The sequence below is a fragment of the Nuphar pumila genome, chromosome 3 (genome assembly GCF_984573655.1).
Source record: "Nuphar pumila chromosome 3, dmNupPumi1.hap1.1, whole genome shotgun sequence".
Classification (NCBI taxonomy): Eukaryota; Viridiplantae; Streptophyta; class Magnoliopsida; order Nymphaeales; family Nymphaeaceae; genus Nuphar; species Nuphar pumila.
In genome coordinates, this window is record NC_143251.1 from 46634669 (window position 1) to 46755420 (window position 120752).

Sequence of the window (120752 nt, forward strand, 5' to 3'; positions counted from 1 at the left end):
TATTGTTCATTTTCAAATCCTGGAGGTTGTTTTACATAAACTTCTTCATTTATAAAACCATTTAAAAAGGCACTTTTAACATCCATTTGATATAATTTGAAATCCATATAGCTTGCATATGCTAAAAACATTCTAATAGATTCAAGTCTAGCAACAGGAGCAAATGTTTCATCAAAATCAATACCTTTCTCCTGGTTGTATCCTTGAGCTACTAGTCTTGCTTTGTTTCTTATAACATTACCTGTTTCATCTAGCTTGTTTCTGAAGATCCATCTTGTCCCAATGATCGGATGATCCTTTGGTCTTGGTACAAGATCCCAAACTTCATTCCTTTGGAATTAATTCAGTTCTTCAGTCATGGCTAGCATCCAGAACTCATCGATGATGGCTTCATCAATCTTCTTTGGTTCAAGTTGAGAAATGAATGCCATATTTGCAATCCGTTCTAGCTGAGCTCTAGTCTGAACCCCCTTTGTCAGTTCTCCCAAAATCTGCTTTTGAGGATGATCTTTGATATCGACAAATGTTCTTTGATGATCATCTTCATTAGACTTAGTTGTGTTATCTAAAAATAAATCTGTACTTTCAACATCATCATCGTTAGTTTGCTTATGAACAAATTGATCAATAGATTCACAGAAACTAACATGCATAGATTCTTCAATAGACTTAGAACTCTTATTGAAAACCCTGTATGCTTTACTATGACTTGAATATCCTAAAAATATGTCTTCAATAGATTTAGCATCAAATTTATCTAGGCTATCTTTTGTGTTTAGGATAAAGCATTTACAACCAAAGACTTTGAAATAGTCTATTCTTGGAGTTCTGTCATAGAATAGTTCATAGGGAGTTTTATTTAATAAGGGTCTAATGAGAACTCTATTTGTTATGTAGCATGCAGTATTAACAGCTTCTGCCCAAAAAGATTTAGCAAGATTATTATGTTGGAGCATAGTTCTAGCAGATTCCTGAAGGGTTCTATTCTTTCTTTCTACTACACCATTTTGAGGTGCAGCTCTAGGAAAGGCAAAGTTATGAGAAATGCCATGAAAGTTACAAAAATTTTCAAAAAGTTCATTTTCAAATTCTCCTCCATGGTCACTACGGATTTTAACAATAGAACAAGATTTTTCATTTTGTAATTTTTTACATAAAATTTTAAATTGACAAAACGTATCACTTTTGTTTTTCAAAAATATTACCCAAGTAAATCTTGAGTAGTCATCTACAATGACAAAAACGTATTTATTGTGATTATGACTAGCTACTCTAGAAGGACCAAAGAGATCCAGGTGGAGAAGCTCTAGAGGTCTTTTGCTTGAAATGATATTTTTTTATTTAAAAGATGATTTGGACAGTTTTCCTAATTGACATGCATCACAAAAATAATCCTTTTTAAAAGATATTTTGGGTAACCCACGTACTAACTTATCTTTAGCTAATTTAGACATGTACTTAGAATTGACATGACCCATTCTCATGTGCCATAGATGTTGAGAGTCATTATTAGCTATTAGGCAATGTTTTGTGATGTTTTCTAGGTATAGTTCATATATATTATTTTTTCTTATACCTTTTAAGATAATATTTTCGTTGGTGTCTGCTATAAGACAAGCATTATGATTAAAGCTAACATTATAACCTGTATCACACATTTGACTAATACTTAGAAGGTTATGTTTTAAGCCTTTAACCAGGAGAACGTCTTTGATAAGAGGTTTATCTATATTTTCAATATTACCAATACCTATTATCAAACCTTTGTTGTTATCTCCAAAGGTGACGGTTCCTCCTTCTTTTTTATGAAGAACAGCAAAGAGATCTGAATGTCCAGTCATGTGTTTTGAACATCCACTGTCTAGAATCCATCTGTTCTTCTTGTTTGGAGCCTGCAAATCATTAAGTAAAATTTCTTTTTGGTACCCAATCGGGTCCCTTTTTGTTAGACTTTGGAACCCATATCCATTTGGATTTGGGTTTGTCTACAGCCTTAGAGGAGTTCAAAAAATTAAAATTGTAATACTCCTTATTTGGTTCAGAAGAACTTTTCACAAAAGTGGTCTTTTGATTTATACAAGAAGGCTTGTTGAAATGAGAGTAGCTAATACCATTCTTGTAGAAAGAGACTTTGAGAGGATAGGAGTTTATCCAAGTTCTTTTTTCCTTTAGTAAACTTGAAAACCGTTTTCATAAGGTTCTGAGTTTTACTTTTTAATTCTGAAATTTCTACTTGCAGATTTTTAGTCTTGAAGCTAGTAGACGAGATTTCAGAAGTAATAAGAAGATTTTTCTTTTGTAACTCAGAATTTTCAATACTGAGTTTTTCATTTTTCAAAAGGAGCTCTAGATTCTCAGATTTTAACTGTTTATTTTTTAGAATCGTTTTCCTTGATTCTTCAAAAAGTTCCTGAAAAGCATTTTGAAGATCTTCAAAGGAGAAATCAAGAGATTCACTTACAGAGCTTTCTGCCATGAAGCACATGTTGGCGGTTTCAGCTTCATCATCATTTGACTCTTCACTGGTGGATGGTTCTGAATCATCCCATTGAGCATGCAGAGCCTTTTTCTTGAAGAACCTTTTCTTTGGTTCCTCAGTCTTGGATTTTCTTTTGAGAAGAGGACAGTCACGTCTCAGGTGACCTAGCTTATTACACTGGTAGCACATAGAATCTTCTTTTGGGTCTTTTCTTTCTTTGTGCTTATTTGGAAGCCGGTTTCTTCTCATAAAGCGCTGAAATTTTCTGGTGAGTAGCGCAATCTCGGTTTCTTTTTCTGAGTCTTCATCCTCAGAAAGGGCTGGGAAGGCTAGAGTTTTCTTCAAAGGTTGTTCTTCTTCTCTTCTTTTCTACATGTGGACTTCATATGCCATAAGATTTCCTATTAGATCGTCCAGGGAAAGTTTGGATAAATCTTGAGCTTCTTCAATAGCAGTAGTCTTTTTCTCCCAACCAGTTGTGAGAGATCTCAAGATTTTCTTCACCTTTTCTGTCTGAGAGTGGGTTACACCCAGAGATTTCAGATCGTTGGTGATGTTGGTGAATCTGGTGAACATCTCTGTGATGGGTTCATCTTTGTTCATTTTGAACAACTCATATTTTCTGACAAGAGATGAGATTTTGACTTCTTTCACTTTGTTGGTTCCTTCATGAATAACCTCCAAAGAATGCCAAATATCATATGCAGATTCACATATAGATATTCTATTGAATTTATTCTGATCGATGGCACAATATAAGGCATTCATAGCCTTTGCATTTAGGTTTGCCATTTTCTTTTCTTCATCAGAACATAAGTTATAGTCTGCAGAAGGAGATGTGTATGGATGCTCAACAATTTTCCATACAGCAAAATCTATGGATTTGAGAAATATAGCAATTCTGCACTTCCAGTATCCATAGTTGGAGCCGTTGAAGAAAAGAGGATGAGATGCGTGTTGACCTTCAATATCACGAGCATAAGAGGTAGATGCCATATGTACTGGAAGACTTGTTATGTCGAAACCAGCAAACCTGCTTTGATACCAAATGAAATTCCACTAGAGGGGGGTGAATAGTGAAATACGATGCAAGTTGATATAATAAAAAATAAAGCAATAAGGCACAACACAATAAACACAGGATTTATACTGGTCCGGTCAAAACCTTGACCTACATCCAGTCCCCAAGCAAACCACTTGAGCTTTCCACTATAACATCCGAGTCACCGGATAAATAGTACAACACCATCTTCCTCAGAGGTCTTCTTCTCTCAACAGAGAAGGGGCACACCCTCTTTCACAGAGGTCTTCTTCTCTCAACAGAGAAGGGCAACACCCTCTTACACAGAGGTCTTCTTCTCTCAACAGAGAAGGGCAACACCCTCTTTCTTAGAGGTCTACTTCTTTCAACAAAGAAGGATTACAGTGAATAACAGAAAGTTACAATACTTCATATAGAACCTTCAGGATGATATGAATGCACGAATGAAGGATTCTCAGAATGTTCTGTTTTTCACTCAGAAGATACTCTTTGTCAAAGAGTTATTTTTGACTTTTTCTCTTTCTTTTTCTAGGCTCTCTTTCAAATATCGAATAGGTATTTTTCTCGTTGTAAGCTCACTTGTCTATTCCATTCCCTTCTAGCTTGAATAGTTCATTTGAGTGTGTTTTTATAGCTTAAAAAATAGTCGTTGAATTTTTTGAAATCGTAGCCTTTTTGAGATGTGAAATGTCATGTCATTTCAAAAAACATCTTTAGAGAAATTCGAGAAAGTCTTCTTTCCATAAAAGTAAAATATAGGGTACACTAGTCGTTGTAATATTTTAGGTAATACATATTTTGTGTAAAAAGTCTATTTCTTACAATAGTACATTGAACGTTGGATTGTAGGTTGTCATGTGGTTTTGTCTTTATCCTAATTAATGATTTGTGGTACATAGGTACTTCTTTACTTTAAATGAGTGTAAGTACAATAAATGCTTTGAGATATTTATTTGTACATAGTCATGTCAAGAGTTTTCTTTATGTTGTGTTTTTCAAAGTCTACAGAGAGAATGAAGACTATAAGTAAGTCGACATTCTTGAGAATGATATTTAACAAGGATTCTTTACAGAAGGTATTTAATGCTATACAAAGAGAATGATGACTTCAAGTAAGTCGACATTCTATGAGTTTGTAAAAAGGTAACTAGAGTCTTTTCAAAACCAATATTATATTTGTTTTCTTTGTGTAGCCGATTTCATGTTTTGTCTTTTTCCTATTTTTGAAATCATTTCTTTAAAGAAGGTAACTATAGTCTTTTCAAAACCAATATTATATTTGTTTTCTTTGTGTAGCCGATTTCATGTTTTGTCTTTTTCCTATTTTTGAAATTATTTCTTTAAAGAAGGTAACTAGAGTCTTTTCAAAACCAATATTATATTTGTTTTCTTTGTGTAGCCGATTTCATGTTTTATCTTTTTCCTATATTTGAAATCATTTCTTTAAAGAGGGTAACTAGAGTCTTTTCAAAGCCAATATTATATTTATTTTCTTTGTGTAGCCGATTTCATGTTTTGTCTTTTTCCTATTTTTAAAATCATTACTTTTCAAGTTGTCTTGTATATGATATAAGGTACAATTATTACATTTTGAAATCATGTCAAAATACCTTTTTCATAAAGGGTTGTAAGAAGGTACAATTATTTGTTTTCAAAAAGGAGCTTTTTGAAACTATCGTATACTTTTATGAAATAGCTATTATGAGTGAGTATGCAATATGCAATATGCATCCTTCTAAAGGTTCTGTTACAAATGACTCTAAAGAAAAAAATCTTCAACTTGTGGAAGTCGATCTCTTTAGATGGTCTTTAAGAGTGCATGGCTCAACAAGCTTTTTCTTCAAGGAGTATGATTGCATCATAGTTGTACTTGAAAAAGATGTCTCCATCCTTTTTGAGTGAGATATCCTTGCATCAAATACTCGTTAGATATATGGCAAAACATATCCAGTCATTATATAACATTTTTCAAAAAGACATATTATCATATCATATGAAATCAAATAAGACAGTGTATCATATTATGTAACATCAAAACACAGTTTCTCAACAATCTGTAACAACTATACTAAAGGCTAACATCTCGTTGTGCCCCTTGTGTCTAATATTTTCTTACGTTGTGTGCAAACAACATGAACACACACAGATAATGAGTCAAATAACTTCGTTTTGGATCGTACCACCCAACCATATGTTGTCCACTAATTTAAGAAATTTGATTCAAATTTCTAATGAATGAATGAAAAAAACTTAATCTATGAAAATCAAAGAAAACCTCCAAATATATAAAAATCAAAGAAAAACTCTAATCAATGAAAATCAAAGAACAAAAAAACTAATTAATAAAAAAATACTTAAAATTGCTTTAAAAAGAAGAAAAAGAAAAACGAAGAACAAACAAAAAAAGAAAAAGAACAAAGAAGACAAAGAAAAATAACAAATGACAAAGAAGGGGGGAGAGAGAGGAATGAAAAAGAAGGGAGAGAGAGAGAAGAACAAAGAACAAAGAAGAGAGAGAGAGAGAGAGAGAGAGAGAGAGAGCAAAGAACAAAGATCAGTGACCCCAGTGCTGCCTCACCCCCGCTAGCTTCACTCCATCGACTGCAAGAGAGAGAGAGAGAGTCGGGGACCCCTCCCTGACCTTTAAAAGAAATGCTCCCCCAGTCCCGGACAGATGTGTTCCTCGCATCCACCACGTCTTTGTTCGGCGTGGCATTCTAAGCAGCCTCGGCATCTCATGCAACACGCGAAACACCGCATCAAACAAGCCCAAAGAGACCACAATACTCAGGTGCATAGACACACACACACAAGGAAAATAATGGATGGATTTAACATGGTTCGGTCTGTAAGGAGACCTACGTCCATGGCAGGGAAGGATCCTCACACTCTCTCACCTCATCACGAGTGGATGATATTTATTATTTATAAAACTGTTACAGCTTTGTTTACATTTTTGATAAGATACAATCTTTCCTTCCCTTAATCAAGTCCTTAATTGTAGGACTATATATTCTCAGCAATCTTATCACAAGAGACTTCATTAGAATATGATCCCTTCTCATTAGGATCTTTCTAAACGGTTAGACTTATCAACTTGGCACTACTTCTAGAGTCTTCAACTTGGCACTACTTCTAGAGTCTTTTTGAGACAATGGATTTAGATCATGCTGAGGTGGATCTGGATTAGTGTGTCTGTCCTTAACAAGTCCTCGAACTATTTTTTGCCAATAACTCAAAGAAACTTGTATAATGTATATCTGTTTTCATTTAAGAAGCTACCAGTACTAGGTACTAGAGCATAATAAACATTTTAAATGAGCTAAAGTATTTAAGAAACGCTAATCTAGGAAATTTGCCAAGTAATAATAATGTAATGTTGGTCACCTTTCAAATAGAAACTTCCTGTCCCAACTTAATATGGGCAAACCCATTTAAAGTCAATCACACAACCCTTTGCTGAAGCAAAGAAAAACCCGGAGTAGGGCCCCACGACCACCCTGCCTTACGTGACCCAGATTTTTATTTATTGCCACTTGAAATCATTTGGGCGTTCTTTTATGGCTAGATTTACTTGTTTAATATGGTTTTTTTTTGTTTTTTTTTTTGAAAGGCAAGCTAAGGTTAAGCAAACCCCTGCAAGTTATACAACTATACTATTGGGTTTTGAACCTGCAACGTCCCAACATAAGGTGACGTCCACTAGCTTCTACCAGAGAAGGGGACACCCCCCCCCCCCCCCCCCTCCCCTGTTGGTTGTTTAATATGAGGTTGGTGCCAGGAAAATGATTTCAGTTCCCACACCCAACGTTTCCAAATAGTTCAAGTGAATTATAACTATCCAATGGCCCCTCTTAATGGAGAGGTAGGAAAAATGAAACAAGGGAGAGTGCAATGTTAAAGAACAAACCAAATATGTTCTGATTCATTGTCTTGGGAATTGAAAAGAAAAAATATATTTAGGCCGACACATGGCACACTTTGAAGTGTGCCGCTTCACCTGATGCCCTCCATCTTTGGCTGACAGTCTGTCAGTTGTGAGGCCCAGAAGTAGATGGAGGGCAGCAGGTGCAGAGGCACACTTAAAGTGTGTCTTGTGATGGCACCTGATCCTGGCTCCGACACCTTGAGTCCTCTCTCTCTCTCTCCAATTATTCTTTGTTTTATTTAATTTAACATCTTTCACTCATTTGTTTTATATTTTCCTTTGTTTTTTTCTGGATTAAACCTCATGTTTGATTTTGAAATGCAACTCAAGCGCTAAATTATATGAACGATGCGAATGGGAAGTAGATCCAGTGTTCTGAGCAAAACACTTAGGGTGTGTTTGAATCACGTGACGGGGAGTGACCGGTTCCTGCCCGGGTGCCATCCCGTGTTTGATCCTGCCCCTTTGTATTCAACATGGGCGGGAGGGAACATGTGAGTCCTGGACAAACACCACCTGGTGTGTCCAGGAGGCATTTGTCCAGAGAGACAAACACCCTCTTATAGAAGTGTTCTGCCCAACTAGGGTGAGCCACATAGTGGCTGCCCCCTATAAAAAAGGGAAGCCCCCGTATTAAGTACTGTGTCCCTCCTCTTAAAAGTGTGGAACACTTTATAGGTGTTCGGCCAGAGCACAGGACCACGCCTCATGCCAATGTAGCTAGTCATAATCCACTGCTTACCCTCATGTCGAAGCAAAAAAATGAACGGTTATGCAGGCAGTTTGGATGTGCTGATGTACATGGTTCTCCACTTGCACTAGCAAATGTAAAAGCAAGCTTTATACAGCTAGGATTTGGATGTTATATGTGTAAAGCCAAAATTTTAGCGCTTGACTTGCATTGCAAAATCAAACATATGAGGTTTAATCCAGATAATAACAAAGGAAAATATAAAAACAGTTTAGTGAAAGATGTTATATTAAATACAACAGAATAATAGGCGAATGTGTGAAAGTGGAGAGAGAGAGAGAGAGAGAGTAGCATGCATCAATTCCTTAAAAGCAGGATATAGTTACAAACTTACAACTGTAAAATCATATTTTTATGGGTGCAAATATCCATAAGTGCCTTAAATAAAAAGACAATTTATATATAGGCACCTAACATGTGGAAATTTTATGTCTAACCACCTCAGTTTTCAAATATTTAAGATAAACACCCACTACCATATATTAGAAGCCTACGTGCAAATTACCCTAAAAAACTTCATGGTATTTCTTTATCTTATTAAAAAGCAAGCTTTTTACGTTAAACTACCATTACATCAACTTTAAGAAGGACTAAATAGTTTCTTTCGATAAAGCAAGATTATTTAGGAAAATTTCCATTTTGGGGCCACCATTTTGCACCTATCCCAAATATGAGCCTCATATTATTGAAATTTCAAATATGAGCTCTGTTTTCCTGGAAACTGCCAACCATGGGCCTGCATTTATTATTCTTTTAATGCAGGTTAAATTACAGGTCAAATACAACAGTGACATTCAGAATTAAGAGTTCTAACTGTTTACTTTTTCCTTTTTATGAGGATAAGTGAGTACTTTGTAATTTTCAAAAGACAATATAAGAAACCAAAAGGAATCTCGTTTTCTAATATGATAGATGTTCACCTGAGGTGTCCCTATTTTGACTGTTTTCATAAAAAGTTTAGGCCATATCTACAATTTCAGAAAAGTGCAGCTCAGTTTTGAAATTATAGGCAAAAGGTTGGCCCCACAAAAAGCGTTTGTTTCAGGACTTTCCTTTGAAAGAGGCTCTCTGTCATAGGAAATAAGACCTTTTCCCTAGAAGTAGTGAAACAAACACGTCTATGTGGGAAATATATGGTGACACCCACATAATAAATTAAAAAAAACAGCTTTCCTGTAAAAATAGGTTCATACCTCCCGCCATGAAAAGGCACCTTCCCTCCAAAGTGGCCGTTTATGCACATGGCTTTCCTTGTGTAATTTTTCCATCAAGTGTAGCACACCTATCAGAGTATACCACTTTCCCTTTTTCCACAAAAGCAAGCTGGGTTGGGCAGACCCCGAGTGACCTGGTGCACGATAGTAAAATGCCAAGAAAGCTCTTAGGCATGCAAATGGGCTGGATCTAGGATTGAGGTTTTACAAGTTTTGGCTGTTCTGAATTCGATCTGTATCTGTCTCTTCATGTATTCAGTGGTTCTGGATCCAACCAGACATGTATTTCAGATTTTGCATGAGCCACATGGGACAAATTAGGATGGCTGAGTGAGGGAGAAAAGGTGAGGAATATTTGTCCTGTGGGATTCATGCAAAACCTGAAATGTTTTATCCTTGTAACTTTTTTATGTGAAACCTAAGCGCACATTTGAATGTGTTGGATCACATTTCAGATCACACAGTTTCACAATCAACATCATGACATAAATCAGGATATACAGCAACATGAAAATCATGATTAACAGCTGATCGAAACAGGAACAGGGAGCAAGCATACCGATTTCCGCATAATACCAAAATCCAGACAACATCACATGAACAAACAGATGCAGAGAACACAATAAAAACAACAAAAATATGTTAATATTGTATAACAGGCTAAGGCATACGAAAGTACTCCCCTTAGAGAAGATTCACCCCCACATACAATGCAAACAGGTTTCGTCGTCCTTCCCCCAGGATACAATAGTCTCGACGATCAGGATCAGTGCTCTCCGACGGATCCTCGTTCGAAGACAACCTCACTGAACTGCTGTTGCAGAAAGCTCCTTCAGAGAAAACGCAGAGAGAGAGAGAGCAGAGCAGCAAGGAGAGAGAAAATGTAGAGCCTTTCTTCCTCAAAATTCTGTGTGTCTAGCATATGTATAACCCCAGCCCTAACCACGTTTTTATAACCCACGAACGGTTACAAAAATATGAAAGAGATCTGTTACAAAATTCAAGGAGTCGAGACCCATTAACGGACATGGACTACGAGGAGTCGTGACTCGTTATCATTTCTCGTAACCCATTAATGAATCTAAATAATCACAGAAACTTTGGGCAAAAAGATACTTTGGTCTTGATTGGATATGGCCCTAAAGGGCCAATTACGCAAACCTGAACCCGAACTCGAGCCCGGCCCGGCACGGCGGGTGCGCGCGCGCACGTGTGTGGTAGTCATCCCATCCTCTTGTTCTTAGGAACAAGTGTAAGAGTTTACATGTAGGTTATAAAGCCCACAACAAACTCAAACCTCTTCAATATGGGACTATTCCACATCATCAAGTCCAAACCTTTTTTTTCCAAAAAGGAAAGCAACTCATGTTTTCTTCATTTGAATTCACTTACATTTTCTTCCTACATCCAACATTCCCCCACAAATTCAAAGAATGAAAATGGGAGGAAACCAAGATGCAAGATGGGATAATCTACAGCAGGACATATCATGCTTTCAATAATAGTACATTCTGGTTTGAACCACTACCTTAGTTGACTAACTTTACCCTCCACAAGAACGAAGTGAACTGAAGTCTTGAACTTGAACATTTGGTGTAAGAGTGTCCATTAGCAACAACATGATAAAGGTTCTTGTTGTACTCTTTAGAGGCAGCGCGTTAAAGGCCATGCACTCGAATCCTGTTTCATGAGTGACTTCAAGAATAACCCAATTTTTTAAACTGCGGTCACACAATCACACTCAAATAGGAGGGCTTCTCCAGTGATGCACTGCTAACATCTCGCTTATAAGGCTTTGAACCCATTTAGAGTTTTAACTCTTCCTTAACTAGCAGCTACAACACCTTTCCAGAGTAAACATAGGAACAAACACAGATACATAGTATCCCATAAATAAGGTGCTATCCAGTTCACCCTACAGCTTGTTATTACCACATTGAACCTACTTTGTGGGATTTCCACTCAAATAGGTTGGGTTGCTACTGTAGATGAACTACTGATGGGTTTCAGTCTCATCCCCTCTTTGGATTTTAGGACTAATGACTTATCTAGTCCTTTCGTTAATAGATCAGTTATGTTCTTTTTGGATCCAACATAGTCCACAACAACCACTAACTGAGACACAAGTTTTCTTACAGATTTTATTCTGACTTGAATGTGTCTTCTCTGCTTTTGATTATATTTTGTGCTTTTGATTTTTGCAATTGTAGCCATATTGTCACAATGCACATATATAGCAGGAATTGGTTTGCTCATTAAAGAAAGTTCCTCAAGAAGTTCCTTTAACCATTCAGCTTCTAAACCTGTGATATCTAAAGCACAGAGCTTAGCCTCAAAAGTAAACTGTGATAAGATGGTATGCTTTACTGATCTCCAAGCAACTGCGCCGCTACCCAAGGTAAAAACATACCCTGTCACGCCATAACTCTGAGAGTTCATGGCTATCCAGCTTGCATCATTATATCCCTCAAGAACAACAATAAATCTCTTGTAATGCAAACTCAAGGAAATAGTTTCTTTTAGGTACCTAAGTACCATGTCCAATGCCTTCCAATGAGTGCGATTTGGAAAACTTGTATATCTACTTAATTTTGTCATGCAGAACGAAATATATGATCTCGTGCAATTTGCAAGATACATCAAACTTCCAATAATTTGGGAATACCTTAATTGAGACATTGATACACCAGTCGTATTCTTATGAAGAGGAGTAGAAGGGTCATATGGAGTTGTTACAGATCTTCCTTAGTTATAACCAAAATTCTCAACAAATTGAGATTGAGAAATGGCTATCTCCTCAGTTGAACGAGTCAGCTTTAAGCCTAAGATCACATTTGCAACACTCATATTCTTCATATCAAATTTACTACTAAGAAACGACTTTGTCTCATTCACAATTCCCATATTGAAACCAAACAATAGAATATCATCTAAATACAAGCATAAAATAATACAACCATCACTTTTAACTTTGCAATAAACACATTTATTAGATTCATTGACAACAAAGTCAAATGATAAAATAACATTATCAAACTTCTCATGTCATTGTTTAGGGGCTTGCTTTAGTCCATATAATGACTTAACAAGTCTACAAAATTTATTTTCATTACGAGGAGCCACATAACCCTCAGGTTGATCCATATACATTTTTTCTTCAAGATTGTCATGTAAAAAGGCAGTCTTCATAGTCATTGGATGGACCGAGAGATCATAAATGGAAGCGAGTGCAATAAGCACCCTAATTGTGGTCATTCGAGTAACCAGAGAATAGGTGTCAAAATAATCTATTCCCTCCTTTTGTTTGAACCCCTTGGCAACCAGTCTCGCCTTGTATTTATCAATGAATCCATCTGGTTTTAACTTCTTCTTAAAGATCCATTTGCACCCAATAGTGAAACTACCACGAGGAAGGTCAACCAGTTCCCAAGTGCCATTAGAGACAATGGAGTGCATTTCACTCTTTATGACATCTTTCCAATGCCTTGCTTCAGGTGAAGCCGTTGCATCTCAGAAAGTGGGAGGATCATCCTCGATAAGGTAAGTGATAAAATCACTTCCCAAATTCTTGGTAATATGTGGTCTCTTGCACCTTCTTGGTTCAGCCACTTCCTCAGACTCAATGGGTCTAGGATGGAAACAAAATGGTTCTACCCCCACATCTGTCATCCTTTTCACATGTTCGAGAATGGAACCAGAAGTTGAAGGTATATCTAAAGAAGAAAGATTCTGAGGTACACCAACTTTCATGAGAAATACATCCTCAAAGAATGTAGCTTCTTGAAGCTCAACAATAGAGTTTACATCTATGCCAAATATCTCAGACATAATTACTAAGAACTTGTAGGCATAGTTGTTCTCTACATAACCCAAAAAAGACAACATCTATGGTTTTAGGACCCAACTTCTTCCTGTTGTGCTCTAGGACAAGTACCTTTGCAAGGCACCCCCACACTTTAAGGTATTTCAAGCTCGATTTCCTATTTCTCTAGAGTTCAAAAGGGATATTATCCTTATGCTTCTGAGGAACTCTATTCAGAATGTGGCAAGCCGTATTCAGAGCATCCCCCCACATATAGATAGGTAATCTAGAACTCCCAAGTAGAGCATTTATCATGTCATTCATTTTTGCAATCCCATTAAATTAAAAAGAATATGGAGCAGTAAACTCATGAACTATTCCAATATATTTGCAATATTCATTAAGTTTATTAGAGGTATATTCTCCTCCTCTATCAGACCTCAATCTTTTAAGTTTTCTACCAGTTTGTGTTTTTGCTTCATTCTAAAAAATAAGGAACTTATCAAAAGTTTCATCTTTTAATTTTAGCAGATACACATAACAGTATTTAGTGAAATCATCTATAAAAGTAATAAAATACTTTTTATGATTTCTGGTTAACACTCCATTAAACTCACAGATATCTGTGTGCACCAGATCTAATATTTTAGAATCTCTAACAATCGCATGGAATGGTTACCTACATTATTTTATTTGCACATAAATTTCACATTTTTTAGTTTTATCTATGGAATGCTCAAGAATCATCTTCAAGTTCATCATGCATTTCACAGAATTGAAATTCACATGACCTAATCTATTATGCCACAAGTCAGATGATTCTATGTTATATGCAACATTAGACAATGAATCAAAAGAAACATCATTCTCTAATTTATCTTTGCAAACATGTTCAACACGAAGTTTAAACAAACCATCATCTAAATACTCGTTGCCAATAAAGGTTCTAAAATGTAAAATAACAATTTTATTATATTTAAAGTTAAATTCATAACCCTCTCTAACAAGACATGAACCACTTAAAATGTTCCTTCTAACTACAGGCACATGGTGCATTCTGTGTAAAGATAGAACTCGTCCTGAAGGAAACTTCAGATCCATGCTTTCAATCCCTAACACATTTGCAGTCGTTGAATTGTCCATAGTCATGGATCTGCCTGCAACAGCCTGGTATAAGACAAAGACAGACTTATCAGCACAAATGTGCATATTAGCCCCAGTGTCAACCAACCACTAAGTTGACTCATAAACGTGATAGATTTGCAGGTTAGCCGAAATGTACCCAGTACTGACCCCAATGACCTTAGTCACCATATTGACTTGAGGTGTTCCATCTGTGGTCCCATCAGCCTTGGTCTTCTTGGAAGGGCATTCCTTAGCCCAGAGACCAACTTGTCCACAGTTCCAACAAGGTTTGTTCTTTGCCTTTTTCTGGATTTTGGCCTTAGGTTTAAATTGGTTTTTCATTGTAGATTTTGGTTTTTGTCTTTTGGCCTTAAAAGATCTTGTCATTATGTTCACTTTAGGCTTTTCAGTTAACATCATAATCTGTTTCTGACTTTTGTGCTCTTCTTCAATGGCTACCATAAGATCATCCAGAGAGATCTTCCCTCTACGGTGCTTGAGAGACATACCAGACATGTATTTCAGATTTTGCATGAGCCACATGGGACAAATTAGGATGACTGAGTGAGGGATAAAAAGTGAGGAATATTTGTCTTGTGGGATTCATGCAAAACCTGGAATGTTTTATCCTTGTAACCTTTTTTATGTGAAACCTAAGCGCGCATTTGAATGTGTTGGATCATATTTCATATCACACAGTTTCACAATCAACATCATGACATAAATTGGGATATATAGCAACATGAAAATCATGATTAATAGCCGATCGAAACAGGAACAGGGAGCAAGCATATCGATTTCGTATAATACCAAAATCCAAACAACAACACATGAACAAACAGATGCAGAGAACACAATAAAAACAATGAAAACATGTTAATATTGTATAACAAACTAAGGTGTATGAAAGTACTCCCCTTAGAGAAGATTCACCCCTACATACATTGCAAACAAGGTCCAGTGTCCTTCTCCCAGGATACAATTGCCTCGACGATCTGGATCGATGCACTCCAACGGATCATCCTTCAAAGACAACCTCTCTGAACCGCTGTTGCAGAAAGCCCCTTCAGGGAAAACACATAGAGAGAGAGAGAAAGAGAGAGAGCAGTAGGGAGAGAGAAAACGCAAAGCCTTTCCTCCTCAGAATTCGGTGCGTCTAGCATATGCATAACCCCAACCCTAACCACATTTTTATAACCCACTAATGGTTTCAAAAATGTGGAAGGGATCCGTTACGGAATACGAAGAGTCGAGACTCATTAACAGACACAGACTACGAGGAGTCATGACCTGTTATCATTTTTCGTAACCCATTAATGAATCCAAATAATCACAGAAACTTTGGGCAAAAAGGTACTTTAGTCTTCATTGGATGTGGCCTTAAAGGGACAATTACACGAACCCGAGCCCCAGCCCGACTCGGCCCGGCCTGACCCGGCTCGGCTCGGCACAGCACGACACTGCGGGTGGGCACGCGTGTGTGTGTGGTAGTCATCCCATCCTCTTGTTCTTAGGAACAAGTGTAAGAGTTTACATGTCGGTTATAAAGCCGACAACAAACTCAAACCTCTTCAATATGGGACTAATCCACATCATCAAGTTCAAACCTTTTTTTTCCAAAAAGTAAAACAGCCCACGTTTTCTTCATTTGAATTCTCTCACCTTTCCTTCCTACATCCAATATTCCCCCACAAATTCAAAGAATGAAAACGAGAGGAAACCAAGATGCAAGATGGGATAATCTACAGCAGGACATATCATGCTTTCAGTAATGGTACCTTTCGGTTTGAATCACTACCTTAGTTGACTAACTTTACCCCCACAGAAACGAAGTGAACTGAAGTCTTGAACTTGAACCTTTGGTGTAGGAGTGTCCATTAGCAACAACATGATAAAGGTTCTGGTTGTAATCTTTAGGGACGACGCGTTTTAGGCCACGTGCCTGAATCTGGTTTCATGAGTGACTTTAGGAATAACCCAATTCCTTAAACTGCAGTTACACAGTCACACTCACATAGGTGGGCTTCTCTAGAGATGCACAACTAACATCTCACCTATAAGGCTTTGAACCCATTTAGAGTTTTAACTCTTCCTTAACTAGCAGCTACAACACATTTTCAGAGTAAACAGGTGAACAAACACAAATACATAGTATCCCATAAATAATGTAATATTTAGTTCACTCTACAGCTTATTATTACCACATTGAACCTACTTTGTGGGATCTCCACTCAGATAGGTTGGGTTGCTACTGTAGATGAACTACTGATAGGTTTCAGTCTCATTCTCTCTCTTGATTTTAGGACTAATGACTTATCTAGTCCTTTCGTTAATGGATCAGTTGTGTTCTCTTTGGATTCAACATAGTCCACAACAACCACTACCTGAGACATCAGTTCTCTTACATATTTTATTCTGACTTGGATGTGTCTTCTCTACTTTTAATTATATTTTGTGCTTTTGATTTTTGCAATTGTAGCCATATTGTCACAAAGCAAGAATATAACAGGAATTGGTTTGCTCATTAAAGGAAGTTCCTCAAGAAGTCCTTTTAACCATTCAGCTTCCAATCCTGTGATATCTAAAGCATAGACCCCAGCCTCAAAAGTAAATTGTGACAAGATGGTCTACTTTACTGATCTTCAAGCAATTGTGTCACCACTCAAGGTAAAAACATACCCTGTTATGCCATAACTCTCAGAGTTTATGGTTATCCAGCTCGCATTAGTATATCTCTCAAGAACGACAGTGAATCTCTTGTAATGCAAACTCAAGAAAATAGTTCCTTTCAGGTACCTAAGTACCCTGTCTAATGCCTTCCAATGAGTGTGATTTGGACAACTTGTGTATCTACTTAATTTTGTCACAGAGAATGAAATATCTGATCTCGTGCAATTTGCAAGATACATCAAACTTCTAATAATCTGAGAATACCTTAATTGAGACATGGGTACACCAGTCATATTCTTATGAAGAGGAGTAGAAGGGTCATTTGGAGTTGCTACAAATCTTTCTTGGTTATAGCCAAATTTCTCAAGTACTTTCTCAACAAAGTGAGATTGAGAAATGACTATCCCCTCAGCTGAATGAGTCAACTTTAAGCCTAAGATCACATTTGCAACACTCATATCCTTAATATCAAATTTACTACTAAGAAACGACTTTGTCTCATTCATAATTCTCATATAGGAACCAAATAATAGAATATCATCTACATACAGGTATAAAATAATACAACCATCACTTTTAATATTGCAATAAACACATTTATTAGATTCATTGACAACAAAGTCAAATGATAAAATAACATTATCAAACTTCTCATGTCATTTTTTAGGGGCTTGTTTTAGTCTATATAATGACTTAATAAGTCTACAAATTTTATTTTCATTACCAGAAGCCACATAAGCCTTAGGTTGATCCATATAGATCTCTTCTTTAAGATCACCATGCAAAAAGTCAGTCTTCACATTCATTTGATGGACCAAGAGATCATAAATGGAAGCGAGTGTAATAAGCACCCTAATTGTGGTCATCCGAGTAATCGGAGAATAGGTGTCAAAATAATCTATTCCCTCCTTTTGTTTGAACCCCTTGGCAACTAGTCTCGCCTTGTATTTATCAATGGATCCATCTGGTTTTAACTTCTTCTTAAAGATCCATTTGCACCCAATAGTGGAACTACCACGAGGAAGGTCAACCAGTTCCCAAGTGCCATTAAAGACAATGGAGTCCATTTCACTCTTTATGGCATTTTTCCAATGCCTTGCTTCAGGTGAAGCCATTGCGTCTCAGAAAGTGGGAGAATCATCCTCGATAAGGTAAGTGATAAAATCACTTCCCAAATTCTTGGAAATTCATGGTCTCTTGCTCCTTCTTGATTCAACCACTTCCTCAGACTCACTGGGTCTAGTTTGGGAACAAGATGGTTCTACCTCCACATCTGTCATCCTTTCCACATGTTTGGGAATGGAACCAGAAGTTAAAGGTATATCTAAAGAAGAAAGATTCTGAGGTACACCAACTCTCATGAGAAATACATCCTCAAAGAATGTAGCTTCTCGAAGCTCAATAATAGAGTTTACATATATGACAGATATCTCAGACTTAATTACTAAGAACTTGTCGGCATAGCTATTCTCTACATAACCCAAAAGGACAACATCTACAGTTTTAGGACCCAGCTTCTTCCTGTTGTACTCTGAAACAAGTACCTTTGCAAGGTACCCCCACACTTTAAGGCATTTCAAGCTCGATTTCCTATTTCTCCATATTTCAAAAGGGCTATTATCCTTATGCTTCTTAGGAACTCTATTCAGAATATGACAAGTCGTATTCAGAGCATCCCCCCACATATAGGTAAGTAATCCAGAACTCTCAAGTAGAGCATTTATCATGTTAGTTATGGTTCTATTCTTTTTTTTTGCAATCTCATTAGATTGAGGAGAATATAGAGCAAAAAACTCATGAACTATGCCAAAAGGTTCTGGTTGTAATCTTTAGGGGCGGCGCCTTAAAGGCCATGTGCCTGAATCTTGTTTCATGAGTGACTTCAGGAATAACCCAATTCCTTAAACTGTGGCTACACAGTCACACTCGCATAGGTGGGCTTCTCTAGAGATGCACTGCTAACATCTCACCTATAAGGCTTTGAACCCATTTAGAGTTTTAACTCTTCCTTAACTAGCAGCTACAACACATTTCCAAAGTAAACAGGGGAACAGACACAGATACATAGTATCCCATAAATAATGTGATATACAGTTCACCCTACAACTTATTATTACCACATTGAACCTACTTTGTGGGATCTCCACTCAGATAGGTTGGGTTACTACTGTACATGAACTACTGATGTGTTTCAGCCCCATCATCTCTCTTGATTTTAGGACTAATGACTTATCTAGTCCTTTCGTTAATGGATCAGTTGTGTTCTCTTTGGATCCAACATAGTCCACAACAACCACTAACTGAGACATCAGTTCCCTTACAAATTTTATTCTGACTTGGATGTGTCTTCTCTACTTTTGATTATATTTTGTGCTTTTGATTTTTACAATTATAGCCATATTGTCACAATGCAAGAATATAGCAGGAATTGGTTTGCTCATTAAAGGAAGTTTCTCAAGAAGTCCCTTTAACCATTCAGCTTTCAATCTTGTGATATCTAAAGTACAGAGCTCAACCTCAAAAGTAAATCGTAACAAGATGATCTGCTTTACTGATCTCCAAGCGACTGTGCCACCACTCAAGGTAAAAACATACTCTGTTATGCCATAACTCCCAGAGTTCATGGCTATCCAGCTCGCATCACTATATCCCTCAAGAACGGTAGAGAATCTCTTGTAATGCAAACTCAAGGAAATAGTTCCTTTTAGGTACCTAAGTACCCTGTCTAATGCCTTCCAATGAGTGTTATTTGAATAACTTGTGTATCTACTTAATTTTGTCACGAAGAACGAAATATCCGGTCTCGTGCAATTTGCAAGATACATCAAACTTCTAATAATCTGAGAATACCTTAATTGAGACACGGGTACACCAGTCATATTCTTATGAAGAGAAGTAGAAGGGTCATATGGAGTTGCTACAAATATTTCTTGGTTATAGCCAAATTTCTCAAGTACTTTCTCAACAAAGTTAGATTGAGAAATGACTATCCCCTCAGCTGAATGAGTCAGCTTTAAGCCTAAGATCACATTTGCAACACTCATATCCTTAATATCAAATTTACTACTAAGAAACGACTTTGTCTCATTCACAATTCTCATATTAGAACCAAATAATAGAAAATCATCTACATATAGGTATAAAATAATACAACCATCACTTTTAACTTTGCAATAAACACATTTATCATATTCATTGACAACAAAGCCAAATGATAAAATAACATTATCAAACTTCTTATGCCATTGTTTAGGGGCTTGTTTTAGTCCATACAATGACTTAACAAGTCTACAAACTTTATTTTCATTACTTGGAGCAACATAACCCTCAGGTTGATCCATATACATTTTTTCTTCAAGATCGTCATGCAAAAAGGCAGTCTTCACATCCATTTGATGGACCGAGAGATCATAAATAGAAGCAAGTGCAATAAGCACCCTAATTGTGGTCATTCGAGTAACTGAAGAATAGGTGTCAAAATAATATATTCCCTCCTTTTGTTTGAACCCCTTGGCAACAAGTCTCACCTTGTATTTATCAATGAATCCATCTGGTTTTAACTTCTTCTTAAAGATCCATTTGCACCCAATAGTGGAACTACCACGAGGAAGGTCAACCAGTTTTTAAGTGCCATTAGAGACAATGGAGTTCATTTCACTCTTTATGACATCTTTTCAATGCCTTGCTTCAGGTGAAGCCATTGCATCTCAGAAAGTGGGAGGATCATCCTCGATAAGGTAAGTGATAAAATCACTTCCTAAATTCTTAGAAATCCATGGTCTCTTGCTCCTTCTTGGTTCAGCCACTTCCTCAGTATATCTGAATAAGAAAGATTCTGAGGTACACCAACTTTTATGAGAAATACATCCTCAAAGAATGTAGCTTCCTGAAGCTCAACAATAGAGTTTACATTTATGCCAGATATCTCAGACATAGTTACTAAGAACTTGTAGGCATAGTTGTTCTCTACATAACCCAAAAAAGATAACATCTACGGTTTTAGGACTCAGCTTCTTCCTATTGTGCTCTGGGACAAGTACCTTTGCCTGGCACCCCCACACTTTAAGGTATTTCAAGCTTGATTTCCTATTTCTCCAAAGTTTAAAAGGGCTACTTTCCTTATGCTTCTGAGGAACTCTATTCAGAATATGCAAGCCGTATTCAGAGCATCCCCCTACATATAGGTAGGTAATCCAGAAGACTCAAGTAAAGCATTTATCATGTCAGTTAGGGTTCTATTCTTTCTTTCTGCAATCTTATTAGATTGAGGAAAATATGGAGCAGTAAACTCATAAACTATGCCAACAGATTTGCAATATCCATCTAGTTTATTAGAGGTATATTCTCCCCCTCTATCAGACCTCAATCTTTTAAGTTTTCTACCAGTTTGTGTTTCTGCTTCATTCTTAAAAATAAGAAACTTATCAAAAGCTTCATCTTTTGATTTTAGCAGATACACATAACAATATTTAGTGTCATTATCTATAAAAGTGATAAAATACTTTTTATGATTTCTAGTTAACACTCCATTAAACTCACATATATTTGTGTGTACCAGATCCAATATTTCAGAATCTCTAACAATTGTATCGAATGGTTTCCTACATTTTTTTTTTTTGCACACAAAATTCACATTTTTTAGTTTTATCTATGGAATGCTCAGAAATCATCTTCAAGTTCATCATGCATTTCACAGAATTGAAATTCACATGACCTAATCTATTATGCCACAAGTCAGATGATTCTATGTTATATGCAACATTAGACAATGAATCAAAAGAAACATCATTCTCTAATTTATCTTTGCAAACATGTTCAACACGAAGTTTAAACAAACCATCATCTAAATACTCGTTGCCAATAAAGGTTCCAAAATGTAAAATAACAATTTTATTACATTTAAAGTTAAATTCATAACCCTCTCTAACAAGACATGAACCACTTAAAATCTTCCTTCTAACTACAGGCACATGGTGCATTATGTGTAAAGATAGAACTCGTCCTGAAGAAAACTTCAGATCCACGCTTCCAATTCCTAACACCTTTGCAGCCGCTGAATTGCACATAGTCACGGATCTGCCTGCAACCGCCTGGTATGAGACAAAGACAGACTTAGCAGCACAAACGTGCACATTAGCCCCAATGTCAACCAACCACTCAGTTGGCTCATAAATGTGATAGATTTCTGGGTTAATCGAAATGTACCCAGTACTGACCCCAATGACCCCAGTCACCATATTGACTTGAGGTGTTCCATCTGTGGTGTCATGAGCCTTGGCCTTCTTGGAAGGACATTCCTTAGCCTAATGCCCAACCTGTCCACAGTTCCAGCAAGGTTTGCTCTTTCCCTTTTTCTGGATTTTGGCCTTAGGTTTAAATTAGTTTTTCATTACAGATTTCGGTTTTTGTCCATTGCCCTTAAAAGATCCGGTCATCATATTCACTTTAGGATGTTCAGTTGGCATCACAACCTGTTTCTGACTTTTGTGCTCTTCTTCAATGGCAATGGCTACTATAAGATCATCTAGGGAGATCTTCCATCTACGGTGCTTGAGAGACATACCAGACATGTATTTCAGATTTTGCATGAGCCCCATGGGACAAATTAGGATGGCTGAGTGAGGGAGAAAAAGTGAGGAATATTTGTTTCATGGGATTCATGCAAAACCTGGAATGTTTTATCCTTGTAACTTTTTTATGTGAAACCTAAGCGCACATTTGAATATGTTGGATCATATTTCAGATCACACAGTTTCACAATCAACATCATGACATAAATCAGGATATACAGCAACATGAAAATCATGATTAACAGCTGATCGAAACAGGAACAGGGAGCAAGCATATCGATTTCCGCATAATACCAAAATCCAGACAACATCACATGAACAAACAGATGCAGAGAACACAATAAAAACAATGAAAATATGTTAATATTGTATAACAGGCTAAGGCATACGAAAGTACTCCCCTTAGAGAAGATTCACCCCCACATATAGTGCAAACAGGTTTCGTCGTCCTTCCCCCAGGATACAATAGTCTCGACGATCAGGATCAGTGCTCTCCGACGGATCCTCGTTCAAAGACAACCTCACTAAACTGTTGTTGCAGAAAGCCCCTTCAGAGAAAACGCAGAGAGAGAGAGCAGAGCAGCAAGGAGAGAGAAAATGTCACAAAACACTGAATTTCGCCTGTTTTTCGTCTGAGTTTCGCCTTTGATTTTAAAAATGAACTAACACAAAAGGCAAATGAGCTTGGAATTAGCTCAAATTTGGTATGAACATCTAAATTAACCCTAAAAATAGAATGAAACTCGAAAATTTATATTTTTGATATTTTTTTAATATAGAAATTAACTAAAAATCCTGAAAAATCAAGATTTTGCCTAAAACTCTAAATCTAAACTGAATTTTGGGTATCAAACTACCATAGAACTCCCCCAAATTTTATGGGGTGACAGAGGACAGTCAGGTAAAGATTTTTGCATTTTGCTGATTCTGGTTTTGGCCTATGATCGGAGCTTGAAGGCTCTGGCAAGTCGGATTGAAATCCGGCGACTCTAGAACTTAGGGCAGACTAACAAATTTTGGGAAAAATTATAGGAAAAATAGCAAACAGTGAAGAAAATGACTGAAATTTTGAGAGAATGTCCCTGACAAATAGAGAAACAATTATTCTTTTTACTGTGTTGGGATTAGACCTACAGATTGGATGAACACAGAGGTTTATCAGACCTCTAATTCTGATAAATTTTATCTGACATGGATTTGGCTAAGAAATTTATAAAATCTCGAAAACTAGAAATCCGAACCTTAAAAATCTTAATATTCTGAAAAATGACAGAGGAGTTCATTAGGAACAACTTCATTGTTGAAGGTTTTGACATTCGACCTACAGATTGAAGCGTCACAACGGATTAGGGTTAGTCTAGACCCTAACAAGCAGAAATCGAGATTTTCACAGGGGCGTGAAAAATCCTATTTTTAGAAGAAACCAAATCTCCTTATAAAAATCTCGAAAAAAACTGAAAAACAATAGGTTTTAACAAGAATCCACTATATTTTTTTGGGAATGAATCGGATCTCCCATGGGGGAGATCTCGGACTGACAACTCTGCTAAAGAGAGGTTTGAAAATTTCAGAGGGTTTAAAACCTGGTTTGAAATCTGATTTATTAGAGAGAGTTTCAAAACTTAAATGGATCTAGGTTTTTGACAGGACATCACAGACAAGCAGAGGGATTCACAAATGAATTTTATGAGATTTTTAAACAAGAATACATGCATGAAATAACGACTAGATTCTGCATAAAAAAATGGAAATCTATAGAATATTGGTAAAGCTACGTAAAATTAATGAAATGCATAATGAAACTAATCTAAATGCATATTTTTAATCATGAAACACAAAATTGAAATAAAAATCAATGAGAGTATGATTCATTTTTATTTTAGCTCTCGAAATAAAAGACCCAATCCATCGAATGGATGGATCTTTCACTTCATAGGCCCACACATGTGATATGTGTATTTTCCTTTCATGTATATATATATATATATTATAGAATGAAGAATGTTTAAAATGAAACTAAAAAAAGTCATATAGCAAGCCTAAAGCATTAAAGCTAAACTCCACCCTCTCACGAAAAGATATAAAATAAATTTAATTCATATATGATAATCTATTCGAACTCCTAATAAAACAAAAAATAAAATAAAAAATAAAGAAGCCTTGCCTTGGATTAGTTGGATCGGTTGGAGAGAAGGCATCAGCTACAAGGGGGTGCAGTTGGGAACCGTGGTTGGAACCGTTTGGTTGATGATGGGTTGTTGCTTGAGTTGGAAGAAGTGGCGCCGACTGGAGCTACCTTGGAGGTGATGATGTCAAGGGGTGGAAGTCGATTGGAGATGGATGCTGCTGGAGGTAGGGTAAGTGCTGGCTGCTAGACCGCAAAGTGACTCCTTGGTGTCACGACCTTGGCTGGAGATACGCTGTAGGCTGGAGCAAAGGGTGGTGATGAACCGGCTGCTATGAAGATGACCAAAAAAATGGCTAAAGGAAAAAGGAGGGGGCCTCCTTGCACCGGTTGGAGTTGTTTTCTCTTTGATGGAAGGGCTGAAGCAAGGCTTAAGGAAAGGCTGGAGCTGCTGGTAAGGAGGAGTGGTTGGGCGTGAGATCCCTTGCTACCTTGGTGAAAACAGGAGACCAAGGAAGGGCCTTGGTGGCTGGAAGAGAGAGAGAGAGAGAGAGAGAGAGAGAGAGAGAGAGAGAGAGAGAGAGTTATCAAAGGAAGAGAGGGAGTCTAACGTGAGATTTTTTTTTGAGTATGAACTTAGAGGAAAATAATGAGAAGAACTTAGGGTTGTGAAGAGATTATGAAAAGGGGGAATGAGAGAGGCAGCATCCGTATGATGCCTAGTGAATTGGAAAGAGGAAAAGGGGATTTAAGGTGGGCTGAAGAGAGAAGGAAAAGGAAGGAAAGAGGGAAAGAAAGAAGGAAAGAAAATGAAGAAAGAAAAAGGAAAGAAAAGGAAGAAAGAAAAAGGAAAGGAGGAGGAAAGAAGGAAGGAGAGAAAGAATAAAGAAAAGAAAAGAAGAAGGAGAAGAGAAAGAAGAAAGAACGGAGGAAGAAGGGGTTGTACGTGAATGAGAAGGAGGGAAAGAAAGGGAAGGAAGGGAAGAGAAGAAAGAAAGAAAAAGAAAAAGAAGGAAAGAAAAGAGAAAAACAAGAGAAAAGAAAAAAGGAAAGAAGGAAAGGAAAAGGATAGGGGAGTCGACCCCCTTGTCGGTCCTACAAAAAAAATAAATGAAATAAAAAATAAAAATAATAAAGAAAATAATAAAAATGAAGGAAAACATAATAAAAGAAAATATATTTTTTTTTTATTAAAAGGAAATGCAAATGGATAAGCCATCTCAGAGTGGGCCCATTTTTCAATTTTAAAATCCATTTTGAAGATCATAGGGGTAGAATGGTCTTTTTAGAAAATTTCTGAACAAAATGAGCTATTTTTTGTCGCTTTTGAAATGAGCTTCGAATTTGAAATTTCATACCCCGTTGCGAAGCAAATCCAGTTTAGAATTTGAAAAACCAAGTTTGAAAAGAATCCAGATTATTTTCTTGGAAAAATATTTCCAAATTTAGAATCTTGGGGGTAAAAATGTCAATTTTGGAAACCCATGGTTTGAAATTAATTTTTAAAAGCTTTAAAACTCGAATCTGGATTGAAAATTTCAAAACTGAAATTCTGGATCTCGAAAATGAAATGAAATGTCATGAAATGTTATGAAATAATGAAAAATGACGAGAAATGATATGAAATGTCATGCGAAATGCTAACCCTAAATGAATAAATTTGGATATTAAACCCCGATTAACAGTTGTACTAGTTCAGAAAATGATAATTTTGACAGAAATCGCAAAATGGTTCAAGAAATGATTTTTGTCTCTATTAGGCCAGAGTGACACTGAAAATTGGGGTGTGAGTTGGATTGAACTGAAATGAACTGGATTGAGCTGGGTTTTTAGGGTTTCAGAACTCAAGTGGACTAACAAGACACTGACTCGACTGAACTCCCAGACTGAATTGTCAAGAAAAGTTGTCATTTTTAAAAAAATGATCACTGAAGTGAAGTGAGTTGTGGACTAGAGTTGGGTTTGAGCTAGAATAGAGATCAGTAATACTGAGATGAACTAAAATTAAAGCTTGAACAGTAGCTCAACCGGCTGGACTTAGCTCAATTTTAGCTGACAGAGCTAAAATGGGCTCCTGAATACTTGAAAGTAGTTTTGAACTGAAACTGGAGTACTTAAACTCTCGGTGAGCTCAAACTAGACTCAGGGAAATATGACTGCCTGGGAATGACTGACTCGAAGACAATTGGCTTGGATTTGGGTGAGAAATGAGCTCATTTCTGAAGAAATGATCCCATTTTGGCAGGAATGGTCAGAAATGGAAATGGTTTGTTCATTGTGAGCTCAGATGAGCTTGAAATGACTGATATTCTAATTGTTCTGAACTGACCAATGAACTTGGTTGACTCTGACTGACTAGGAGTCTGGGATGACCTAGGGGTAAAATGATAATTTTCCTAATGAAAGTGGATAAAATAGTAGTTTTATGATACAAACTTAGGGTTGGACTCCTACACTGACCTACCAGGGTTGGCACTGCACGAGAGGGGGTTGTCTGTGAATGGATGAGGAAAAATTGAGGTGTTTACAGTAACCCATTAATGAATCTAAATAATCACAGAAATTTTGGGCAAAAAGGTACTTTGGTCTTGATTGGATATGGCCCTAAAGGGTCAATTACCCAAACCCGAACCCGAACCCGAACCCGGCTCGGCACGGTGGACGAGCACGCGTGCACATGTGTTGTGGTAGTCATCCCATCCTCTTGTTCTTAGAAACAAGTGTAAGAGTTTATATGTAGGTTGTAAAGCCCACAACAAACTCAAACTTCTTCAATATGGGACTATTTCACATCATCAAGTTCAAACTTTTTTTTTTCTAAAAAGGAAAACAGCCCAAGTTTTCTTCATTTGAATTCTCTCACATTTTTTTCTTACATCCAATTGAATGTGCCAATAAATAGTTGCTGACTATTTGTCTCGGTGAAAAAGTCGGGAAAAATCATCTCTTGCCCTTAAAAAAAACACTGCAAGGCTTCGTTTGTTTCATTTCCTTCAATAAGAAAAGACCCATGGGAAAGACATCTCATGATGGGAAATCCATTTATAAGGGGTGGTGAGAATGGACTTAGGTATTAAATGCATGGTCAGAAAAGAAATAAAGAAATCCTTGTTGACTGTGTGCCCTACAGAAAAATGAAGTTGGCATGTTTGTTTTACCTGCATACAACTTTTAACCAAAAAAAACTTTGCCCTTTTTTCTCTTCTGGAAGGCCAAGCTTCAAGTCTCAACCCCAAATCTCAAAACAAAAGTTTTAGTGCACGAGATTCTCGTGAAAGTGTACAATTCTTCATGAAATGACCAACTATGGTGTGTGGTGAGTCCATCTTTTGATTCTTTTCCAAGTACGAGATGGCCCAGCTCGGTCCATGTAGTTCAATCGGTCTTTGTTAAATGAATAATAATTCCAAAAGATAAAAAGTATTCCTTTAACGAAAAAGATTTTTTTTAGAAAAGGCAGTTATCTTGAGGAATTAAAACCTTGGCCAACTAAACATAAATCCTCTGGGCACTTGTACATAAATTACCCGAAAGAAAAAAAACAAAGGTTGTTGACATGGGATCTTTGTTTTTTTATTCGCCACAGGATAGAAAGATAGTGCATTGCAAACCAATGGTGATATGCCGCTGATATCATACATTACAAAGTCGTTGGCGAATCTTGAAAACGATGCGGTTTCTCATATATTTTTTCTGAACAAGCGTAAAGTGTTCCTGACTTCCTACTATGTTGGGGAAATTGAGGAGGGCCTTTTAGGTATTTTGATTTCTTACGACTCCACAGGCGCAGCAGTAACAAGAATCCTATTTCCAGTTCTAGGTGCATCACCGGTTGTTCATCCGTGGAAAATGGGAGCAAATTAGCATTTGAGAGGATTCCTAACCCGTCTCTGCTTATCTGATTCTCCCCTTAATAAGAGATCCACCTCATTTTCTTTCCATTTTCTAGAGAGAGAGAGAGAGAGAAAGAGAGAGAGAGGCAGAGAAGCAGAAGAATATCAAGAGGAAGGGTAGGAAGGAGACTGAAGGGCAACTATGGGGGTTGTGAAATTGGCCATTGGGGATGCAGTGATCACCTTCTTGTGGGTGTTCGCCGTGTCTACTTTGGGCGCGCTCACTTCCATCATCACCTCCTACCTACAAGTCCAGCCCCCCCTTACGCTCCTTGTGACGACCACCCTCGTCTTCATCCTCGTCTACACCTTCACCGTCATCGGAGATATCTTGGGTGGTGCCAGTTTCAATGCGACGGGCACGGCTTCCTTCTACGCGGCCGGCGTAGGAAACGATAGCCTCTTTTCCATGGCCATCCGTTTCCCCGCTCAGGTAGAAGCAGGACCCCCCTCCAAAACACCCCAAGTTCATCAGATTCTTCGATCCCTTGTTTCCATACTAAAGATTTCCTATTGCGTTTCCGTCTTTTCTTTGTGTTGTTGCTGCCAATGTTTTGGTATTTAGGCAATTGGGGCAGTGGGTGGTGCATTGGCCATCAACGAATTCATGCCTGTGGAGTACAAACACATGCTTGAAGGGCCGTCGGTGAAGGTCGATTTGCACACCGCAGCCATCGCTGAAGGAGTCCTGACCTTCATTATCAGCCTCGCCGTCTTCTTCATCGTCATCAAGGGCCCGAATAGCTCGATTCTGAAGACGTGGTTGCTCTCCATGACAACTGTGCCGCTGGTCATTGCCGGATCCAGCTATACTGGGCCGTCGATGAACCCTGCCAATGTAAGCTCGAATCCCTCCGTGCTCCGTTTCATGCTATCTCTGTTTTTTTCCCTATTGTTTTTCAACCCTCGTGACTCATGAGCGTTTTGGTTTTAGTCCTTTTGACAATGGTGATTGCCTGAAAATTCTGATATTGCTTAGTGTTTTTCATGCCAAGGATTCTTTGTTATAATATGAGTTCCTGTCATTCATTGTTGACACTATAGCATGCTATTTGTTTTCTCATGTATAGATTGGATCTGCGATGATTCGCAGTTTTAAGAACACGCATCATGTATATAGGTGCTCTTTTTTCTATACATAGGCTGAGTTAAATTTGACTCGTATCTTTTTTGTAGCGCATTTTGCCACATTGTACAATCTCATTCTGTAGACACTTATTTTACAGAGAATTGTTCACGCTTTGAAATGGTTCTGTCGTACAGGTTTCCTTTACGGCATATTTTAAGCCGTTCCTCTTTTTCAGAAAGACTATTAGGTTGCTTGTGCCTGACAATCTCTCTCTCTCTCTCTCTCTCTCTCTTGTCTGGCCCATAATTCTTTGATCTGTTTGCTATGTTAACAATGCGTTTTCATGAGCAGTTTCCAAAGTCTACTGGGGATCATAAATTTATCATGATTGTGAGGGGGATATGGCTGCTGATCATTCGAGGAACAGACACAACTTGCAGCTCAATAATGATTAATTTTATTAGTATTTATTGGATTGGTCAGTTTGGATTTACCCAAAGCAACTTAAATTACTGTAACATGGTGAAGACCTCAACTGCACGGAGACTGTCTCCAAGGAAAAACTTTTATAAGTCAAACGCTAGGTGGGGAACATCAAAGGAAAAAAAAACTAGGTGGAGAATGCAAAGTTTCATTCATTATGAGAGGACAAATTGCATCTTTTAACTCAAAGCTATTTCTGTTCACTAAATATGTACAGCAACTAGAATCCAGATAAAAGTTAAGAACTAATGGAAAAAGGAGCATGATTTGGAAGATAGGGAGGTTTCTAAGGAGATGAAGAGGTAAAGAGAGCCATACTACATGACGTACCTGATGTTTCTTCATGTCATACATGTTAGGCAAGAAAGTGGAAAAGAAAAAGAAACTGACAAGATGGATAACATGTTAATTTTATGTTCAAGCATTTTCTGTTCTCCATTCCCATCATTTTCTGATTAGCCTATTCAACCCAATATCATGGATTCATTCCTCTTTGCTCAGTATCTGTTAATCACTCTTTTAGCTCTTGTTGCTATATATACTGACTATTTGATGTAACTCTCAAGACTCAAATTACTGATGAAAGGTCAGGAAGAAGGCTATCTATGATATTTCTGCTTGCATTGGTGTCAGCTATGTGATTAGTGTAATGAATGGTGGTCTTCCACAAAAGCACACGAATCTCTCAAAAGAGTGTCTATTAGAGACAACAAAACCCATAAAAGGGTATAAATGGAAGAACACAATAAAATAATAAATCTTTATTTATCACAAAAAATACTTAAGAAGCATTGATAACAATGTTGAAGGGGATCACCCCTATTTATACAAAATGGGAGAGAAAGAGAAGAGCTCACTTTGAGCTCTCTCTTGAGAGTCGTTGGACCCTAGTCCAATGGCTCTAATTATAGATGTTGGACTAGAGTCCAACGTCTATAATCTAGTCAAGTTCCTAGTTGAAACTTGACTATTTTATAACTTAAGTTCAATCCGAACTAGATATTGAAATCGAAAAATAAAGAAAAGAAAAATAATAAAAATAAAAATATATATAATAATAATATAATATAATAATATGAATATATATGTATATGTTACATTTTACATTTTAACACTCCCTCTCAAACTTATGGTACAATGAGCGAAAGATTGTCTAAGAGGAAGTGAAATTTGGGAGCGGCGAGAGGCTTGGTGAAGAAGTAATTGATACTCTGATGTAACATATGGCAGATCAATCGTTCCATGTAAATATTTTTCTCTGACATAGTGACAGTACATGTCAATATGTTTGGTGCGCTCATGAAATGTCTGGTTGCTTGCAACATAGATCGCACTTTTGTTGTTACAGCACATTCTTGAAGCTTGTGTCGTTTAAGCTCCCATATCAGCTAGCAGTTGTATGAACCAAACAACTTTCGTAGTGGTGGTTGTCATGGCTCTATATTCAGCTTCGGTGGAGGAAAGAGAGACCTTCTGCTGCTTTTTGCACCTCCACAAAATTAAAGATTCACCTAAGAAAACACAAAAACCAGTGGTTGAGTACTTATTATTAGGATCACCTCTCCGGTCAGCGTAAGTATAAGTAATTAAATCTAGTGATGATGAAGCAGACAAGAAGAGTTCTCGTGAAAGAGAGGACTTTAAGTATCTAATAATACGCAAAACCGCTCCCATATGCAATCATGAGGTTCTTGTCACAAACATGGTGGCAGGTCGAGGACGTGGAGGTTTTTGATGTGAATGTGGACAGGGAAGATGTAATCAAGGAGGTCGTGGATTACTTCCCACGCCCAATGTGTCACCCAATTCATTCCCAAGGAATCAATCTTCTAGACATATACCAACATGTTTTCAGTGTAATAAAAAGGGGTACATTAAGGCGAATTGCTGGCATAACCCACAAAACAGAGGCAAATTTAGTGGTGTTGGGCCTTCTATTAGAGGACAAGCAGGGGATGAAAAGGAGAATATAAAGAATCTCTTAATTTCTACTCTTTTCGAGTTGAGCTTCAAGCAGTCTGAGCAGGGGACTTGGTACATCGACTCTGGAGCTGCTGCACATGTGACAAGTGATGTTGGTAAGATCTCACAACCTATCCCTTATCTTATAAATTTAGTATCAAAACTGGAGATGGTGTTCTCCACCCTATATCTCATGTTGGAAACATTTCCCTTCCACTCCCCAATTCTTCACTTCGTTTATCTGATGTTTATCACTCACTTAGCATTGTTAAAAATATTGTTTCTGTTTCTAAACTTGTCGATGATACTAATTCTTATGTCGAATTTACTCCCTCTTCTGTATGTGTCAAGGATCTTCTCACGAAGAAGTCGCTCGTTGAAAGAGAATGACAGAGAAATATGTATATCCTTAAGGAGTCTCCTTTTGTTCGTGCTGCTCAAATAAATTCACAACCAGTTTAACCAGTGTCATTCAAAGATTGTTTTAGTCTGTCTCAGTGTAATAAGCCAGAAATCTGGCATCGTCGTTTGGGTCATTGTAATCGTTCATTCATTGAAAGACTTGTGTCTAGTGGACTTGTTCCACAGTCTAGTTTGAGTATTGAGTCTTATATTTCTCTTTGTTCTAGTTGCCATTTATGTGAGAGTCATATTCTTCCATTTCAATCAATAAATAAAAAAACTTCTATGCCTTTTGAAATTGTTTGTTCTGATGTTTGGGGACCTGCCCCGCAATCCTCTTTATCGGGCAGCTGCTATTATGTCACTTTTATCGATAGTTATTCTATTTACACTTGGATCTACTGTATGAAACACAAATCTAAAGTGTTCAAACCTTTTCGCTCATTTTGTACCCTAGTTTGTAATCAATTCTCATCTCGAATTCAACATTTTCAATGTGACTGTAGGGGAGAATATCTATCAAAGGAATTTACTGAATTTCTCCAGGATAATGGAATAAGTTGTCGAATATCTTGTCCTCACACACCGCAACAAAATGGTGTGGAGGAAAGAAAACACCGACACATTGTAGAAAGTGCATTGAGCATGATACATGACACTCATGTTCCTTTAAGCTTGTGGACGAAAGCTTTTCATTCTGCCGTGTATGTTATAAATCGATTGCCAATGAAATTACTTGCAAATCAATCTCCTTATTTTACACTCTTTAGGATTCATCCTGATTATAATGAACTGCAAGTGTTTGGATGCATATGTTATGTTCATATTGACAGTTCCCAACGTGACAAGTTCCAAAACAAGGCATGCAAGTGTAAGTTCGTTGGATATGTTGATCAGTACAGAGGTTATCGTTGCTATGATCCCACTACTAATCACATTAAAGTTTCACGGAATGTTGTGTTTGATGAAAATCATATTGAGAGCTCAAAAAAGGTAGAACACAACGTGAATGATGAAGGTTATCAGTCGTGGCTCGCTGCTGAGATGTTCGATCAAATGGCTACTCACGATGTTTCTTTATGTCATACACTATCGACTGAACAGAATAAACCCGATGTGCAATTACAAAGGGAAGAATCGCCAAATATGCAGGACACTATGCCTAGCATTTTAGATATTGCAAAGTTCCAAGGTGCTGTATATGTTCGACAAAATAAAGACAATGCTCAACGAACTGATGTGCAGACTGGAAGGCCTGAGAGAATTCGTCATCCTATTGAAAGATGGGTTAGTTATAACAACTTCTCTACAGACTTACAACTGTTCATCTCCCAGATTGAAAAGCCGGATGAACCTATTAGTTTTTCACAAGCATCTATGTCACTCAAATGGGTTGAAGCCATGAACAAGGAAATGAAAGCCTTACATGAGTGTGGGACGTAGGAGATTGTTTCCAGACCATCAGACAAAAATGTTGTAGGGTCTAAATGGGTCTATAAAATAAAGTATAAACCTGATGGATCTAGGCGAAGTTGATGGCAAAAGGTTTTACTCAAGAATATGAGCAAGATTACGATGAGACCTTTAGTCCTCTGGTCAAGATGAGAACTATTCAATTAATTTTGTCTTTGTCGGTTCAGTACTATGGATGGACTCTCAGTCAGCTTGATGTCAAAAATGCATTTTTGCATGGTAGTATGAAAGAAGAGGTGTATATGGAGCAACCCTCTGGTTATGCAGAATACAACCCCAACACACATGTTTGCAAACTACGAAGAGCCATCTACGGGTTAAAGTAGGCTTCTCGTTCATGGTTTGACAGTTTTTCCCTTGAAGTTCAACGATATGGTTTCATTCGTTCTCATCTCGATCATTCTTTGTTTATTTTCTGCGATCGTCAGGTACGTACCTTGATTCTTATATACGTAGATGATATTATTATTACTGGGAATTCAGATGAATACATAGAAGCTATCAAGGTCTTACTGAGTTGACAGTTCAAGATGAAAGATTTGAGAGTCTTGCGTTATTTCTTAGGAGTTGAAGTGGATAGACATAATGAATCTCTTTCATTAACCGAACACAAACATTCCTTGGATTTGTTGGAAAAGGCAGGCATGACAGATTGTAAACCACTATCCACTCCTAGTGTATTAAATCACAAGCTCAGCTCTCAAGATGGGGAATCATATAAAGACTCCAGGCAATATCGTAGTCTCGTGGGTATGCTTCAATACCTCACCTTCACCAGACCATACATCATGTATGCAGTGAATCAAGTATCACAATTCATGCATGACACACGAACAGAGCACATGAATACTGTTAAAAGAATCCTTCGATATTTAAAAGAGACTCTTGGAGATGGTCTAGTTTACCATCAGTCAAAGTCCAAGGGGGAGCGACATCAATTAGATGTGTACACAAATACAGATGACAGTCGATCGGTTTCTGGATATTGCATTTTTCTTGACGGGAACTTGATAGCATGGAGTAGCAGAAAACAACGTGCAGTTGTACGATCCAATACAGAAGCTGAGTATCTATGGCGGTTGCCACAGCAGAGGCTACATGGTTGAGATATCTTTTGACCGAGATCGGAGAATCTATTATGCTCACCAATCTCTTTTGTGATAATCAAAGTGCCATACAAATTGCCTTCAACCCCATTCATCACAGTCGTACCAAGCATATAGAGATTGATCAACACTTCATTCGGCAAAAGATCGAAGATAGAGAAGTTGAACCAACCTACGTTCCCACGGTTGATTAAGTGGCAGATTTGTTTACTAAGGGGCTTACCAGAATTCACTTTTGGTTTTTGAAGAACAAGTTGTCCATGGTACAAAACCATGCACAACTTGAGGGAGACTATTAAGATATGGGTCCAGATCTGGACCCATATCTCTGTATATCCATCTCGGGTCTAGACTGAAGGATCACAGACCCGATCTAATATGTACTTAATATATATGAAAAAATGTAGGGCGCGATCATTATTCAAGAATCGTGATACCCTATTGCTGCCACTCTCTCCTCTCGTCTTCTACAGTACAAACGACTGAAGAACAACAAAGATTCACGCCTGGGCAATACAGTTGTAGCCTTTGTGCTTAGAGTCACTCAGCGTGTTCTCCATCATCGCTGCCACTTTCACAGATCCAGACCGGCCTCGTACCAGGTACGCCAACGATCTTGCTGCTCTTACAGCAACAACCGTTCCAGTTGAGGCTTCAGTTGAAGAGGATGCCTGAAGGATCTCCATCAATTGAGCCATAGATATAGGTGCATCTTGTTATTTTGATTCTGATTCAACAAATGCAACTCTCTTTTCTTTTTTTCTCTTCTCTTTAACTTTGGACATTAAGGCCTATAGTGCCCTCTGGCTCATGACAATGGTAGCAAATGACTTTTCTTTTGTCAAAGTCACCATGCTATTTACTAAAATGAGGCGGCTTGGAAGTGCACACATAATTCTCCGGTCTAGATACAGTTAGAACGGAGTCATCATCAGTTTTTGGAGTATTTTTTCTAAGTCTTTTTTTCTTCATAGTCAGTTCTTCTATAGTATCAATAATAAAAGAAACATTTCCACGATGTAAAAGAGCCGATTTGGTGGACTCAAATTCCGGCCTTAAACCATTTACGAATTGATAGAAATGTTTCGTATCGAGTTGCTTTTGGCGAATCTCGATATCTTCGGCACAATGCCATTTGGGCTCAAGAAGAGTCAATTCTTCCTAAAGTTTGAATAACTCATTGTAATACTCTCTAATAAACTTGTCTTTTTGAGTCATTGTCCGAACTTTATCTTGCGAATTGCGTACATGTGTAATACCTTTAAGGGAATACATATTTTTAAGGTATTCCCAAGCCTTAGCGGCATGATCAAACTTAGCAAGACTAGAGCATTTTTTATTGTCTACGATATAAATTAGCCACAATATAATTTTTGCATGTCGTATCCTCTATTCTTTTCATTTTTTCTCATAAGTGTTCAAAGCCTTACTCTTCTCTCATTCCGTTAGAGGAACTTCTTTATCACCCTCAATTTTTGTGAGAACTAGTTTATGTTCCAAATCAGAACCATCCACTATACCCCACAACCCTTTTCCCCAAATGTGGTGCTTCATAATCGAAGCCCACATTACATAATTAGTATTATTTAATTTCATGGGCATGATGGTGATCTTATCATTGTCATCCATCTTTTACAAGGGTGAGAAAAGAAAAAAATAGATGAGAGATGAGAAAAGAGAAAGAGAAGGATAAGAGAGGGAATGAGTGAGAAACAACACGAAATTTCGTAGCCAAAATTTCTCCAATTCCCTTTTTTCTTCAAAAAAATCTTCTTGAATCATGAACAAGATGATAAAACACCCTTTGTAAATGAGGCACAGAAAACAAGGCAAAAGTTCTTCAAAATCTAGGATCTCCACTGCTCTGATACCATGTAATGAAATGGTGATCTTCTACAAAAGCACATGAATCTCTCAAAAGAGTGTCTATTAGAGACACTTCAAACAAAACCTATGTCACATGGGTGCGGGTGCAGGTGCAGGTGCAAGGATGCGGCACTTCCAAAAAACCCAAGTGTGGGGGTGCGGCAAAACAAAAACAAAAAATATATATATAGGACTTATAACCAGTTTTTTTTTTTTGCTGGTGTGTTTGTTTGAAGACTTGTTACCCACATTCTGCTTGTTGTGTACTTTGGCGCAACGGGACAAAATTGATGAACCGAAAGGATTGGCGATCTGATCGACCCAGCTGCTGCGTTCTGCTGACTGTCATGATTCAATCATGTCTGAAACTCCCTGGTCTTCACGAAAAAAAATATAAGCGAAAGGTTTGATGTGGTTTGTTGGAGAGAGAGTCTTCACGAGGCCTACGACTCCACCGCCACTGCCACGCCACTGCCTAGGGTTCTTCAAATTTCATTTTATATACAGTTGCACACAGATCTCCGGTCTGGACTCTGGATGACAGCTAAAAGAAATTTATTGGATTTGACATGTGGAAAAGAGAGGTCTACACCAGGCTACGACTAGAGCACCCATCTCGTCAGGAGAAAAGTGAATACTAATAGCCACCAAGGCTACCACCACCATTATCATTTATTATGGAGAGAGAAAATCCTTGACGAAGAAAGATCGGGATGCCAACAAAGCTCGTCAGATGTTGTGGACACAAGTGCCCCTTTATAAAACAAGAGCAGCAGCAGCAAGCAGGCATCCACGCTTCGGCTGCTCCGTCCTTTCATTCTCTCATCACTACCTGCAGGGATCCAGCAAGGGGTGGGGAGAGGTGAAGAATCTGGAAGTCCTCATCAGGGAATAGGCAAACTCTAAAGAGACCGAAGCTATCAAGGCTAAAATCAAAATCCAGCAAGGGGCGGGTCCCGCTGCGTGGTCAGCTGTCAACAGATTTTTTTTTTAAATTCCGCAACACATTTCACAGGGCAAAAAAAAAAATTTTAAAAAATCAAAAAATTGGACCAAAATGACCCTGGGTGCGGTCAACGCACCCAGGGTCGGGTTAACCGCACCCGGTGCCGCACCCGCATGCGCACGCGCACCCGCATCGCGTCGCGTCGACGCGGGTGCGGCACCTGTCTAGCCGAATTCCTGTGACATAGAACAAAACCCATAAAAGGGTATAAATGGAAGAACACAATAAAATAATAAATCTTTATTTACCACAAAAAATGCTTAAGAAGCATTGATAACAATGTTGAAGGGGATTACTACGTCTATAATCTAGTCAAGTTCCTAGTTGGAACTTGACTATTTTATAACTCTAGTTCAATCCGAACTAGATATCGAAACCAAAAAATAAAGAAAAGAAAAATAATAAAAATAAAATATATATAATAATAATATAATATATTATATTATTATTATATATTTATATGTTACATTTTACATTTTAACAATTAGATGGTATTGCCTTTTACATTTCTGCTTGAGATATGAAATTTTTTATTGTAATTGTTGTTCTCAGTGTTGAGGTATTAGAGAAATTCTTTCCATCTAATGTATGTGTGAGTTCTCTCCATTTAAAGAGATATTTTTCTAGTTGTTATGGTGTTTTCTCTTTTGAGTTGATCGATCTTAGTCTTTTCTCATAAACAAGACATGATTTTCTTCAAACCCATCACTTAAGGACAGCAGTTGGCCAGCTGATTGAATAAATTTATAAAGCAACTTTTATTTGAGATGTATGCTCTGTATACACGAATTGCAAATGGTCATAGAACTGATCAGTACTCAAGCTTCTTGTGGTATGAACGGTGTTTATTTCTAAATTAACAAAAGATCTAGGCCTTTTGGAATGTGTGCTTGCTGCTGCTGGCAGATGTCTTGGTCATGGCTGCAGTTTTGGCATAGAAGTGCAAATGACTTTCTTCCATGAGTGATATTCTTTTCATAGCATCCAAAGTGCATCTTTTTGCGGATTGCTGAATACGAATGTTGTATGGCCAGCAGCTTACTGGAAATGTAGAGGGAAGATGTCCTTGTTGTGTTATGCTTATGAATGGTTTTATTTCAAGATTAGGAGATGCAAACACCTTGATGAACCAACTAGCATCTGGACATATTGTGTTAGGTTCCTGTTCAATTTTAAAAAATTTCTTTCCATCTTTATAGAATAAAGAGGAAACTGGAAAAAGACTGGCTTCCACACAGCCAGTTGATTCTGGTGATTGGTGTAGACAGGCTTCTTGCAGATTCCAACTGGTAACAGCTGATGTGACTGCTTCATTCTATTGTGCTGCATGGATAACATATTGATCTTGGCATGTTTAGAAACTGATCAATGACATCACCAACAAATGATTGAACCTCATAGCTAAGCAGTTGTGCCTTTCTCTGTTGAATGCTCTTTTCTATATTGCAATGATTTGGACTTTTAGCGTGTTTTGGTGCTTGTGATTGAAAGCCTGTTCCATGAAGCAAGATTTGTTTTTTGATCTTACCCGACAAAACATGTAAGCTGTATTCCAGGAAAAAATAATAATTTGAGGAAAATGTATCCATGGATATTAGTTGAGAGGTGTATGCTGCAGGCAAGAATCAAAGTAGAGTTGAACATCTAAAAATGGAAAAGGTACTAGTATAAAGTACCTGAAGAGTATCATTGGAGAAGCTTTTCTGTGTTAGAAACGAGAAATGATCATCCTCTATCTGCTATGGTGAGAGTGAAGCAAGATATACTAATGACCTCTGAAACTGTTAAATGAAGTGAATCCATAAAGAAATGAAATTTTTTTGCTGGTGACGCTTGTATCTGTAGGTGGAATAAACTGCAAAGGAACAGGGTATGTCGTCTAAATGTAACATACTTTGGCTTGATTCCTCTTTCTCCTGACAATGCCTACATATTCAATCTGTCTGAGTGGTTAGTGTCTACATTTTTCAGTCAAACAGCCTGTCATCAAGATCACTGGAGATCAGGTGGAATCACATTGCACAAAACAAAAAACAGTGATGCCCCATCTCACTGCATGATGTGTGTTGCTGGGCTGCATAAGACTTGCCAAGAGCCATTTGATGTTGTGGGCCCACAGTCTGGATCAGACAGGTGTTTTGTTGTCTTGGCAGAGTCACATTTTTTGTGCAATGTGATTACACCTGATCCGCCGATGCCTGTAACAATCCTTAATTAAAGATGCATAATGTTTTAATGAGGTTTTACCTCAATGCTTGATACCTTGTAGTAGGTATTCTTGATTCAATGCTTTAAATCATTTAAGGATTCTCGCTGTGCTAATTTACTTTTCAAAAGAAATTTGCTTTTTGTGTGTTCTTTTATTTTGTTCTGAATGTTGTGCATATGGTGCCATCGGCTCTTATGGGGTTTTCTAATTCTCTTTCATTCAAGAGAACGTATTTCATCTTGCTAAAGATCTTAAACAATACATTAGAACGATTATGGAAAATGCATTTCAAGGTAGGACTAGTTGTGTCCGGAGACTGGACTTTGTTTCATGTGAACATGCATTTTTAGCATTTGCATTGCATTCATATTTTTTCGTTGAAGAGTTGATGAAGTCTGAATATGGGTTTCCTATAATGCAGGCATATGGTTGGGCATACATCAGCAACCGCCACAACACATGGGAGCAGTTCTACGTCTACTGGATCACTCCTTTGATCGGATCAATTGTGGCTGCTTGGGTTTTCAGACTCTTCTCTCCTCCAAAGCCAAAAGTCAAGAAAGCCTGAGTACAGAAACCAAAGTAATTGGTTTTACGATTCAAAATGATGAATAATGTTTTTAGCATCATAGAATTGTCACACACTGGTTAATTATGTTCCCATGGTAAACTGATGTCACTTTTAGTTCGGTTAAGAATGGAAAGGCTAGGATATATCATCGTCATTATGTTGTCATATTGCCATCATATTTCTTAAAAATTTGGACTAGCTGCTCTCTCTCTCTCTCTCTCTCTCTCTCTCTCTCTCTCTCTCTCTCTCTGTGTATATATATATATATATATATATATATGGTGTGATTGGTTAGTGGTGCTGCTACAATGGAGGCAAGACTCCTGGCATTTTATTATATTCTAAGATTGCTCCTCATAAGCTTTGCATTGCATTAAATCCTGCCTTCTTCGTAGTGGAGCACTCACAAGTAGGCATTTTTTGTGATTGGATCTCTCTCTCTCTCTCTCTCTCTCTCTCTCTCTCTCTCTCTCTCTCTCTCTCTCTCTCTGGCTGGGTTGGTTATCAAATTGAACTTGAGTGTAGACAGCAAGGGCTGTAAACGGTTTGGATTTGGATTGGATATGACCAATAACATATTTGACTAATCGGATATTGGTTGAAAGGATTCGGATGGTGAAAAGCTCATGTAAACAAATTCGGATATGCATAAAATTTGGATGTTTGTCGGATTTGGTAGCAAAAAATCAGAACCATATCCACATCTAATTATATTTGGACATGATTTTGGCTTACCAAATGCAACTAAATGGAACCAACCGGGCTCCGCTTGTCTGGTAGGTGCAGCTAGTGCACGTCACCTTGTGTTGGGATGTTGCAAGTTCAAATCCCAATGGTATTGTTGTATGACTGGTAGGGCTCTGCCTAACCCCAAAAAGAATGCAACTAAATGGAATAGAATTTGGTCAGATATTAGATAAAATCCGATTCATTGACATCCCTGAGACAACCGTAGTCTGAACTAAGGTGTCAAAGTGGCATGTAAATGGTCGTTTTTTTACCATAAATCTAGTTTATGGACTGTACAAGTTAAACCGGACCTTCATCACACCTGGATTTGACTCTGAGGTGCTCGTACAGGGTCTGGGTTTGGCTGCTACAAAACCATACCTGGGTCCTATAAGGGTAACCACAAAACCAACCCAAGTCAGACCCAGTAAATAAATTTATATATTTTTACATTAAGCAAAATTTTAGATCTTGGTCGTAACTCGGGTCCGAACGGCTCTGATATGAAATGTTTATCAAGGTTGTTAAATGCGATGAGGCGAAGCGAGGCGTTGAAGCGTAAGCTTCATGATCAGAATAATAAAATATATAATATTAATAAAATAATGAAAATTTTAAATAAGCACTTTGCTTTTAGTTATTTTAGTACAAAATCATAAGAAAATAAAATAAAGATTCATCACCGATCTCTGCGTCTGCCATTAACTGATCGGGGCCGGACAGGGAGGCGACGTCAGAATCGACCTTGAATGAGACAATGCTTGCAGAGTTTTCCAAGAACTGCTCGCCGATGAGAAACCGCGCACCACGATACTCAAAGAGGAAGAGGAGGAGAGTGTACCAAATTATGCATTGGAGGACGACGATACCATGAGGCTGCCGAGACAGACCCTCACGGGCTACATTTGATCTTGAGAGCAGTTTTTCATTACGTTTAGCCCTTCCTTAGGACCAGTCACCATACTGTTTTGGCTTATGTGATAGGCTTCCAATGCAACAATTTGCTTCTTATTTTTGCAAGTGGCAAATTTTTCTCTAATGGATCTACATGATCCTATATTTGTAACGAAACAAGTGGAAAGCAAAAATACAATGTGCACAAGCACATACACTAGTCCTCTAAGGGACAATACAAAGGTATTAAGGCACTACACAAGCACAAAGTGCATACAAGAGCTTCAAAGAGCTTAACAATAATACAAAAAAATAAAAAATAATATTATATTGACCACAAATATGCTTAGCAAAAGCATAGTTTTCAAGGTGGGGCAAACAACCCCCTTATATACAAGTAATGTTCTCTCAAAAAAATATATAAAAGTAATGGGCCTGAGCAAGTTGAGAGGAGGCCCCATGCCTGACGATGTCCGAAGAGGGAAAGAGGGGGTGCTCGGCACCCACCTGCCTGGCAGAACCAGAGCCACCCACCATGGTGGCTCCGATCTGCCGACCGAGAAAGGAAGAGTAGAGAGGGAGGCAGGACCTCGCTCTTGCCTGCTAAGAGGGCACAGAGACAGGGGTGAAGCCCCTGCCTGACGAAGGCAAAAAGGGAGGCAGGTGGCTTCGCCCCTGCCGGCCGAAAGACCACAAGGTTTAAACACAGGCGGCAGGGGGCAATGTCCCTGCCGACCTATCAGAAAACAAGATGCAGGGGAAAAAGGCCCTGCCGAATCGATCGAACACAGGCGGCAGGGGGCGTCGCCCCTGTCGGCCTGCTGAAAAAGAAACGGAGACGAAGAAGACAAGGATGAAGAAGAAGAAGAGGACATCCATGGGGGAGAGGGGGGTTACGGATAGAGTAGGGGTGGCAAGGAGCGTTGCCCCCTGCCAGCCGATCTTCCGAAAAAGCAGGGCGAACCAGAGAGAGATGGAGCAGGGAAGGGGGCAGCGCCCCTCCCCTGCGAGCCTAACACAGTGTGAGAGAGGGGGAGATGTCACCTGAGAGGGATGGATGTGCAGGGTTCTTCGGCGAGGGTCGTCGACGAGGTTGTCTACGTCGATCCTAGCAAACAGAAGAAGGGGATGAAGGAGAGGAAGAACGAAAAGAAGAAGAAAAGACAACACAGGAAGAGGGGGTTACCTGCGAGGTGACCGGCGAGGGGGAGCCCAGAGACAGATGGGGTGTCAGGCGAGGGAGGTGGAAGCAGGGACCCGGGGAGGTGCTCGTCGGATTGAGCCTACCGGCGAGACGGGGCTCGAGGCAGGGTGGGCTCTAGAGTGAGGGGGGTCAGGCAAACAGGGAGAGAGAAAGGCAGCGGGGATTCGGAGGGTACCTAGGGGTTGCCCAGGGGTGTCCCCGGTGGCGGATTTTGGCAAGGAAGGAGCGGTTTGTAGGGACTACACAGATGCCTACGCTTTGAAAGCGAAACCCGTTTCGACTTGAGGTGTGCGCTTCACATGAGTGAAGCGTACGTTTCAAGCCTGAAACGCCTCAATGCAATGCCTCAATACCTTGAGCGTGCGCTTCGTCTATGAGGTGTACCCTTCAGGTATTGAGGCGTACGCCTCTCACAACACTGATGTTTATAACCAGCTTCATATGCAAGTCGGACACTGTGAATCCTACCTGAATTAGTTAATTAGCCATCTTTCTTTATTACCAAACATGGATCCTGGCAAATCTAGTACCTTCAGGTTGGGGTCATACCTGACCCATTGCACCCCTAATACGGAGTATATAAAGCCGATAGTAACCCAACTCTAAAGATGTCAACAGTTTGGATTCTGATAAGCCATCGACCAAATCCGAATCCGTTTAACTTGATTCAGTTAAAGAAATGGCATCCGATTAATAATAGGATAAAAAATTTGGCATAGAGATTTTGTATCTGCGCCTGAATCTAAATACGAGTCAAACATTTGAATCCAGTTACAAGTAAAAAAGAAACATAATCATTGGCTATTTAAGCTAAATCACATTCAGATTCGATAATAATTTTTTTTTTCATCTGAATCCACTAGGATCTTTCTCCTGTTCTTTTTTCAAAATGTGGTGCCTGCGTGTGTAGGAAGAGAAACCGATCAACAACCGAGGTGGTATCCCATTATGTGTCAAGCTGAAGGCCCAGGATGGAATCCCTCAGATACATTGGGCGGTTGTTATTCTGGTGGGGGTCCGCCTAAGCCCAGCTTGACTTTCAGAGAAACCGACCAACAATAGATATAGAGTGGAGTCGCTTGGAAAAGACTAGAAAACGGGGACAGAAGCCCAAAATCAACAAGAGATGGACAGAACAACCATGCATGGCACCCATTCTCTTTGATGCGTGGGACGCGAACGCTGAAACAAAGACACGTCCTCAAGAGCCACCAATCCTTTTAAAACCCCTGCCCTTGCTGCTCCCTCCCTCTCTTCCCGCGCTTCTTTAGTGTTAAGCTTCTGAGCCACTCGAGAAATTCTGCTCTGTTCTCGCCAATTTTCACTCGCTTAGCTCTTCCTTCGTTCGTGATGGCTTTCACGACCAGCCAAACCTTGCGGCGTTCCTTACTTCTCTTCCTCGTGATGTCCTTTATCCTGGTTGCCTCATCTATGGTTGGGAGTGGAGGGGATACAGCAGAGGATGAAGCCAACCCCTCAGCCGAAGCCTTCAAGGAGAAGTCCGAACAACTCAAGCAGACCGCAGAGGAGAACCTGCAAACTGGCAAAGAGAAGGCCAAAGAAACTTCCGAGTCATGGACCAAATGGGCCAAGGACAAAATCTCAGAGTAACCAACTACATGGAACTCTCTCTCTCTCTCTCTCTCTATATATATATATATATATATATATATATATATATATATATATATATATATATATGTGTGTGTGTGTGTGTGTGTGTGTGTGTGTGCTGAAAAAGAAAAAAATGCAGAGGCCTTGGTCTGAAACATGACGATGTTAAAGGAAGCTCCTCAGGAGGCACAAGACAAAATCCGTGGCGCCAAAGAGAAGTTGCAGGAAGCAACCTCAGGTAAATGGACAGGCCATACTTGTTTCCTTTAAAAAAAAGTGGTTCATACATCTTGTGCGCTATGATTTTTGCATCTTTGCAGAAATGGCAAGTCGGGGTATGGACAAAGTGCGCGAGCATAAACAGTACGCACAAGAAAAGGCCGAGAGCATGGTGGAAGAAAGGAGGAGGATGGCGCAGGAGAAGATCAGGCAGGCCGAGGAGCTGCTGAACGAGGCCAAGGAAAGGGCCAGAGAGGGGACCTACCAAGCCATGGTCGCTGCCGGCAGCGTCTACGAGAAAACGTTGGAGAAGGCCAGGGAGGCAGCCAGCTAAGCCTACGATGTAACCATGGGCAAGGCCAAAGAGGGGACCGAGCGAGCCAAAGACGCAGCGGGCTACGCCTACGATGTGACCAAGGAGAAGGCCAAAGAGGGGACCGAGCAAGCCAAAGACACAGCGGGCTACGCCTATGATGTGACCAAGGAGAAGGCCAAAGAGGGGACCGAGCGAGCCAAAGACACAGCAGGCTACGCCTACCATGTGACTAAAGAAGGGACTCAGCAGGCCAAAGACGCAGCTAAGGCAAGTTAGTCCTTCCAGGCTGCCAAGGAAACTGTAACAGGAGAGCGCCCAAAAAGTAATCAAGAACTGTAAGCTGCTTTTGTGCCTTCCACCACCAGTTGCTGTCATCTCAGCTTTACCATCTTGGGAACATATTCTGTTTCATACACTGAATAGATTGTATATAAAATATAAATAATCTAATAAAGGTCATTGCCACCCAAAATACTAACACAAAATGTCGTAGAACTTGCAAGTATCAGGAAGAAGCAAAAATAGACAGCTACCCACAAGGGAGCGTCAAACTCAAAGCAACCAAAGCCAAACCTCCTCATCAACCGAAACAAGCACTCGTTTGGAACACCTCGAAATGGTTCCTATGGTTCAGAGGTGAGTCGTCCCCATCATAGGAACGCATCTTTCTCGAGCAGTTTCAGCACCTCCTTCTGGTTGTTCAATTTGGCGACATCTATGGGCGTCTTCCCATCCATGTTTTGTAATGTCCTGGTACATTTAAACCTTCGATATTAGATAATCGATTGCACGAATACAGTAGCAACTTATATCAGAATCCGTATCAAGATAGTGGCGAGGTCTTACACAGAGGCTCCGTGCTCGAGGAGGAGGGCAACGCACTCCCTTCTACCGTAACCCGCGGCGTAGTGGAGGGCGGTGTTCTTGTTCTTGTCAACAGCATCTACGGCTGCTTTGGCGTCAAGAAGCACCCCGGTGCATTCCACCTGCACGATTAGTACACAATTCATAACGAAGATCAAAACCGCGGACCTGAACAGTGTGGCCGTCTAAAGATTCTCATATATCAGATTATCAGATAACCCTTGTGAATATACAAACATCGAAGACGAGATAGAATTCCTAGCAGTTTCTTCCTAAAAGAAAAAGACAATTTCCATCTAGAACAAAATTACCATATCCAACAGACACCATTCACAAACATCCATAGCCTCAAAGGCGGGATTCATACATGCTAAGACGTGTTCAAAGAGCTGGAACATTTCTCTATTTGTACATATTTGATAAGCACTTCATACCAACCAGAAAGATTACAAGAGCCTAGAGATCCCTTACAGCTCCGGTATATCCGGATTAGATTATTCTCCTTGGATAGAAACAGGGCAGGAAATAGAATCAGACTAGAAATGTTGTCCATGAAAGTGACGGGCAAATCATGCCAACCTTTCTAAAGAGGTCAGAGCTTGAACAAGAACATAACAAATGCAACTTTCCTCCTTAGCTTCTTTGGAAAAAGGATTTACCTCACCATAACCGCAAGCAAAATGAAGTGCTCTCCGGCCTTCCGAGTCTTCCTCGTCTTTGTCTGCTCCAGAGGCCAGTGCATTCTTCAAACCCTGTTAACCCACATAAAAAAAAACACACACAAATCAAAAACCTTGCAAGGTTGCCTTTCAGCGCCAGGGCATGACAAGTTAACCAATGAAGTCCACCTGTGAAAAAAACGCCCATAATAAAAGATGCGGATGTCTGAATTTTAGGACTATATTAGACTTAACAGGTAGGGAAAACCCATATAGTACCAAACGGAATATATTCATAGTCTGGACATTCATGTCTTTGGCATCCAAAAACACTGGAACATACTCTTCAGCAGATATCTCAATCACCAAGAGAGCAAATGTCCAGCAGCATGAGTTATAGCTAGTTTGAGGTGGTTTGACTCGTCGACTACAGGATATTTGTAACAGAAAAACAAAAGGATACATATAAAGAAGTACCTACAAATGAACTGGGTGTAGAACTCAAAAACAAGCTCCCAGTTGGCAATATTGTGCACAAAAGCCATTACGTCCAGAATGCAAAAGGCTCATGTCATCTAGACCGTAAAATGCATACATGTACTTAATTTCATGTCTTTTGGGGCCATTCAATTGTTTCTTCAAGAGTTGCGACAATTTTTCAGGACACCGAAAATCCCCCGAGACAAAAATCTTCAAAAACAAAAATTTTGTAGCATCGGCCTAATATACTAAATGAACTTCTAAAAAGTTGATATGATGAAATACTACAAGCTAAACTTACAAGTAAAATCAGAAAGCAAATAGGATTGCAATAGCACCAACTTCTATGCACTCTGTTGAATGCAAGCTTGTGCATCTTTTACAGTGTCACACTAAGCAACAACATGAAAATGATGAAAGCTCATTGATGCATCACCTACAGTTGCATGCTACAAGTATCACAAAAGCTATAAATAATCATTTCTATATGGATGTAACACCGTAAGTTGACTCAAATTGTAGTCATGTACATAGTCTCCTTTAGAGCAAAAAGAGCCAATTTCGTGGAACATGCAGAGGATATCATCGAACCCAGCAGACTACATCACATCAAAAAGATCCATTTATATGGAACTGAGATAATAACAGAAATTGCACCTCTAAATCACCAACACTAGCAGTGTGGTGAACAGAAGATTCATCCTCATATCCAGCTTCCTTTTCTTCTTCAGATGCAGCCGGTGCAGATGGATTGGCAGAAGGTTCAGCCTCTCCGATGGCACCAACGCCCATTGCATGGCCCAATTTCTGCAAAACTTCAGGATCATTCCAATACCTGAAGAAACAGGCAAGAGGAATGAACGATTTAGCCTGAAATAAGCCACACTGACAGATTTCAACTGGAAGCCCACAATCAAAATGTCATCTCTTACTTCATCATAGCAGCTGGACCTCCAGTCTCAATTTCTTCTAAAATAGGCTTCAAAGATGGATCTTCCTTGACATGTGTCATCCGTTCCTCGAGACGCTCTTTATGAGCAGGATTTGCCAGAGTCTCCAGCATGCTGGACATGGATGGGTCCTGCAAAAAAAAAAACAGATGAATAAGGCCTCCATCAAAAACTGTTCATGTTGAGCCCTCAAGATTATCTCAAAGCCTTGAATCCTACAAGTACCTGCATAAGAGCATTACCAACGCGCTCAGCCATGGTCATAAACTGAGGGTTCTGCATAACCTGTTGCATGGTAGCCATATACTGCTGTGTATCCACTTGAGGGATACCATCATGACCAGCACCTTGGACGCTCTTCTGGAGCTGCTCAGCCATCTGTTTGAAAACAGGATCTTCTTCTATTTGTTGTGCCAATTCCTTTATGCTTGGGTCCTGTTTTCAGTTACCAGGTGTTTATGCATGAACAAATACAAATAAATTTTGAAAATATAGGTACATCTAAAAAGTAACAAAAAACAAATGGTTGTAGAACAGCTAAGAACTTAGCATCATAAAATACTTTAAGGAACACTTGAACAGAAAAAGTATATGCAAGGAAACGTACATAATGTAATGCATTGCTCTATTAGAAGCTGGACTTGGCAAAATCGTATCAACAAAATAGAGGTAAGAAGAGCAGTGTTGTGCTCCAAACTAGAGGCATGTAAATAAACATTCACATAAACCAATATTGTTTTGTCAAACGGTGTGTGGCTCTCATGTCTGAAAGGTAACTTGTAAAGATCCAATCCACAATCAGTGTAAAAAAAATCTCATCAAAGATGATAATAAAAACTATATAGAGCAGAGAAATTTAGCAGTATTACTTTATCAATATCACTCATCCAGTCCAAAATGCATAGAAAGAAAACTACGTACTGCTAATAATAACATCAAACACAAAATCCTTAAGGGCAAGAAGGTAAATTGGCATTCAATAGGCAAAAGATGCTGTAGAAATAGCCTTTCATAACTCATACTGTCTGAATCCATTATATCAGGACATCAAGCGAGCTCGGCCAATTGACCAAACAAAAGAATAAGAAAACATCAACCAAGAAAGAAAAATAAAACCTAAGCATTTTCATATTTGACGTGAAGATGCTTTCATGATCGCCATGACTTCCATCACTTTCATCATCTAACGACAGTTTCTAATAATTTTTTGTGTAAATCTCCAAACATCTAACAAGGTAGCAATTCAATTTGTGAACAATGAGATACTTGTTTGAAACAAGGAACTACATTTCTTTTCTAAATGAGAGTGCTTCAGTATCCTATTGATTATTGGTGCTACATCCCTAAACACATGGTGAAGGGAAAGAAGTGGACCTTCTTGGCCTGCTTTGCCACATCACCTTCCAGCCAACTTTAGGGTGAAGACAAAAAAGAACATCAAGATGTGTGCAACCAACCCTGCTGCTCTTCAAAACATCATAATGGAACAGTAAAAGGCTAACAGGCAGAAGATATTACAACATCAAGTCATATTTGAAAACCTTTATGTTCCCAAATTTTCAATATTTTATGAACGTAGCATTTAATGGTTTCCAGAGACTGACAAAAAATATGAACACCTAATGTTCATGACGTAATCATCATCTTTAAAGACATATCAAGCCATGATTGATGCAGCAGTCTAAGGAAGGAGGCCTTAGAGTATCCTCTAACTGTTAACTTCAGGTGGCATAAATATCAAGCAATGCTCCTTCTGAGTTATGATGCATTAACTGTTAAAATGTAAACTATATATATATATCTATACATATATAGAGAGAGATACATATATATGTACATACATATATATATATATATATATATATATTATAAGGGTAAACCCGATAAGGGTAAATCTGTCCTTTTAATTTTACGCATATACATCTTTTTAAATATGATTGTAAATTTTTTTTTTGTTTTATTATTTCTAGCCTTGGGGGCCCACATCATAGACGTTGGAGCCCCTCCAAGGCCTCTCTCATATTATAAATAGGGGTGAACCCCTTTGTATCTTTTAAGCTTTTTAGCAAAAGCTCTCTCACTATTTCAATAAAGATTAATATTCTTTATGCCTTTGTACATTTGTGATCTCTTGAATTTGTTGTGCCTTTGTGCAAATTTGTTCTAAATGTTCTTATTGTGCACATGTTTCTCACTAAGAACTTAGTATTCTTATGTATGGTGTATCTTTAAAGACATTTTCACATGGTATCAAAGCAAGGTCTCTAAAAGAATAGTTTGTGACTTACCTCATCTCGGTGACCATCTCAAAAAACGTGCTTGTTCTTCATCCTTGTATTTTGGTGTGAAGAGCTTCTACAACTCATTTCTAGTGGAGCACACCGCATCAAGTAAGCTTTAAAGACTCGTTGTGGTAAGTCATTTTACTCTTGAAGTCTCTCATAAAAGCTTCTCATATGACGGAAAAAGATTCTCACTTTTCTCTTGGTTTCAAACTCAATGGGTCAAACTATCATGTTTGGGCCGGTAATATGGAAGCTCACATCAAAGGTAAGGGACTATAGGGGTACATCCAAGGTTCAATACCGGAACCAGAGCAAATAATTACGATAGTTGAAAAGGAAAAAATAAAAATTCTTGACGGAGAAGAAAGAGCTAAAGTACTTAAAGAATATAACAAAAAGCATGAAGAATGGGGGATGAAAAATTACAAAATACTATCATGAATTTTTTCTTCGGTTAAGACTAGAATAAATACAAATATTTTAAAATTTAAAAGAGCATCCCAAGTATGAGAATATCTTGAGAGAATGTATACCTCAAGAGACTTATCCCACAAGTATTATCTCCAAAAGATAGCTTTGACTCTCCAACAAAGCGAAATGACCATAAGAGAATATTTTGCCGAATTTTCTTTCATTTGGGATGATCTCGTTATGCTTGAACCAAAGTAGAGTGGAGAAGCCATTGAACTTCGCCACAAACAATTGGAAGATCAGTTCTTTAATTTTCTCAAACTCGAACAAATAAGATCTTCTCTCCTATCATCATTTACTTCTCCTCCTCTTGAAGATGTTCTTACTAAATTAAGTAGAGAAGAAACTCGTTTGGGAATGAGTAAATCAAACCCAAGTGTTCCTGTCATGCCTTCAAATAAAGATGAAAATGAAGGTGCTTATGCCGCCTCTAGGCCCGGAAGCAATTTAAAATCATATAAGCCTCCTCATTTTAACAAGGATCAAAATCAAGGAGTAAGGGAAGAAGGAGAACAAAATAAAAGATGGAAGCAAGAAAAGGAGTATGAAAAAATAATTTGTCACTTTTGTAAAGAACCGAGACATATTAAGCCGGTTTGTCCTAAGTGGAAAAAGAAGGTGGTTATGTCTACCACGTTTCAACCACAAAAAGAGGAGAATCCATCTACTTCCTACAACGGGGCATTGTCTTTAAATCAAATCATGGAAGCTCTTCAACCCTTACTCAAAGGCTGCATTTTCGGTACCGCTAAGTCATCTTCTCCTGGTAAGATCTCTTGGCTCTTAGATTCGGGTGCCTCTCTTTTCATATGACTCCCAATTTTTGTGTACTTTTCGAATATACAAAAAATGTTTTTTCATCGTTTGTTTCAATCGCTAATGGTGCTTCTCTTGAAATCAATGGAGTTGAAAACTTTGAAAAACCAGATTTCTTTATTCCAAAAGTTAGATTTATACTAAAATTAAATTTAAATTTACTTCCAGTTTCTCAACTCTCGGACCATGGTTGTGATATTAAGTTCTCATCAAATAAATGTTGAGTACAAGATCGTCAGTCTGAGAAGTTGATTGGGGAAGACTCTAGAAAAGGAGATCAATACTATACGGAGTCTCTACAAATTCCAAAAAATTCTTTTTGCAATATCGCCCAATATAAAGATATAAATGTTTGGCATAAAAGACTTGAACATCCTAATGTCGTCAAGCTTTGTTATTTGCATTTTGCTAAGAATCTTTGTAAAAGTAATTTCACTTGTAATGATTGTATTCTTGAAAAAATGAGAAACTTGCCTTTTAAACAAAGATCTATGTTTACAAGCAAACCCTTTGAGATTGTGCACTCGAATGTACGGGGACCGACACCCGTTATATCTAAAGGAGGATTTGCATATTATGCGATTTTTTTGGATGATTATTCTAGATTTTGTTGGATATATTTTCTTAAGCATAAACAGGAGGTCTTTGCATCATTTAAGACATATCATATGATGATTGAAAATCAATTTAATAGTAACTTAAAGATTCTTAGGACCGATTCTGGAGGAGAGTGTCTTTTAAATGATTTTAAAAATTATCTTGAAAATTATGAAATAGTTCATCAAAGATCTTGTTCAAAAACACCTCAACAAAATAGTCTAGCCGAAAGAAAACATAGGCATATTATTGAAACAACTAGAACTTTGCTTATTTTTCAAAACATTCCTAAAAGATTTTGGGCTGAGACGGCTCTTGCCTTCGTTTATCTCATAAATCGCCTTCTTTCAAAAAAATCTAAATAAATTTTTACCTTTTGAAATGCTATACCAAAAGGAACCCGATTTCAATAGATTGAGAATCCTTGGATGCAAATGTTTTGTACTTATCGATAAAAATGACAAACTCTCACCAAAAGCTATTCCTTATGCATTTCTTGGATATTCCGAAACTCAAAAATGTTTTAGATGCTATGATGTTAAGAATGATAAACTATATGTTTCTAGGAATGTGACTTTCTTAAAAAATGTTAGTGGTTTTGAAGAATGTGAAACTCATAAAGAGAATATAGATTATTCTTTCTTGTTTGAGTTACTATCTAGAGGTAATGATATTTCTAGCGATGATGAACTCGTATATAATGATTCTAGTGATAATGAAAATATAGATGAAAATAACAACTCTTCTTATCAATCTATTGATCATCCTATAGAAGAAAGAACGTATAACGACCCTATCATCTATACACATAGAGATAGAAACAATTTTAGAAGTGCAATTGAAAAATATAGTGAATCTAGTGAACCTTCCTTAATAAATAATCCTCGTAGAACCGAGAGAACTAGAAGAAACCCTTCTAGATTTATTTTTTTATGAATCCTTCTCACCTAAACATAGAACGTGTCTTAGTGTCATTCATTCGTATGTAGAACCTAAATGTTTTGAAGAAGCTAAGAAAATGTTAGAATGGAGGGATGCATTGAATAATGAACTTAGAGCCCTTAGGAAAGCCAAAACTTGGGAATTCCAAGATTTGCCAAACGAAAAAAAATCCCTCTATGATTTAAAACAAGCTCCCAAGGCTTGGTATGATCGATTTACCAGTATAATGGTAGAAAATAGTTTTATTTAATGTTACATTGACACTGCACTATTTGTCCAAAACTTTGATACAAGTATTGTAATTTTGTTATTATATGCTGATGATATGTTGATCGCAGGTGATGATGCAGTAGGAATCAAGAGTATCAAGTCTACTCTAACGAAAAAAATTGAAATGTCAGACTTAGGTTTTCTGACATATTTTTTGGGCATTGAAGTTGCCTATTCTCACAGGGGTTATTTTTTTTCCCAAACTAAACTTGTTGGCGAAGTCATTGACAGATTAGGCATTTCAGATGACAAAACCTGTGAAACACCTGAAGTAGTTGGGACCAAGGTTTTAAAACCCGTGACTCGGGACTCGACTCGTTCTTTATTGACTCGTGACTCGGCGGGTCAACTCGGTGACTCGGACCGGGTTTTGTTAACTTTTGATTTTAAAAGAAAATAATATATAATTTGTCTCAAACCATGTTTTTCAGTAAACAAGAGATGATAAACTCATATACAGGGGCTCATGTTAAGCAAACTATGTCTGTAGTTGGGACTTTTTAAAATGGTCCATGCTTGGTCTGTATTGAAGTTGATGAGACCTGACCAACTCATAAATGTTGTAATGGCCAGTTCACCAGGTTCTACCTTTTGTAGGCCCAATCCACTTCAAAATCAGAGTTTGATCCTGGCTCAGAAAATATTGGACTTGTGCTTTATGAAACATGCCCACATATCAAAAGTAACCTATGTCACATGGGTGCGGGTGCGGGCGCGGGTGCGGGCGCGGGTGCGGGTGCGGGGATTCGGCACTTCCAAAAAACCCGGGTGCGGGGGTGCGGTAGGGGCAAAAATGTAATATATATATATATATATATATATATATATATATATATATATAAAGGGGAGAGAGAAAATCCTTTACGCAAAAAAGGATTTGAAAAGCTCCTGCCAGGAGCTGTCGGCTACTGACAGCTCCTGCCAGGACTGGCAGCAGCTGCCAGGACTGTCAGCTGCTGACAGCTCCTGGCAGCAGCTGACAGGAGCTGCCTTTTCAAATCCGATTTTCTCTGCTGACAGCTCCTGTCAGCAGCTGACAGGAGCTGTCAGCAGATTTTTTTTTTTTTAAAAAAAATTCGCAGGAGCTGCTTTTTCAAATCCGATTTTCTCTGCTGACAGCTCCTGTCAGCAGCTGACAGGAGCTATCAGCAGATTTTTTTTTAAAAAAAAAATTCGCAGCCCATCAACAGCTGTCATCTGATTTTTTTTTTTTAAATTTCGCAGCCCATTTTAGAGGGCAAATTTTTAAAAAAAAAAATCCAAAAAAAAGGACCTAAATGATCCTGGGTGCGGTCAACGCACCCAGGATCGGGTTGACCGCACCCGGTGTCGCACCCACACCCGCACCCGTGTCGAGTCGCGTCGACGCGGGTGCGGCACCCTGCTAGCCGAATCCCTGTGACATAGAAAGTAACCATGCACAATATAGAATTACACTTTAAGCTGCACTAGGATGACTGCCAGAAAAAAATGGCCACAGTATCTGATTATGCAGAATAGACTCACAAGGAAATCATCTAATAAAAGACAATATTGAACAACAGAATGAGGGGCCGAGGCTTATATTTTTTGAGATGAAACTATGAAGGATATACAATGTGCTTTGTAAGAGAAATTCAGCCATACTATAGGCTCAAGAATCACAGTCATAACAAGCACATTAAACTTGCTCATGTAGTGTACACTTCCAACTACACATAGCTAAAGACAAGTTCTTTTCAAAGTCATGATCCTATTCAGTCATAAAAAATAAATTAACATTATAGCCATTTCAGTAATTTGAAAAATAGAAAGATATTTGATTGAGAGAAAGTATGGGTTACATACTATGTGTGAGAAAATCCATAACAAAATCAAAGAAGAAATTCTCAAGACAACTGATCAAATTATACAAGCCAATTAATTATTCCCTATTGATGCAAGAAACAAATTTTTTTTATTCTGAAATACCCAAAAAATCAAATTTCAAACATCCCAGAACTCGCTCGAGTCAGGCCGAGTCAACCCGAGTCAGGCCCGAGTCAAGCCCGAGTTTTGGCAAACCGAGTTTGCCTTGCCGGGTTGACTCGCTGGAGGGCCGAGCCGAGCCGAGTCAGCCGAGTCAACGAGTTGACTCAGCGAGTTTTAAAACACTGGTTGGGACAAAGATGAAGATTAATGATGAAATTTCTCTAGAAAATCCTACTCCTTACAGGCAACTCGTTGGTTCATTGATGTATCTTAGCATCGCCAGATATCTCTCATGCAGTACATGTTGCAAGTCAATTTCAACATGCTCCTATATCAGTTCATATGAGTGTTGTTCTTCGAATTATCAGATATGTGAGAGGGTCCATAAATAAGGGAGTATTTATATCTTCATCTTCTCAATTAAATTTAATTGATTATACTAATTCTGATTGAAAATGTGACACAAATAATCGTTACTCCACTACTGGTTTTTGTGTATTGTTAGGTGAATTATTGGTTTCTTGGAGATGCAAGAAACAACAAAAGTGTCTATGTCTTCTATTGAGGCTGAGTACCAAGTCATGGCAACTACAACCATAGAAATTGTTTGGATTTGACGGTTGTTAGAAGATATGAGGGTTCGTGTTCAAGGGCCTACAAAGTTGTGTTGTGATAACAAAAGTGCAATATATATTGCCAAGAATCACACATTTCATGAGCGAACGAAGCATATCGAAATTGACTGTCATTATGTTAGAGAAGAATACCTAAAGAAGGTCATTGATCTCCCTTATGCTATGTCACATAGGTGCGGGTGCGGGTGCGGGTGTGGGTGCGGGTGCGACACGGGTGTGGCGCAATTTCAAAAAATTCAGACACGGGGACTCGGCTATATATATATATATATATATATATATATATATATATATATATATATATATATATATATATATATATATATATATATATATATATTTAAATATATAGAATTATATATATAACAATAAATTAACACATAAAGATTGTAAATTTTAAAGCAAAAATAAAAAAGTAATTCTTAACAACACAAACTTACCAAAATATAACACATAAGGAAGCTTGTGAGTGTGATAAACAACAAAACTTATCATAAATCTGCCTCATCGTCTGAATTAAAGGGAAAAACAGGTACGAGGTAGTCCATGTTGAGAATATGCAAATTATGTTCTCCCTCCAAGTCAAAATCTTTTGGATTACATCACAATTCTTGGATGGTCCACAACTGCATCAAAAAATGACTATATTAGTCTCTAACGTCAAACTTTGAATACAAATATTTAAATACGAACTTTGAATACAAAGAAAAAAAAGTACTTATACTCTTCTTTAGTGCGGCGAGAAATTAATCGTAGATTAGAGTGAACATAAACCAAATCCTTTGCTCTTTTACTAGTGAGTTTGTTTCTTTTAATGTTGTGAATTTGAGCATATGTACTCTAATTTCTTTCACAACAAGATGATGTAGTAGGTTGGGATAACAACTTCATTGCAAGACGTTGCAGATTTGGTGTCTCTGATCCATATGTTGCCCACCAATTAAGAGGATCTTTCTCGTCCCTTGTCACGAGTGTGCTAAAGAATCAAACCCTCCAGTAAAAAACTTGTCAAACTCACTATTTACAACTTTAAACATGTGAGGATCATTAAAAAGTCTTCCCAAACATATCATTTTATTTCTTGATATATCAGGATCTTCATTTGGAGAAACACGACCAACACCTGCTGTCAACCATTTTTTTTGCATAGTATTTTGGATTGAGAGAGTATGTCATGCAATGCAAATGTGTATTGTTTTTATCTCATCTTCTCACTAAAACTGAATGTACATGATTGTAAAATTTTGAATCATCAAGTGCAACCTCTTTCCTTACATGTTTATAAATGATACTTTGAACTTTTTTAATCATATTGTCCCACATTTCATAAATTCTATGAAGCATGGGTACATCTCTGTCAACTTCTCTTAGCATTTCTCAAATAGATTTTGTAAATTCAACAAAATATGTAATTTTATCCTACCAAAAATCATCACAGGTGCATTTTTTGATAGCTTGAGCCTTAACATCATCTTCAGTACGATAAAAATCTCAATCTTGATCAGCCACCATCATCATCAATGCATTCTTTAGTTGCTTAATTCTTTTCATCATAACAATGAGAGAAGCAAAACGAGTTTCAACAACTTTTAATAACTTGAGATCAGAATGCCTATTAAATATAGAAAGGGCATGATGATGGTTTACAACAAAATTTTTAATATTTCAAACATCATGCTCTATTTCCTCAATCCATAGACACATTTCACGTGCATGTGCATCATCTTTTGATAGATTGCATATACTCTTAAGTGTCAAATTTAAATTGTGTGTTGCACAAGGAGTCCAAAAAATATGTGAATATGTATCTTCACTTGCCAAATTCATTCTTGTACGACTGCAAACTAGAGCATTGTCAGTAATGATTTGCACCACACTTTTTTCACCCACTTTTATCACTTCGACAAATAATCTCTTTAAATATTCAGCATCTTTATACTCCCAGATGCGTCAGCAATCTTAAAAAAGATTGGCCCATTAAGTGAGTAACCAATGAAGTTTATCAATGGCCGCCTTTGTATATCAATCCACCCATCGGAAACTATAGAAACTCCATGTCGTTTCCATGCAAATTTTTGGGTCTCTAACAAGTCTTCAATTCTATTTTTTTCCTCTGCAAGAATGAATGTTCTTAGTTTTTCTGAACTAGGAGGCACATAACCACTCAAATTACAATTAGCCAAAGATGTAATCATATCTTTCCAGTACGGACTTCTAGCTACATTAAATGGAATTGAGCTTGAGTAAAAGAATCGACCAATCTTTTTATCAATTTCTGCTTTTGCCATGTTTTTGAATGACACTTGTATTGTTTTATTGCTTTCCATCTTTCTTTTCTTCAAAAGCTCTTCTTGTACATCACTAGCAATAGGAAAAGGTAGATTAATCGAATCGCTTCTCATCTCTGCAATTTTCTTCTTTTCAGCTTCCTATTGTTCTTTCTTTAACTGTTTTAACAAGTCTTTGTCAACTCCAGAACATGCTCTAATTCCTTGACCACGAATATGCAAAAGATGTGCTTTCACACGCGTATAAGAACCCGTGAAAACAGTCTTACATAGATTACAATGAAACTGCACATTCCCACCACCACTAGTAGCTTTTATCCCTTTTGTCACAAGCCTCCAAAGTGGTTGAAAAACTTCTAATTCAGGGTTAGAACTTGAACCAACTATATTGACATTGCCGCTAGATCTCGCCATTATATCTGAAAAGTGAAAAGTGAAAAGAAAATAAGTAAATAAAATAAAGTTAATAAACACTTCAAAATAATAGTAATAGGAGCTCCAAGTTCGTTCGCTCTATGCAAATCAGGTTCAAACCAGGCCCTCCTCTGCGAGGGGATGATGCAGAGAGGGGGTTTGTTCCCTCTCTGCAAACCAGGTTCGAGACAGGGGGTCGACCCCCTGTTTGACGCAAAAAGGAGGGGCAGGGCAAGCCCCTACCGAACCTTATCAATGGTAGGGGCTTCGCCCTTGCCAAAACGCCAAAGGCAGCAGGGGCAATGCCCCTGCCTGGCGAAGAAGACGGGAAGGCAAAGGGTGAAGGCCTTGCTGGAAAAGCAGAGGCGGTAAGGGCTTCGCCCTTGCATGTCCTACAAAAAGGAGGGTTGACAGGCCCTGCTTGCCGACAGTGAAGGAGAGGACGAAGAGGGGAGGAGTGGGGGAAGGAGGGGGCTCGTCTGACAGGTCGAGCCTAGACTTGGTCGTCGGACAGAAGGGAAACGAGGAGGGGGCGAGCCCCTCTCCTCTGTGAATTGGAGGCACAAGGAGGGGTCGAGCCCCTCTTCTGCGAGCAGAGGGTGCAGGAGGAGGGGGGGGGGGGCTGTTGAAAAATAAGAAGCAAGGGTGGAGCACCTTGACTCATTCTTTTTTTCCGACAGGGGGCGGAGGCCCCTGCCATACTTTATTTTCCGACAGAGGTTTCACCCCTTGCCGAAAAAAAGAATGAGGCAGGGAGCTCCACCACCTGCCGAAAAATAAGGAGGAAGGGGGAGCCCCCTGCCGGACGAAGAGGAGAGAGTGGGAATGAGGGGCATACCTGTTGACGGAGGAAAGGGGGAGACGGTGACTGGCGTCGCCTATGGCTACTGTCGTCGGAGTTTGGATAGCCAGTGTGAGTGTAGGAGGAAGCTGCAAGGGCTGGGGGGAGGCAAAATCGACAGGGTAAGCCCCTCCCCCTGTCGTAAACCCCTTTTAGGGTTCGGCCCCGACGATGCAGATGAAGATTGGATCTGGATCGGGTCAGATCCCGACCCGACCCGGATCCAAAACGTATTTCAAAACGAACATTTTTGAACTCGGTCAACGTTGACCGAGTCCAAAACGCGACGGACTTGGCCTCGGTGCGTTGATCGAGTCCGACTCTTCGTTGACCGAGTTTGGCCCATGTCCAAGGTCACACCTGTGTCGGGGCGTGTCGATGCAGATGCGTCGCCTCCCTAGCCGAGTCCGTGTGACTTAACCCTTATGTAACATGAGAATATCAACTGGCTGACTTCTTTACTAAGGCACTATGTTCTCTCAGATTCAATTTTCTTCTTGGCAAACTTTCGGTCATCACACCGTAAGTTTGAGGGGAGATGTCAAAATGTAAACTTGTTAAAATGTAAACTATATATATCTATACATATATATAAATATATATATATATATATATTATAAGGGTAAACCCGATAAGGGTAAATCTATCCTCTCACCTTTTACGCATATTCATCTTTTTTAATATGATTGTAATTTATTTTTTGTTTTTTAGTTTTTGTTTTTTTCTTTTTTGTTTTATTATTTCTAGCCTTAGGGGGGGCACATCATAAACGTTGGGCCTAGCAATCAAATATGCACCTTAACTGGAATGTGGGAATAATGTTGCAGAAATAAAACCTGAAGCACTGTGATTTTCCTTTTGAGAGAAAAGGAGTGGGAAAAAAATAGCAAGTCATATTGCATAGATATGCAGATACTTACAAATGGTACAGGCCATCAAAGTCATTTAAAAAGCAGAAATGACAGATATGCAAAAAAATGTAGTACCCAGAAAATAAAAATGAACAAATAAAAACACCTGATATCAAAATGCATGTTTAAACCAACAAGTGCAATGAAAGAGTTTTAGAAATAAGAAAGTACAAACAGGAACATACATCAAGTAACCCAGACATTGCAGAGAAATCAAAAGGATTTGGTATAACTCCCGCACCAACCCCTGGAACTGTCCCAGAAGTAGCCCTCCTCCTTGCAGGCTGTGACTCACTGGTTTCACTTTTCGAAGACTTCTCATCTGTCAACACAAAATCATGGAAAAAGTCACATAGAAATCAATATATATATATATAGAGAGAGAGAGAGAGAGTAATGGGTACATGCTAAATGAAATATGCTAAATGAAACGTGCTAAATGCTGTCACATGGGTGCGGGGGTGCAGCAAATATATATATATATATATATATATATATATATATATATATATATATATATATTTATGTTTTAACTTTTAACAGTTAACAATAGTAACACTAATGAAATAAAAAAAATTATTACAATATCATCAAATTAATTCAAAACACCCAAACCAGTTACCGTCCAATACAAAACATCAAAACTTGACTATAGAATAAAGAACCAGTTGCCATCCAATACAAAACACCCAAACCATCAATAGAACTCACTTGAATCTCAATATTAGGCACCCAAATCACATTCAAAGGCTTACTAACTCAAAAATGACCTGAATCCATCTAATTTGCATACCCAAAAGCTACCGATAAGACCAAATCTAAGTCATAGGCCCAAATCTCTTTACCACCATCCTTATAAATTGCATCATCTTAAAATACAGATTTTGCATCATCTAAATGAGAGAGATTGAAGGAGAGAATGAGAGAGAGAGAGAGTGAATGTGTACCGGACGGTGTCGCTCAAGGTCGTCGCCGGCGTCGGGTGGGGAGACTAGTCGTCGCCGGCGTTGGGGTCCGATTGTGTCCGGCGTCGGGGTCAGGTCATCGCCGACATCGGGGTCGGTTCGTAGGTCGGGAGGAGAGGTTTGAAGGAGTCGTTGGGAGGATTAGGGCAAAACCTAATCCTCCTCTCAACCCTTTTTTATCGGGCTTCCTTTTTTTTTAAGTTCAAACATTGGACATTTTTTACCCTGGGTGTGTTGATCGCACCCAGGGTCATGTTGACCACACCAGGTGTCGCACCCACACGCGCACCCGCGTTGCATTGCGTTGACGCGGGTGTGGCACCTGGTTGGCCGAATCCCTGTGACTTAGGCTAAATGAGTTTTTCAGGGTTTTTTCATTTTATTTTTAAATTTTGATCGTACATATGTGATCTATGTACTTGATTTTATAGGGATCAGCTCTTGAAGTGTTTGATTCAAACACATGGGTGGGTTTTTATAACGTTCAAAAATCAACGGTCCAAAATCTTTGTAAATTTTTTAGGCTCCAAATATCATTTTTTTGATCGAAAACACATGATCCAGGTGTGGATTCCTCATAAATCAACCATGCCCCAACACATTTATGGGGTCGGAACTGCAAAAAAAAACATCGAAAGAGCAAAAAAATCCATTTAGCACGTACCCATCTCTCTCTCTCTCTCTCTCTCTCTCTCTCTCTCTCTCTCTCTCTCTCTCTCTCTCTCTCTCTCTCTCTCTCTCTCTTATATATATATATATATATATATACACAGGGAAATGGAAACCTATAAAATGAGCATGTTGCTAAATGAAACATGATAATGGATATCCAGTGTTTTTTTCGAAATTCTAACCCCATAGATGTTTTCAGCATGATTGATTTACTAGAAATCAACACTTGGATCATGCATTTTGGATGAAAAAAGGGTATTTGGAGCCTCAAAATTTTATAAAAATTGTAGGCTTTTGATTTTTGAAGCCTTATAAAACCTATCCATGCATCGGAATCAAATGCTCCAAGAAATGATTCCTATAAAAACAAGCATATAGATCACATCTATTCGGTTAGAATTTCGAAAAAAAAAAAACGGAAATCCATTAGCATGTTTCATTTAGCACCATGCCCATTTTGTAGGTTTTCATTTCCATATATATATATATATATATATATATATATATATATATATATATATATATATATATATATATATATATAGGAAAATGGGTCCGTGCTAAACCCATTTCGTGTTAAACCGCATGCTAAATGGGTTTTTCGGGCTTCTCCAGTCCCTTTTATGCGGTTCCGGCCCCATAAATGTGTTGGGCATGGTTGATTTACTAAGAATCCACGCTTGGATCATGTGTTTTCGATGAAAAAAATGATGTTTGGAGCCTAAAAAATTTACAAAGATTTTGGACCGTTGATTTTTCAAACTTTATAAAAACCCACCCATGTGTTGGAATCAAATGCTTCAAGAGCTGGTCCCCATAAAATCAAGTACATAGTTCACATCTGTATGGTCAGAATTTAAAAATAAAATGAAAAAAGCCTGAAAAACCCATTTAGCACGCGATTTAGCACCAAATGGGTTTAGCACGGATCCATTACTATATATATATATATATATATATATATATATATATATATATATATATATATATATATATATATATATATATATATATATATATATATATATATATATATATATATATATATATATACATATATATATATATAGAGAGAGAGAGAGGGACTAAAAATCCAGAATCAATTATTTAGAATGTTTCCAAACGCAGAAACTGTTGCATTACCGCATAATAATTTGTTAACAGTTTTTTTTTTCACAATAACAGGGAAAAAATAAAAAATATACCACTAACAAATTGTAGCACAAGAAGAGAACCAAAGAATCCAGTACAGACTACACAGCCTTCCGTTCATAGGTTAGTCTTCAACTATCTCAAGATCCAAGTCTCCAACATATGATGCTCAAGCTATGTCACATAGGTAAGGGTGTCGGTACGGGGTAGTACACTGGAAATTCTAAAAGGATGGGTACAGGGGTATGGCTACACACTCACACAGAAAATGCATAACTATACTTAATTGTACAAAATGCACTACATATAGAAATGTAGATTGTCAATTATGAACTAAAAGTTTAAATTATGTCAAAGACATATAATTAACTAAAAATCAATAACAAAAAATATGCAGTAAGTATCGGATGTTTTTTATCCTGAGTGTTGACTGGATCATAAAATCGGTTGAGTCAAGTCTGAAACACAGAGGACCACACCCGAAGTACCTAAGTACCAATGTGGTATGCGATAGGTATGGTGGCCTGGTAGAAGTACCCGTGTCACATAGTGCTCAAGTGAGATACATGAGAAAGAAATGAACAACCCACAACATTTATCAGGTAAGCAACGCAAATTGTAGTGATAAATGAAGATAAGATAAACATTTTTCCCTACAATCTTTTGGTAAATAATGGCATCATCAAAGGCTCCGTATTTTGCTCTAAACCAATGAATTTGCTCTTTATCACAATGGACATTCTTGCTTCATGAATTCTGGTATCTTTCAAGAGGACCAGTACATATTACCTTAGCCCCATTTTTGACAATATCCGCTTCCCTGTGTCCAAGAATAGACTACCCAAACCCTTTACATTAAGCACTTGATCCTGCCCTTAACAATAATTTCATCCACCAAAAGAAAAATCTAAAAAGGATAGTTAATTTTCTCTCTTCTATTAAGGTGTAACAAGAGCACTTGCACACCCAACCTTCATATGATTTCACTCAATTTTAGAACCATTCCCTCAAAGAATTTCTTTGATCTATAAATATTCCCAGTCATAAAAAGCAATGTCGTTTCCTCCACACCAGCCCAATTCGAGCATTCAAATCAACCTTCCAAACGGACAAGAAACACAAAAAGCGGATCATTTGCTACGACACAGAAGATCCCCTGAACATATGCAGTCACTCAAAACCCCAAACAGCCAAATGAACGGAGTCACCCGCAAAAATCTATCTTACACGCTCACAAATCGTTCATCCTGAGTCTCATAGCGAGCACCACCCACCCAAATCATTTCCAGGTCTGATTAAAACACACAATTATTCGAGACGAGAAACGCCGGGGAGAGAAAATAGCAGTAACCAACAAAGAATCCACGGAAACCCCAACTTTCAAACAATAGCACAAACGAAACTAATTTCATCCCCAAAGACAGAACACAATAAAAAGAAAAAAGGAAATTAATAACAAACACGATGAAATCGAAATTCATATAAAAAAACTCAAGCACGAATTCCACCGATCGTTACCAGAAGACGCCATGGTCGATTCCCCAAAATCCCCTCTTCTTTGTGGCGCGGAGATCGACTATCTGACTCCTCTTTTTTGCTCCCCGATTCGCTCACTTGACGATGGGTCGGAGACTCCCAACGATTATATTTTCCCTTCCAAATGTTTTTTACTTTTTTTTTAAAGAAGAAAACAAAAAAGCATTGTTTCTCACCAAAACTAGTTTCCTATCTTTAATCTTTAATCTTTAATCTTTAATCTTTAATCTTTATGTAGTTGATTATTATCTATTTCATACGCATGCATGATTTTAAAGATTACCACTATAGAGTGCACTTAATCGACCCATCAAGGTGTACTTGGAACCGCCCAAATAACAAATTATCAGGCTCGGGTTTTGTAGGTCACAAAAATTAAATCTCAGACCCGGATCCGTATAATTTTAAAAGTTTACTTTTACTAAAAATACATATAAACCACTTGAGGTTGGATCAGGTGCCCAGCAACAAACAGGATCAAGTTTGGTACCCAACAAAAATTATAACCCAAACCTGACACGCATATTGCTAGGGTCAGGTTCTAGTTTATCCGAATATTATTCAGGTCAGCTCTTTTTGTTCATATTACCCCAAGCACCACTCTTAAAACCTCACATTGTCATTTCACAGATGACCTTTTTTTTAGTCCTAAACCAAGGAGAAGGAGCCCAAGGGAGTTTGGCTTAGTGGGGTGGGGCCTTGGCTGCTAGAGTGGCAGTTAAGGCTCAATTCTCATGGGTGTCACTCCTCTGTGCAAGCCATAGCCTAGCATAAGCCCTAGGGGCAGGGGTCCTAGCCTCTGAGTTTTATGCTGCCGGCACTATGACCGTAGGTATGACAGGCTGAGCCAGCGCAACAGGTCTTCGTGCAGGGTGCGGTTTCTTCGGGTTATAAATCCAAAAAAAAAAAACAAGGAGAAAGAAAGACCCGAAGGACAGATTGGCAGGTTTCGGATTGATAAAACCCTTGAGGTCCTTATTCACGGAAGAGATGTCAGGTGACAAACTATGTAAACCCTTGAGGTCCTTAATGCTCTTAACGAATTAAGTTATGCCAATTCAACATTGCCAGCCTCGCTTCATCTTTTAGCCCTTCTTTTCACTTTTCCTTTTGCCTTTAAAAAAGCTTTCAAGTTTTTCATGACGGGTTAATCTAATTTTCCTAATGTCTAGTTTTTTTGTGCATGGTCGGGGCCTTCATCTCCATATATGTGCGCTTTGAAGCAGTAGAGAATTCTTTCACCGCCTCCTCATTCTATTGGGTGTGCACCTACATGTTGAGAAAATGTGAGATAAACTGAGATATGGTAATGTGTTCCAAACCTATCTCGTTTCTTCCACATGCATGGTGCATCTAAACACAGCCTTAGGTGGAGCCATCCTTGGGCGGTTGGGTTGGGCCCAATGTTTATGTTATTTAGACCGGTTCAAATTGCACCCAGTAAGAATGGAGAGAGGAGCTCGGGCGCCAGCTCAGTCCCCCACCCCCCCCACACACACACCCCACTTGGTCACTTACCACCACACAATTAGACAAGCTCGTCGTCAACCCGAACACATGTTGGAACGTTGGAGAGAATATACCCAAAACGGACAGGACGGTTCACCATCATGTGGTTTGAAATTCTTTGAACATCGAGTTGTAAGCAAAATTGAGAATGCAGATGATCAGAGTTTATTCCATTATCAATAATTGCAAGGTAAGCAAATAAATAAATACATGAAAAAGCATAAGCCAGATTGAACAAGGAATCCAGTGATAAGATGCAAACAGTGAACCTTCAGACGTAACAGCCAACGTCACCAAAACTTGATCAGAACTTGATAATAGCAGGCGTCTCACAAATTTCTACACAGTAGTGAGAGTGGTTTGGACCAACGTTTGCAACAAAACAACCAACAATGAAGCACAAAAGAATGTGAAGAAACAAAATAAACAATATTGTACTAGGAAGAACAACACCATGATCCCTTTGCAGAAGATTCATCCTCGTTTCCTTGTAAGACCACAACCTTCCCATTTCCTAGCCTGTTATCTAGCTTCTTCAGCTCTTGCGACTGGAAAACTTTCTTATTCAATATACTATAGATCTCTTTCACAACAGTCCGAAATGCAGCATCTACATTGGATGAATCAAGTGCCGATGTTTCCATAAAGAACAGACCTTGAGCCTCAGCTACAGCCCTACCTTCCTCTGTACTTACCTCTCTCATATCCTTGAGATCAGACTTGTTCCCAACAAGTATGGTAACAACATTCATATCCGAATGAGCTGTTCAAATTATAAAAGAAATAATATGAGTGCATTTCTTGCTATTGCATGCAACCCACAACAGAAGAGAGAGAGACTCACTTTGAAGTTCGTTGAGCCATCTACCAATGCTGTCGAAAGTCTGCCGTCTACTAATGTCATATACAACTAAAGCACCAACAGCACCTCGATAGTATGCAGAGGTGACTGCCCTGAAACGTTCTTGGCCTGCAGTGTCCCAGATTTGGGCCTTGATCTCCTTTCCATCGATATCCATTGTTTGGGTCTGGAATTCAACTCCAATTGTTGACTTTGAATTAGGATAGAACTCATTCCGAGCAAATCTTGTGAGTAAATTCGATTTTCCAACAGCAGAATCACCAACCAGAACAATTTTGAACAGGTAGTCCTCACTACGTTCTTCATCTGCATATGACATCATTGTTTCCTTTCTTTTTCGGCTTGTTAGGACAAATTCAGAAAAGAGAATGCTCAATCCTGTTGAAGGAGAAATAGTAAGAGAACTTCGTCCCAAAATACTGAAATGCGTGTACAACGCATCTCAAAAAGCGGCAGCACAGGACTTGGCAATGACAAGTGGACACAATGTCAGTCCCAAATTTTCTTCTCTACAAGTGCCCACAGTAAGGTGGTTTTTTTTCTGATGAGAAGTATGTTGAGGATTTTCCTCCTCTTGTGATCGATATTTCCACTGCTCACTGAGGAACTGAAAGAAAAAAGAATCATGCCAGACTGAAGTTAAAATTTTGATACATCCATATGTACAAATATATGTGTGCAAATGGGTGTGTGCATGTGGGGTGGGGTGGGGGGGGAGAGGAAGAGAGAGAGTTGTTTTTTCAAGCACTTTAAGGGGGAGTTTGCATGTCGCAGAAGGAGGTGCCGCGCGGGCCCCCTCCTCCCCAACGGAAAATGTTTCCACTGAAAGAGGGGTCCAGCATTGATTTCGAACGAGGAAAGGGAGCCTGATGTTTGTGTTGCCGTGGTGGGCCCCACAGAAACACATCGACAGTTGTGTGTTTCCATGGAAAGCGGGCTTTCCATGGCACACAAATGCACCCTAACAGTTTCTGGTTTTCTTCTTCCATAAATTCAGAGCATTCATTGACACACCTTCGTGCGACATCATGAACAATCATAAGAAAGCAAATATAACATAAAGTAAAAACAACAAAGCTACATAACAAAATCAATACAACAAAAAAAAGTATGTAATAAGCACATGATTTAATTTCAAGATCAGACTATAATCCTCAACTCTGTATTTATTAGATATACCATGTTACATAGGTACGAGCATAGGTACAAAGTACTATGACCGGGGAATTTCTAAAAGAAAGGGTACAGGGGACAGTTACACACGAGTGTTGTGAAAAGCGTTGAGGCGTAGTGCGGCGCTCCACCAAAAAATGAGGCGAGGCGTAAAGCGTAAGCCTCAATTTTTTTTTAACTTTAAAAAATATCTAAAAATAGAAATAAAGAAAGAAATTATTTATTGATGAAGTAACAACCAATAAAAAATAGAAAATCTCAAATAAGTACTAAAAAATATGAGATTAACATATAAAAGTAACAAAGAAACTGATTACATAATTGGAAAACTAATTATATAATTGAAAAATATAATGTCCTTAAAATATATGAGATTAACATATAAAAAGTAAAGAAACTAATTAAATATAACATATAAAAGTAATTAAGAAACGAAAAATTCCAACTGAACCAAAAACTTCTTCTATTTGCACCTCACGCCTCAGGCTGGTGCCTTGAGGCACAGAGGGCCGCGCCTTTTGCGCCTCAAGGCGCATTTTTGATAACACTGTTACACACATTTTTTTTTAAAAGCATTCGATCCTGGGCCCTCAGCTATATTTTACAAACTGCTCTACATATGAAGTTGCAGACTGTAAATATGATCTAAAAGTTTAAAACATGTTACAGATATATAAATAACTATAATTTAACAATAAAAAATATATAATTAACATTGGATGCTTTTGATCCCAAGTACTGACTTCACCTTTACTGGATCATAAAATGGATATAGGTCAAGACCAGCATGAAACTTAGATGACCCATATCCAAGTACCCAAGCACCAATGGGGGTATGACACATGCATGGGAGGCTGGTAGATGTTAAAATTGTACATGTACATATATGGTGTATATATATGTATCTATATGTATACATAATATGTATGTATATGTATATACCATTGCGATATTTTGAAAATATCGCGTGAAATACCGATATTTTAAGGTAGCCGATATTAAAGGTAATATCTTCCGCTATTTTCAAAATATTGCCAGAAGACAAAATATCGCGATATTATAGCGATAATATCGCAATATTTTTGGGGAAAAACTCTTTTTTATTTTAAGTTTGCATTTCCTATTTTTTTGTTTTTTTTATATTTTAAAACATGTTTTTTATACTTTTGAAAGAAAAATAATGCAAAACTTATTATTTTCTTATCTTTTTTTATGTTATTTATATTTGTTCCAATTTTTTAACTCACGAGATATTCCTGAGATTTATCAACTTTTGAAAATCTCTCCAAAAAATATCCTCACTGAGAAATTACCTTTAATGATATAGGTGACTATTGTAAGAAAATGCAATCCACAAAAAATACCTCTCAACAAGTTCTCACAATGAGATTACAAAAACCGCAAAGGTTCACAAAAAGAGCATCAACACAAAGCATACTGTGAAAGTATCTTCAATAAGATACTAATATCAAGACCTTAATATTCTTGATATTAAACCCACCAGGAAAGCACAATAAGAACACTTTAGAACACTTGTGCACAAAAAGCACAACCCACAAATACCTCACAAATGCACAAAGGCATAAAAACAATGGAATCGATTTATTGAGAACTTGGGCTTTGACACAAAGCCATAAAAGAATACAAGGGGAGAGCCCCTATTTATAACCACTCAAAAAGGAGCCTTGGAGGGGCTCCACTCATAGACGTTGGAGCCCCTCCAACGGTCACAAATGTGACCGTTGGAGGGGCCCAACGTCTATTTGAGTGGGCCCCCCAAGGTTCCTTTAAGTACAAAAAAAATAAAAAGAAAAATAAAGAAAAAGAAAAACTAAAAAGAAATTACAAACACATTCAAAAAAGTGAATGTGCGTAAAATGAAGGAAAAGACAAAACTACCCCTACGACTAAATAAGAAGAAATATATATATTTTATATATATATAATAAGTAGATACATATACATATATATTAATATATGTATATGTATTACCTTATATATATATAAAATATATATATATTACATTAGGTGATAAGGTACATAATTTAACACCCCCCCTCAAACTTAGGGCAGGATGACCGAGAGTTTGCTAAGAAGAAAGTTGAAACGCGGAGCACACAAGGCTTTGGTGAAGAAATCCGCCAATTGATATTCGGACGTGACATATGGAAGGTCAATGATTCCTTTGAGGTACGCCTCCCGAACGTAGTGACAATCCATCTTTATGTGTTTGGTCCGCTCATGAAATGTGTGATTTTTAGCAATATAAATCGCACTTTTGTTGTCACAGCAAAGCTTGGTAGGCCCTTCAATAGTGATCCCCATGTCTTCCAACAACTGATGAATCCAAACGATTTCCATGGTAGTAGTCGCCATGGCACGATATTCTGCTTCAGTTGAGGATAGAGACACCTTTTGTTGCTTCTTACATCTCCATGAGATTAATGAGTCTCCTAAGAATACACAAAAACCAGTGGTGGAGTGACGGTTATTTGGGTTACCTCCCCAATCAGAGTCAGTATAAGCAATTAATCTCAACTTAGAAGAAGAAGACAAAAAAACTCCCTTATTAATAGTGTGTTTTAGGTATCTTACGACACGTAAGATAGCACCCATGTGAACAGAAGTTGGTGCATGCTTAAACTGACTTGCCGTATGCACTGCATGCGAGATATCTGGTCTGGTGATACTTAGATACATCAACGATCCTACTAGTTGCCTGTAGAGAGTAGGATCAGAGAGAGGAACACCATCATCAATCTTCATTTTAGCTCCTACTATAGCAGGAGTTTCACAAATTTTATCATCTGTAATGCCTGACCTGTCAACAATCTCAGATGCAAGCTTAGTTTGAGACAAAAAATATCCTCTATGAGAGTAAGCTACCTCAATACCCAAAAAGTAAGTTAGGAAGCCTAAGTCAGACATTTCAAACTTATCCTTTAAAATGGATTTTATGCTTTTAATCCCTTTAGAATCGCTCCCAGTTATAAGCATGTCGTCCACATAAAGTAGTAGAATAACAATTCCTGCATTAGATTTTCTAACAAACAAAGCAGTATCAGTAAAGCAGGATGAGAAATCATTTTCTAACATTACGGAGTTAAACCTATCATACCAAGCCTTGGGAGCTTGTTTCAAACCATAAAGTGCTTTCCGAAGACGAAACACTTTTCCCTTAAGATACTCCATTCCAGGAGGAGCATCCATATATACTTCTTCGTTTAGATCTCCGTTTAAAAACGCATTCTTAACATCCATCTGATAGATGTTTCATTTATTAATTGAAGCAACAGTTATAAGACATCGGACAGTGACCATACGAGCAACGGGGGCAAAAGTCTCCTCATAATCAATCCCATATTTTTGACCATATCCCTTTGCAACTAAGCGAGCCTTATACCTCTCAAGAGACCCATCACTCTTAGTTTTGACTTTAAATACCCATCTACACCCTATTGCTTTCTTGTCTTTAGGAAGGTCTTGAAACTCCCAGGTCTTTGCTTTCTTAAGGGCTTCAAGTTCATTATTCATAGCGACTATCCATTTTGGACATGTTCGTGCTTCCTCGAAATCCCTAGGTTCTATGTATGAGTGAATGGAGCTTAGACAGGCTCTATATTTTGGTGAAAAGGACTCATATGAGATGAACCTAGAAGGGGGTCTTCTTGATCTTTCGGTCCTACAAAGATTTCCTTCACTTGAAGGGGTAGACTCACTATCATATCTTTCGAGAGCACTTCTAAAAGTATTCCTATCTCTATGAGAGTAGGTTATAGGATCTCTATGTTCTTCATTGATATGTTGATCAGAATGAGTTTCATTATTATTCAAGTCATTTTGATTTGTTTCATCATCACTAGTATCATCATCTTCAGTTAATAAATCAATCAGAAAAGAATAGTTTATATTCTCGTCATTGGTTTCAAGTTTTTCGAAACCACTAACATTTTCCAAAAAACTCACATTTCTGGAAACATATAGTTTATCACTCTTAACATCATAACAGCGAAAACCTTTATGAGTTTCAGAATAACCAAGAAAGGCACAAGGAATGGCCTTAGGAGAGAGTTCGTCATTTTTATCAGTAAGGACAAAACATTTACATCCAAAAACCCTTAACCTGCTATAATCAGGTTCTTTTTCATATAATTTTTCAAATGGGGAAATTTTGTTCAAGTTTTTAGATGGAAGTCTATTTATGAGATAGACAGAAGTAAGAGCGGCCTCTGCCCAAAGTTTTTTTGGAATATTTTGGGAAATGAGCAAAGTTCGTGTGGTTTCAATAATATGCCTATGTTTTCGTTCAGCCAACCCATTTTGTTGGGGAGTTTTAGGACAAGACTTCTGATGAAGAATTCCATAGTTTTCAAGATAGCTTTTGAATTCATTGGAAAGGTATTCACCACTCGAATCGGTTCTAAAAATTTTTTAAATTCCATTGAATTGATTTAAAACCATCATATGAAATGTTTTAAAAGTTGAAAAAACTTCATGTTTATGTTTAAGAAAATATATCTAACTAAACCTAGTGAAATCGTCCACAAAGATAACATAGTAAGAGAAACCTCCCTTGGATATTACCGGAGCCGGACCCCATACATCGGAGTGTACAATTTCAAAAGGTTTTGTTGTAAACATGGATCTTTGAGGAAAGAGAAGACTTCTCATTTTTCCAAGAATACATTCATTACAAACAAAATTTTCATTATAAAGATGCTTAATAAAAGGCAAATAAGAGATTTTAACAATGTTGGGATGACCCAATCTCTTATGCCATACATGAATATCTTTGTTTTGAGCAACATTACAAAATTGATTCTTGGGAATTTTAAGAAAATCAACATAGTAGAGGTCTCCTCTCCTAGAGCCTTCCCCAATCAATTTCCCGGACTGGCGATCTTGTATCCAACATTTATTAGAAGAGAATTTTATATCGCAACCACAGTCCGAGAGTTGAGAAACGGAAAGTAAATTTAAGTTTACTTTTGGTATAAGACGAATTTTTGGGATAAAGAAGTCTTCTTTTTCAAAATTGCCCATTCCTTTAATTTCAAGAGGGGTTCCATCCGCCGTTGAGACAAAGGATGGAAGACCATTTTTAGAATAATCAGAAAGAAAGCAATGGTTTGGAGTCATATGGAACGAAGCACCGGAATCAAGTAACCAAGATGTCTTACCAAGAGAGGAAGAGGATGACATAACGGCTCCAGAAATGCCTCCTTTGAGAAGAGGTTGAAGAGCATCCACAATTTGATGAAGCGAAAGAGGTTCATTTGAAGTTGAAGGCCGTTCCTCCGATTGGGATGCTAAAGCCGCGGCAAGAAATTTCTTCCATTTGGGACAATTGGGTTTGATATGTCCCGGTTCTTTACAAAAATGGCAAGTTAATTTGCTATAATCTCTCTTGCCATATCGATCATTTTGCCCTTGATTTTTGAAATGGGGCGGTTTGTAGGTCTTCAAATTATTTTCGGGTCTTGATACGGCATTAACCACTTCATAGTCATTTTGAGAAGGTGTAGCAAGGATGCTTGGGTTATTTTTACAAATCCCCATACGTGTTTCCTCACCACTTAGCTTGGTGATGACATCTTCAATAGATGGGGAGGTGAAAGCCGATAGAAGAGAGGACTGAATTTGCTCAAATTCGGGTCTAAGACCATTTAGGAAGTTGAAAAATCGATCTTCCTCTAGTTGTTAGTGCCTTAATTCAATAGCTTCTCCGCTCCATTTTGGTTCGAGCATGGCAAGCTCGTCCCAAATAGATGACAATTCGGCAAAATATTCCCGAATAGATAAATCATTTTGTTGAAGAGTCAAGGCTTTCTTTTGGAGATAGTATTTGTGAGACAGGTCCCTTGAAGTATACATTTTTTCAAGGTATAACCAAGCTTTGGAGGCCCTTTTAAATTTAATGATGTTGGCATTGATCTTGGTTTCTACGGACGAAAAAATCCAAGATAAAATTTTGAAGTTCTTCATTTCCCACTCATCATGCCTTTTGTCTATCTTCTCCTTCAAGAATCTTAATTTCCCCTTTCTCTATAGTAGAAAGCTTGGGTTCGGGTTCCGATATGGAGCCTTGAACGTAACCCCAAAGGCCTTTCCCTTTGATATGGGCTTCCATATTGCCGGCCCAAACATGGTAGTTCGAACCGCTAAGTTTAAACCCAAGGGAGAAATGGGAGTCTTTTTCACCCATTAGAGAGAAGAGAAGATGGAAAATAATGCGTACCTTAACGGATTTTCAACCTTTTCTTGACAAAAGTTGCTTCTAAAATATTGCCCGAAGTAAATGCTTCACTCAAAAACTTCACTAGCTTGAGGGCACGATTTTCGAGGTGCTTCACAAGAGACGAAATGCACGATCCTCTTTCTTCCAACGAGGCTCTGATACCATGTGAAAGTATCTTCAATAAGATACTAATATCAAGACCTTAATATTCTTGATATTAAACCCACCAGGAAAGCACAATAAGAACACTTTAGAACACTTGTGCACAAAAAGCACAACCCACAAATACCTCACAAATGCACAAAGGCATAAAAACAATGGAATCGATTTATTGAGAACTTGGGCTTTGACACAAAGCCATAAAAGAATACAAGGGGAGAGCCCCTATTTATAACCACTCAAAAAGGAGCCTTGGAGGGGCTCCACTCATAGACGTTGGAGCCCCTCCAACGGTCACAAATGTGACCGTTGGAGGGGCCCAACGTCTATTTGAGTGGGCCCCCCAAGGTTCCTTTAAGTACAAAAAAAATAAAAAGAAAAATAAAGAAAAAGAAAAACTAAAAAGAAATTACAAACACATTCAAAAAAGTGAATGTGCGTAAAATGAAGGAAAAGACAAAACTACCCCTACGACTAAATAAGAAGAAATATATATATTTTATATATATAATAAGTAGATACATATACATATATATTAATATATATATGTATTACCTTATATATATAAAATATATATATATATTACATTAGGTGATAAGGTACATAATTTAACACATACACCATACCCGGAAGAGGGTATTCACAACAAAAAATAGAAAAAATAAACTGTTATTAAACTTGGGATAAAATCCCACACTCAAGAGAATAATCTGTACAAGGGGAATAACCCCATATTTATAGAGGGAATGAGAGGAGCCTCAAGGGAGTAGTTGGACTCCCAACGGCTCCCTTGGAGGAGCACCTTTTTGACTTGGTCAAAAAAGCCTTTTTGACTAGTCAAAAAGGTGAAGCCTATGAGGGTCCTAAAATGGGGATTTAAGTTAGTTATAGTTGGGTTTTAACTAGAACTAATCAAACTAAAAACTAACTGGAAAAAAAGAAACATATTGCAAGGGATTACATGAGCTACCTATGAGATTACATATGAGATACATGAGTTGCCTATGAGATTACATATGAGATATGAGATTACATATTTTAACACTCGCCCTCAAACTTACGGTTGGATAACCGAAAGTTTGCCTAAGAGAAAGTGAAATCTAGGAGCAGCGAGAGGCTTGGTGAAAAAAATCGGCCAACTGATATTCTAAAGCAACATAGGGAAGATTGATGGTGTCGCGCAAAAATTCCTCTCGAACATAATGACAGCCCATTTCTATATGCTTGGCGCATTCGTGAAATGTCTAATTGCTTGTAATGTAGATAGAACTCTTGTTGTCACAACACAGATTTGATACTTTTGAACTTTCAACTCTCATATCAAAAAGGAGACGTTGAAGCCAGACTAATTCTATAGTGGTTGTGGCCATTGCCCTATATTCAGCTTCTGTTGATGAGAGGGAGACATTTTGTTGCTTCTTGCATCGCCATGACACCAAGGATTCTCCCAAGAAGACACAAAAACTTGTAGTTGAGTAGCGGTCATTTGGATCACCACCCCAATCTGCATTAGTATAAGCAAGCAATTCTAAATTAAAAGAAACAGATAAAAATAAACCTTGAGAAATAGAATTTTTAATGTATCTAATAATGCGCAAAATTGCGCCCATATGAACAGAAGTTGGGGCATGCTGAAATTGACTGGTTGTATGAACGGCATGTGCAATGTCAGGTCTTGTGATGGACAAATATGATAGAGCCCCGACAAGTTGTCTATATGGAGTTGGATTCTAAAGTGGTTATCCATCATCAATCTTCATCTTGACATTCGCAATTTCAGGAGTATCAATGTGTCTTTCATCTGAAATACCTGACCTGACAACAATATCCAATGCAAACTTAGATTGAGTTAGCAAGTATCCCCTAGGTGAGTATGCAACTTCTATAGCAAGAAAGTATTTCAAGAAACCCAAATCACTCATTTCAAAGTGTGTTTTGAGAATTTTTTTAATATCATAAACTCCCTTTTTATCACTTCCGATGATGATCATGTCGTCAACATAGAGTAGAAGGATGATTGGGAATAACCCTTTGCCACTAATTTGGCCTTAAATCTTTCAAGAGTGCCATCACTCTTAGTTTTTACATTGTATACCTAGCGACAACCAATAGGTTTCTTGTTGTTTGGAGGATGATCTTGGATGGTCCAAGTGTTTGCCTTTTCTAAGGCTTCTAATTCGACTTTCATAGCTTCGACCCATTCTGGTTGATCCTTGGCTATATCATAACTGGGGGGTTCTACATAGGAATGAATTAGGGCAATAAAGGCTTTATGTTTTGATGAAAAAGACTCGTAAGACACAAAGTTTTCAGGAACTTTCGAGATCCTAGTGAATTTTCTAGAAGAAGCAACTTCTTGTTTCCTTGTGTATTTGTCCAGGGCATACTATCTTTCTAAGTTTCCTCACCTAGAGTATTGAATACAATCCTGACTGTCGTTAATTGGATCAGAATCATATTCGTCTGATCATCCAGATCAATTTCTCTTTCACTATTCTTTGGAACTAAATCCAATAAGAAGGAATGCTCATCTATTTTCAGTAGACTTTATATTTTCAAAAAGGCTTTCATTTTCTAGAAAAGACACATTCCTTGAAACATATAATTTGTTGTTTTTAGGATCGAAACACCTGTAGCCCTTTTGATGACTAGCATATCCTAAAAAAGCACAGGGAATAGCACGGGAAGAAAATTTGTCATTCTTATCTGTAAAAACAAAACATTTGCACTCAAATACCCTTAGTCTAGAATAATCTGGAGTTTGTTTATAAAGTTTTTCAGTGGGAGAGGTATTATTTATTAAAGATGAGGGCGTTCTATTAATAAGATAAACTGCAGTTAAAATAGCTTCGGCCCAAATGACTTTAGGGACTTGATGTGTGAAGAGAAGAGTTCTAGATGTTTTTATAATGTGTCTGTGCTTTCTTTCCGCTAACCTGTTTTGTTGAGGAGTATAGGGACAAGATTTTTTATGTGAAATCCCATATGAGTTCAAATATTCCTTAAATTCAGTCGACAAGAATTCTTCCGCTGAATCAGTACAAAATATTGAAATATCGTTTTTAAATTGGTTTTTGACCATATTGTGAAATATTTGAAAAAATGAAAACACTTCAGACTTATGCTTAAGAAAATAAATCCAAGTATATCGTGTAAAGTCATCTACAAAAATTACATAATACAAAAAACCACCCTTTGACACAACTGGTGCAGGACCCCAAACATCAGAATGTATTAATTCAAGTGGTCGAGTAGAGACAAAGGTTCTTTCATGAAAAGGTAATTTTTTCATTTTTCTAATAATACATTTTTCACATTTAAAAGTTTCAAGATTACAAAAAATTTCCATGTTTGGAAAGAACTGAAGCTTGGACATACAAGGATGACCAAATCTTTGGTGCAAAAGATCCAAGCTTAATTTTTTAACATTACTGTATTCTTGGGTATTTCCAAAAAATCCATGTAGTACAATCCTCCTTCTCTATGGCCTTCCCCAATCAGCTTCCCTTACTGGTGATCCTGTACCCAACAAGCATGAGAAGAGAATGAAACATTACACCCATGGTCAGTTAGCTGAGATACAGATAAGAGATTTAAATTTAGTTTAGGAATGTATCTAATTTTTGAAACACAAAATCCTTTTGAGTTTTGAGAACTATTTTCAAAATTCCCTATTCCTTTAATTTCAAGAGTTGTTCTATCCGCAGTAAAAACATTAGATCCACTTGAGTTATTACATTGAGAAAGCAATTTTATGTTTGGTGTCATGTGAAACGAAGCACCAGAGTCAAGAAGCCATAGAGGTTTACCTGGATCAGAGATGCCAACAGAATAAACGGCGGCTCCGGCAGAGGAAGAAGCTCCTTTGAGAAGAGGTTGTAGTGCCTCTACTAGCTGAGTTAGAGACATGTTTTCAATGGGCGTCTCATTTGATTCTTTCGTTGATTCCACAGTAGCTACCTTCTTCTCATAAGGTTTTTTCAACTTTGGACAGTAAGTTTTAACGTGTCCTGGTTCATGACAGTAATAACAAATAACTTTTCTTCTTTCAAAATCGCCTCCTTGTCTTTCATTATTTGTCCTTCCAATATGTGGCGGTTTGTAAGTGTGAATGTGATTGTCTGGTCTTCATACAGCTAGAACTGTATCATCATCACTCTTGGTGACTCGCTTCTTGAGTCCATTTTCTTCCATACTTAACTCTTCAATTGTATCTTCAATAGAGGGAATCTTTCCCCGATGTAGAAGAGCGGACTTGGTTGTTTCAAATTCGGGTCTCAACCCATTGATAAATTGAAAGAAATGCTTCACATTTACTTGATTTTGGCGAAGCTCAATATCTTGTGGGCAATGTCACTTTGGTTCAAGAAGAGCCAATTCTTCCCATAGCTCGGATAGGCTATTATAGTACTCCCTAATACTCTTCTCTCCTTGAACCATATTCCGAACTTTTTCTTGCAAGTTACAAATGTGAGCAATGTCTTTAAGAGAATACATTCTCTTAAGATACTCCCATGCATCATTGGCATGTTCAAATTTTGCGAGACTTGAACACTTCTTTATATCCACACTAGAGATTAGCCAAGACATGATCTTGGCATGACCCATTCTCCATTCTTTCCATTTTTTCTCATACGTGGACATAGCCTTATTTTTTTCAACTTCTGAAAGAGGTACTTTTTTACCTCCTTCTTTGGTGAGAGTTAGTTGAGGTTCCTCGTCGGTTCCATCAACTAAGCCCTATAGACATTTTCCCCAAATGAGGTGCTTCATGATAGAAGCCCATGTTACATAATTTGAATCGTTTAATTTTATGGGTTTAATGGTGACATTATCATTGTCATCCATTTTACAATCTTAAGAAGGAAAGGGGAAGAGAGGAACAAATAAGAAAAAATGAGTATTTTTACTACGAAAACAAGAATGGGTAGCCTTCCAAGCTTTTCACGGCTACACACAATCAATTCTTCAAAGAGCCTTCACTTTCTTGAAGAAATACTTGAATGACACGCTTTCCAATGCACATCCACCAACAGCTCTAATACCATGTAAGAAAATGCAATCCACAAAAAATACCTCTCAACAAGTTCTCATAATGAGATTACAAGAACCGCAAAGGTTCACAAAGAGAGCATCAACACAAAGCATACACCATACCCGAAAGAGGGTATTCACAACAAAAATAGAAAAAAATAAACTTTTATTAAACTTGGGATAAAATCCCACACTCAAGAGAATAATCTGTACAAGGGGAATAACCCCATATTTATAGAGGGAATGAGAGGAGCCTCAAGGGAGTAGTTGGACTCCCAACGGCTCCCTTGGAGGAGCACCTTTTTGACTTGGTCAAAAAAGCCTTTGACTAGTCAAAAAGGTGAAGCCTATGAGGGTCCTAAAATGGGGATTTAAGTTAGTTCTAGTTGGGTTTTAACTAGAACTAATCAAACTAAAAACTAACTGGAAAAAAAGAAAAATATTGCAAGGGATTACATGAGCTACCTATGAGATTACATATGAGATATGAGATTACATATTTTAACAACTATGGTATATACATATATGTATATATATGGATATGTATTGAATATATATTATTTTATTTATTTATTTTTGGATTTTCCATTTTTTTTGGTCAACACATGGGTTGACTAGCCGTTGGAGCTAGTCCAACGGCTAGAATTCTAGCCATTGGACCAGCTCCAACGGCTATATGAGGAGCCTATTGGTTTGTATAAATAGGGAAAAAACCCTATGTGTATGATATGCATTTTGCATACTTTGTGAACACAATAAAATATTATTTTTTTATATTTGCCTTCTCCTGTGTGAGCCCTTTGTGGCTTTTATGGGTGTGCAGCGTGTGCCCATAGTGGCCCTTTTTGTTCTTGTCCATTTTGGCTTTTGGTAGACATCTTGTTCGTATTTGAAGGTTCTTGTTTCTTCACATGGTATTAGAGTCATAGTGCTCTTAATTGTTAGTGATTGATAACCACATGCTTGTGTGCTCGTGTTCGTGTATCGCTCTTTGAAGATTGACTTGACTCTTTGTATGGGTGCTCGTGTATCGCTTCTCAAAGTATTCGTGATGTGCTCATGGTGCTCAAGTGAACGTGCTCATTCTTTATCTCTCTCATATATTCCTATTTGTAATCATGTAAGATAAGGAAAGTGTCACCATCATGTCCATCAAACTTAATTATACTATGTAACATGATCTTTAATTATGAAGTACCACATTTGAGGGCAAGGGATTTTGGGGGTTAGTAGATGGATTTGATCTGGAGTCTTAACTAACTCTTACCAAAGTGGAGAATAGAAAGAAAGTGGCTCTTTTGGATGGAAAAAGAACCAAAGTTATATTGAACTATGAGAAAAAAATTGAAAGAATGAAGAATGAGACATGCAAAAATTATGTTTTAGCTTATTAAAAGCGTAAACATCAAGAAATGTTCTAGCATTACAAATTTTGATCATGCTAATGATGCATGAGACTATCTCAAGAAAATGTATTCTCTTAAAGATATTGCACATGTGTGCAATCTTCAAGATAAATCACGTACCATGACTCAAGGGAAAGTTAGCATTAGGGAATACTACAATGTTATTTCCGAACTTTGGAAAGAATTATCCCTTTTTGAACCAAAGTGGCATTGCCCTTTAGACATTGAGCTAAGGCAAAATCAAATAGATATGAAGCACTTCTATCAATTTATAAATGGATTAAGGCCCGAATTTGAAACCACCAAATCGGCTCTCTTACGTAGAGGAAAAGTTTTTTCTATTGTTGACATAATTGAAGAATTGAATATAGAAAAACATAGGTTGAAGAAGCATTCGCTCAAGAATAATAAAGAATCCGTTTTGGCCATATCTAAGTCGGGAACCTACATTCGCACATACAAACCACCTCATTGGAGACAAGGCAATGAATATAACAAAAAAAATTATGTCATTATTGCCATGAACTGAGACATATTAAACCTATGTGTCTTAAGCTAAAAAGAAAGGAGAAAAAGAAAGTGGTTATTGTTGAAACACCACAAGAGACTAAGGACGTAAACAACTCACAAGATCCATCTATTGGAATAGCTAAGTCCTTGTCATAATTGATAGAAACTCTTCAACCACTTCTTAAAGGCACATCTTCTTCAACTAGAGTCGCGGTCTCATCTAACTCTAACCCCAATAAGTTTTATTGGCTTCTTGATTCTAGTGCATCATTTCACATGACTCCAAATCTTGATATCCTATTCGAGTATGCCTAATGTTTTCACTGGATATGGTACATCTCTTGAAATAAAGGAATAGAGAATCTTGAAAAACCTTTCAAAACTCTAAAAAGATTTCAATTCAAAAAATTAGATATATTTGCAAATTGAATTAAAATCTCTTATATGTTTCACAAATATCGGACCATGGTTGTAATGTCTTATTCTCATCAAATGATTTTGAGTATAAGATCGTCAGTCAGGGAAGCTAATTAGGCAAGCCCATAGAGAAGAAAGCCTCTACTACATGAACTTTTTGGAGATACCCAAGAATACATTTTGTTTTAATGTCCAAAAATTAGATTTAGGCTTATGGCATAGAAGATTAGGACATCCAAATGTATCCAAAGTTTCATATTTTCTAAACTTAAAAAAAAAATTAACATTGATAATTTTACTTGTCATGATTGTATTCTTGGCAAGTTGAAAAGATTATAATTTTATGAATAAACTTTTGTTTCTACTAGACTACTTGAGTTAGTTCATTAGAATGTCTGGGGTCCGACACCAATTATGACAAAAGGTGGATATGCATATTATGTGATTTTTGTAGATGACTTCTTTAGATACACTTGAATTTACTTTTTTAAACATACATTCGAAGTTTTCTTGTATTTTCAAAAACTTTCATAAGTTAGTCAAAAATAGGAGTGGCAATAACATTTCTATACTTTGTACCGATTCATGAGGAGAATTTTTATCAAAATAATTTAAAGAATATCTCAACTTACATGTAGGGGTGGCAATCGTGTCGGGTTGGCGGGTCAGCATACCTCAACCCGAACCCGACCCGTTTATTAAACGGGTCGGCTGTGGCAAACACGAACCCGACCCGTTTAATAAACGGGTAACCCGACACGACCCGCCAACCCATTTAATAAATGGGTTGGGTCGAGTAAACAGGTTCTCAGGTTCGCGGGTCAGGTTGACGGGTCGGGTTGATGGGTTGACGGGTCGGGTTGGGTTGGCGGGTCGGGTTGGTGGGTCGGGTTGGCAGACATGTTGGCGGGTTGGCATACCCCCAACCCGAACCCGACCTGTTTAATAAACGGGTTACGCGGGTCGACCCGTTTATTAAACGGGTTGGCTTAAGCCCAACCCGAACCCGCCTAAGAGGCGGGTTGGCGGGTCGTGTCAGAAATTGCCACCCCTACTTACATGGCATTACACATTAAAGATTTTGCTCACACACAATACAACAAAATGACTTAGCAGAAAGAAAACATACGCACCTTTTGGAAACTACAAGAACTTAACTTATTGCGAGTCATGTACCTAAGATTTTTTGGGATGAAGCCTCTTTAACCATTGTGCATTATAAATAGAATGTCATCAACATTACAAAATATCTTTCTTATTGAAAAAATCTTTAAACCCACCCCTCATTTTCTAGATTGAGAATCTTTGGTTGCAAATGCTTTGTCTTAACCAACAAAAATGATAAGTTTTCGCCTAGGGCCATTCCTTGTGCCTTTTTGAACATGTTGATAACAAAAAAGCTTATAGTGTTATGATCCTAAAAATAAAAAATTATATACTTCAAGAAATATGACTTTATTAGAAAAATAAAACTTCTTTGATGGTGAAAAACATAATTGAGTACTCTTTTCTACTTGATTTTGTTTCAAAGCATGATGATGATGATTGTGAGTGTGATCTTGAAAATGTTGATGAATCAAGGGATGAAGTATCCTTTGAAGAACAATCCCATGATGATGAAACTCACGTGAAATATACTAGACATAGGGTTCAAAAACCTCCATGCGCACTTGAAAAGTATTTAAGGATTGAAAGCGAAGATATGTAAACTAGGAGATCCTCTAGAATATCAAACCCCAGACAATTTTGTATAATATGATTGCTTTTTTTCCAGATACAAAGCATGTAATTCACTCCTATGTAGAACCAGCCAGAGAGAACTCTGAATCGGTAAAGGCCATGGAAGTAGAATTAGAGGCTTTAAAAAAGGTACAAACATGGACTCTTCAAAACCTTTCACACTGAGGAGGTGATCCCAACAATAGACATTCAACCACGGGTTTCTATGTGTTTTTAGGTAAATCTCTGATCTCGTGGAGGTGCAAGAAGCAACAAAAGGTCTCTCTTTCATCAACGGAAATTGAACACCAAGTTATGGTCACTATTACGATGGAGGTGGTATGACTAAGAAGATTGTTGGCCGACATGGGAATTCAAATAAAATGAGCTTCAAAGATGTGTTGTGACAATAAGAGTGTGATCTATATTGCCAGCAATAATACGTTTTATGAGAGAACAAAGCACATTGAAATGAATTGTCATATGTACGAGAGGAATACCTTAAAGAAATCATTGATCTGCCATATGTCACCTCAAAGTATTAATTGGCAAACTTATTTACCAAACCTATCTCAGCTCTTAGATTTCACTTCCTTTTTAGTAAACTTTCAGTCATTTTACTGTAAGTTTGAGGGAGAGTGTTAAAATTGTGCATGTACATATATGTATATATATGTGTTATATATATTATTTTTTGTTTCTTTATTTATTTATTTTCTTTTTGAATTTTCTATTTTTTTGTTGGTCAACACATGGGTTGACAAGCCATTTCGTTGGACTAGCTCCAACGGCTATGTGAGGAGCCTCTTGGCTTGTATAAATAGGGGAAACCCCCTCCTTTTATGGTATGCATTTTGCATACTTTGTGAACATAATAAAATACTATTTTTTTATATTTGCCTTCTCTTGTGTGAGTTATTTGTGGCTTTTGTGGGTGTGCCCATAGTGGCCCCTTTGTGCTTGTCCATTTTGGCTTTTAGTGGACATCTTGTTCTTATTTGAAGGTTCTTGTTTCTTTGAAATATTCATGTTACAATGATGGATTATTTTGAATTTTCGAAGGCCCATGTTCTAGGAGGAAAATAATAGCTCTGACACGGGAAACATGCAAGATCAAAGGGGGGGGGGTTGCATAAGCCACACCCTATATTGTGTTTCAATGAGCTGCTAATTTTTTGGCAAAGCTTATTGTCAATATGTAATTATTTCCAAAGCTGCAACGGTTTAGGGAAACATTCAATGTGTACTTGTTTCATAGCTGCAACTAAAGGAAACATACTTATGCTCTCATACAGCATCACAACATAAACAGAATAATGAAAGTTGACATGAACCTTGGTTCCCTCATTGTGCTGGCATTGCATGATAATTTGTGCTAAAAGATGGATGTTCAAAAAGCAAAAATGGCAATACATGCTATACACAAGTTAATAAAATGAAACATATGCCTGAATGGAACATTGTATTACCAAATAATGGAAGAGATTATAGCAGGTTCAACTCACAAAAAACAAGGCACTGTTTTCCTAGTATACATTTCGGCTAGTCCACTATGACATAGATCAACTCTGTTCTGGATGGTCTACTGTATAGTACACCATGCAGATCCCAATGATTAGGAAGTTCCCATATGCTTTAGGGAAAATATTAGTAAATGAAGAGATATTTCAACAACTATATTTGTGAATTTAACCAACTAAACATAGTTTTAAATAAAATCCAGACATTTATAACATTTACCTGGCCGTCTATACCATGATTTAAGCCACTTAATTCAGTCAAATCAGTAGGTTGTAACTTAATACAAGTAATGGTGTCAGTAGAATTAATCAATAGAAATGTAAAATCTAATATAAAGTAAAGAGGTTATGGAAGCTTGGATTTTTAAAATTTTGTAATTTATTCATATTTACTGATATTTAACCAACATTGGTTGCATCTCATGTGATTTGGAATCACATGAGATGGAATCAAACGTGATTTGTGTAATGAAACACTATTGCAAAGACAAATGCAGAAGTATACAAACAAGAAGCCACTAATGAGAAAAATACAATCAGCCTCAAAGGCCTAAGAGCAAATCACACACAATTAGAGAAAATCCTTAAAAATAATGAGAGAAAATATTATTGATGTTGAGAATAGGTGGTTTTAAGTTTAAGTCTTTTTACATTAGAGGTGTTTTTGAAATTTTGTTTTCTTAATGGGCTTAGATGTAATTATTCATTTTAGCCTCTCTCTATTTAATATAGAGAGAAGACCTAATCCAAGTTAACGAGTTTTTCTATTGTGCAGCCGACTCTCTCTCTTTCTTTCTCTCTCTCTCTATACACAGGTGGTTGTGCATCGATCTTCATTCTACATGGTATCAGAGCCCTTGATCTTGGGAGCGTGATCACGAGAGGACTGATCTTCACCAACGAAAAAAAAAACCCGACTGCTTGAAATCAGGTTTGCTGTTACACGTTGTGGAAGATCTGATAACACATCTGGGATGTTACCCAGATCTGTCGTCAGATCTAAGGATGGAGCTCCCAGCGAGGATTTCCTGGAGTCGTAACCCTTGAGCTCCTCAGTTTGGAGATTTTTTTTTCGTGATCTTCTGTCGTGATTTCCTGGATGTTGCTGAGTTTTGTTCCAGTCCTGCCTTGATTTCTGTGTTGTTGTGTGCCTTTCTATTGGTTGTTCCTGTTGTTTGGGTCATGCAGCAAGTTTTTGTGTTGTTGCGTGCCTGCCGTGATTTCATTTCCTGTACTGATTGCGTGCCTACCGTGATCTCCTGCTGTTTGAGAGCAGCTGAAATTTATTTCCTGTGTTGATTGCGTGTGATCAAGATTTATTTAATGGGTTGTTGCGTGTGATTGAGATATGATTGATCTATTTAACTGTGCCCTGAAGACTTATTGGCTATCGTGCCTTATATGTTTGGAGAACAACAGTTGTCGTGATTAATTTTTTTTGCAACAGCATATTATCGTTGGTCGTGGTGTGTTTGGGCGCAGCAATGGTCGTGATTCCCTGCTGTGTCGAGTTTTGTTTCGTGGTGGCATGTTAGTTTAAGTTATCCCTCTGTCGTGAAAGCAACAAGAGTGATTCTCTGCTGGTTGTGGCCTTTTTTTTGTGGAAACAGCATGTCTGATTCCTTGCAGTGTTGGAAAATTCTACTTGAGCACTTGTTGTTCAAGTGAGCAGTACGGCTGAAACTTCGAAATGTGATTCTAAAATGGAACATATTGGGGAGTATAAGGCTTTTGCCAACCCCTTCTCGTACGGCTCTTCCGTAAGGTTGAATGAAACCAACTATGTCAGGTGGTCCAGAACTTTTATGATGTCGGTATCTGGACATCGTCAAAAACATAATATGTTGGAAGACGAACCCCCTGAAAAATTGGGAAAATATGTTACTTGGGATGAAGATAATGACATAGTTATGTCATGGATCATGAATAGTGTCGAACCCCATATTGCAGATGGATCGATCTACTATAATACAGCCAAACTGATATGGGACAATCTTCGTGATACATACTCACAAGAAACTAATGTGAGTCGTATCCTGCAAGTCGAACAGGAGATATATAATTTACAGCAGGGAGATCAGACCTTGGCCCAATACTATGCCTCTGTCAAAGCTGCGTTTGAAAGACTTAATGCTCACAGGCCTCTTTGTTGCTCAAAGCAAAAGGATCATCAAGAACAAACCATGGTTGCTCGCTTTCTTACAGGTCTCTCTTCAGAATTTTCTGTTGCAAAAGTTCAAATGTTGACTGGATCAGATGTTCCTACTCTTGCTGATGCATACAATCGTCTGAGTAGACTTTCGATCTCTCTGCCACAATCTCAGCCTGTGACTCAGTCATCTGCTCTTGTTGTCTCATCTGGATATGAGCGTGGAAATATTCAGAATATCAAAGGACGAGGTCGTGGACGTGGTATGGGAGGCAGAGGAAAGCTTCAATGTACATTCTGTGGAAAATCTGGACATTTAGAAGATCGTTGCTGGGATAAGCATGGTCGGCCAACCTCTTCTTCATCAAAGTCATATGCCCCTAAAGCAAATGTTACTATTGTCGAGGCAACAAAGGCACAGGAAAATATTTCTGCAAGTGACAGTAGTATCACCCTCAGTCGTGCTGAATATGATTAGCTGATAGTTCTTCGTCCTTTGAGTTCCACTCCTCCTGTAGCTGGTGTTGCCTATTCAACCGGAAATCATCTTCATCCGACTGACAGTAAGTGGATTATTGACTCTGGTGCATCCAGACATTTGTGTGAAAATTCACTTGTTTTCTCATATATAAAGGATATTAATGCTCATCGAGGAGTCTCATTAGCCGATGGGAGTTCCTCCCCGGTCGTTGGTCAGGGAAATATTTCCATATCCTCCTCATTACAGTTGCAAAATGTTCTTCATGCTCCAAACTTTCCTCAAAGTTTACTCTTTGTTAGTTGCCTTATAAGAGAACAAAACTGTAGAGTAATATTTGATCCGATGGGTTGTCATTTTCAGGATTTGCTGACGGAAAAGAAGATTGGTGGAGGCTATGAAGAAAATGGAGTCTACTACCTACATCATCCAATGGGTAATGTTCATGCTGTAGTGGAACACTCATTCAGTCCTGTTCAGTGACATCGCCGTCTTGGTCATCCTTCTTTGTCAAAGCTTCGTTCGGTCTTTCCTCAAATTCCTTCCACCACATCATTTCAGTGTGAAGCATGTCAGTTGAGAAAGTATCATCGAAGTTCGTTCCCTTCGAGTCAGAGTCAGTCTAGTAATAAAGTTTTTGAACTTCTTCATGCAGATGTATGGGGTCCTAGTAAGATTCCTACTAGGACTCAGTGTCGTTACTATCTTGTTATTGTTGATGATTTCTCTAAGTTGTCGTGGGTATTTTTAATAAAAGAACGATCTGAAGTTCCAAGTATTATCAAATCCCTAATTCTTGAAATAAAAACTCAATTTGAATCTATTGTCAAGATTGTTCGCACTGATAATGCTCTCGAGTTTAAATCAAAAGGTCTGTTATAATTTTACCAAGATCATGGCATCCAACCCCAAACTTCCTGTGCTTATTCGTCTCAACAAAATGGGGTGGTTGAGCGAAAACATAGGCACCTGCTTGATGTTGCCAGGACCATTATGATTCAATCCAATGTTCCTGCGTTATACTGGGGTGATGCGATTACCACTGCTTGCTATCTGATCAACCGCATGCCTTCGTCTTCTGTTGGTGATCAAATTCCATTACATATCCTAAAACCTAATGCCCCACTCTTTTCTCTCTCACCAAAAATATTTGGATGTGTTTGTTTTGTACACAAACTTGGTTCTGACCGTGATAAATTAGCTGCTCAAACTACAAAATGCATATTTATAGGTTATCCCAAAAATCAAAAGGGATATCGATGTTATGATCCTATTTCTCGCCGAGAGTATGTCAGTGCGGATGTATCTTTCATGGAATCCACTCCATATTACTCTATTTCTGGTTCCCCGCTGCAGGTTGATCCAGTTGAGTCTTCTCCATTACCTATACCTCCTTTTCCTTTGGAATTTGTGCCCTCATTACCGCACCAAACTTCATCCTCTTCCAGATTTAATAATCCTCCATTGGTATATGTGCGTAGAGCTCCACCTCCGCAAGAGCCTTCATCTTCTTCTTCTCCTGAGGTAAGTTTTACTGACAATAGTGATCTTCAAGATGATGATAACAGGCTTATTGCTCTACGAAAGGGGATACGACAATGTACCTTATATCCCATATCTCATTTTGTCTCCAATGCCAGAATTGGAAATCAGATGAAGTCTTTTATTGCAGCCTTATCTGCTGAAACTATTCCTCTGAACTATCACCAGGCAGAACTTTATAATCGCTGGAAGCTGGCTATGCAAGAAGAAATGAATGCTTTAGTATCTCAGCATACATGGGATCTAGTTGATTCCCCAGCAGATACTGACATTGTTGGTTGTAAATGGGTATATACAATAAAGTACAAATTTGATGGTTCTATTGAAAGGTACAAGGCCAGATTAGTAGCGAAAGGGTATACTCATACATATGATATTGACTTCTTTGAAACTTTTTCTCCTGTTGCACGGATGGGTACTATTCGTCTTGTTCTCTCAGTAGTTGTTCAGCATGGTTGGAGCTTGTGCCAATTAGATGTGGAAAAATGCATTTCTATATGGGGATCTATCTGAGACCGTTTACATGCAACAACCTCCAGGATTCGAGGTTGAGGGGGAGTGTCAGAAGGTGTGTAGATTGAGAAAGGCGATTTATGGCTTGAAACAAAGTCCTCGTGCATGGTTTCAAAAGTTGTTTGAAGTGATGTCACGTTTTGGCTTTAATAGGTCAACAGCAGATCATACACTATTTATAAAGAAAACTAGCTCTGGCATAGTTGTTATGGTGGTATATGTGGATGACATCATTCTTACAGGAGATGATGTGAAAGTTATTGAAGCCACAAAGGCTCATCTTCAAAAACACTTTGTTACAAAAGACCTTGGTTCACTCAGGTATTTTCTGAGTATAGAAGTTGCCAGGAGCCATGAAGGGATGGTTTTGTCTCAACGGAAGTATGTTCTTGACTTATTAAAAGAAACGGGCATGTTGAGAGCTAAACCAACAAATATTCCCATGGACCATAAAGTTCAGTTGTTTGAAGAAGGGTCAAAACCAGTTGATAGCAAAAGCTATCGCTCCCTAGTAGGGAAGCTATTATATGTAACTGTGACCAGGCCGGATATTGCTTTAGCAGTAAGCAAAGTTAGCCAGTTTATGGACAAACCAACTGAGGTACACTGGAATGCAGCCATAATGATTCTCAGATATCTAAAATCCTCTCCTGGAAAGGGGTTATTGTTCAGGAAAGGTGGAACTCTGGAGATAGTAGCCTATTCTGATGCTGACTATGCTGGATCTGTAGTAGATAGAAAATCTACCACAGGATTCTGTGTGTTTTTGGGAGACAATTTGATTTCGTGGAGAAGTAAGAAACAAAATGTGGTTTCTAGGTCGAGTGCAGAATCAGAATATCGAGCTATGGCCCAAACAGTTGCTGAATTGATGTGGGTTCGCACTGTTCTTCATGATCTTCAGGTGAAGGTTTCCTCTCCTGTGACCATGATGTGCGATAACAAAGCGGCAACATATATAGCAAACAATCATGTCTTTCATGAGAGAACAAAGCACATTGAGGTTGATTGCCACTATGTAAGAGATATGATTCAAGCTGGTCATATCACAACCAAATATCTAAAATCGGAAGACCAAGTTGCATATATGTTTACAAAGCCTCTTGCTAGGCCAAATTTCTCAAAATGTTGTGACAAGCTGAGCATGATTGATATCTATGCTCCAGCTTGAGGGGGAGTGTTGAGAATAGGTGGTTTTAAGTTTAAGTCTTTTTATATTAGAGGTGTTTTTGAAATTTTGTTTTCTTAATGGGCTTAGATGTAATTATTCCTTTTAGCCTCTCTCTATTTAATATAGAGAGAAGCCCTAATCCAAGTTAACGAGTTTGTCTATTGTGCAACCGACTCTCTTTCTTTCTCTCTCTCTATATATATACACAGGTGGTTGTGCATCGATCTTCATTCTACAATTGAAAATGCTTGAAAAAGCATACAAAGAAGTAAGGGAGAAGTCCCCTGTTTATACAAGCTTTTGGGGCTCAAATAGAGCTCCCAAAAGAGACGTTGGGAGCTCTCCAACGGTCACAACTCACATTTGTGACCGTTGGGGAGGGTCCCATCAACTCTTTTGGGAGGCCCCTTTATTACCCCTAAAACAAATAAATAAAAAATAAATGATTACAAAAAAGACCCTAGTGGACATGCCTATTTATATATGAACAAAAAGACTAAATTGCACCTAGTGGGCATTATAAAAGAAAATGCATAAATACTTTTTATATATATATAATCCATATATATTTTAACACCCTCCTTCAAACTGACGGTGAGAGCACCGAGAGTTTGCTTAGGAGAAAGTAGAAACAGGGGGTGGCAAAGCTTTGGTAAAGAAATATGCGAGCTCTTATTCTGAAGTGACATATGATAGTTGAATGGTGCCTCGCAAAAAAACATCTTGAATATAATGACAGTCCATCTCAATGTGTTTTGTTCGTTCATGTAAGGTGTCATTGCCAACAATATAAATAACACTTTTGTTGTCGCAACACAACTTCGAGGGAATAGAGATGATGACTCCCATATCTTTGGGCAGACTCCGCAATTAGACAAGTTCAGTTATAATTATGGTCATCGCCCTATACTCGGCTTCCGTGGAAGACAATGATACCTTTCATTGTTTCTTACATCTCTAAGAAATTAATTATTGTTTCCTTCAGATATCTGATAATTTGCATGACAACAACCATGTAAATAGTAGTAGGAGCATTTTGGAATTGACTTACACTGTGAACGGCATGAGCAATATCTGACTGGGTAATAGACAAATACATTAGTGACCCAATCAATTGACAATAAGAAGTGGGATGTTCTAAAGAAGTTTTATCATCAACTCTCGTCTTAGCGTTGATTATTTATGGAGTCTCCACTTTCTTTCTGTTAGTTAGGCCAGACTTGGCAATAATATCTCTGAAAATAATATATCCCCGAAGAGAATATGCAACTTCAATCCCTAAAAAATACTTTAGAAATCCAAGGTCAAACATATCAAAATTGTTTTTAAGAACATTTTTAAAAGACTCAATGCCCCTTTTATCATTATCAGTGATAATCATATCATCAACATACAAAAGTAAGATTGGTATTTGGTCTCCTACATTTTTAACAAAAAGAGCAATGTCAGTATAACAAGAAGTAAATCCGCTATCAAGAATAACTTTACTGAAGCAGGCATACCAAGCTTTTGGAGCTTGCTTATGACCATAAAGAGCTTTATTAAGCTTAAGTGTTTTTCTTTTTTCTATTCAAGACCCGACAAAGGATCCATATAAACTTCTTCACAAAGATCCCTATTTAAAAAGGCATTCTTGACATCTAATTGGTAGGTAGGTCATTGTTTGATCGATGCTAAGGCTATTAGAGTTCTAACACTCGTCATTCTTGCAACTGGAGCAAACATTTCTTCGTAATCAATTTTATATTCTTGTGCATGTCCCTTAGCAACTAACCTAGCTTTATATCTTTCTAATGACCCATCACTTTTAGTTTTTACTTTATAAACCCACCTACAACCAATAGCCTTTTTACTTAAAGGGATAGTTACAATTTTTCAAGTATTGGCCTTGTTGAGTGTTTTTAATTTTAGGTGCATGACATCTATCCAATGGGAGTATTGCTTAGCTTCTTTAAAGTTTGAAGGCGTATGATAGAAATGGGTCATCATTAGACAAGAACTATAATTTGGGGAAAATGAGTCATGTGATACAAATTTTTGAAGAGGTCTAATGCTTCTAGAGGATCATCAAGGTAAGGATTCCTCAACTTGGTCATTCAAAGGAAGATTTTGTGAATATATGTCAAAAGTATTTTGATGCTCATTTCCCTCGCATTGAGTATATACATGAATATCATTAGGATTCTCGCTAGGAGAATCATCTCTTTGATGAGAATGATTATCACAAACAATCTCACTATCACAAATTGTATCATTAGACTTTTTAGAGTCATCTCTAGGAAGTAAGTCAAATAAAAAAGAATAATCAACATCCTCCTTGGGTTTTTTATGTTCAAATCCATTTTGATCTTCAAGAAAAGTCACATTTCTTGAAACATAAAGCTTGTTGTTTTTAACATTATAACATTTATATCCTTTTTGTTTTCACCATAACCAATAAAAGCACATTCAAGAGCCTTTGGTGTGAGTTTGTCTTGTCCTTGAAAAATAACAAAACATTTACAACCAAAGATTCTTAATCTTTTGTAATCTAGAGATATTTTAAACAATTTTTCAAAGGGAGAAACATTTTTTAAATATGAGGATGGCATCCTATTTATAAGATATGTTGAGGAAAGAGCGGCTTCGGCCTAAAAAAATTGTTGAAACATTTTTAGAGATGAGAAGAGTTCTTGTGGTTTCAATAAGATGCCTATGTTTTCTTTCAGTAATGTCATTTTATTGTAGAGTTTTGGGACAATATCTTTGATGAATAATATCATTTTGTTTAAGATAATTTTGAAATTCTTTTAACATGTATTCCCCTCCGGAGTCGGATCTACAGATAGCTATATTATGTTGAAATTGATTTTGAATAAGGATATGAAATTCTTTGAAAGTAGAAAAAACATCAGATTTGTTTTTGATAAAGTAAACCCAAGTATATCTAATAAAATCATTAATAAAGACAACATAATATGAATATTTACCTTTAGACATGATAGATACCGGTTCCCATGCATCCGAATGCACTAACTCAAAAGGTCTTTTCGAAATGAAGTTGTTATGTTGAAAAGGAGGATACATTTTTCTAAGGATACAATCATTGCATGTAAATTCCTTTTAATTACAAAATTTCTCAAAAAAAAGAAGATACATCTTAGAAAGATTAGGATGACCAAGTCTTTTGTGCCAAGTGGCAACATCTTTTGTTTGAATATGATTGCAAAAAGACTTAGATAGTAATAACAAAAAGTTCATATAGTATAGGTCTCTTCTTTCATGACCTTGCCTAATCCGCTTCTCAGACCGAAGATCCTGCACATAGCAATGTAAAGATGAAAAAGAGACACTACAACCAAAATCGAATATTTGAGAAACCGAAAAAAGGTTTAAGTTTTGGAATAATTCTAATTTTTGGAACAAAGAATTTTTTGTTATTGCTTAAAGTGGTTTCAAAGAGTTTTTATTCCCTTAATATCCAAAGATGTACCATCGACTGTAGAAACAAAAGATTTGAAAAAGTTAGTGCTTGGTTCGGATAAAAGCAATGCATTTTGAGTCATATGAAATGAAGCAACCGAATCAAGAATCTAAGAAGACATACCGGGAGTTGATGAAAGCGCGACACCAAAAGTAGGTGTGGAAGAGTTGTTCCTCACAAATTATTGAAATGCTTCAAGTTGTGCAATGAAGTCCTTGATATCTCCATCCCTTTTTTATCTCCATTTGAGTTGCTTGAGTTTTCTCCAATGGAAGCCACTTTTCTCTTAGAACAATCAGGTCTAAGATGCCTAATGAGAGAGAATCCTTAAAAATAATGAGAGAGAATATTATTGAAAATGCTTGAAAAAGCATACAAAGAAGTAGGGGAGAAGTCCCCTATTTATACAAGCTTTTGGGGGTCAAAGGGAGCTCCCAAAAGAGACGTTGGGAGCTCCCCAACGATCACATTTGTGACCATTGGGGAGGGTCCCAACAACTCTTTTGGAAGGCCCCTTTATTACCCCTTAAACAAATAAATAAAAAATAAATGATTACAAAAAAGTCCCTAGTGGACATGCGTATTTACATGTGAACAAAAAAAACTAAATTGCCCCTAGTGGGCATTACAAAAGGAGATACATAAATACTGTATATATATATATATTAACAATTTGAAGTCATGATTTCAAATCACATATTCCACCATGTGACTTGGAATCACATGAGATTCCCTTCAAATGTGATTTCAAGTCACATTCCATTTTTCATTTGCATGAGATTCCAAATCACATGTGATACGAGCCTCACTGAAAATGTAAGTATAGAACAAGCCGAATCAACTGAATGAGTCAAGTTCGGTAGAATGGGTTCAGTCAGTAGTTAGTTAAAGGCAGTTCGGTTCAGCTGGGTTAGAGGAAAGGGTTCAACATGTGCTTAATTCAGAGAGTAGATGGTTTCAGCAGAGATTTAAAGATCGCCGTCAGAAGGACTAGAAGCATGGGCCGCCCAATCTGTTTTGGCACCATTGAAGACAACTTATAAATAATACGCTGTTGTCATTTTGTATTCATTGGGTGATTCAGCAAGTCTGAGTGAGGGAATGTGTAACTTTTGGAATTTAGTCAATAAAGTTTCTGTTTGGGCTCCAGCTATGGAGTAGGCCTCGCCTAGAGGAATCGGCTTGCTTAGCTAATCCATAAGCTAAGCAAGATCTCACTAGGATCGACTAGATCCAATCATCATTAGCATTGCTAAGTCGTCCAGCGTTAACACGTCAATTGCGATCCAGAATTGACAGCATGATCGAGCTCTACAGACCTGAGTGCTTGTGTGCCTAGATCGGAGTGAGGCAGTTGAAGATCCGGGAGGACAAACCAAGCAGGTTTGTATCAAATGGTATCAGAGCACATGCTGCCGATATTCACTTTGATAGAAGAGTTCAGGCTGGAACAAATCCAGACTGCAGCTGATGAACGCATGGAGGAACACATCTTGCAGATATCTGTGTTAGAGGAGAAGATCGGCAAGATAGACAGCCGGATTACAGGTATGGAGACTCAATTCCATACTATGGTGAGCGATCTGCAATCGGCTTTGGAAGAATGGCAAAAAAGGAAGTCCAGCTACAAAAGTGATTCACACTGCAGCCGTTCCAGTGCTTCAGCCGCGTTCGGAGGAGAAGCAGAAAGAGCGGTTGGATGAGCAAATTGCAAATCCATCTGCTGAAGGCCAGATCGTCGACGGTGAGCCTTCGGCTAATCTTGCGCACGTTCAGCCAAGAAAAGCTCCGGATATACAAATCCAGCACGCCTCAGATGCACATCATGCACCGAAAGCATTCCCAGGAAATGAGGCATTTAATGTGCCTTACGTCTGCCGAAAGCACCTATTGCAGAACGCACGTGGCATTCCCCGTGCACGCTGTGCGCAAGACGAATGTGGCATCCGCGATGTGCTCGGCACGCGTGACGCCCGCAACGACTTCATTGTGCGCTGCATGCAAGACATCCGCAGCATGCACGATGTGTGCAACGCGTGAGACGCCCGTGGCGTTCTCGTAGCATGCAACATGCGAGACGCGCGCGGTGCTCTTGACGCGCACAATGCACGAGACGTGCGCGGCGCTCTCAACGTGCGGAAGATGCACGGCGTTCTCGACACGCGCGAGGCGCGAGGTGCACGCGGTGTTGTTGATGCGCGCTATGGGCAAGATGGCTACGGTCCTCTCAACGCGCGCGACGAACGCTACCGTTCTAACGCGTGCAACAATTTTAGCTCGCGCAACACGCATGGTAGGCATTGCGTCTTCTGTGATTTTTTTGCACCTGATGATCACGTGGTGCAAGACAAGCCTTTCCTCTATGAAGGCCACAGTAAGTGCACCCTGCACGACAAAGAGGTTCCCCATCTCATGCATGAGGTGTGTGTCACCATCGCTGAAAATTTTTGTTATCAAAAGAAAGGATCATCAGCTAGCATTAAAGGGAGTTTCAAAACCAATTGGCTCATTATCATACATTGGCAACAATTCTTGATAATGCCAGGGTGTGATAGCAAACAAAACTGTGTTTGATCCGGGTGGAGGGGCCAGGATTGAGGTGTGGCTATTAGTAGAGTAGACGTATTAGAATAGAGGAAATAAGCTCATGGTGTTAGTGGAAGGAACCTGGGTATGCACGTGGTTAATGAAGGAGACGCGACAACAATTTTGGTAATGGAAAATATGAGTTGAAAAACAGGTATACCCATGTTGTCCTAGAGGACTAGGACAGTCTCAAGAGGGAGGGATTGATACGAGCCTCACTGAAAATGTAAGTATAGAACAAGCTGAATCAACTGAATGAGTCAAGTTCGGTAGAATGGGTTCAGTCAGTAGTCAGTTAAAGGCAGTTCGGTTCAGCTGGGTTAGAGGAAAGGGTTCAACATGTGCTTAATTCAGAGAGTAGATGGTTTCAGCAGAGATTTAAAGATCGTCCTCAGAAGGACTTGAAGCATGGGCCGCCCAATCTGTTTTGGTACCATTGAAGACAGCTTATAAATAATACGCTGTCGTCATTTTGTATTCATTGGGTGATTCAGCAAGTCTGAGTGAGGGAATGTGTAACTTTTGGAATTTAGTCAATAAAGTTTCTGTTTGGGCTCCAGCTATGGAGTAGGCCTCGCCTAGAGGAATCGGCTTGCTTAGCTAATCCATAAGCTAAGCAAGATCTCACTAGGATCGACTAGATCCAATCATCATTAGCATTGCTCAGTCGTCCAGCGTTAACACGTCAATTGCGGTCCAGAATTGACAGCATGATTGAGTTCTACAGGCCTGAGTGCTTGTGTGCCTAGATCGGAGTGAGCCAGTTGAAGATCCGGGAGGACGAACCAAGCAGGTTCGTATCACATGTTTGGTTAGTTGTGCAAATAAGATTCATTTTCTCATTTGTATGAGATTCGAAATCACATTTGAATGCAACCAAACATACACGAAATGTAATTTTCTCATGAGAAACTAACAGTTGTTTATGCCATTTCAAACTTTTGTCACTATGAAACTAAGTTGCATCAGTACCTAAATGAAGGGGGGGCAAAGAAGGATAAACAATAAATCAGTCAATATTCTAAGTGCTGCTACTTGGGATGCACCTTGAAGCCTGAAACATCCAAACTTGGAAAAATACCAATAGCCCTAGTAAGTCTTCAATAAATCCTAAGAGCGCCCTGATACAGCTAGAAATTTTGAAGAGATGCATCATTTTATAAAATCAGGAAAACCTAATCCTCGAATTTCCTTTTGCTATTAATTAGTCAGAGAACAGCAACATTTCCAAAAGCAGATTCATAATTGACCATTCTTTAAAAGTTCATAGCAACCAACTTCAAAATCTATGGTTAAAGCAGAATCAACCTCGATGCAAACTCAGAATCTGCCTTAGAGTCGACCCTTCAGAGTAACCTTGTACCTCTACTGTCAGCACAGGTTTTCGATAAACACATGAATGAAATCATCATGGCAGAAACCAGAAAATTCACTTTCATAACTAGACCGACCATCTCTTCAACTTGAATATTTGCTTAGGTTTTTTCGATGAGATTCTTTTGAAAACCAATCTACTGCAGTCTATAACCTACTATGAAAAGGCCCACGCTACCAAGGTAACTATAGTAGTGCAGGAATAAAATGCAACATAATTGTGTCTTTCTTGAAAATACATTACCTATCTCACCTTGCTTTGTAGATTTATAGGCACTGTCATCGAAACCAAATTCTAAATCATATTTTTTTCTACAGGGTGTTTATAGCTAAACTGTTGGAAAATCTCTTGTTCCTCACATAATTTGATTTGATATCTTATTTGTCCTGTAATTCAGTTCCTAAATTCTATTAGATTTACTGTTAACAGTACTAGAAGCTGGATAATGCAGCTGCTTTGGACTAGATGGAACTGAATAAAAAATTTGTTAACTCTCTCAAGCCAATTCCTCAAAGCTCCAGTGGAATCCATGCTAATGAAATAACAGTTGACACAATGACTTGTCATAGGAGATTACTGTGTGAGAGGTTGCATAATGAGTTGGGTTGAAAATTGTCATCGGAACCACTTCAAGTCAGGGTCCTCATTGACTTTATTTCGGCCTGTAAGCACCAAAGATATACTTCATCAATCACATTAAACTGGTTAGAGACATTAATCACTTAATCTTTGCTCATCACAACTAAATCTAGTTTCATCAATCACAAACATGTTTCTCTAGTAGCAAGATGAAATCCTGGTGTGCGGCCCGTTGTTCTTGCCTAAGTTCCAATAACGGAATTCACGTAAGATAAGAAGTCATAGTTGCTATCTGCAGTCCACTTGCTCTTGTTGCTCCGCTCCTACAACCAGGCAACACTCTCTAACTAGGCTCGTGTAGACTCTTGAGATGTGCTACCCTAGACACCCGAGGGGACGCACAATCAAAGTGATCAAAGTTCACATGGTCCACTCCCAAGGCACCAGAACTAAGAGTTAATCCATTTCATAAGGATCTTTTCCCCTTGTCTACTGTAGACCTAGAAAGCAGAAAAGAGAACATTTCTCAATATTTGACGAGTTTTAGTGAAAGGTTTTTCCATCTCTAAAACTTGTATTTGAACTTTGAAGTATTATACTGTGTTCAGTCGTATTTAAGCTATTTAAACCTTAACAATGTCTGGATTTGATTTGGGTCCAAATGTGATATGTGGATTTAAGCTAATACATAAGACCAGTCAGCATAGCTATATAGCCATGATATTGCCTTCAATTTGAGCTTACACGTAAGTCAGCAATCATGGACAAAAATGAAAAAGAAAATGAATGTTTCTTCCAGACCAAGAAAAAAAGGCCATGTTTCAATACAATCATGGATGCACCGAATCAGCCTTGTGAGCAGGCAACGATGCACGTGAAAAATGGACACTTACGTATAGAAAAGCCCTTGCACACATGGTCACTCAACAACCATAGTTACCTTAAAATTTGAAGAATTCCAAAGAAGCAATCCAAACAGAAATACCCTCCCCCGGACCCTAGAGAACAATCTAGAGAGACTAAACCTACAAACAGTTGATCTCTCGAGCTGTCTTGGAGCAAGGAATTCCTCGCCCAGATTTGTCCCAAGAAGTGAGATATGTGACATTTAACTGCAGTTGTTACCATTCTGCTGCAATTAGCAACATCATGCAATAGCTCACACAGATTCTTTTCTTGTCTGCGAATTTCTTGATCGTGAGCGACTGAGGATGCCCTGACTATATTTCACAAAAAGAAAATCCCAAATTCAATTTTTGATGGAGAAACCATCAATGACGTGTCATCCACTATCACTACCTCCCCAAGTCACATATCCAAGATTCAACATATGCATCCAATTAAGGCCTCCCCAAAACCCTAGCTTTCTAAATCTTATTCATGGCCGTACATTCTCCTAAAAACAATCCCATTAAGCCAAACTAAACATCAACCAAAGTCCTTTCTTCCAAAACTCGAACCGATTCCAATCCAAGCATTCGACTAGACCTCATAAACGAACAAAACCCACAAAAAAAGGGAAAAAAAACATAATGTGCTAAGACGAAAAAAGATGGCTATCGCGTACCCCATCGAAATGGACGCACTCTTCCCAAACAGAATAAGATCCTAAACCAACAACCATCCAAACCGCACCGCAAAATCGTCCGTTCTCAGTCTCGGAGCGATAAACTCCCTACTAATCATTCCTGATTTGCTGCAAATCAAGAATTATTCAAGACGACAACAAACCACAGAAAAAGAAAAGATAACGCAAAGAATCCTAATCTTTAAACAGTAGCAAAACGAAAATCATCCCGTTTCCAATGAAATAGTAACAGTAATAATAATAATAAACAGAATGCAATCGAAATCCATATCCAAAAAAAAAAAATCAAGGACGAACTCGATCGACGGAGATTACCAGAAGACGCCGATCCCCCAAAGCTCTCTCTCTCTCTCTCCGCCGGGCGAAGACTGACTCCTTTTTGACTCACCTTCAACGATGATGAGCAAAAACCCTCACCCTCTGAAGAGTCTCTCCCTCTCCACGATTATAATCCCTTCATTCGTGCTTTCCGTTTTACCGTTTTCTATTTTGACCTTCAATTGTTATCTTTTTTGTTATTTCTAATCAAGACTGGTTTCCTTACCTGATCTTAGTTTTACTAGTTTGATTATTCGAGGGATAAATTATGATTTACCACTCGAATTCAGTTTGATTAGTAAATTCACACCCCCATCCTCCCTCTCCCTCAGAAAAAAAAAATCACAACCCCGTCCTTATCAGTGGGAATCTATCTTTCCCAGCGCGTTAAGTTATAGCCAATTCAGCTTTGCCCCTTTCTTTAACCATAAAAAAAAGGTCGCCCCTCTTTTCCCTTTTAGGTTAGGTTTCTTTCTCCAAGTCATAAGTTTTTTTTACTTACTACCACTACCACCTCTCCCTGAATCTCTATATATCCTGAAATGAAATAGTGAGATAAACTTGGATATTGAAATTAGTCTTCCCTGCTTATCTTGGTTTTAGATCATGACTGGGTGGGTGTGCCGCAACTCATGGGGCACCCCTAGAATGCGGACTAGACAAGCCTAAGGAGAAACTGAGCAGCCAAAAACTGTTATAATGATTTGTGTATTCAACTCAAAACTTTAGAATTTTTTTCCAAAAAAACTTGACACAAGGGCACAGAATTTTTTTCTAAACTTTTTAATCACTAAAAACTATTTTTAATATTTAACATTAAAATAACTAAAATTATAATGTAATAAAATATTATTTTAAAATATTAAAATAATATTATACAAGCCAGTATCCGAGTGGATACGTGTTACTAGAGACACGCTGTTAGAATGTGACAAGGAATCATAAGTGCAAACTTTATCTACATTGCTTATCTGCTAAGGCCACACCTTATATAGAACACGTTGTTTCGACCATAAGGAATAGCCAAGCTTCAGCTTATGCAGGGGGTAACAACGCCCATGGGATTTGAACTTAGACTGCCAGTCAAACAGTCTAGGCCCCCATCCCACTACGCCAAACCCCTTGGGTCTATTGTTTCGAAACAATACGAGGCATTGGCACTTGTATATGAGAATTTAAAACTTGTCAACTACATTTTTACTCATAATGATATCTACTAACTAAAAAATTAAGCATGAATCTTTAATCAGTCATTGTTATATTATGATTCTTTATGTCGCGATATTTTCAAACAGCTCAATGAAAACATTATTTTGTAGTAGTTGACAGTGTCACTTGTATATAGAAATGTTGATAGAAATGAGTTTGAGACTCGGTGATAATGTAATAGAAGCTCAGGCGAACTGCACCACTCCTTGTTTTGAAGACTGCCATTAGTGTTACTTCCTACTGCTGTAAACCAACATGATTCCTGATTGTGATCCCAAAACGCTGACGGGCCCATCGACAATCATGCTCCTTGATGATCTAGGTAAGCGGCTTCATAAGAGGTTGGTGGTGGTGGTGGGTAAGAAAATCTACCTAAGGATCCTGCACTTTGAACCTTTCATCAAATTTAGATCTGTCCCATTCTTGGTTAGAGGATTGTGATTTTTCTTGTGTCTCTGTTTGTTTTCCCCACTCTGGTAGGATCTGTCCGCTCGTTGTTGATGTCTTGGGATATGGAGTTCACCGTGTTTAGGGATCCTGCACTTCGGACCCCTCATCAAATTTTGTTGATTAGGATCTGTCCCATTCTTAGCTAGAGGATTGTGATTTTTCTCGAAGCAGGTTATATGTTCCCCCCCCCCCCCCCGAACAGGGCAGTTAGCTACATCTCATGATTGGGGGTCCCAAAGAGCACCACGTATGTAAGCATGTGTGTCTCGTATCCCCATGTTTGTCAGCATTAATTAGCGTTGGAGTTTGATGCGATTGCAAAGACTTAAGTACCCTCTCCTCCATTGGTGCAAAAAAAATGACGGTTCTTGAAAAGGAGTGGTTGTAAAGACTTAAGTGCCCCGAAGATGATTATTTAAGACCCAGTCTCTGCATTGCAGGATTATCCGAGAAAGAAATCTCCCCTGGAGGAGCCCATGAACATCAACCCTCTTACTCTCTCTCTCTCCCTTCTATTTCTGCTTCTGTGCACATCCATTAGAAGATCATACATTGCTCCATCAAGCACCGACTGACCTGCACATTTACTGTTGTGGAGCCTGATTCAGAGTTTTTACCCTTACATGAGGAGGGTCTGGGGGCTCCTCTCAGTGTGGGTAGCATCATTCAACTTGAAGAGTTATGGAGTCTGATTCATAGCTTTTACCCTTACAGAAAGGGGGTCTGAGGGCTCCTCTCAGCGTGTTCATGGCCTTTTGCCCTTACAAGAGGGGGGTCCGAGGGCTCATCAACCCTCTCTCGCTCTCTCTCCCTTATATTTCTGCTTCTGTGCACATCCATCACAAGATCCTATATTGCTCCATCAAGCACCGACTGACCTGCACATTGACTGTTGTGGGTCCTTACTGATGAGCTGCCTCTAAATTTATTCGACTCTGGGTCCTTACTGCACTTGAAGTTGAGTCGTTGTATTTTTTGTTATTCGGTGGGTGGTGAGGCCCTCCTCTACTCTCTCAAGACTCTTAACTTGGGCAATCTTTCTTTTGATGATTGTGGTTGTAATGTATCGTTGAAGTTAAAATAGGGAATGAAATGATAATAGAAATCGCTGAAAATTTACAGAAATAAATGCCCTCCTTCTAGAAAACTGAATCGTCGGTTCATCTTCCTCGGACGGACATAAATGCCCTCCTTCTAGAAAACTGAATCGTCGGTTCATGAAAATGACAAAACTGCCCTCCATCGATATCGCGAAAAAAATGTTCCGCAGAGTTTGCGTATGTAGCAAGCGTTATGTTGTATGATACAAATAGTTCAAAAAAATCCTTTCTCGCTCTAAGCACTCTACCGGAGATTCTTTGCTTTCATCTCGAGTTGCCGGAGCATCCTTTTCTTTTTACTAGAGCATTTGTTTCCGTCTTACGCGCAGTCGCAGCATCGTTGCCACCTTCTGTTGCGTATTAGTTGTTACTGTTGCTTACTCTACAGTTGGAATATCCAAATTCCCATCGTTTCGGTGAGTTTCGTGTAAGTTTTCTTTCTTCAATCTGAAGATTGGTTCTTATACAAAGATTTGTATTATGAACCCAAATATTCCGACGATTTCTAATGATGATGATCGTGTATTGTGTTGTGCAGGTTAGCAATGTCTGCGCCTTATCAGATTAGAGATACCCCGTCGTTCTATGGGTTGTCTATTAGATAAGTGATCCGCCAGTCCCATCTATCTAAAGTTTTTGAAAGATACCAAAATATACTTAAGATTGAGAACGATGAAGACAGGGAAAAAGCCTTGAAATCGTATTATGCGGAGGATTATCCATCAGATATCGAGGCTGCGGACCAAAGGAAGAACTCTGAAGAACGAAAGATGCAGAACAAGGATGACGAAGAGAAGGCAAAGGCCAGAAATATTGATGAGAATATAAATAGAAGGCGGAGGATTAACGCACAGCAGATGAAAAAGAGGAAGAAGAAGGCGGAGGAGTGGGAAAGGGATGTTAGCGGGATACTACCTTAAGATGTTCTTCACTTCGAACGGAGATTAGAAAGAGGCCATCCTTTAAGGTGGCCATCATTAATCCTGGCATTGGAGGCCATTATGCTCTGAGAGAGAGTCTAAGATGTACCCGTATTGCATTCGCCGGTCTTCCAGACCTCCCGGGACTCCGGCAATGATCGTCCACCGGAGGGATTCGAGCAGCTGTTATTCTGAGGCCTGTCATTTGTGGAGCTGTACCTCAAGGGTTTTAACTTTTACCAACTGCGGGGTTGTCCGGCCAGCGGGGTGGTTGTGAGGATGCTGAGTTGACGGCACTGGATCAAACTCCACTGTCACACGGGTGTGTCCACCTCTTTCAGAGGTGGGCCATTGGTCGTGGGTCCCACTCGGGTTTTTCCTCGCTTTGGTGAGGGCTCTTCGTCATAAAAAAATATTTACCAACCATGAGCCAATTAATGTACCGGTAGCGGTTGAGGGGTTTTTACTTTTTTTTCTTGGTTTAACAAAAACAAAAAAATATAAAATACATTTTTTAATTTTATATGAAAAAACAAATGAATTCAAATCAACAAAAAAAAAATTCTAAAAAAAAAATGAGACCTTTCTGTTTAGGACCTACTTTTTCCTTATATTCCATGTCAGGTACCATCTTTTCTGAAATTCCTGATATGGTCCCCAACGTTTCCTAACAACTGTCAAACAGGGACCTGTGGTTAACCTGCCTCACGAACCAGTGAAAACGTGTTAAAGTTTAGCACGATTCCTGTTTTGCCCTTAATACTAGAAATATTTTGATAACCCTTTTAAAATAGAGAAATACCTAACTATCCCTATCATGAGACGTACCTCCCTTCCATTTTAGGGAACTTATGCATTTCCCCAAATGGATAAGAGTTCAGATCCAGGTCGGAAATGAATCTGACCCATATATTTGGTTTTGGGTAGGGATGTAAGCAGGTTGGACTCATGTCAGATCTAGGTATTACCGAATCCGACTTAATTGGATCTAGCAAAACTGGATCAGGAATCAAAGTTGGATGAATATCAGACAAAATGAATCGGAATCCAAATTGTCTAAAATCATATATTTCATGTTCATAGATTCGGATTTTTCTTGAATTTAGACTCTGTTTGGGATGTGAAACTTGATATTCAATTCATGTCTGTTTACTAATCGAATCCCATAGGATCTAAAACCAGATCTTACACACTTTAAGTTTTAATATTTTCACGATATATATAGCTTATGGACTCATGTCAGATCTAGGTTAGAATTAGAAAACAAACAAAAGATATCATGAAGGTAACCAGCTTTTTGGTCCTCTATCAACCATGGTGGAGATAAAGGTAGGGCAACAAAGCTTTCATGAGTGCTTCATTGTATGCTATCAAGCACATGCAGAGCTACATACCGGACAGGGTAATCGAATGCTCTCTCTCTCTCTCTCTCTCTCTCTCTCTATATATATATATATATATATATATATATATATATATATATATATATATATATATATATGTGTGTGTGTGTGTGTGTGTGTGTGTGTGTGTGTGCAAACTAGCCTCTTTCAACCACTGATCAAAGTAGAAATCTGGAAGCTGGTGAGTGGGTCCGTAGTAGAGGGATGGAGTTGGAGCATGGACCCTACAAAAGGGAAAGGAGACCATGGGAAACAGGAGGGAGATAGTGGGGATTTTGAACAGGAAAGGAACGTGAATAGAGATGTCAACAGGTCAGGTTTACCCGGACAAAACCCTACAGGTTCGGGTATGGTTACAAATAAGAAGACCCAATTAAGATCCAGGTCTGATTAATACATGGAACCAGGTATTGTTGGCAAAATTTTATACCAGACCCAGGCCTGACCCGAGTTCCAATTAAGACCCACAATTTTTCAATGTAAAAATGATAAAAGATATTATTTTAGCAGGTATGGTCCGGGTCTGGTTCATATAGTTATTATCGGGTCCGGGTATGATTTCTCTTATAGTAGACCTGATTATACTCGGGTCTGGACAAGATATCATACCCAAAATTTTAATCCAAAGTCTGATTCTACTTGGATCCGAACCAAACCCAACCCGGTGAACCCCTCAACGTGAAAGTTGGTGAAAATGGCAATAGGAAAGAGGTGGGCTTGCGTTGGGACCAAGAAAAGGGCTGGGATAGAAAACGAGATGGGTTGGGTATAAGAGAAGAAATAGGGATGTAGAAAGAAAAGGGATGAGGGTATTTTAGGAATTTTGTAATATTTAACTCAGGTTAACTGGGTTGGCTAGTGGTAGGTTACAGCAGGTCTTCATTTGACAATTGGCATGAAAAAAATGGGACTATATCAGGAATTTCATAAAAGGTGGTGTTTGACATGGAATATCAGATAAATGGTGATCCTTGTGAGGAAATTAAAAAAAATGGTTGCTTCGTATCAATACGTGCCCACCCTACGAGCCAACGTTTACTTCCACTGTTCCACATGATGTGTTACAATCAAGGACAGCTCGCCATTTCCCTACAAAAAGAAGAAACAAGTGGGACGTCTGTCAGGAGACTTAGGACATAACCGGCAATGACAACGGATGCTTGTCCACCCAAAGAACTACTTTTCTTCTGCCAGCTAATGAAGAAACCTAGTTTGTTATCATGGCCAGTTTAAGTGTAAAAAAATCCAAAACCACCAATCTTTTTTATAACATGGTTTCACTCTCGCCTAGTTATCTATGAGAGGACCCTGTTGAGATGGTGACGGGCATCTCTCTAGCCTGCTTTAGAAACCATTTTGAGGTCTCCCAAAATTTTGGTCAGTGATTGCAATGGGCGTTGGCGCTAAGCGAAGAGTTTCTCACAAAAAAAGTTTATAAATTGTTGCTCCCATTGGGGGCTGATTGGTTGCCCGAGGATGTGCTTTGGGCGAAGGGTCCTTCTCCCCATTCTCGAGTTCTGACTTGGTTAATTTTGCACGATAAGATCCAGACCCACAGTAATTTAAAGAAGTTGGTCATTCAGCTCCCGAGTTGGTGCGTGTTTTGTCAAGCTACAGAAGAATCTACGTTTCACTTGTTCTGGTCTTGCCCAATATTTGTGAAACTCTTTATCCGAACCTGGAGGCATCCGGAAGTGTTTGTTAATGAGTCATTTGCGCTAGATCTGATCTTGGGGCCGGTTTGTATTAGGCGCAACAAGAGGTGGAGGTTCATTCTTGGTGGTTTGTTTGGATGGCGCGAAACAATGCTCATTTTTGTCAAATTCCAGTTAACATTCAAAACCTGATGCATAAAATTTTGGTAGATGTTTATGCGATCTTGCGTATGCATCTTAGTGATCTTCCGCTCCCTCCTGTTGACGCTACCTCTCCTTTGCCGCAATCTGGGCAAGCGGCTCTAGTGTGAGCCCGTTTTATCTGTCTGATGTTTTTTTCTCTTGTGCTTTCTTTTTGTTTTGGCTTTTGTTCTTGTTCAGTTCATGGTAATGTTGAATTACTTTCGGCTCTCTCTCTGAGTTATTCAACTCAAAGAATGAGGTCATACACCATCTTTCATTAACAATTAACGACAGTCTAAGATGCAACCGGTTCGAATCTGGATCAGCTAATTAATACATGGGGATTTCAATGGGAATCGAATCCCAAACAGCAAAAAATTACAAAGCCTCCATCCTGAATCTGACCCGTTTGCATCTCTACCCGAGGGAGAGTAGTCTACCGAGTTTTGCACTGTGAACACCAAAAGGGGTCATGGTCAATGTGATACTTCTCAACCTTTAACCAAATAGTTCAGTTTCATTTACCCCCTATGTCATCCCCCATCTTCATACCCCTCTTAAATCTTAGGACGCAAGTCTTTTTATCAAATGTGACCTTGTAGATAGATTCAGCTTGGTCGATTTAATAAGAATTAATTAACTCTTGGATGGTATTTTTTTAATAAAAAATATGATTTTTTAAATTACAAGATTTTGTGTTTTGTCAACCGTTTTTTAATCGCCAAAAAAAACAGAACACAGGTCAGATTTCAGTGATTTAAATGTGGATCTTCACTAAATGAATGGTGTAGATCACATCTATGGAGTCCGATTTGATCAAAACAACTTGCATATCAATGAAATCACAATGAGGGGTATATGACATAAGGGATGAGTGGAACGATTTGTTAACACCGGACGTTTGAACCAAAACGTTGGTTTCTCCTCAATCAAAAAATAAAAGGTATAAGACTCTACATTGTTGAGAGGGCTCTTAGCTTCCATAGCTGAAAAACCAGCAGATGACCACAATGTTTTTTAAGCAAATACTTCCTAACAAGCATGGTTCATCATTTCACGTAGATTTTAGTGGCATCTGCCATTTTGTCCACGTTGAGACCATATTCCCTCTCGAGTGTAAGATACCCCCCTGTATATCATTTCTGTACTAGCAGGGGACCAGGGATAGAGAGTACACATACCTTTCAGGCCATTTGATCATCCCCATTTAGCCTTTTTTAGGTACTCGGTCTGCTCTCCTCTTCCCAGGAGGGAAAAGGATCAGGTGCAATCACAATGCACATCCTATCATTTTTCTCATCTTAAGATACAGTTTGCTTATATATCTCTGAACTTCAAAATTTTTTCATAGAAAAATTGAACCTTTATATATAAAAAAAAATGATATGAGAAGCATCAGACGCACAGCTGAAAAAAAAAATTGCTACCATTTGAGGTAGAAAGTTTTTTCATAGATACAACTGTCCATGTAAATGCTCTTACTAATTAATACACTAGCCAAGGATGAGAAACAACGCGAGTTCTTTCATAACAAACTTCGAATTTTATTTTCTTGAAAAGTAATTCTGGATATATCTATGTGAGAGAATTGAGAAGCTTTCCTTGAAGTTTCATATGTATAATGAACAAATTTGAAAACATATTGGGAACTCGAACTATTACTCAAACAGGGATTATTGCCACAAACGGCCAACCATGTACTTATCCAGCTTAATGCTTCTGCTATGAAATTTGGTTATGCTAGGCCATATTTGCAGTGAACTACCCACAACAACAAAATGCAGGCCCCGCTTAGAATGTTGTCATGTGATTGGCGTATTAGAATGCTGTCATATGATTGGCATGTGTCACATAGGCCGGCACTTAAGCGATCCTTGAATCTAGGGGTGTCAACGTGTCATGTTTGGTTTGGACCCAGGTGGAATCAGACCTGGTCCCGATTTTTGGGTATGATATCGGGTCCAGCCCCAGATCTAATCAGACTTACCATAAGAAAAACCATACCCAAACCCAATAAAAACTACATGAAACAGAATCGGGCCATACCTGGTAAAATAATATTTTTTTATCATTTTTACATTAAAAATTTGCGGGTCTTAATCAAAACTCGGGTCGGGTATAAAATTTCACAAACTATACCCAGCTCCATGTATTAATCAAAACATTGGGTCCGGACCTGGGTTGTAATTGGATCTTCTTATTTATCATCATACTCGGACCCTATAGGGTTTGGTACTGACCCGTTGACACCCCTACTTGTATCCCTGCTCATAAGGGCAAGGGGTAAGCCCACAGAGTTTACGCTGCCAGGACAATGACCATAAGTATGACAGGGAGAGCCAGCGCAGCTAGGTCTTTGTTCCTGAGGGCGGTTTTTTCATGTAAATATCGAAAAAAAAGAGCCCATAGGCACTTGATGGATGTTACACTGTTTTTTACCCTAGTCAATTCACTCTAATATTTGCTAAAATCTGATGTACACTAACGCTTTGTTTTACCAACGAGAGGCCAGCCAATATGCATTCTTTTTTCGATAGAAAAAGTTGGGGTTAGGCAGACCCCTACCAATTATACAACCATACCATTTGGGGTTCGAACTTGCAACTTCTCAACACAAGGTGAAATGTACCAAGGTTGTTAAATGCGATGAGGCGAAGCGAGGCGTTGAGCCTGCGCTTCGCCTCTGAGGCGTACGCCTCTCACAACTGAAATGGAAGTGAAGCGGTGGGAGGGGAGGCAGTAAGAGAAGGACCACCCGCCCAGCTGGTACGGAAGCGAGGGATATGCCGGTCGTCCGGTGGTCGGAGAAGACTGAGCAGCAGCTGCAGCACAGCAACTCCGGTGGTCGGTGGTCACAACTGGTCGGAGGTTGATGAGGGGCGCATCACAGCAAGGCCTCAGTACCTTGAGCGTGCGCCTCGCCTCTGAGGCGTACGCCTCTCACAACACTGAAATGTACTAACTGCTCCTGTCAGACAAGCAATAACTGGCCAACATGCGTTTGTTGATGGGGGTTTTATCGTTGAATTATCCAAAAAAGAGGGGCACAATGCTCAGTGCTCCTAAACCAAACTTTGTAGGGCTTCGATCCAAATGAACTCAAGGTGTGTGCCACAAAGCATTGACACAAATGCATGGACTCGATGATGATTTATGGTGGTGATGATGATACCCATTGTTCTGTGGCCTATAATAAATTGAAAAAAATAAAAATTGATGCTGGATTGGTGATACTAAAATAATATGTGAATCCTTTTAGCGCTTAAGTCTCTCTCCCCAATGATGATTAAAAATGGTTACTTGGAAGTTTTTTTATTTTTAATGAAACTTAAAAAGTAAAACTATGCAAGCAGAAATCGAAGGTGCCATATGTTTCTATATAAAGTATGGGCCACTTACTGATAATTGCTTTGAAAGGAATAGAACCCTAATTTTGGATGACCTTATATACTTTTCATCAAAATAAACTAAGCGAGTGTAAATGAAACAAGAGTAACGTCTCTCTCTCTCTCTCTCTCTCTCCACAATAAAGAAAACAACTGATAAAATACAATACGAAATCGGTGCGTTTTTCTAATTCAAGAGACTCTGTCCCTACCTCCTTTCTTCAGAACCCTCTATATGCAACTAGAACCAATTAAAATAACAACCATAGCAATGGTGAGTTGTTGATGTTTAAATCGTTTTAATGAATTGGTCATCTTCGGAGCTTGGTCAGAACAACCTTTTTAAACCACGTCTGTGGTCCAAGACTCTCCTATTTCTATGCCTACTCGGAATACTTTTAGCATGCTTCGTTTGGAAGACATATGGGACCAGATTCGGCATACTGAGTGAATGTAGGGAAACCTATATATATTAATCTTCAGTTTTTTTTTGCAAATCACTGCTATATATATTAATATATACCTATACAATTCTGCAAATTGACTTAGAAGGCCTCCTCTATCACCTGAGTTGGGAGATTGGTGCAAGAATTAGGCTAAACTGGCCCAGCCTCCCCATTGACTGGGTCGGGGTTCGAAGATTTGTTTTCCATTGATCGATGTTACCCCTTCTATCTCTTCAAATCTGCTCTCTTTGCAGCTGGTGCGGCAGATGTTTATGAATCAAGGACTAATGCGGACATTCTGACTGCAGGTTTTTCTCAGTTCTATAACAAGGTCTGCAGTGTTGGGTGTGTGCGTTCTGGTGTGCTTGTGCGTGTGTACCGGGTCTGCTGCGTGTGCGTTTTGGAATCTGTGTGTGTGGGGGGTGGGGTGAGGAGTGTGTGCGTTGTGTGGTGGGGCGTCTTTGGGTGTGTGCGTCGCTGTGTGTGATATGGTGGTTCGGTCCATGGTACCCATGCTTGCTGCCGGGTGTTATCCTCTTCATCGCTTGCTGGTCTCAGCACAAGCACAGCACCTGCTACTCACGTCACGGTTGAATCCTATGGAAGTGCAGAATTCGTTACATTTCTTCTGCTGCTTCACTTTCCCTGAATGGTCGTTCTTCTGTCAATACTGTTTCTGCTGAGCAGGTCATCTGAGGCTGGGGAGATATCATGTCTTGGAAATTTGCATGCCGGTTCCCTTGGCCATTTCTAGCTGCAGCTCAGGGTGTAAGCGAAGCTGATTTACTCATCTTCATCTTCCGTGTGCTGGAGCTGATTTCACGGCTTCACTCGTGAAGCAATTCTTTGGCTTTCTTGGCATCCAGATATGTCGTCCTGCCTCATCAACATATGTTCTTCTATTCAGTTCCTCCCTTATTCTTCTGATATTTGTATTTATCTTTCTGGATTTCTTATTTCTGTTTCCTCCTGTGGCGATCTCTCGTCAATCACTCTAGCTCTCTGCTGGATTGTGCTTAATTTTTTCAATCATTAATAAATTACCTTTTCATTCAAAAGAAAAAAAGAATTCTGCAAATCGTCCTTACCTTTTTCTGCCGTTAGTGCAAAACTGGTTCTTCCGTTAGATTAACCAGGGTCAGATGACTACACAAAAAGACCATTATACTCGTATCTAAGTTCCTAACCCTAAATCCTTAGCCGTGAAAGTTTGAACAGTCATTTTGTTGTATTTCCAAGTGTTTTTGCAAAATGGTTATTGCCTTATTCAATTTTTTTCAAAATGGCCTTTTAAGGGCAAACAAAACAATCATTTTGCCTGCTGTTAAACTTCAAGGACCCTTTTGGAAGGGTTAGCAACCACGTCAAACAAGGACGATTTTGCAATATCGCGGCCCCGTAACACAAGGGTACTTTTTGGCAAGAAGACCCATATAATAGATTGCTGAAAACCGGTACAGTCGGTAGTTGGTACCATCTGGAAGGGCTTTGTTTCTTCTGTCATTATCCAGCTTTGCTTCCACTAGAAATTGGCCATATATATATATATATAGCACACCAATTTGGTTGGTTACCCTTATTAGTGATGTATAATTCAGCAGCAATATTCCTCTGTGGGATTGGCCTCGCCATCAAGAACCTGCTTTGAGTACGAGATGATCAATAACAATACGCGCTTGGCTATGTCACATGGATACAGCGGCGGATACGAAAAAAACAGTCATTTTTATGAAGTTTTCAGTATGACTAACATATAAGGGGTTTCCTTTAAAAAAAAAGACCAACATATCAGGGGACACAATACAACGCCAAAATTGCAGTGTGTCCAGGGACGGAACTATGGGGGCAGGCGGGCAGGGGCTCAGGGGCCCCAAGAATTTGAAAAAATAAAAACAAATACTTATACCAGGACTCTCCTAAAAGAAAAAAAATTACTTTGAAGTTTTTGGCTCTTTATTGAGCATGTGGGGCTTGGATCAAAATCTGACCTTGAAGAAAAATTACTCGGATTCGGGTAACCATTGGATATTTTTGGCAAATTCGGATCAACATGGCATGTCCGGTATCAACCTAATCAAATTCTATAAAGATCCTCATCATGGTGCCATTTGTGAAAATCTTAATTCAAACAGGGAACTATTAGGCCCCGGGGACAGGGGTCCTAGCCTCAGAGTTTTACACTGCCGGCACTACGACCGTAGGTATGGCAGGCTGAGCCAGCATGAACAGGTCTTCATGTCGGGTTATAAATTTTTAAAAAAATACAGGGAACTATTTTCATTCACTCCATAAAATTTATTAAGAGTAATTTGAATAAAGGCACCTAGGTTGTTAGCTATTTACAAAAATCAGCCAACTTGTTGGTTATTCAGGTATCTAATTTTTTAATTTACATTTCAAAGACAATCTTGGCGTTAAAATCATTGAGTGGACCTCTGTTTAGTCACCTATACATAAATTTCCCATTTTCTTAATGGTGGCATAATTCGTGCTTTCTTGTATTATATATGCAAGTTTTTTTCTGGTCCTATACCATTCATATTGTGTAAAATACGTTGACATGCAGTATCATAATGGCTTGTAAATAAACCACAATATTCGTCCAGGCTCATGTCATGCTCTCTAAGTCTTGTCATCTAGGGAAGGAGCTACGAGTAACTCACTTAGCATAAATGACTCGAGCACGAAAATAAGGTATTCCAGTTGGTGTGGCTTGTCTAGACTCACTAAAAAACACAATTCAAGAGTCGATTTCTAACAAATGGACTTCGATGAGTGCATATATGAGATCTAATCTGAAAACCTGGTCTCGCAACATTGAAAATAAAAAACCCCAAAGGGGTTTGGCATAGTGGGATGCATGGGACCTAGGCCGCAGGTAGTCTAGGTTCAAATCCCATGAGTGTCACCCCTTGTGCAAGCCGAGGTGTGGAGACTCTCTGGGGCCATGGGTTAAGCCCGCGGAGTTTTATGCTGCCAGGACAGTGACAGGTAAAGCCAGAACAACTAGGTCATTGATTCTGGGAGTGATTTTTCCATGTAAATATTAAAAAAAAACATTGAAAATAAACTGTCTGATATATATATATATATATATATATATATATATATATATATATATAGATAGATAGAGAGAGAGAGAGAGAGAGAGAGAGAGAGAGAGAGAGAGAGAGAGAGAGAGAGAGATCACCTTTTTTTCAGTAGAGGCCCAGAGATCGCCCTCTTGTTTCATGAAGGAATCCCAAGAGAGTCCACTTGATTAATGTTAATCTCATATCTGGTTCATCCTTGAAACCATATCATATCTAGGATCTAACCAAATATGATGAATTGAGATGGTATTTTATTAAATACACAATTATATTCAATATAACAACTATTTCTTTCTTTCTTTTTCCAATCGTCTTGAAGGTAAAAGAGAGAAAAACAACTTGTTTCTTCAACTATATATTTCTGATCTCCAATTGCATTAGAAACCAGAGATTCTCACAAAAAGAAAGCCAATATTTCATTAATACTAGAAAGCACAAGAGAATCAGCATTATTATTACATTTTTTTTATTCAGAACATTGTTATTTGATTGAGAACATTACTATAACATAATATAGCCAGACTTACCCCCACTGGTTATCTCTCATCTACACCACATTGGGGTTACCCTGACATAGCTGATAGTCTCGTAGCTAGAAAGCAGAAAGAAGGGGAGGAGGGGAGCTTAGCTACATGTCCCTAACTTCGAAGATGTTGCGATTCTTAACCACTATATCATACATGTGCATGGTCTTGAACCTGGAGAAGTCCTTGGGGAGGGATATGAGGTGGATGGAGGACTCCTTGTGGAACTGGATCAGGTCCGGGTCATCGTAGTATCGCTCCCAGCCTAGGCTCAGCAGCTTCCTCTCGAGCAAATCGTACGATGTGATCACCTCGTTGGTTGGGGTGTGGACCAGCACCTTCCGGCTCCTGCTGGTCGACACTGAGCCATCAGTGGGCTCTTCTGCCAGGTTCGAAACGCGCCTGGCTACGCCATTTTTGAACACCCACACTCCAGACATCTTGGAATTGGATGGAAACAATATATAAACTCAAGTGGAGAGAGAGAGAGAGAGAGAGAGAGAGAGAGAGAGAGAGAGAGAGAGAGAGAGAGAGAGAGAGGAGATGGGTGCAATGGGAGGGGTTTGGAGGGGTTTATATACGCGTGAAAGGTGGCTTCTCTTTGCATAAAATGGAAAGAAGAGTTGAACGATTGTGCTTAAAAGCACGTTCGTGCCCTATGGTTTTGCCTTTGGATGCCAAACTTGGCCCCACCAAAAAAAAAACACCAAACAGTTTCACATCTCAATGCTCCGATCTTTATGAGCATGTACAGATGCCTTTATACCATCATATAGAAATCTCCAATCTACGTGCACATATTTTATGTAAATTTTGCACGGAAAGGCCTGGAAACTTTGTTGAAATGATCACAAGGAACCGAGAGGGGACCCTAACAAAAGCAATCACAAACCACAGTGGTGGTTACTCACGTTGTCAATGGGCCCTCCATCAAGCTGAAGGCTCAGGATCGAATCTGCTGACACATGGAAGCTGCTGCCTTTGCTTTTATCACAGTTAGAGCACATAAGACTGGGTGGTCGTGTCTTCAACCCAGAGTTTTATATTTTGTAGGGAAGGAGGCTCATTAAGTGATGACTCGATTCTAGAACATTGACATTTGGGAGCCCTTTATTTTTGCCACAAAAATTTGACATTTGGGATGGCAGTCTCCTTAAAAGACTTTAGCGGCCAACTTTTCAGTTGTCACATAAACTTGGTATGCTGCATGTGTCAATTAGAGCTGGGAAACAAGATGAGCCGCGAATGGTTCACTTCATGCTTGGCTTAGCTCGTATAAGCTCGTTAGATATTCTCTCTCTCTCTCTCTCTCTCTCTCTCTATATATATATATATATATATATATATAATAATAATGTAGTGAAGGATCGATACATTAACTATTCAAGTATTTGGTGTGTAAGCAATAAGCTTAGAGTTCAAATCTTATTGCTCCTAGCCTTAAAACAATGCCTTTTATGTAAATTAAATGAGCCAGCTTAAGCTTGGATCAATATGTCTAAAGTTCAAATCTTATTATTTCAGTGTATTCTTTTTGATAAATGCACCAGCTCTAACTCGGCTCATTTAGCTCAGGCTTGCCATAGGCCACAAGAACGAGCCAAGCTTGAACACCTCAAGCTCCGCACATTCAGCCCATTTACCAGCCACAATTGAACAAGTGGGATGAATGGCTGGGATTGCTAACATTATGTGCATGCCATTACAGCTTTATATATATATATATATATATATATATATATATATATATATATATATATATATATATATATATATATATATATATCTGTGTGTGCATTTGTGAATACGCAGGCATGTGTAGCATTGCTAATTAATTATTTACTTAAAAAGTATGCTTTGGATTGAACATTTGATATCATCAAATTTTAGTAAGAAATGAACCATGGATTTATTATCTTCTCTTAAAAAACACCTGAATATGAAAAATACAGACCATTGAGTAAACTATAATAAATACATCTACAATTTCAACTTGATCAAAAGAAAAACTTTCATTTAAGGGCCAAATATTTACCCCTAATTCCAAATATGAGCCTCTATTTTTCTGCAAACTGCAAAACAAGGGCCTGCATTTAATATTGTCCTTTAACTCAGGTTAAATCACAATCCAAATTACAACAATGACAGTTTGAACTTTTCCTTTTTCTCTTTTTTATGAGGATGAATGAATACTTTACAAGAAACCAAAAATGAATCAATATGTTTTTCAAGATGATAGATGTTGAATTGAGATTGACAATTTTCTTTTCTTGGCTCATACTTAGAATTTCAAAAAAGTGTTGCTAATTTTTGGAATTAGGGATAAAAGGTTGGCCCTAAATGAAAATTTTTCCACCTGCAACTATGATTTTTTTCATGCCCCTCAACCTCAAGAAATTGGGTCCTCAACAAACCGCGTTGTCATAAATATATGTGGAGAGAGAGAGAGAGAGTCGTGACGATATGGTCGAGGTACAACCGCCAGAATCTCGGCACACCCACAAAACAAAAAGAAATGGAGAGAGACTCTCCCTCAAGTGAGCACTTAGCAGTGGTCCTTCCCATCTCAACATCTCTAAAAAAATATCAAGCACAAAAGCATGCTAGTCAAAAGTGTCAAACTTTGCTGCACAACCCTTGGGGGGCATCCATGGCAACGTCACGTGACCTTGGCCTCACCCTTTCTCTCTCTGTTATTTTTTTTTTCCCTAAGAAGAAGCTAGGGTTAGGCCGACCCTTACCTGTGTATTAAAACAATAACATCTGCACACTTACAAAATGGCATAGATACATCATCTACACTGCACAAAACTCAATATGCCAATTGGGGTGCAATCCTCCCATTGGAATTAGAGGCCATTTTGGCCAACAGGTTAGCCATTCCTGAACTTTGCCGGCTGCTAAGTCTAACTTGGGCTCGTTAGAAATGCCATAACAGGGAAGCAATGGACTGAGGAATGCCCCCTCCCTTCTAAGAGCTGGTTGAGAAGTCGAACTGATTAAGTCCTTCAGTGGACTCCAAAATAATCTTTGAGTGGGGACTGAGTTGTAGCAAACTTGAAGGCCACAAACTCCATTCTCTATCCTGCATAGGAACATTCCGTGTTAGCCACCCTGTTCTGTCTCTCTGTTCACCTTTCCCCATGCCAAGAGGGGCCTTCGACACGGACGTATCAAACTCATACTATAGACCAAAGTTTTATGCGTGTCAACTTCTAAAAATTCTTCCAAATCTAAATGGACCACCCCAGCCCTTTTGTACTGCACCACGACGGAACGGAAGAACAGATGAGGATACCATTGCAATCTTCACGTGGGATGCCATGGGACAAAGATTGAGTATGGATAGGCTAGGATTGCCGCATTGGCTTCTCAGTCGCCACCAAGCTTGCCAAGAAGGGAAACCCAAACCAGAAATTTGTTGCAAAACAGAAACAGAAAACGATACTTTTTAAATTCATGTTAAACGGGAAACTAATATATATATAAGGTGGCAGATGCTAACCACTTTTCTAGCCAGCCGCCAGCTAATTGAGATTTTGTTTTTTAAAGAATTTCTTCATGTTTTCCTTAAATCTGACCATAGAGATGTGTTATACATGGTCAATTTACTAAGGAACAACATTTGTATCATGTTTTTTCAATAAAAAATATGATTTTTTGAGCTTTGAACATTTATGAATTTTTTAGACTGTCAATTTTTAAACCTTATAAAAACCTACTTGCATATCTGAACCTCATGGTCAGATTTAAGAAAAACATGAAAAAAAAAACCTTCAAAACCCCAATTAGCTCGAAAAGTCTCTCTCTCTCTCTCTCTCTCTCTATATATATATATATATATATCTATATGTGTGTGTGTGTGTGTGTGAAATGCAAATATTAACAATATTCATGAAAAACATTATAAATTTACATAAACTTTACTTTTTTACTAATATTATGATAAATAGTAAAAATTAATAAATTTATTTTGTATAGAATATATGATTACATTGACTGCAACTATAAATTTATTATAATGTTGGGTATACTTTATGTAAACTATTTCATAGTCAGCTTTTATTAATAAAATATTAAATATCATAAACAATTTATTTAAATGCCACATAAATTTAGATATAACCAAGAAATAAGAACAAAAATAATGAAATTATATTAAACTTTAAATTTCTTAATTTAATCCAATACATTACATTCTTTTAATATTAAAAATTATATAAAGTTTAGTTTTTTTAATAAGTAATTACATTTTTGAGTAACACATATTTCTTAACCTTTTACTAGAAAATATCTTATTTAAGGAAAACTTGAAAGAAATGTATGATAAATATTTTTCCCAAATAAGGAAAATTGGTTTCTCTTCCAAAGTAAGTAGGTTTCCCATGTGATGTAAAACGGGTTTCTCGTTTGATGGGAAATATGTTTACCATGCATTTTTAATGGTTTCCTACTAGTCTAAAACATGCTAGGTTTTCAGCGATGGTTTTTCAAGAAGCAAGTTTTCCACATGTAAGTGGAGTGTAGAGTAACACTTTTCACCACCTTGCTCTTGGGTGCATGTCCAGCTTGCAAAGCAGGTTATATGTTCTCCCCCGAAACACGCAGGTGCGTGTTCTCGTGTCTGAATAAGCACCACATATGTAAGCACGTGA

At 38.3% G+C, this 120752-nt stretch overlaps 4 protein-coding genes across 6 annotated transcripts; 1 reads left to right on the forward strand and 3 right to left on the reverse strand.

Moving 5' to 3' along the window:
• The first annotated feature begins 28524 nt into the window (after nucleotides 1–28524).
• LOC149842790 (aquaporin SIP1-2-like) lies at nucleotides 28525–40944 on the forward strand. The gene is made up of 3 exons (XM_089999441.1): nucleotides 28525–29032; nucleotides 29165–29437; nucleotides 40597–40944. The coding sequence occupies exons 1-3, from the start codon at nucleotides 28742–28744 to the stop codon at nucleotides 40741–40743; spliced, it is 711 nt and encodes a 236-aa protein (XP_089855567.1). The 5' UTR covers nucleotides 28525–28741; the 3' UTR covers nucleotides 40744–40944.
• Nucleotides 40945–46112: 5168 nt separating this feature from the next.
• On the reverse strand, nucleotides 46113–65532 carry LOC149842791 (ankyrin repeat domain-containing protein 2B-like). The gene is made up of 8 exons (XM_089999442.1): nucleotides 65403–65532; nucleotides 61281–61417; nucleotides 48901–49110; nucleotides 48658–48806; nucleotides 48383–48560; nucleotides 47246–47338; nucleotides 46569–46708; nucleotides 46113–46472 (listed from the first exon to the last, which is right to left on the reverse strand). The coding sequence occupies exons 1-8, from the start codon at nucleotides 65413–65415 to the stop codon at nucleotides 46373–46375; spliced, it is 1020 nt and encodes a 339-aa protein (XP_089855568.1). The 5' UTR covers nucleotides 65416–65532; the 3' UTR covers nucleotides 46113–46372.
• Nucleotides 65533–67074: 1542 nt separating this feature from the next.
• On the reverse strand, nucleotides 67075–102062 carry LOC149842792 (ras-related protein RABA5a-like). 3 transcript variants are annotated; one of them, XM_090001580.1, is made up of 3 exons: nucleotides 101727–102062; nucleotides 67774–68398; nucleotides 67075–67692 (listed from the first exon to the last, which is right to left on the reverse strand). In XM_090001580.1, exons 2-3 carry the CDS (start codon nucleotides 68111–68113, stop codon nucleotides 67367–67369), a joined length of 666 nt encoding a protein of 221 aa, XP_089857706.1. In that variant the 5' UTR covers nucleotides 68114–68398; nucleotides 101727–102062; the 3' UTR covers nucleotides 67075–67366. The 3 variants fall into 3 exon arrangements, with proteins under 3 accessions (XP_089857706.1, XP_089857707.1, XP_089857708.1); XM_090001581.1 differs by lacking the exon at nucleotides 101727–102062 and adding an exon at nucleotides 101391–101516; XM_090001582.1 differs by lacking the exon at nucleotides 101727–102062 and adding an exon at nucleotides 95407–95570.
• A 13934-nt stretch (nucleotides 102063–115996) lies between these two features.
• LOC149842793 (flowering-promoting factor 1-like protein 1) lies at nucleotides 115997–116537 on the reverse strand. Its single transcript, XM_090001584.1, has one exon. The coding sequence runs from the start codon at nucleotides 116535–116537 to the stop codon at nucleotides 116202–116204; it is 336 nt and encodes a 111-aa protein (XP_089857710.1). The 3' UTR covers nucleotides 115997–116201.
• Nucleotides 116538–120752: the final 4215 nt, after the last annotated feature.

Bases quoted from the DNA above. Each gene is read 5' to 3' on its own strand.
- LOC149842792 (XM_090001580.1), bottom strand. From the start codon at position 68,113: ATGATGTCATATGCAGATGAAGAACGTAGTGAGGACTACCTGTTCAAA. The intron at 67,693-67,773 runs GTGAGTCTCTCT...TAATTTGAACAG, and splicing joins ATGGCTCAACGAACTTCAAA to CTCATTCGGATATGAATGTT.
- LOC149842791 (XM_089999442.1), bottom strand. The intron at 49,111-61,280 runs GTATGTTCCTGT...AACTGAAAACAG, and splicing joins CAATGTCTGGGTTACTTGAT to GACCCAAGCATAAAGGAATT. The intron at 48,807-48,900 runs GTACTTGTAGGA...TTTTTTTTGCAG, and splicing joins TTGGTAATGCTCTTATGCAG to GACCCATCCATGTCCAGCAT.
- LOC149842790 (XM_089999441.1), top strand. From the start codon at position 28,742: ATGGGGGTTGTGAAATTGGCCATTGGGGATGCAGTGATCACCTTCTTG. The intron at 29,033-29,164 runs GTAGAAGCAGGA...TTTGGTATTTAG, and splicing joins CCATCCGTTTCCCCGCTCAG to GCAATTGGGGCAGTGGGTGG. The intron at 29,438-40,596 runs GTAAGCTCGAAT...CCTATAATGCAG, and splicing joins CGTCGATGAACCCTGCCAAT to GCATATGGTTGGGCATACAT.
- LOC149842793 (XM_090001584.1), bottom strand. From the start codon at position 116,537: ATGTCTGGAGTGTGGGTGTTCAAAAATGGCGTAGCCAGGCGCGTTTCG.